The sequence below is a fragment of the Mus caroli genome, unplaced genomic scaffold, assembly GCF_978045245.1.
Source record: "Mus caroli unplaced genomic scaffold, Mus_caroli_1 scaffold_20, whole genome shotgun sequence".
NCBI classification, from domain to species: Eukaryota; Metazoa; Chordata; class Mammalia; order Rodentia; family Muridae; genus Mus; species Mus caroli.
In genome coordinates this window covers 48,497,090-48,618,985 of record NW_028227275.1, presented here as the reverse complement: position 1 = coordinate 48,618,985, position 121,896 = coordinate 48,497,090, and the positions used below count along the sequence as shown (strand labels likewise).

The 121,896-nt window shown below is 38.9% G+C and overlaps 4 protein-coding genes across 8 annotated transcripts; 2 read left to right on the top strand and 2 right to left on the bottom strand.

Annotated features, from left to right (window-relative positions):
- Positions 1 to 1,710: 1,710 nt before the first annotated feature.
- Positions 1,711 to 4,146, bottom strand: Cntf (ciliary neurotrophic factor). The gene is made up of 2 exons (XM_021152555.3): positions 3,677 to 4,146; positions 1,711 to 2,774 (listed from the first exon to the last, which is right to left on the bottom strand). Exons 1-2 carry the CDS (start codon positions 3,788 to 3,790, stop codon positions 2,292 to 2,294), a joined length of 597 nt encoding a protein of 198 aa, XP_021008214.1. The 5' UTR covers positions 3,791 to 4,146; the 3' UTR covers positions 1,711 to 2,291.
- A 1,823-nt stretch (positions 4,147 to 5,969) lies between these two features.
- Positions 5,970 to 37,970, bottom strand: Zfp91 (ZFP91 zinc finger protein, atypical E3 ubiquitin ligase). 2 transcript variants are annotated; one of them, XM_085833953.1, is made up of 11 exons: positions 37,754 to 37,970; positions 31,252 to 31,280; positions 17,802 to 18,008; positions 17,533 to 17,569; positions 16,852 to 16,953; positions 15,771 to 15,905; positions 15,299 to 15,349; positions 14,849 to 14,927; positions 13,634 to 13,748; positions 9,458 to 9,557; positions 5,970 to 8,987 (listed from the first exon to the last, which is right to left on the bottom strand). In XM_085833953.1, the coding sequence occupies exons 1-11, from the start codon at positions 37,807 to 37,809 to the stop codon at positions 8,477 to 8,479; spliced, it is 1,422 nt and encodes a 473-aa protein (XP_085690079.1). In that variant the 5' UTR covers positions 37,810 to 37,970; the 3' UTR covers positions 5,970 to 8,476. The 2 variants fall into 2 exon arrangements, with proteins under 2 accessions (XP_085690079.1, XP_021008209.2); XM_021152550.3 differs by lacking the exon at positions 37,754 to 37,970 and adding an exon at positions 36,265 to 36,722.
- A 1,444-nt stretch (positions 37,971 to 39,414) lies between these two features.
- On the top strand, positions 39,415 to 73,346 carry Lpxn (leupaxin). 2 transcript variants are annotated; one of them, XM_021152552.3, is made up of 9 exons: positions 39,415 to 39,932; positions 45,030 to 45,187; positions 52,237 to 52,283; positions 59,986 to 60,085; positions 63,253 to 63,420; positions 64,172 to 64,345; positions 64,463 to 64,544; positions 72,128 to 72,276; positions 72,605 to 73,346. In XM_021152552.3, exons 1-9 carry the CDS (start codon positions 39,920 to 39,922, stop codon positions 72,872 to 72,874), a joined length of 1,161 nt encoding a protein of 386 aa, XP_021008211.1. In that variant the 5' UTR covers positions 39,415 to 39,919; the 3' UTR covers positions 72,875 to 73,346. The 2 variants fall into 2 exon arrangements, with proteins under 2 accessions (XP_021008211.1, XP_085690080.1); XM_085833954.1 differs by lacking the exon at positions 39,415 to 39,932 and adding an exon at positions 54,980 to 55,032 and having other exon boundaries at positions 45,127 to 45,187.
- Positions 73,347 to 86,294: 12,948 nt separating this feature from the next.
- On the top strand, positions 86,295 to 86,636 carry LOC110286105 (large ribosomal subunit protein P1-like). 3 transcript variants are annotated; one of them, XM_021152566.2, is made up of 2 exons: positions 86,295 to 86,363; positions 86,439 to 86,636. In XM_021152566.2, the coding sequence occupies exons 1-2, from the start codon at positions 86,295 to 86,297 to the stop codon at positions 86,634 to 86,636; spliced, it is 267 nt and encodes an 88-aa protein (XP_021008225.2). The 3 variants fall into 3 exon arrangements, with proteins under 3 accessions (XP_021008225.2, XP_085690203.1, XP_021008224.2); XM_085834077.1 differs by having other exon boundaries at positions 86,295 to 86,466; positions 86,533 to 86,636; XM_021152565.2 differs by having other exon boundaries at positions 86,295 to 86,636.
- The last annotated feature ends 35,260 nt before the right edge of the window (positions 86,637 to 121,896 follow it).

The following is a 121,896-nucleotide window of genomic DNA, read 5'->3' as shown; positions in this document are numbered from 1 at the left end:
GCTCCAAAGGATCTGCCCAGGCTCTGTTCTCCAGTGATGGCATTACAGGCACATAAAATTATGTTCAACTTTTACTTGGGGACTCAAACTCCTGTTAACAGTGCAAACAACTCTTACTGAAAAATCTTCCCAGACCCTCCCACTTTTTTTTTTTCCTGAAGGGTTTCTATACACTATGAGGCATACTGTAAGTTTCTTGTTTTTCTTTTTGAGGTATGTATGTGTACCCAGATTCTTACTATGCAGTCCAAGCTTGCCTCTAACTCCCAATCCTTGAACTTCCAGTGTGCTGGGGTGCTGCCACGTACCATCAATGAGTTTTCTGAAAATCCTGTCATCTGTTACACCTGTGAGACACAAAAACCCTGGGGGGGGGGAATCATGCACGATGTAGACTGCTGGTTATTCCCCATAATGAAATTGTAGGTAGCCATGCCGTTATTTAAACACGAACTTTGTTAACATGTACTAATTAAAAAAAAAAATGCTCCTGACAAACAGAACTTAAGAATATGAATGAAATAAGCCTTTCTAACTTTGTAGAAAATTAACTATCTATACCTAAATCATGAATGGGATAAAACAAAAAGGCCTGTTATTGTGATTACTGTTTTCAGATGTTTACTGTTGTCTAACTTGTTTTTAGGAGTCAACTCTTAATGTTTCTATCTTCAAGGATATTCTATATTGTACTCCACCAATCTGGGAAGCATACTTCCTTGTGGCTTTAGCTTATCTTTCAATTATTATTTTTTTTAAAAGATTTATTATATGTAAGTACACTGTAGGTGTCTTCAGATGCTCCAGCAGAGGGCGCCATATCTCGTTAAGGATGGTTGTGAGCCACCATATGGTTGCTGGGATTTGAACTCATGACCTTCAGAAGAGCAGTCAGTGCTCTTACCCACTGAGCCATCTCAACAGCTCAATCTTTCAATTCTTTATAATCTACTATAGTTTTGGACTCTTTATTTCTTACATACACAACTGCACTTCCACAAACACAGTACAAAGCAGGGTCTTGCTTCCCCTGAGCTGCCACAGTGCTTGGCTGAGTCCTGTCATGTACTTAGTATGTTCCATACTACCCTGTATGGAATTCCTTATAGGAGAGGATACAAGATGAGTCACACATCCCTGTATCATGCAACTTATATGGAAGTTAGCCCTCCTTGACTCATGATTCACTAGTGAGGGAGAATGTGGTTAGACTTGGGTCCTCAACTCAACATCTCTTGGGGTTTTAAAGATAAAAACAAATACTAACAAACTCTGGATTCATAATGCACAGCCCTCACTGTAAATGACCTTCCCCAGGAATGTGTTTCCTTAGCCTTCCACACCATGTGTTTCTCACAAGAACATTAAACGTAGAGCTTTACTGTGTGTTTAAGAATCTCTGGCATTCTCACTGGGGACCCATCCTCCCTTCATAACTAAACCTGGAGAACGTAGAGTGCTAGTCTTGTGACACTTTAACCTGAGTAGCATTCTACCCCTCTGCCCATGAACATCTGGTCACAGTACCTATATGTATGACAGATCTGTTAACTTGCTGTAAACTGAGATTAACCCAATATACAAGTACAATTAGTCAACGCTAAGCCAGGCTGTTCCTGCATATCCTCAGCCCCAACTACAGAAGTACTGCAGGCCTCATTTTTTTCTTTTCTTTCTCAAATGTAATCTGAAGATATGTAATTTCTGCGCTTTGCCCAGTGTGGGCAACAAATATTTCCTTTAACATGGTGGGATGCTGCCGACTCCTGAGGATGAGTAACAAGAGCTGCTTTTCAATGCTAGGATAGAATGCAAGACATCTTCCTCTCCACAACTAAGATGGAAGGTTGCCATGGCACACTCACTGCCTCTGCACAGCAATGCTCTTTTTATCAGGCTAGTTTGAATGAAGACAGTCTAGGACTTCCAATTTGTTTATTCAGTCTTTTCAGAAGTCAACCAAAACTAGTTACAATTTCTCTTCTGCCTGTAAGACTGTTAAACACCTGGAAAGGTTATTTAGGATCAGGAAGGGTAAAGCACTAAGGTGGAAAGATAGTGCCCTAATTATACTTTATTATACCACCAATACAGACAAAATCATGTACACACATATGCATAGACAGAATAATAACCATGTATATCTTCTGTTCATATGTGGGTCAACCCTACTTGATGAAATATGCCTGTGGTCTAAGGTTTTCCAAAATTGATGCTGAGACAACTAGGCCCCTGGGGAACTACCGATACTCCATTAGATCAAAGAGGGAGACAGAGGGAAGAGTTAACAGCTACATTTGCTTGGCCCCATAATGGCTCTCATGTGCTGAGATCCCCATGTGATGAGAAGAAATGACACGGAGGTCATGGATAGACCTCACAGTCCACTGTGAAAGCTCTTGAAGGACCTTCAAGCCCCACAGCTTCTTCTCAAAGAGGCCAGCATCTCCAATTGTGACAGGCATCCCATCAGCCTCTTTTTCGGGGACCTTCTGTTCCAGAAGCACCATTAGCTCCTCTAGCTGGTAGGCGAAGGCAGAAACTTGGAGTGTAAGCGTATGTATTGCCTGATGGAAGTCACCTTCAGTTGGGGTGAAATGCACTCTCTGGTCTTCTAAAAGCTTGGTTAACATCCCTTGGAAGGTACGGTAAGCCTGGAGGTTCTCTTGGAGTCGCTCTGCCTCAGTCATCTCACTCCAGCGATCAGTGCTTGCCACTGGTACACCATCCACTGAGTCAAGGCTGATATTTTTATTCAGGCCCTGATGTTTTACCTGGCCAAGGATATAGCAAAACATATGTTCCATATCATCTCAATTTCCTTCTTCAATCACAAATACAATTTCCTTGACTTCCATAGTCAGTGATCCAAGTTGTTAAGAAAATGCTTAGAATGGAAACCCTTCATATGGGGAGTCCTGATTCCACAGCACTGCCTGAATTTCCCTATCCTCAATGTTCACTCTCAAGGTGAAATCAATCCTTTAGAATACAACTGGCTTTTATGTCCATCTCTTTGGACACTGAGTCTCATAACTGGCAAGGCTTTTCAAAAGTTTTCAATTCTTAGAGAACTTAAATTTATAACTTTGATGAGAGGCCTGGGATATTACCACAGCAGGTCTTTTAGACAGTGGCCTTTTATGAGAAAACAAGCCCAGAACTGTGGTTAATTTGACATTTTCTCAAGACTTTTTGGCAGATCTATTTAGTCATAAGTATTCTAATGTGGAGTACTAAAATATAAGTAGCTTATGCTGTGCAGAGGGCAACTATACATTTCTCTAAAACCCCATATAGTTTTTCTTAATCCTATAACCTTTTTATTTCTAAGGTTCAAAAATTATATGAAGAACCTACAACTTTGAAAGCCTACTGTCTACCCTGGTAGGATTCAGAAAAAAGGCAACCAAATAATGTATATTCTCACTTAAGGAAGGACCTGTCCACCTTAAACAGCCTGGATGAAGACAGTAAGGTTGTGTGAATTTTCTCAAGGGAAAGAACATGTCAAATTATAGGTGCTTAATATATGAATGACTAGGGAGCTATACCATAAATACACACACACACTAGTGTTTTCATAACCGGTTATGGGGTTGGAACATGATGGTTAAGAGTTGGGCTAGAAGACTTGAAAACAGACAACCAGACAACAGCAAAATAGACAACTTACATAAGATTCCATAAGAGCAGTCAGGTCTGAACGAATCTTCCTTGCTAGCCAGATAGAGCGGCTACAGAGGTCCCGGCGGTGAAGGGTCAGAGGTGATTGCTCTGCGAAAGCCATCCCCTAAATCAACTGTCCCAGGAAATAAGTGAGCTGGTTTGCTTCTGTCTTCACTAGTCCAAATAAGAAATGTGACTCCCACAGACTAAATCTACTGGGCATTCTCTAATGGGATTGTGCACCCCCATCCCCACCCCCTTCCTGACTCAGAGGTGGCAGCAAATTCCTGGCTGTGGATTTTGTGCCTGTGGAATCAAAGGGCCCTTTTAATCAGTCTTTTTTTTTCCCCGCAGCGTCTGCCTTCATCTCTCCTCCACTCAGTACTTAGCACTTGTTTTTATGTCATTGTTTTGCTTTTGTACTTAGCAACAAGGTCACTATCACGCTAATCCTCCTGACACCCACCCCTGCCTAATGTAGTCTAGTATTTACACATATAATTTGATTTTACTCTTCTACTTTCCATGCTCACTGTATTTTGTTTTATCCTGGCAAAATATAGTATTGAAATAGGTGTCATTTATTAAATGAGTCAGACATTATGTTACACATTTAAACTTCATTGGAATCTTGAGTAATTCTGGGCTGAATATTAGTCTTGGGGGTAGTTTTCTCATTTGATGCCTTTTATCTAAGTACTTTTTATCTAAGAAATTAATACAATAAAGTAGATTCATATTTCTGCATTGGTCTTTGGCTTTATTTCCCCCCACCTCACACTGACTTTACAATTTCTTTGGGTAACTCATGATATGTGCAAGAAACAAAGACTATGTGATACAGGTCATTTATAGCCATCTTTCCGTTCCCATTATTTTTAAGGTTTAGACTTGTTTAAAAATTAGCTAAAGGAGCATCTCTAATCTCAATCATGGTGCCTTCCTGGTAGCTACAGGATGTGAAAGACACTGTTTAGGCCTGTTCTCTCCCAAAGGAAACACCCAACCCAAACTTGGTAACATTTCTCAGGCACTTTCACTCAAGTGACAACATGCTTCTTTTTCTTCCCAGTCCCAGTCATTCTCCATGCTTAGCAAGGTAATGAACAAGGCTTTGAAATGAAGACAAAAGAGTTAAAAAGGTCTTACAGACCTGTCATTCTATTGTACTGCACTTAGTGGGTGAAGTTAATAGGCTCAAGTTTCAAAGTTTCAACCCGAAATAGGTCAGTGAAGTCAATGTCCCCATTTTATATCACAGATATTGCCAAGAAGTTCAAACACTTGCCATCTCAGTAGCAAATTGACGTAGGTGAGGAATGGCTGCCATAGAACTTTTTAGCAAGGTTGAATTATGTTTTCTTTTTTTAAAGTTAGAACTTGACATAAAAGCTTTGTTAAGCACTGGTCTTAAATGCAACCACGGTTTTGTCATTGTCAGAGTAAACTGTACTTCATAGTATCCTTAACATCCCCTAGAAAGCAACCAAAACACCCTTTGGAGTCTGCCAAACACAGAGCTACAAGGCCTCTCTGCATTAGAAGCCCTCCCAACTCTTAACAAAGAGCAAATAGCACCATACAAAAGGGGCATGTTTTCCTCATTTAGCAGCATCAACTGTTTTATCCTCGCATGACTAACTCAGTACAACCAAGGAAGACCAGTTGCTTCCAGGAAGACAACTTTTATTTTTCTTCTTTACATACTTATTTTGAATGATTACCTAGATTAAAAGGAAACAAGATTTTAAAAGCAAAGTCTCCCTTTTATTATAACGTTTTTCTTTTACATAACTTTTAAGCCTAGATCAAGTAACCATCTACCTCTCCTCACAGGAAAAGGGCCCTGCACACTTCAACAGGCAAAGTCTCGGGAAATACAACTGCTCCATTACAGTGTCCCCATTTTCTTGAGTATACTGGAAAACTGATAGAAAGGAGGGAAACTAGCCCTGCACAAGGCTGTAAGACCTCACTTAGGTTGTTGGTATATAGTTAGTTGATTTTCTTCCTCTGAACAGGTACAAGGGAGGTCCAAGTGCTCCATGCTGATGTTTTCTCTGCTCATTCCCAGGACTCCCAGCCAGTGTCTGACTAAACCCTTTAAATGTGTTAGGGTCTAATTATGCAAAATACGCTAGCAATGCAAGCAAGGAGGGTGCATAACTCCCAGAAATACCGAGTAATTATCATAACTATATTATCTAAGAATTTAGAATTGCCAATTGAAGATGGACGTATGACTTAAAAGATAACAAACCATCAGTATGAATTACCTATTTTCAAGATTAAAAGGACTCCTTCGAAGGACAATTAAATGACTGGCTTGGGAAAAAAGGAAATGGGTAGGGGCTTAGTTTGCTCATACACATTTATTATGCTAGCACTAGCTCTCAAAAGGAATATGAAGTTCATGAAAAATTTATTGCAAACTGCTAAAAAAACTTATTGCCAACAGATAGCAGCTAAGATGACCCAGCCCCCTTTAAGCCCCACCCCAACCCCAATGAGAGGACAGGAAGTTTCTAAGTATTAGAACTAGTTGCTTTTATGGGGAAGGGAGTGAAGTACAGAAAAGAACATATTTTTCCCCATCCCAGAAAAGTGAGATGTTTTCAATGCAGTTTGTTTTTCTGTGGGTGGATCTATCTAATTTATTGGAGACATTCTAAATGTGAGAAACAAAGGGTGAGTGTAGGACACAGATACTAGATAAACAGTGTCAAGAGGAGCAACTTTGTTGCAGATCCATTTTTAATTACTCTTACAGTATTTTCAAATCTATGCAATGTAGCAAGGTCAACTGCAAACTCTGTAGGGCAGGAAAGCCTGTCTTCATGCCTTTTCTCCCCTCATATGGGAGGGGTGGCTAAATCTGCAACACTCTAGAGGAAACAATAATGTGTTTAAGATTGTTCCTGTAGGTGTCTTCCTCCCTCTCCCTGGCATCCCAACCACCGACATAGGTGGGTGTATAGTAAGCGTCTTTCAGAGATGACATTTTGCTATTCTCCTTTTGGGGGAAAAAAAATCAAGCAGAGAAAATTTGATAAACTCCACAGTTTTAGTGTTTGTGAAAAACAAGCTGCTCCTTATTTTGTTCTCAAAGTCTTATTTTTCCCGATAGTCATCACGTGTTGCTGACAACTGGCCCGGTCTTCAGTGGCTGATTCTCAAGCACACAGGAAGAACTGCACTCCTCATTCTCAAAACATGAGCTGAATTAGGGTTTCAGTCTTTTGAGAGGTAGAAGCATGCAAAAATACGATCCCTGTCTCCCAATGACAGTAATTTTAATGCCACAGGGTATTAAAATCTCTACTCAGAGGAAAATAGATAATTCTGGGGAAAGCCAAAAAACATCATCGTATAGATTTTTACTTTTGTTTTTGTCTATTGAAGCTTTATCTCTTCTAAAGAGGAGATAAGACAGAACAGTTTACTCTTAACCAAATCTCTAGAACGTTTAGATTTTGTTCCTTCATGAATGACAGGGTCCGGTCTTCCACTGAGAGCTGGAATGACCAATAACAAAACAAAAACCAAAATCAAAACAAGGGGCCAGCAGGAATATATATGCAAAGAAATGGTGAAGACAAGAGAAGGTAAATTCACAGAAGAAAATCTTTTATGTGATTCAGACCTTGACCAACATTCCTCATCCCCTCAAAACTCTTGTATCTCAAATGCTCTTAAAAATCTCAAAGAGCACACTAGTTACCACAAACCTATCAAACTTCCCTAAGGCTTCCAAAAAAGCACTAGGCTATTGTAGTGATTCTGTTAGTGCTGGGGACCAGCTTTCTTTAAAGGCCACTGGAGAACTATGATTTTAGAGGCTGGCTGTGCTTCTTTAACTCTAAGCCTTGCCTTCAAAGTACCTCTTGTAGGAAGGATCCCATGTCAGAATAATCTACTCTCCCAGCCCCACAAAACATAGCAACAAAGACCCTCCCCCCAAAAAATCAGACTTTCCATTAATAAATAAGGAATCTCAGGTTCCACAACACAAAAACACACATGTTCAAAGTGCAAATTTCTGCCATTAGCCTGGGACTTTTCTCACTGACACAGAGCCCTATCTTTCAGCCAGAAAGACTGTACAGAGGGCAGTCCCCTCTCTCTTGGGAGCCTGCTTCCAAGCAAGTGAGCACCATTAAGAGCATTATGGAGGTTCAGGAGTGGGGGGAACTGAGGTGCTGGGATCCATTGAAAGGGAGGGAGGTGGTCCCCATGTATCCTTCCTTCCCCAAACCCAGTGAGTAATGGAAGAGGGGTGAGAGATGTGTGCTGTTTTAACAGCATCCTGCCAAGGAGCCCTAAAGTGCCAAGTCAAGCTGCCAGCCTCCGGAAAATAGAATTATATAATATTTGAGGGTAAGTTGGTTGTTGCAGTGGGAAGAAGCCAGAGCCATAGGGCAGTAGTAGAGGAGAAAAGATTTAGATGATAGTAATATACTGTTATGAGTTCAAAGCTGATCCAGAGCACATCAGAGTTATAGGTTGAGAAAAAGGAGATCTGCCAATGAGCAGGAAGTCTGCTGCTGGCTGGAACCTAGCATGTTGCTGCTTTTTCATCAACCTTTCTGGTAAAGGCTACATCAATATTTTAAGGATAAGGAAAGGGAGTTTAGGGAATGGGGATGGTGTGTGTGTGTGTCTGTGTGTGTGTTGTGATCCACAATGCAAAGAGCAGGCCCTTCAGTTATTTTACTAGATTTTTAAATGCTTTAAATTTTTTTTTTGTCCTTTTTATCTTTTAAATACAAAGTCTGCACTGTCCCAGTGCCCAAAGTCTTCCTTTGCACTAGGGTCCAGTAGAGTCTGTATCTTCAATCAGAACCTCTGTGGTAGCACCGAGTATATCCGAGTTCATGACCAGCCCTTCAGTGCCCCCACTGCTGCCACTTCCCACAAAGATCTTCCCGTCAGCCATAAGGCTCACCCGTTCTGTCCCACTGCAGTATGACTTTGACATCCCTTCAGCTTCTAGCAGTAGGCACTCTCCAGCTGTTGAGTTTCCCAAGGGCTCAGGAAGAAGAGGAAGCCCCTGACCATCTGCAGGCTGTGTCAGGGGCTCTGGGTTAGTGCCCAAGATATCTGTGCTGGTGATGAGGGCGCCCGCATTGGCTGCCAGAGCTTCTGCAATCAGCACCTCAGGGTGGCTTTTTGCTTTGTGTGCCACTACACTGTCCTTCTTCTCAAATTTTTTGCCACATATATTGCAAGAAAACTGGTAGAAGGAGTCTGCATCATGTTTCTTCATGTGCCAATTAAGAGATGCTTTTTGTCGACAAGTAAATCCACAGATCTCACATCTAAAGGAAATCCAAAAGTAAATGATCAATCAGAGGATCTTAAGTTAAGGGCCAGGTGAGAACTGAAAAACTTACATATCCATATAATACTTAGGAAGGATTAGGAAATCTAACTAAAAAAAAAAAATAATAATAATTTTTTTTTATGTTTAAGAAACAACAAAACAAGCACACTTCACTCTATCTATACTTAAGGACATAGGCAGCATAAATTGCATTCATGGGTTATTTACATAAGGGGGCTGGGTTTGGTGGTAAGTGGTTAAGGAAGAATTTTCAAACTAGTAAAAATATATTTAAAAAGAACAGTAAAGCAAAGAAAAAGGCAGCAAATAATTCCCCAATAGATATTCAGTCTTTAATTTAGTAAAAGTAAATAGCAGTGTCAACTGAAATGTTTTTAAGGGATAAATCTCCATGTGAAATAAATGTACTTCTACCCAGATGTTCACTAGTAAGCAAACACTCACTGTAATGGCTTCTCGCCCGTATGAATCATCCGGTGTACTGCCAGATTGTGGGAACTCTTGAAGGCCCGAGCACAATATTCACAGATATAATCCCTCTGGTCTAAGAAGAAAAGCAAAGTGGTTAACGCTCCATCCAGCAAGGCACCTGCTAAGTACTTTCTCAAGTTTGCAGATGATCAGGTCTTCTGGCAGTCACTCTACAGCACACAACACACTCTTTACAGCGAGAAAGTATTTTGAGGAAGCTAAATTTAACACCAAACATTAGGCAGGTTGAGAATCACTGTGTTAAGAAAAGATCTTAAAATCACTAAGTATCACAAAAAGATATTAAGAGGTAGAGGGCCAAGAAGACATCTATTGTGAGATAGTCTATTTAAACAAAACAAAACACCAGAGGAGGGTGGATCTGGCAGGAGTCCAACTGAGAAGTAATGATATGTTGTTATGACAACCTCTAAGAATTTTTTTAAAACTTTTTTTAGAGGTACTAGTTAAGGGTAAACATTTCACAGACTTAAGTTACATCATTTCTTGTTGTGACCAAGTAACTGACAAGTAACTGAAGAAAGGTTTATTTCATCTACAGATGAACTACTGCAATTCATTGGAGGGAAAGCTTCGTCCATGGTGAATATCCAGAAACAGGAGGGGAATGCAATTCCTCAGTTCATTTCATACTTCCTTAATCTAGCTGGCAGTATAGTGCTGTTGCCCATATTCAAGGCATCACTAAACGTTTCCAGGAACCCTGGATAAACACACCTAGAACTATGTGTGATAAGTGAATCTAAATTTCTCTACCAAAATAAATAAACCAACAAATCAATTAACTAATCAGTCAATCAATCAATCAATGTCAGGAACAAGATAGGGATATCCACTATCTCCTTTTCAACATTGCTGAAGCAACAGGATAAGAGAAAGAAATTAAAAGTATACAAAAGTAGGAGAAAGGTCAAATATGCCCTATTTGCACATGATACACTATGCATAACAAAGATCCCAAAAATTTCACCATAAATCTTCTAGAATCAACAATTTCTATAAAGTTGTAGGACTTAAAAAAAAAATCAATTACAGCAGGCTTTCTATGCAACACAGAACAAGATAATGGGCGTATTCACATTAGCCTTAAAGAAACTAAAATATCTAGCAATAAAATCTGGAGGTAAAAGATTTTGATGATGAAAACTAAATATCTGAATAAAGACACTGAGAAATGCACTACAAAACAGAAAGCCCTCCCACGAATATGGATTAGAATATTGTGAAAATGACTGTTTTATCAAGAGACATTTATAGATGTAACACAATCCAAATGAAAATGCTTGCAATGGTCTGTTATTTATATAACTCTAAAAGATCCTCAATAACCAAAGTAATCCTGGCAAAAAATAACAATACTTGAAGAATTACCATTCTATATTTCAAAATATATTTCAGAACTACAATAAAAAAGTGTGGTAGCAGCATTAAAATAGATGTGTAGATCAATGGAATAAAAGACACAACCTAAACACATGTACACATAAGTGTAGTCACCTGATATTTGAAGATGGTCTGTTGTCTAGTATTATGTATAAAGTTTAATATAAGCTCTACTTTGAAAGAGAAACCTCAAATGAGAAAATGCCCCCAGTAGACTGGCTTGTGGGTAAGCCTGTGGTACACTTTCTTAATTAATGATTTGTACTGGCTATTTTTGTGTCAACTTGACACAGCTGGAGTTATCACAGAGAAAGGAGCTTCAGTTGAGGAAATGCCTCCATGAGATCCAATTGTAAGGCATTTTCTCAATTAGTGATCAAGGGGGAAAGGCCCCTTGTGGGTGGGACCATCCCTGGGCTGGTAGTCTTGGGTTCTATAAGAGAGTAGGCTGAGCAAGCCAGGGGAGGCAAGCCAGTAAAGAACATCCCTCCATGGCCTCTGCATCAGCTCCTGCTTTCTGACCTGCTTGAGTTCCAGTCTGACTTCCTTTGGTGATGAGCAGCAGTATGGAAGTGTAAGCCGAATAAACCCTTTCCTCCCCAACTTGCTTCTTGGTCATGATGTTTGTGCAGGAATAGAAACCCTGACTAAAACATGATTGATATTGCAGGCACTCACTCAGTTCACTGCTAGCCTTGGGGTTAGAAAGCATGCTGAGCAGGCCAATAAACAATGTCTACTATGGCATCTTCTTTAGTTCCTAACTTCCTCTGATAGACTATAATGTGGATATGTAAGCAATATAAACCCTTTCCTCCCCAATTTGTTTTGGGGCATGGTGTTTATTATAGCAGTAATACATTTTAATTACAAAATTATTAAAGTAAATTTACTTGATTATAAAATTTAATAATAAAGAGATGCCAACACAAACAATGGAGACAAGACAGCATCTTCAATGCTGCTGGAAAAATTAGATGTCTACTGAAATTAGACCTGTATGTATTACCTTCTATAAAAATTAAATACAAATGTATCAAAGACTTCCACGTGAATCATAAAACACTAAAACTGCTAGAAGAAAATATAAGATAAAAGGTGTAGGAAAGGACTTTCTGAATATGATCCCATCTGCCCAGGAATCAACACCAACAACTGACAAGTAACAAGCCTCATAAAAATCAGAACGCTTTTGCACAGCTAAGACAACAAGTGAGTGAAGAGGAATCTAATAGAACTGACAAGCACCTATGCTGCGAATGCATCTGACAGGGTATATGCATCATTATCAGCTAAAGGAGGGACATATTTTTTTCAAAGGGAGTTTTAAGTCTTATTGTCCAAGATTGAGGTGAGAACACAAGTAATTCTGAAGTGTAAGACATATCCAATTAATATTATATACCAATTGAACATGGTATATATATTGGAATAGGTGACTCAATTTATGCTTCAAATAGAATTTCATCAAGATTGTTTGTGACTATAAATGACTAGAATTTGAGTTTATTCCATAACAACCAGCTTCTGTGTCTAAGTTATTTCTATAGAAATTTACAAACAAGCTCAGTAACTAGATTTTAAGATCTCTCTATATATAATCACCTCAAAGTACTTAACAGTTAAACAGAAATGAAAACAAACCTCTCTTATTGTTTAGGTTTTCTCATTAATATTCACTCTACTTTATTCCTGAGCAGCTATGATCAAGTTTCCACCTTTACTGTCAAGTATTTACCTGCAGCATAATTGAAAAGTCCTGGTTCTGTTAGTTTAACTAAATGACCATTGACAAAAACTGCTTAACTGCTAAACTTCTGAGATTTTTTTAGGTGAAAAAAACACCATTCAGTGTTATTCAGTAGACAGATTAGCATGGCTATGTTTAAGTTTACAACTGACATAGAATATATGCTAAGTAAAAGATCCATATTCCCATTACAAAAATTTTTTTTTCAGAAGTCAAGAATAAATGTTGTAAAGCTCTAGCTGACCATGCCCTGTAATATTCATGTTTGTTGGTTTAAAATATTTATTTTTGTATGTGTATGGTACATAAAAAGGACTAAAGCTGAGTCTTTTGGGCTCGCTCCCCACCTCCTTCTTTGAGTCAGGATTGCTTGTGAAACCCAGAGAGCACTGATTTCAGCTAGCCAGTAAGATTGCCCTAGAAATACTGTTTCCCAAGCACTAGGATTACAGCCAGTCAGCATGCTCACCTGGCTCGTACATGGGTTCTAGGGTATCTGATCTCTCTGGTCCTCCTTCTTCCAGGGCAAGTGTTTTATCTCAAGAAGGCTATTTAAGACTAGAAAATCAGTGAGTGTCAATTATAATACTTGGGAGACTATATCAGGACTGTTTGTTGGGAGCCGGAGGCCAGCCTGGTCTACACAGTGAGTTCCAAGCCAGCCAGGAGTCTTAATGAGACCCTACATCTTTTCTATCACCACCATTTAAAACAGGTTCTATCTATATAGTCCAGTCTGGCTGGGAACTCAAACTCCTGCTTCAGTTTTACTGGTGTTGTGATTATAAACATGTGACCCAGCCCAATTCAAAAGCGTCATATTTAAATTTTTTGTTTATATTTTGTTAATATTTATTTTCATAACGTTCTCTCATAGTGGCCAACTCCAGGTTTTTTAAGAAGACCTGTACTAGAAAATCTTGCTTTATTATCAGTCTTTATACTCAAGTGCAGTTTGCTTGGCTATCTGGTAAACCTTTTACTTAGAAATGTACCTGTATGATGCTTTGCATGCCGCAAAAGTTGTTTCTGGAGCCTGAAGAGTCGTCCACAGGAGGGATGGGGACATACATATTTTTTTTTCAGCAAATGCTGGTATTTAATGTGGTGCTAAAATAGCAGAAGGAAAGGAAAAGAAAAGAAAGTAAGTTCTCTACTCTCTTATTTTTATTTATTTATTTATTTAGCTAAATAAAGGAAAAGTAGAAGAAAAAAAATTCTAACCTGCACCTGTCACTCACTAGCAATGTCATCTTGGATGTACTTACATATTTCAAAGTTCTAGTTTTCATTTGTAAAATAAAAACACATTAATGAGTATGCCAAATGGCACATCACATGCCCCAGACAAAAAACAGTAGCTACAGTTACTATAATAAAATCATAATCCAAAAGTAAGCCCCAGTCTTATACTTGCTTGCTAAAGACTAACAGGCATTCCCTAAGCAACATTCCACCATTTCACACCCCCATTTTATACCAGACTTGTACACACTCAGAAACCCAACCAGTTACGTATCTATTAACTTAAGGGGAAAAAAAATTCAAAAGAAAAATAAAACTGTCCATTTTGTACTATCTCTAAGAAATTACTAGTTTGAATGCTATAATCATTTTATGGTAACATATATTAAAGCCAAAATCTGTTATTCTGTATCTGTGTGTATTGTTACAATAATATGCTCTTCCATTTTGGAAAATATTGTAACACTGTAAGAATCTAAAAAAATCTTGTACTTGGGTTCAAGTTTTTCAGTCCTTTATTATTACTATTATTTAATAGAATGTGCTAAGGTTTAAATGTATCCTCCAACGTCTTCAATGAATAATATTGAGATATATTTAAGTGTCTGTCCCCACAGACGGATTAAAGCTTTTAACAAACTGAAGTCAGTTCCTTATTTTCTCTTCATGCTTCCTTCTTGTACCACAGCCTCACACACTGAGAAACCCTTTTCCAGACACTGGTACCACATTCTTAAGACTTGTAAGGAACTCAGAATCAAAAGCCAATAAATTTGACCTTTAAATTGCTAGCCTTTGGTATTCTATCAAAGCAGTACAGGTTGAATAAAGACAACTTATGTTATTTTATATTTAGGAACATTTTTCTTTTTATTTTATGTCAGTGTTTACAAATCCCACACAAAGTGATATCTTAGGAGACAAGTAATGGACACTGTATAAAGACTGTCTTGTATTTTACTGACCTGCAAATAGCGAGGGTGAGCAAGGACAGTTCCACATCCTTCCATCTCACAACGGACATATTGGATTGGAGGCTTTTTTCTAATGCCAGAATGTCAGAAAGTTAGTAACAGAAGTGGTATTCTATATATAGTGTGATAATAGATAATAGGTTTCACAAAATTTGTACATAAGTAATCAAACTGCCAAATGTTTGCTGGTTTAAAAACAACATGACTAAGTTAGCAAGCTACTTAATAAGAGGTAAAAAGCACTAAGGATTCCAGACAACTCAGCACCATGCAATGAAAATGAAAACACACCATCTGTGCATCATGGAACTAGGTAGCCCCCCCCCCCCCACATTTGTAAAATTTAAAGAAGCCACACCCCCCTCTGTTTATGAAAATCAATTAAATGCCTAGCACCAGACCTAAGTAAGACACAAAAAGCAGCAGAAATGCCTCACTCACCTCCTTTTGGGTAACCGCGGACTTTTGTCATCTTTTCGCCTTCTCCCTCTCCTGTAATTTAAGAAAGAATGGTTAACTATTCTGGATGAAAGCTCATAGAGATATCGATGGCTAAAGACATTATTGGTTTTTGAGAACACACACACTTGAGATAATTTTTCTGGCTTTCTCTGTATCCCTGAAGATACTATCTCTATTACTCATTTGGGTTTATATTTATCTGTCTTTTGTGTGTTTGTGTTTCTTAGAGAGGGTCTCATTATGTAGCCCTGGCTAGTCTGGAACTAGCTACGTAGATTAGGTGACTTCATACTCATACATACAGCTATCTGCTTGCCCCCACTTTCTAAATGCTAGGATTAAATGTAAGTGCCCCATGCCTGGGGATATGTGGATGTGTGTGCACACGCGGACTATCTACTAGTGGCTTTGAATGGTAGGTTTCCACTTTGAGTAGAAACTGCCCACTTACTTCCTGGGAGGCTCCTCATCTTCCCTAATTTCATTCTCTTCTTCTTTCACCTCTACTTCTACTTCCACTTTAATTTCTTTCTTTTCTTTCTCTTCTTTCACCTTCCCTGATTTTCTCCGTGGCTTTGGGGTTTCCCTGAAAACAGAAAAACATTTCAACACAAATATTCTAACAAAGGTTTCATTAAAGGTAGTCTGTAATAGCAGGCTAAAGATTATGGTTTATCATTATCTTATTATTCTGAAGCTGTGGTTCTCAACTTACAAACCATAATTTTATACCAACTGTATACCCCTGTCCCATAGCAAGGATGCGTGTATGCATATATACATGCATACATGTGTGTATGTGTACGTACACCTCCATGGATAAGTATTGCTCTATGCTGGCTAGTTTTATGTCAACTTGATGTTATAATTATCTGAAAAGAAAGAGCCTCAGTTATGAAAATGTCTCCATAAGATTGACCTGTAGGCAAGTGTGCAAGGGGATTTTTTTAAAATTATTGATTCATGGGGGAGAATCTAGTCCATTGTGGATAGGATTAAACCTAGGCTGGTGGTCCTGGGTTCTCTAAGGGGGCAGGCTGAGCAAACCAGTAATCAGTGCCCTTCCATTGCCTACACATCAACACTTGTCTTGAGGTCATAGCACCATTAGAATTTGTGTCTTGACTCTCTTCAGCGATGGACAATAGATGTGGAAGAGAAAGCCAAATAAACCCTTTCCTCTCCAACTCGCTTGTGGTGACGATGTTCCCTCATAGCAACAGTAACCCAAACTAAGGCTGAAAACATAAGAACCAAGTCTTCTCTATAATTTCAAGAAAACATAAGATAAAAAGCAAAACAGTTTATACATTCCAGAAAACCTTATTAAAACATGCACATATCCACTAAATAGTATAGTTTAGAATATTAAAGTTTAATCGATCAAATGGAGGGCTATATAAAAAAAGATGTTATAATTCCAAAACATTCATTTAAAATTACTTGTATATTTATTTAATCATGCAACAAAAACAACAGTATATTTCTATGTATTTTTCACCAGCATGTATACAGTAAAATTTCAAACATACCTTTCAAGGTGGGGCTTGTAAGTCTCATCTCTTGGGTCATCTTTGAATGGTATTTCCTCTTCACTGATTAACATTTCTTCCTCCTCCTCTTCCTCATCACTACTACAAATAAGCAAATAAAAATGATAAATTCTGGTTTCAAGAATTGTTTAATAGGACTGAGTTAGAATACTTACATAGCCCAAAATTTACACTATCTAAAATTTCTATCCTTATGATCTGGTTTGGTTGGATTACAATCTAAGTTACTTTATTAAAAGTAATACTTAGAACTCATAAGACTATACAAATATGATAATAACATTTTAAGTAAAAATGAGAGATAATTGTCCAATGACACCAAGAGAAAACTGACTTTGTAACTCCATGTCTGGTAATGTGTTATATCACACAATAATTAGCCAACATTAAATTATCAAAGTACCATGAAAGGCACTCAGCAAGACACTATTTTATATTGATGCCCAACACACTTACAGAAGTTACTTAAGACATGCTTTTTGAACTAGGAAACAGAAAGTTTTACATTTTAAGGTGCATTCAAGATCAAATGTGGAAGTGTGACAACTTAAAACAAGTTAATTTCAGTAACAGTTCAAAAATTCTATTAAATAGAATTTGTCCCAATCATTTGATACAATGAAATATTCAAAGATATTAAGTATGAAATAAACTTTATACCTAATGCCACCGGGAGACTGATGTTCTTCTGGAACATCTAGAAAATTAAAACAAGATTTATTGAGACACTTGCATAGCCAAAGATTTAAATAAACTTACTGTATGAAGCAGTTTTATAAATGGAGACTATCTACAATGTGTCTAGAACAAATTCTACCTACATAACCTCTTCCCCAAAATTAAGACATTTAGGTAAATGTTCTGCATTACATCTAAGATTAAAAAAACAATTAAGTATCTGAAGTAAGCATAATGTATTTGCACCATACCATAATCAAGTTGATCAGTAATTGGTTCTGTCTTGCAGACGAGTTGCAATGAGCCAGTCTTGGACCTAGAGCTCCGAGTATTCTCATTGTCTCGAAGGCGAGAGATAGAGGTCCTGCTACTACTGCGCCAGCTCCGGCTAGCTCTAGTTGTAGTAATGGAAACTTCCTGAGGGAGGACAGAATCATCTTCTTTCTCTTCCTTGGGATCTAGATGAAAACATACAATTCTTTTCAAGATTTTAGTTAACCATTCTTAAAATTCTAATAACTGTAAGCAGCAGCAGTAGCAGAAAAAAAAAATTGGACTAGCCCCCATAGGCATATTTGAATGCTTAGTTATTGTGAAGTAGAGCTATTAGTGTACACCCTTGCTGGGGTAGATGTGGCCTTGGATGAAATGTTTCACTGTGGGGTGGCCTTTGGGGGTTTCAAATGCTCAACCTAGGCCTAGTATTTCTGTCTGTAAATATGGATGTACCACTCTCAGCTCCATTTTTCAGCACCATGTCTGCCTGCATGCCCGTCCCTGCTCACAACGGACTACACCTTTGAACCTGTAAGCAAGCCCCAGGTAAATGCTTCCTTTTATAAGAGTTGCTGTGGTCATTGTTTCATCACATCAATAGTAACTCTAACCAGGACACTTGTGGTAGGCAGCATCCCAGTAATCCATCACTCAGGGTAGAACAGAAGGACCACGAATTGAGACCAGCGAGATTATTTAAAAAAACAAAAACAAGGGCAATCGCCCACCAAAACTGAATGGTCAGTATCTACTGCTGGTGACACCAATACTTTAGTGGCAAGACAAAAAATCAAGTTGGAATAGAACTGGATGCTTTGCTCCCTGATGACTTTATAGGATTGAAATGTACTCTGCACAGTGCTGGAAAAGTTACTAATAGTCTCATCCAGATGTGGACCCTGCATTCTAGGCAGGGCAAGATTTGCTAGGCAAGATATACACATTTCTGTATAATGGCACGACTGTTATTGGGTGATCAACTGGTTTCTGAACTGAATTTGAAGTTCATTCCTTATGAACAAATTTATGCTCAGGAAAAACCTGGTCAAACCCCAAAGCTGGTAGGGAGCCAGTATATGCTCTAAGAAGGGAAACCTGTTACTGTTCTTTTCCTACCCAGACACGTCACATTGCTCTTATTTATGTTTACATTTACCATTTGATGCTTTGATTAGAGAAGCTTCTTTTGATAGTGAGCAGAGACCCTTAACTGACTACAGAGCAAAGAATAAGTGACTGCTTAGTGCTTAGCCCTATCCAGGACATCTATATTATTTACTCCAAGGCTCAGGGAATATTGTGGAAGGAAGGAAAGACTCTTATAAGAGCCACAAGAGGGAAACTGTGCTGTAAAATGCCATGTCCTGAATATGATACAGCTGTGGTCCTTATAAACATCACAGCAATGGGGCCTTCAATGTAAGGTCTCACCTGTCTCTAAGAGGCAGTTAATCTTTGCTGAAAGGGGGCAGTCAGACTGCTTTATGACTTAGCCACTTGGTAAAAAGCCCTGTACCAATGCTAAGTATTAAAGTTCCAAATATCAACAACATCACTTATCCTGATGTTGCTACTCTTAAGTAAAATAAATACTTTTCATTGCCAAACAATGCCTTGTTTCATACAAAATCTAATGCAAAACAGACCCAAGAAATTGATTCATGGAATTCTACCATTAGCTCCAAGTTAAATTAAGAAAGTAGTCTCAGACTGGAGAGATGGCTCAGCAGTTAAGAACACTGACTGGTCTTCTAGAAGTCCTGAGTTCAATTCTCAGCAACCACATGGTGGCTCACAGCCATCTGCAATGGGATCCAATGCCCTCTTCTGATGTGGCTGAAGACAATTACTGTGTACTCATATTGATAAAATAAGTAAATCTTAAAAAAAAAAAAAGTGGTCTCAGAAAGAGACTCAGAACTAGAGTAGCATGATATTTCCACTACAATGTTGCTAAAAATTACTTAAAAGGAATTTCCTAACAGGAATGTCTTTCCTTGATGCTAAATTTACTAAGATTCACACCATGAATTTAAATTCACCTGTACAGTAACCTCTTGGTAAAGCATAGTTCCAGGTTTTAAAACATGTAAATAACAAAATGCTATAATTCATTTATAATGACATCAACATAGCAATGTAATATCATGTCTTATGTATCATACTGGTAACCACACAAGCGTATGGCAAGGCTGCAGTCCAACAAACATGTTACAGTGTTAAAAATGCCAATTCTATTAGATTGTAAGGCCTAAGAATAATCTTTGTAAATAGTGTTTTGTACTCTGAGCCCAGTGGTGGTAGCAAGAGTCTACCTTTTGATAGCATTAAGTCTCCTACTGAAATACCTTTACACTTTGGTTCTAATCTCAAGAATTTTTCATTTCACTCTGACTTTGTCCTTACTAGTCTAGGTAGCGAGTATTTCTGCTGGTAAAAAATTCTCAAAATCCTTTGTAAATCTACCATTTGTGTGTGTGTTGTCATAAGCCATTGATTATGTGTCTATTCTAGAAACTGCTGACTGAGATAGTTTATAACCCACAATCTACACATTTAGTTTCTTTAACAAAAAAAAGAACACTGTCACACACTGCCACAGAAAGCATTATTTTCTTGGACACAACTGAAACCTTCTCAAATGACCAAATTTGTTATTTTTTCTTTTTGCTAAGTAACCTACTCCTCTACTTTTTTTTTTTTAATATATAAGCAGCAAATAGAAGTTAGGCAGCATCTTCTAAGTACTGCTAGAAAACCTCAGCTAAACATAAACATTCTTTGCTTATAAATTCTACTTTTAACTCAATGATAGAAAACAAGCTAAATCATCTGCAACTTTATAACAAAGATGACAGTTTTCTTCCAAGGTTTCCCTAGATTAACTTTGATATCCATTATCTCTTCAAAGCAATCTACACTGCTTAAGAACACAATTTATAATATAAATCTCAAATATTACCTACATCCAATTCCAAAACTATACAACGTTTCTAGTATCTTATTATATCCCATCTCCAGTATGTCAGGTTCCTAGAGCTTCCTAGATATTTCTATGAGAAATGTCACACAGATCTAAAAAAAAAGTAGAAACTTTATTAATTTATTTTCCTAGGCTAGTGATATGTAATTGAGAGTTCTCAATAAAGTTTCTATAGATGTTAAGAAAGCACAAAGCAATAGATTGCTCTTTAAACTGACAGAAATCTCCATTGCTGAAAACAACTCCCACAAATCTTACTGAACATGGAGAAGGTGGGCTAGTGTCTACATAGAACCTTTACTTTTGTTTTATTGTCTTTGGTTTGTGAAGGTACTCTGTAGGCTACCAAAAGAGAAATGTAAACAGCAACTTAGCCACAAAACTACTATCTATAATCTGCCCTGCTTGTAAAATTATGCTAGGGAAATGGTGGCACAAAGCTTATGGGAGTAATTTGATTTGACTTAAGGCCTACTTTGCACGATGAAAACCATATCTAATACTGCTTTGGCAACCAAAACCTGAGACTAGATAGCCCAAAGATCTAGTGTAAAACCAAATTATTACTTTTTTTAAATAAAAAAAGAAAAGAAAGAAAAGAGTTCTAATGATATTCTGCCACAATACAATCACAGATCAGTCCCTCACTCAGCCATCATCAGGGTCTCAGACTCTTCCTGTAGGATATAAAAAGGAATAGAGAGCCACTGCCAGATATTACACAGAGAAACAGAACTTGTAACACACAGCTTTAAATGGGATGTTTTCATCAAATACCTCCCCTCAGAGCTCAGGAAACCCCAAGGAAGAATCTGAAGCAGAAAGAATTTAAAAGCCAGAGGAGATGGAGGACACTGGGAGAACAAAGCCTTCTAAATCAAGTAAACAAAGCTCTTATGAACTCACAGAGATTGAAGCAGTAGCACAGGCCTGACACGGATCTGTACCACATCCTCTGTATATATACTATAGCCTTCAGTTTCGTATTTTATGGGACTCCTGAATGTATGAACGAGTGGGTCTCTGATTGTTGTGACTTCTCTTGGGGCATTTTTACTTCTGTTGGTTTGTCTTGTCTAACTTCCATGTGACGGTTTTTGTTTATTCTTACTTTGTTGTGTTTGACTGTTATCTCTTAGAAGCATGTTCTTTTTTTAATGAGATAGAAAGGGAATGGATTTGGATGGAAGGGGAAGTAGGGAGGAACTGGGAGGAGAAGAGAAGGGGAAACTGTAACCATGAAATATTAGATGAGGAAAGGATCTATTTTTAATGGGGAAAAAATAACTGCCTCACTATAGGCCCAGAAACATACACCAAATGACAATAGTTGCAAATCTTTGAAACAAGGAGCCAAAATAAATCTTTTCCTTTTATATGTTGTTTTCTCAGGCATTTTATCTTAGCAAAGACAAGTCACATGTCAAAATGTGAAAACAGATTTAACCAAGCAAATGTTTATATACAGAAATGGTATAGTATCACTATTCACCAAGGCCAATATGTGTAAATAACCCAATTATCTACCAATCAGCAAACCTTGTACATCTGTACTATGAGTTATTTTGTGCCCACTGTTCAAAATATCTGACAAAAGCAAGGGAGGAAAATTTAAAGATTTCAGTCCATTATGGCAGGAAGGTATGGCAGTAGATGCATGAGGCAGTCTCATAGGATGGACTGAAGAAACAGAGATTGCAGTGAGAACCTGGGACAGGGAAAACTTTTGAAGCCTGTTTCTATTAACCTAATTATACTAGTTGGGCCTCATATAACCCCAAGTCTTCAAAATAGAGAAGCCAGGAACCAAACAAAAACCTGATCCTTAAACATGTGCTATGCAATAGATATTAGACACAAAAGTCATATGTTCTATGATTCTATTTATATGAAATATCCAAAAAAAGGAAAATATAGACGTAGAAAGTAGAAATTACTTTTTTGGATAGGGAATGGAATCCGGGTTGGAGAGAGAAGGAATAATTGCTCTTAGATGGTGTAGTGGTCCTCTTTGGTAATAATGGAAACATCTAAAACTTAAATAGGAATCCACGGTTGTATAATACTTAGTCAATGTTTTAGTACTTTAAAGAACTGTCATAACCATGGCAGCTCATAAAAGAAAGCACTTAATTGGGTCTTGCTGACATTCAGTGGTTTATTTAGTTTATTATTGTCATTATGGAAAGCATGTGTCATGCAGGTAGACAGGGCCACAGAGAGGTAGCTCAGAGTTCTGTATCAGGATGAGCAGGCAGCAGGAAGAGAACCACTGGACTTGGCTTGGCCTTCTGAAACCCCAAAGTCTATCCCAAGTGGCATACTTACTCCAAAAGAACCATACCTACTCCAACAAGGCCACATATCCTAATCCTTTCCAATAGTACTATGAGCCTACGGGGGCCATTTTCATTTCAAACTACCACATATACTGTCAAAGAATTGTATGCTTTACATTTTTTATTACACAATTACCACTTCACTATACAAAGAGAACAGATTTGACAATACATACATTACTATAAATAATTATGAAGAAAGAAGAAAGGAGCCAAGCTTCATCTTATTCAAAGATGGTAATAGCAGGTAGCCAAAGCAGCTAAGACAATTTGACAAAAATGGTTAGTGCTATAAACTCAGACAATGAAATACTATTACCAAGAAGAATATTTTTTCTAATTCTCTTAAGCAAGAGGAAGCTAAATAAAATTCCAGGAATTGCAGCCATTTGGTCATGATGAAATATATTAGATGGGGTAACCCATTATTTGGTCCTGTGCTTCTCAGGCTACCCATTTATCCAATTAAGGCTTAGAAAAGTCAAATACACCTAATACCTGGTTCTTGTTGAAACAGATGTTTGGTTGGGTTAGAAGTACCGTAAAGGTCTTCTCATATCTTAATTTTGTCTTACTGAGAATTAGCAATACCTACCTAGTGTGAGCAATTATTTTTTTCCTTTTCTCTAAATTTAGCTCACATAAACATGCCAAATAATTGTGTCATATCTTTGTATTCTTTTATTTATTTTAATTAGATATTTTATTTACATTTCAAATGTTATTCCCCCTTCCCAGTTTCCTCTATCTTTATATTCTAAGGAAAGAAAAGTAACTAATTTCCTCATGTTCACACATTAAGTTATAGCAGTCGCAATGGAAGAGTACAGAAAAGTCCAAAGTCTAAATCCTCCCTATTGTATGTGTCTGTACCTAAGCACTTAGCAGGAGAGGTCAAGGTAAACTTCCTTCAGATTTGACAATTTACATCTAGACAAGGGCCAAGGCCAAGATTATCTATATAGTGCAGTGACTTAAATAAAAGACCCATAAGAAAATTTACTCCATCAAAGCTAACTTAAGCCGGGCATGGTGGCCCACACTTTTAATCCCAGCACTTGGGAGGCAGAGGCAGGCGGATTGCTGAGTTCGAGGCCAGCTAGGGTTACACAGAGAAACCCTGTCTCGAAAAACCAAAAACCAAAAACCAAAAAAAAAAAAGTTAACTTAATCTAAAGGTGCACATATTTATGTATCAAAACAGAAATAACCTTTTTTGTGAACACAAACCAAGAGAAAATGTGACGGATTTTCAAACTACAATTAATTAAATGACCCATAGTCTTGCCCAAGTTCATTTATTCTACCCTGCTTCCTCAGGCAGGGTTTCTATCAACCTAGGCTAGTCCTAAATTGGGTATGTGTTGTTGAGGATGACCTTGTCTGATCCTTGTATTAACCACTTTCTGAGTGCTGGAATTTAGGTGAGCAATACCATAGTTTAGGGAGCTGGGAAAGTCTTCCAGAATGCAAGGGAAGTTATCAACTGAGATAAATCCCAAGGAAAATGGTTCACTTAAGTTAACCACATTATATGTATTTATACATGTTAACATTTAAATTAGCCTGTTCTATTTTTCTGTTTATTACTATTCAGTTCATAAACTAGCCTATAGAGCATAGATAGAAAATTATAAATTTAATATACTTACACTTTTTTAGGTGATATTAAAAGCTTAGGATAAAACAACCACTGCTTTTGGCTCTCACAGTACTGACATTAGGTAAATTAACTTTGTTTCTTAAAATGCATCAAAGACTGGTTTTGCTTTCTCTTTAAGCAGCAGCTTTTATATTTGTGTTTACTTAATGGTCTCTTTACTGGACAATTAGCTCCATGTTTAATAGATATTCCGGGACTCTAAAGGATAAATAATAGCTAGATGTTAGATCAGCACAAAGAAAGTGTGCATAAATACCCCAAAGAAAGAAGCAAAAAGCCAGATCAAAATGACTTAAGATTTAACAGCACCACCACATTAAAAAGATCCTGGCAGAATTTGGATTTTATCTTAACAATTATGGAAAGAATTCAAGCAGGGTAAGTGGCACAACTGGACTTTTTGGTCCCCCTTTCCTTTGTTTCTTTCTTTGAGATAGGGTATCATATAGCCCAGTTGGCTTGAACTCTCTAGATAGTTAAGGTGGATCTGAACTCCTGATCCTCCTGCCTCTGCCTCTCAAGTGCTGGATTATCACACCTGACTTCAGATTTGCATGTTTATACAGAATCAGGGCTTCATGGCACTCTTGTAATCCTAATATTTAGTAGTCTAAGGCAGAAAGAAAGATGCCATAAATTTGAGGTCAGCCTAGGCTGAGACCTTGTCTCAAAAAAAAAAAAAATTATTTAATTGAAGACTTAGGTTTGGGGACAGTGGGGGGTGGAGTGGGCACAGAATGATCATATTCTTTTGTATATTTTATGAAATTCTCAATAAAAATTATTTTTTAAGAGCAGAATAAGGACATTAGCAATGAAATAGACGATAATGAACAGCTTGTGAAAGCATTAACATTGGAGGTGTAAAAAATCTACAAAGTCAGAGAATTCTGGTGATGAATTATACTATATTGTAAATGTTATATAACTGAGATCTTATTATTTTTGTAGTGGTACTTTCCCTTTTACAAAGCTACCCTAGGTTGTCATGTCTTGTCTAGCTTGTCTAGCTTCCATCTACAAGCAAGAGAACCTATAACTGAATAACAGCTGCTCTATACGCCAGATGGCCCTTTCCGAAGTTATGATCTCACAAATGCCCAGTGAGTCCAAACAACAATTACTCATCCATCTCAGAAAAATATCAAATCATTCATTTTTAAGACACTACATTTAGTGTGATTTCTTATGTAATGCAATACAGCAATTTTAAATTATCTTACGTCTCAGTGGGGAAAGGAGCTCTACAATCACATCCAAGTCACTGATACACTCTTCCAATTCCAAGAGCACAGATGGGATTAAAAAGGTATCAGCATTAATGAAGGCTTTAGAGTGTTCAGGGGACTTGTTAAACTGGATACATACATATTTTGTTAAGCTAGCTTTTAAAAAAATCTCTAAAGTGACTATGAAGGAATAAAAGTGGCTTAATCACAAAGCCAAAGGAACACACAAACAGCCAATGCAGCCACATTTCAATAACATTTTATGGGACTAAATCCAGACAGTGATAAAAGACTCAGAAAGCCAAATAAGGCAGTAAGGCAAATAAGAAACACGTTTTAAAGCACACCAGAGAGGTTAAATAATTGGAGTTACACTGCCATTTCTCAAAATCAGAGTGTAGGGGAAGAAAGAAAAGAACATGTTTTCAAAGTAGTTTGACACTGGTCTGTTTAGGTACATGCCTATAACCCCAGCACCTGGGAGTAGGAGATGGGAGGATTTTGTTTTATTTTTAGGCTAGTCTGGGCAAAAACAGAAAAGAGATTCTATCTCGAAGAAGTTTTGATCATAGAGATCCCATGTGTTTTTATTATTTATGAGAAATAACCCCCCCCCAAGATATGCAAGACGGTGTCTATTTAAAGACAATGAACTATTTTTCGGAAAAGCCACATCCACCTCACTCTTTTTTTAGGACAAGGCCTAAAACTAAACAGTGCCAGCTGGGTTCAAACCAACATTCTCCTGCCTGCTGGGACTACTGTGTATGCCACTAGGTTTGCATCTAACTCCTATCTTCAAAAGCTTCCTGCCCCACATTATTCTTGAGAGAAAATAAAGACCAATTCATTCACACACTTCTACTTTGCATTTTAGTAGTTTAGGGGAAAAAAAAGAAAATAAAAGGAAAAGCAATGAGAGTCCTGTTTTTAACCTACAACTAAAAAAAAAAAAAGTAAAATAAGAGTATACAGTATTTAAGAATATCTAGTAATTGTCCTTGTATGCTAATTAAAAGACTGAGACTAGTAGTTTCTGGGTAGCTTTAGGACAGTAAACATTAAATATTAAGGTGTGATTGAATATTTGAAACTTCACTTCACCTGCAGGAAGTCCAGGGCTAAGTTGGCTAACCACTAATAACCAGTGATTAAATCAACCATTTCACTCAGTAAAGCTTCCAGAAAAACTCAAAAAGCCTGGACTGAGTGAACACAGGTTCCTGGAAGGTGGTCCATCAAGGCAGAAAGGATATGGATGCTCTTTACCTTTTCAGCTGATACTCCTTGCCCTATGCTTCTAAATCCTTTCATATTTCCTTTATATTCTGTTTTTCAAGTCCCATGAACCACTCTAGCAGATTTGTTGGTTCAATGTAGAAACTGGTGTTGGTAGAAAGCACTAGTAGAAAAACCAGGGACTTGAAATTGGCAATGGAAGTGGTTAACAATTCTGTGGGAGCAACTTGTGAAATAGGATGATACTACCCCCAGGTAGGTGATACTGGAACAGGGTATCAAACTGACGTCAACTAGAGCAGTGGTTCTCAACCTATGGGTCAAGACCCTACAGGTGTCAAATGAGCCTTTCATACGGGTTGCATATTAGATTATCTTGCATGTCAAACATTTATATTATAATTCATAACCATATCAAAATTAGTCATAAAGTAGCAACAAGAATCCTTTTATGGTGTGTGGGGGCCACCACAATATGAGGAACTGTATTACACAGTTGCCCTATTAGGAAGGTTGAGAACCAATTAAGCAGAGGAACCCCACTTACTGTCTTACATAGAAAAGACTGGCTGTTTGGCATGTAGAAAGAACAAATCTCTACAAACTGGTGCTATTTGTCCTGTTTTGAGAATTTAAGATAAAGAGTTTGTTAGTCCTACATTTTAAGAACGAGAAATTTGAAGAAAATTAAGAAAACTAAATAAACAATTTACAAAAAAGTAAAGCAAAACAACACCCCCTACAAACCCATCCAAAAACCAAAAACCTTTATTTACACAGTTCTGCAGACAGGTAAGTCTAGTCCCACATCATGTATGGGGGATATGGCAAAAGCAAAAAGAGGTAAACAACTGTAAGCTAAGAAATGCATAACTACTTTAGAAGTTATTTCAGTGTGTGCATACAAACACAGCATCAGGAGATTGGGACAGTCTCACTCTGGAGCCCAAACTGCCTTCAAACTCTAAAGTCTCCTGCCTCAGCTTCCCAAGTCTGAGGATTATAGACCTTTCCTACCACATCTAGTTATGAAGTTAATTCTCAGTATTAATATGCTTGTGTTATAGTGCTCAGTTGTTTGCCTGAACACCAATCTAGATCAGTTGAAGGACTTTAAGTCTTAATTTTTGGGAAGAAGTTCAATCTCAAGACTGTATTAGAAACCCCAAGTTTCCAGTCTACAGTTTAGATTAAAAACTCTAAAACCAACAACTACCTGAATTTCTACTGGACTGGTTAACCCTGAATTTCTCAAAATTCATTTTTAACTGGCAAGTAACTCTACTTAGTGGTGTAGTAAATGTAGTAAAAGTAATTTAACCTTGTCTCAGCATCTATTTCAAATGTATAATTAGCTTAATAGTTAACAGAGGTAAGGCTCATTCAACCATCAATTTCCACACCCCATCATGACCCCCCAAAACAGGGTTGCTCTATGTAGCCCTGGCTGTTTTGGGACTCACTCTGTAGACCAGACTGGCCTTGAATTCAGTTCCACCTATTTTTGCTTCCTAAAATCTTGGACTAAAGGTGTGTGAACCACCATTGCCTGGCAACTTTTAATATCGTACCCAAAATGCCTTGTGGCTATGAATAAAATCTCCAGAGATGTCTCTGAAAGCCTGCAGTCCCATGAACTTCTAGGTTACTTCTACCAGTTGCTGCGTCTACTCTCCTTGCCTGCTAACACTGTGTGGGACCTTTATCTATGCCACTACCAATGTGGGAGTACTAAACCTTTCCCAATGGTGGCTTTCTGCAGCAGAAGGAAGCAAATCCACTCTGCAAGAAATACTTGCAGGTGCATCGCCTATTGCTGCTCTTCTGTCGCAGCATTTGGTGACTGCCAACTAAGCTCCAGAAAATTGGAAGTTACATTCAAAACACACACAAAGTGTGTTTTGTTTATACTATAAAGCTTCAATTTAGCAAATTAACATAATTGCCAGTTCACTGATTTTACCATTTTTTGTGTGAGCACGTAAAATGACTTTAGCAATTTTGAAAGGTCTATTACATTGTTACGTACTGTGTGCTAAAGTACAGTACAAGAAAACACTGAAATGCACTTTGTAAACAAAACTTGTACCGTATCTTCAACAGCTCCCCAACCTCTTAGTCTCTGATAAACATTCTTCTATTATTTCTATAACAGTAATTTACAACTCATGTAACATTAACGTAACACAGCATTTGTCCTTCTATGCCAAGTGCATTTCACTTAATGTTCTCTATCTACTTACATCTGCAAATGACAGTTTCTTTTTTGTTAAAGGCTGTGGGTATTAAATTTAGGTTCTGTTGTTCTTGTTTGCTGGAGACAAGGTTTTACATTCGTAGCTGAGGCTGAACTGGAATTTTGTGGTAATCCTTCTAAGATATCTGAGTGCTTGGATTTACAAGTATAAGCCATATGCCCACCTAGAAACACTAAACAAAACCCCCACGGTTATAAATACTGATAACACACACAATGAAATTGTCAACTCAAACTATTATCAAGAAGAATGATTAAGTGTAAGGACCTAGAAAAAAAGAATGCTGCACTCCTGACAGAAATGTAAATTAGCATGCCAATTTGAAAAATAGGGAGTTCCTCCCTCAAAAGACTAAATACAGTAGAGGAAAACAGCCCAACCAAGAAATAATAAATTGTTACACTATAAGTTACCAAGTTTGGGAGATGAATTGGTTACTTCTTTGTCATAGTTCTTCTTCAAGCTTCTTTCTTTGATTCTTGTAATGTAAAGCGAATTACTGTGTAATTTTTGGATGGCAGGGTTCTTATGTTACTACTTATATAGATAGCAACAGATAATACAATAAAGAAAAGAAAGTTTAGAAAGCGTTAAAAAGGCAAAGTTATGAACAGTCATATAAACAAAGTAAACGATCATCAGTTGAGGACCAATGAAGCCAGCGGGCGAACAGAAGTCAAGTTTCCTCTTTTAAGACGCACTGACATTAGACTAATGAAGACATAGAGGAGATGGGAATTTGAACATACCCAAACCCAGGGTGAAGTTTTCAGCTTTTTCCAACAGCACAGTAACCCATCATGCTAGCAATTCCAGATTAAAATACTCAAGCAAAAATCATCTCCATAAGTAGTCCGAAATTTTCTTTAAGATAACTCTTTTCTGATCTGATAGAAACCAACTTCTTAAATCAAAAACAAAAGCAAACAAAACTTCTTTTAGTAAAAACTACTGTAGTTCTCATTATCAAGCTACATTTTCCCTGGGTAGTAAGATCTCCAAAGTGATTTCTGAATAAGGAACAGACCTTCCACATATGGCAGATATTAACACCTTCCAAACAGTAACAAGAACCTTGCTAGACAAAACCAACAAAACCAAAACAACCCCCCAAAGATACCTATCATGTCTCTATATAATACTTTTACCTGGTATTTGAGATATTAGCTTTATATTCCAAGAATCAGAGAAAAGAAACTCAAGGAAGAAATTTGACAAAAGTCACCAATTCAAGTTATTGATTCCTAATCACACTGCCATTCTTTCAAATATAAAAACCAAAGTTTTAGATGTGATTTAAACAATTGCAAAGCATACTTCATAAAGAAAACTTCATTTAAGTTACAGAAATATAAAATGTCATATATTTATATGCACAAATATAACATGCATACAGGCACTAAACTATTCAAGTTAAAATCTTAGCACACTTTCCGCACTCTTCTACTAGTTCACCAGTTACTTTACTATTATTATATACAATTTTTGTTACTTCTTTTAAAACTTAGAGTGGCCTGTAAATTAGAACCTATTACTGATTTTCTAAATTCGAAGACACTGTATTGTTCAAATCTGCTTGCTGTCCTCTAAATAGATTTTAACTTCTCCAATAGGCCTACTCCATAAAGTCCCTTCTGAATGGAAGAACACTGAATAATCAGGCTTAAGTGTAGTGCCCTTTCTGTTAGACTACAAAGCAACCAATGAATCTTACCTTTATCGGTTGTTATTTTTTCTATACACCTGAAAGAAAAAAAAGTCATGTTAAATGAATAATTTTGTACATCTCCTTTAAGCACAAGTATTTATTTTAGATTCATCTCCAGAATAATAAAGCATCTATAATATGTTGTTCAAAGCAAAGCCTAACTTTCAGTAGTGGTAGAAATACCCTATCTATACTATTCCATGTGGTTGCTGATCACTTGAAATAGCTACTGTAACCAAGGAACTCAAAATTTTTAATGTTGATTAACGTAATCTTACAGAGTGGCCACTAAAAACAACAGTAAAGAAACAGAATTATCTTCTGTAATAGTTGCTTTTAAACATTAAAAAAAAAAGGGAAAATGTTGCTAATTTTATTAAAAGTGGTTATGAAAGAAAATGAATATGCTTATTTTATACAAGTATAGTAAGAAAGACTGAAATGACATCTGAGACATGCTACCAAGTAGGTATAGTAAAATGTCAGTAACTCTCACTCACTGCTGAATAATGAGGTTTTGTTACACCACTTCCTTTACTTTGTATTTATTGAACAATCTCCCTAAAAAGATTCAATGAATTTTAAGAGTCCTCAAAATTGATCACCAAATCCAACAAACCTCTAAAAAGGCAATCTATACATATCTGAAATAAGTGTTACTTATACTTTACAAATTAAATACAAGTAAAAAGCTCAAAGTTATAAGCCTTAAAAAACAAAGAGATCCCTAGGACTTTAATTTGGGATAGCTTATATCACATGTAACTGGTAGATAAAGTATTATGTATTCCATATCCCTTCCCCAAACTCAGAAGTAAACTGGCTTCCTATTTTAATCATAAAGATATCACATAGTATACAGCAGCAGAAAGACTGCAAATAAACTTAACTAAAAGATGTTTTTATGAGAGAACAGCTGTGATTTTTACCTCAATTTAAAAAGCTTAGTACTATGATGACTTTATCCTGCTAGAAACTTCCCAACTGACCCAAGCCAATTGTGAATCACCTTCACTTTAGGAAATGGAGCACTAAAAACATACTTGCTGGATGCCTGAAATGTTTTTTGAAATCATTCAATGTTTCTACTACTATCCTGACTGCCCTAGGATCCCAACCACTTAGGATTCCAGTGCTGTGCAACTGCAGCCTTCTAGAAACAAAGAGCTGTGTTTGTCAATTCAGAATATTCACCACCTCATCCATACTTCTCCACAACCCTTCAAGGGAAACACCAAGAAAATGCCACCTACAGGTTTATTACTACTTTTGATGAAAACAAACAACCCCACAAAGAACCCTGAACTCCATATATCAGAGATTAAAACACTTTTCTTCATGTGTCACTTAACTGATCCTAAAGACTTTTAAAAATATTCAAATCTAAGTAGTTTAAAAAGAATTTCCAACAACTACATTTTAAGACTTACTTGTTGAGTTTTAAAATCTGGAATGTAGATATCTGCTTTTATACCACAGAATAAAGTGAATAAAGACATTTTGCCTCCTATGCTAGTCTTAATTTGATTTTGCTGTATGCACATGGATATTTTAATTTATTAAAAAATGGAGCCAGGCAGTGGTGGCGCATGCCTTTAATCCTAGCACTTGGGAGGCAGAGGCAAGTGGATTTCTGAGTTTGAGGCCAGCCTGGTCTACAGAGTGAGTTCCAGGACAGCCAGGGCTACACAGAGAAACCCTGTCTCGGGGTGGGGTAGGGGAGTGGAAAAGCCAGGCATGGTGGTACATGCCTTTAATCAAAGCACTTGAGAGGCTGAGGACAAGTGACAGAAGATATGTCGATTAGGAGGACAGTTTGGTTTCATACAAAATTCAAAGAAAGAAATAAACATAAAATCCAAACCAACCAAACACACCAAAAAAGAAAAACAAAAACTGTAAGAAACAAGCCAAAGGGAAAAAAATTATATCCTCAACCTTCAAACTATTATATCTGCCATTTCTTGAAGCATATCCACAAGTGAAATGAGGACCATAACTAAAATACGGCAAACAACGAGCTTAATTTTTGAATAACACAAACTTCATAAAATTGGATCTATCTTCTTAACTACTAGCTATTTAGGTCTTCGTGTATAACACATCTAACATTTAACTTGATACCTTTCTTCTGAATATATTTTCTGTAATTTTTATTTTCCTGGATTCATATTATGTATTCTCAAGTCTCAAAAATGTCAAGTTGTTCTAGAGTCAAGTAAAGTATAACCTGTTATTCAGCTATAAAGCTCTTGCCACAAACTCAAAATTCACAAGACAAAATAGCTCTAAAGATGCTAGTGACTTGCTGCTCATGGTCATAAGCCAATGAACAGTACAAGCAGAGACATCCAATTTTCAGCCTGAACATCCATCAAGTTCAAGCTTTACTATATAACATGTCTTCCATTAATAACACAAATTTTAGTTAACACAAATTATGTTCTTGATATTTTAAATGATTTTATGTATTTGGCTACTCCTTTAATTGAAAGAAAAATATAGGCTATTAGGTTGTAGGAATTTTGTAGGCAAAAAAGCAGGGATAGGGAAAGTGGGTGAAAAGCTAACCAGGGAGGGAAAAGGATCTGAAAAGAACAAATTTATTATAATAATTTAATAATACATTACATTTCTCATCTCCCTTTTAAATGTCATTTTTTTTAATTAGGTATTTTCCTCATTTACATTTCCAATGCTATCCCAAAAGTCCCCCATACCCTCCCCCCTACTCCCCTACCCACCCACTCCCACTTTTTGGCCCTGGCGTTCCCCTGTACTGGGGCATATAAAGTTTGCGAATTCAATGGGCCTCTCTTTCCAGTGATGGCCATCTTTTGATACACATGCAGCTAGAGTCAAGAGCTCCCGGGTACTGGTTAGTTCATAATGTTGTTCCACCCATAGGGTTGCAGATCCCTTCAGCTCCTTGGGTATTTTCTCTAGCTCCTCCATTGGGGGCCCTGTGATCCATTTAAATGTCATTTTATTTGGAAGAGATTAATCAAGGTCAGAGTTCAGTAAACTGACACTCAAAACTGCATGTCTCAAAGGATAAATAGAATATGAATTTTTAAAAATGTGCTGTCAAAGAACATCTGCAAACCAAATGAGTGCTAATCAATGTTTCCTTCAAGGTCCTTGAAGACAAGGCCAGATCTAATTTAGCCTTCTACACCCTAGAGGAGTGACAGTACTATCCCTAGTTACTTTTCAAACAAGGACTGCAAAGCTGGAATGTATGTATTGACATCTCTCTGATTTGTTAGTCACTGAATAAGTGAAATGTGCAAGAAAAACAATGAAAGTTAATTTTTAGAATCTGATAAAATGGTATAATTGTAAATACACGAGCAAGGGATAAATCTGAAGGCAAAAGAAGGCAGAGATCACCATAACTATAGTACTAGATGAAAAGGAACATTAAGATTGCTTCTTCCTCTTCACAAGAAAAACCGATAAAAAAAAAACTAATCCAAGTAATCATATTCATCCAAAAACCCAACTGTTTCTATCATTACATTACAAGATTCAAGGTCCATTAGCACTTCCTACTATGTAGGGAAAAGCTAAACACTATTCTAGGTATAATTTCACTTGATTCAGATGTACTTAGCTCTCAAGTGGCAGGCTTATGTAAGGTAATATAAAACCACAAAACTACAAAATATATACAAAAAACACCACTGTAAAGTACTCCTGCCTCTGTTAGGCTACCACTCCTCAAAACAACAAGTTGAATTTATTATTTTAATGTGTAAGACATTGTGTGGTATATTTAACACACACAAACTCAGGTCATAGAGGTAATTCCCCATATAACTGTGTACAGAGAAGAAACTGAAGGACACATAGGTTAAAAGATTTTGCCTAAGGAATTTATGCCCAATTAAGATTAATGATTTACATATTTTCAAGTTTGTGAGATTAAATACATTAAGATTTTTGTAAAAATGTGCATAAAGCAGTTACAACTTTCAATTCAGCTTAAAAATTTGTAAAAAAAACTTGACAGTTTTACTTTCCACAGAACTATAGTTCCTTAGTTTTCTTAAAGAAGTTAACTTCCTTAAGTCACATTCAAAACCGGGGAAAACACTTGTAGCAAAATATGATACACTTGGATTTTATTCCTGAAGTGTCTCATGCAACTGTTCTAAGTCACAGATTCAATTCTGGAGCAAGCTTGTTTTTAAGCTTTAAAAATTTCCTAGGTCTAAGGTAAGCCAAGTCCTTGCACTGTCTCTACTGGAAGATTGAAGGTTATCTGAAACCGAAATTCCTGTTCTTTGAATCAAGTGACATAATACTCTTAAACAGTGAATAGTTAATCTGATTAAAACGTGTAACTTATAAACTCATGTACTTAATTATTCTTAAGCATTACTCTAATGAGCAATTTAAAATATTTATGCTCCTGGCCATCTGTTAAGGGCCTCTAATTAGTTCAAAGTAGTAATTCAGACCAATGTAATTTTAAGAATAAGTACCTACGTTAAAATATCTGCATAAAGAAAGTTTATATACTGGTAAAAAGAACTACACATCTAGTTTAGTTGTATAAAATATACTTGTAATTGGCACAGCGGTGTTTTCATTTGACGACCAGACTATTTAGAAGAGCGAGGAAGGCTACTTTGTAAGTGGCTCGAATGCTAAGTTAATAACAGGTAAAAACACTCTTCAGGGCTAGTTTGGTGCGGCCGATTTCCTAACGGGGATGTGATGTAACACTGGAAGCGATAGGCTGACAAAGGGGGTGCAGAAGCCAGAGTGAGGACCGAGCAGGCGGGAGGCAGAGGGCGTGCAGCCTGCACTGGGCGACTTCGGGCGTGGGCTGGCGGCCACAGGCAGCGCAGCAGCGGGAGCCCGGCCGCCAGCGGCGTGACATCTGGCGTGCCGAGCCGGCAGGGGGCAGAGCAAGCAGGGTGTCACGTGGAGCGGGCGCTACGGGAGCCGGGAGGGGAGAGTGAGAACTAGAGGGGGGTCTTCCCCAACGCTTCAAAGACTGTTACTCACTGGAGTCGCGGACTCTTCTTGCCCTGAGCAGGAGACGGGGGCTTCGCGGCCGCGGGCTGATGCCCTGGGCCGTCGGGAGGCCTGTTGCTGGGGCTGCTCCTTCGCCGGCGGGGATACTCGGCCTTTCTCCGGCGGGACACAGCGGCAGCGGCGGCGGCGGCGGCCGCAGCGCTCCGGCCGCGGTCCCGACCTCCCCTCAGCACGCGGCTACTCGCGGTCTCTGCAGGCGCCGCCGGCGCCGCCGCCGCGCCGGGCCGGAGCTCCTCCGAAGCCGCGTCGGCCGCCGCTGCTGGGCCCCCTTCCTGGTCCTGCTGCTCCGGGGATCGCGGCTCTTCCGTCTCCCCCGGCATCGGGGCTCGTCCGTCCCCCACCCCTGCGTCCCAGGCGGTGGAGGCGGCGGCGCCCGCGGCGCAGCTCCCCCCGCCCCCCTCGGCTCCCGGAGCGTCCGGCTCCCTCACTCCGGAGCGCCTCTCTCCCCCCCGCCCCTCCGCCCGTTCCGAGGGCGCCCCCCCCACCCGCCCCCTGCCACTCAAGCCAGCGACCGCCGGCGGCGCGCACGCGCGCACCCGGACGGACACGCAGCGGGCCAATGGGAAGGGAGGATCGGCCCCCCTGGCCCGGCCCCTCGCGGTCTCACAAGCAGCAGCGCACTCGGTGCCCTCCCCCACCCCTTCCTCCAACCAATCAGGAAACGGCTCCGAGGGAGAGCGCGAGGTTTCCTTGCCCGCGCGCCCGTTCTCACCGTTAAACGGTTGCGTCTCGCGACAATCCCAAAGTGACCTTTCTCCCCCCCTTAGGAGTTCGGCTCAAGCTAGGGGCGGTGGGAGGGGCAGGGCTGGCGAGGGCGGAGGCGAGGACAAAACGCACCGTTCCCAGCCGCGCGCACCTCCCTGCCGGCTGCGCGCGCACCTGCCTCCCGGAGGCGCCGCTGTCCCCTCAAGGGTTCTTACTAGCCTAAGAAGTAGACTGAACGTTATCCCGCCTCCACCCAGACCCCCACCTTCCTGCTCTGGCCTTTCTGTCCCCAGCGCCGCCAGCTCTCGAGGGGAGAAGTGGTAAATTATTTGAGTTGCAGCTTCTCCTTTAAGAAAAAAAGGCCCTGTCCGTTGCCGGATGAAAGTCTCTGAAAAAATGGCGGCGATAGGATAGAGGCGGGGCCGAGGGTACAGCGCGGGATAGTCGTGAGGCGCACGCGCAGGGTCAACTTCGCCGAGGGCATTCTGGGAGACGTAGTCCTATTTACTCTGTGCTTCCAGAGAAATCATGGGAAACTAGAGGCAGAGGGAAGGCTGGGAGCTTTTCTATCCGCGGTCTGAGATTACGTTTCAGCGAGGCATTGCTTCCGGGTTAGGTCGCGACGCCTGCGTACAACAGGCACAAATATTGAGCCAATTACAGGCTAGGGGTCTCTGGGAGAGAATCCTACTTCTTCTGTTAATCTTTTTTTGTGTAAGTGTTCCGAAGTGTCCTCGTCATAGTCTTTACTTACTTCGGTCTGGTCATTTGACGCCTCCTCCGCGACCTGTTAGCTACGCTCCTTTTCATTCCTCCATCTTGTGTTGAGCCTCTCACGTGTGAAGCCCAGGAGGTCAGGGACTCGTTCTGCGTCTGTCAACTTAATTTTAATAAAACATGTAGGACGAAGTGTAAAGTTGTTTCGTGGTAGGAATGGGGCGCCACGGAATTGCCGTTGGCTGTGGTGCTGGAACTGGAGCTGAAGAGCTGGAGAGCCGGTTAGCGTGACTCACAGATATTTTTGTGGATAAGTTAGCTGTCGCTCACGTTCTCCGCCCCGAGGCTGAATGCCTTTGCGGTCTGTAGATGTTTCTGCGGCACAGGAAGCACAGTCATAATAGCAGCCCTGACTAGCGTTTGCAGCTAAGTACCTTCCTGATGGGGAAAGGGGCTTTCCAATTGTTCAAACCGCAACTGGTGGTAATGCAGCCTCTTTCCCTCTTACACGTTTGTAGGCATTTCTTTCCCTCTTAAACATTGTTTGCATTCCTTTGTTTGCCTTTTACCCATTGCAATCAGGAAACGACTTTCAAGGAGACTCCTTACTCTTTGAAGATGGAAATGTCTTAAGTTAAAAATCTACACAAGAGAATGGAAAGATACAAAGTTTGGAAATCTGATTCAGAATTTTATATTAGCCATTTAATTTTAGACTTTCAGTGAAGTTTATTTTTCTTTTTTCTTTTCCTCCCAGCATCTGGCTCATTTGCCACACAGATAAGGCACATGTTTTATAGTCTACCGAGTTTTGCTCTTTCAAGGATTAGTGTCCTTTTCAGTTGTAAAACCCGACGGTGTCAGTAGGAATGATTTTTCTAGCGCTATTTGCAATGAGCCCGTTTGGAACAGCACTGACATCCAATGGCTGCTTAAAGTAATACAAAAAGCGAGCCTCTTAAAAAAGGTTTTAGTAAAATGAATGACGTGTTCCTTTTAAAAGATGATCATTACAAAACTATCCCTTTATTCTATTCTTTTAGCCAGTTATTACTTCCTATTCCTGTTAGTCTCTTGGTAAACACTGGGACAAAACCCATTTCACAGGGCCATACTTACAGTTCTTTATATACTGCCTTTTCTAGGCAATTTTCTGTTAAATGCGTTTGTTGTTGTTTGTTTGTTTCCTTTTGAGATGAACAAAGGCAGAATAAGATAAAAATCTACCTCTCTGACCTTTTTGGAGAAATTGTGAACTGAGCAGGAATTGTAATTCAGATTCTGGAAGCTTAGTACCTAGTATCTTAAATCTTCTCAATTGATTCTTCCTTATTCTGTAGACGTTTGAATGTTGGATAACTGGATAAACCAGGATCAGAGAATTCAAAAGTGAACCCACTTCTATTCAACTTTAAAGAATCTATAATCTGGGCCAATGAGATTGCTTAGCAGATAAAGGTGCTTTGCTGAAAAGTCTGATGAATTTCATCTGTGGGACCCCAGTGGTACAAGGAGAGCGCTTTCTTACTCTTACAACTTATGAATGCCTACATGAGCACACACACACACAATTATTAAAACGTCTGTTTTAAAAAAAAAAAATCACAGTTTGCCTGGGAAATGAGGTCAGCTGTACTAAGTACAGATAGTGAAATGAAGTTGATGCTATTTAATCAGAAATTTTAAGAAAGGACCTGTACTTCTATGCTCCTCTAGTTTTACAGGAAAAGGAGGTGGAAGAGAAGGAAGGAAAAGGAAGGAGACAGAAAATAGCTTGCAGTGGGCAATGGGAAACTTAAACTTGGAAAATTCTTTAAGTGTAAGCCTAAATTTTCTATGTGTGTTCAAGATAAGCCCTTGAATACGGTAGGTGTTTAAATTAAAAAAAGAATTAACTTTCAATTTTTATAGCCACCTTGGCCAATGTAGCATCAAAACTTCAATCTTGCACAACCTGTCTTTTTCTGTTAGCACAATTAAAACAAAAAAACAAACAAACAACCCCCCCCTCCCCAGCTACTAGAAAAGAAAAAGTATTCAGCAAATCAAAAGTGAGGAAGTGCTAAGCAAATACAGGAACCAAAAGGAGTCACAGAGGCTGCTTCGCACTGTCTCGTTCAGTTCCGTTGTGGTCCTCTTCTTCACCACATGCCAACAAAGTTCTTCACAATCTTCGAGACTAGAGCATCGTAGGTATAGGACAATGGAAGAGCTGGGTGAGTGAAGGGGCTTTTGGAGAAGATGCTCTAAGGAAGTGTGGGCCTGGCTGCCATCCATCCCCATCTGTAATGATGAAGTGTGGTCTAGTCAAACTGAGGATAGGACTGAAAGATTTCTGTTTTCACTTCTGTCCTCAGTTCAAACAAGAGTGAGGCGGGAGGAACTATCATTGTTGGGGGAGCTATGGGGTTGCTGTTTGCAGCGGCACAGTTGGCAGAGTTGAGAGCTAATAGACCAGACACCCAAAGAAACAGAAGGAATTGTAATTGAAGTGCCTTTCCCCTTGGCAGCTACTGGAGGTCATAGAGCAGCTCTACAGCTTGGCGATTGTGGAGATATGATACTGGAAGGAAAAAAAAAAAAAAGGATGGGAAAGGAAGAAGACATAAAATGAAGGAAGGGAAGGAGAGAAGAAAGAAAAGGAAACCAGGAGAAAGGGAGGATAGTGCAAGGACAATGAAATGACCGAGCAGCATAAAGGATCTGTAGAGATTGCAAAAAGGCCAGAGTGCTTTCATTTCTCTGTAGTTTACTGTTAGACTACAGGTAGACCATCACTGTAGTAGGTTTTGTTGCTTTTTATTTAGAGAAGTCTTGAAGGAGCAGATTACTTCTCAAGAAAAACAGTCCATCCTTCCACTCTGAGGTAATGAAAATGTCAGTAGAAGTGCTGCTGGGCTACTATGCCCAGAGAAACCTAGGTGGAAAAGCCTGGAGCTGTAAAGCCTGCCTCCTTGGGGCTCATTTCATATACCTTGGCAACTTTTTATCATCTACATACCTCCCTGTCTGCCTGCCTGCTCATCTGTCCTTCCGTTCATCCATCCATCCATCCATCTATCTGTATCACCTATTTATTTTTGTTATGGCTACACAAAGTTACTTTTACCCACATTTCAAGCTGTATTAATTCCACATTGTGTTTGTAGCTATGCAAAAACTTCCAACAATAGCAAGATGCATAGCTTGTGTATTGTCATAAAAATAATTATTGGGGTTCAGTTTTAAGAACTGGAGAAACAGAGGAACAAAGAAGAGAATAGAAATTATTGAAGGAAAAAAGGGTGTTTTTAATAAATCCTTAACTGTTTTGTCAGTAAAATATAGTTCGATATTGTGGCTAATGTTGTATTTTGGACTTTGGTATAGAATCCAGATTCTTTTCTATATAATATTGATTATTTATTCTTTGAGAATTTGATGAATGCATATCCTGTGTGGGTATTGGAGGAAATTTGCATTTCTTCATCGAGTTTTACCTTTTTTTTTTTTCAGATAGGATCTTATTTTTGCTTTATTTTATAGGTCACACACATCAAATTCTCAAAGAATAAGTAACCAATATTATATAAAAAGAATTGTACATTTTACATTTAATTCAATATTAGTTCAAAAAGTTAAAGGGCAATTAATATTGGGAAAACTTAAAATATGTAAATAAGTTTAGTGTTTGCAGCAATTTTCTGAAATAGGTATTATTGTTTTGCTTTAAATAATGAAAACCCAAAATATCTTGTACACTCTCAGGAGCACCAGATACTAAGTACAATTAAATGATAATCTTACCGGTTGTTCTTTTATATTAGAAGTGTATTTGTTCTGGTGGCCAGTGCAGTAATACATTAAAAAAAAAAAAGTATAGTTTAAAGAATTTCTGAGTAGCATAGTTGTTAAGGAAATCTTTTTCAGAAATGTAGAGAATAAGCAACTCTGGAAGCTAACTGTAGATAATCCAATTTGCTACAGGTTAATAAACTGCTAGTAGTTACCCCTCAATGGTCTCTTCAAATTGTCACAATTTGCATGGAGTGTAGTGTCGCATGCCTTCAATCCTTATGCTCCAGAGGTGGAAGCAGGAGGATCAAAAACTAAAGGTTATTTTTGTCTATATAGAAAATTTGAGGCCAGCCTAGGCTATGTACGATTCTATCTTTAAAAAGTCAGACATGGAAGGCAGAAGCAGATAGATCTCTATGAATTGAGGCCAGCCTGGTTTATGTTACATAGCAAGTTGTAGCCCAACAAGGGCTATGTACTGAGGCCCTGTCTCAAAAACCAAAATGAAACAAAAGGCAGGTAGTGTCTGCCAGGCACAGTAGTTTGTACCCATGATCCCAGCCAGCACTTGAGAGTAGGTTGGAAGACTGGCCACAGTGTAAGGTCAGCCTGGGCTACCTTGTTAGTTCCAGGTCAGCTTGGGCTAGAATAAGTCCCTGCCTTAACAAACAGCAACAGGACTAAAATCCAAACCCAAGACTTGGGGTGGATTTCTCTTTCTACTTGTGTAGAAATTTTATCATGGACAGGTTGGCTCAAGTGGGCAAATATTTCCTTTATGCAATACTGCCTTGGATCTTAGTAGCATGTATTCACCTAGAAGGTTTTACCTAAATCTTCTCAATTTAGGGATGAGATGACTCTAACACATGGAGACGCCCAGAGACTTCACTGCCAGTAATCTCATATTTGTCACACCAAAATTAGTCATCTAATTTAAATTTTAGAGTCTGCATGAAGCCAAAGGAGTAGCTTCAGGAGCTGGTGAAATATGTGTTCCTTGAAAACAGGAAGTGAAAGTCCTGGTAACTCGTGAGCAGAAAGGAGAGTTATAATAGATTTGGTGAGCTGATGCTTCCGAGGATAACTTCACACCCTCTGTTCAGTGATACTCCTGTCCCATCATGTTTAATATACATGAGTTCTCTTGATCTAGGAAGGACTCTGATTTCTGATTGGAGTGAAGCTTAGAAAACAGAAAAGAGAATGGTTGCATTCTAACATGCAAAGTGTTGGAATTCTGAAATTCAGAGTTGAGGCTGGCTAATTAGAGTCTGAGATAAAACATTGGCTTTGTTGTTCTGTTTTATTTACTCTAAAAATAAATCCCAAGATCTTTTATTGTGGAGAATTAAAATATATACAGAATGGGAGAAAACAGTTTAATGACTTTGATTGCACCCTTTGTATCAGTTTCAATAATCATTAGCTCTTGACAGTCTTATTTCATATGCTTCTATTTTTTCCATTAATCTATTGTTTTTAAGAAACTTCAATGATTAAATTTCTCATCTGTACATAATTCAGTCTTAATCTATTACAAACAACCATACTAACAGTATCTGACCCACAATAGCTAATAACCTTAATGGCGGTTCCTCAATATCATGAAATAACATTATTACATCTAAGATTATCTGACATCATTTTAAAGTTAATATTTTCACGTTTCTGAGATATTAGTAGTTGATATTATTGACTATACAGTGTTAAATATTCTTTTAAAAATTTAACTTATTTATCTTGTTATGCTTATGAAACTTATGCTGAACACTGAATCTGAATTTGGAAAAGGATTTTTTTTTTTTGCACTTGCCTGTAAATTTTTGATCACACATTCACAAAAATCTCAAACAAATGCTATTGGCAATCTTGTCTGCTTTATTTTTTACATTAAAGTTAATAATCTAAATTGAAATTAGTTATATGTCTCTTAGTTCTCTCTTAATATATATGTACCCCTTCTGTCTGTCTTTCTTTTTTCTTGTCAGTTTATTTCTTGAAGGACAGTTTGGCCTAAAGCTATTAGTTCAGGTTGGTTCTTTCTAAAATGGTATATGAAGGTCAAACTTTTGTGATTAAGCAAGTTCTACAGAAGATTTCTTTTGTGAAAACAAAACAATTATATCTTCTCCTATAATATTGGGAAATACTAATCCTTAGTCTGGGCATGTGACTCAGTGGCACAGCACACCTTGTCTAGTGTAAGATCCCAGGCTCAGCATTGTTAAGAGGGAAGACGGGGTAAGACAGTTTTTGAACCCCAACACTCAGGAAGTGGAGGCAAAAAGATCATTGAATTTTAGGCCATCCTGGGCTACTTAGTAAATTCTAGGTTGGATTTATAGCAGCCTTTCTTAAAAACTAGACAGAGCAAAACTCTCTTCTCTCCAAATAGGAAATACATGAGCATGTTTTTTCCAATGACATTTAAAATTCATTTTCTTTATTTGAGAACTTCAGAGATAGGCAGGTCCTCAGAAATCATACAATCTGATGCTTTGCAAACTTATAAAAATGTAATATATATTTTAAAAATCCACTGAAGTTCAAAAACAAACAAAAAGACACAAGTATCTTGACTTGCAATTTGAAAAAATATTCTTCCATCCAACTGCTTCATTATGTACATGAAGAAAGACCTTTAGAGAACATGCTGTGCTTAAGATGACTCAGACAATCTGGTGATACTGGCAGCTCCAATGTACAAGTTCACAGTGTTGAGACTGGGATATGATAGTGCTCACTGGAGATCTGTGCTCAGCAGCCTGTGAGAACTACACCGTCTCTCTCCTTTATATGAAATGAGAACGGTACATCACCGTTTCTCTAGCTCAATGTGTTAGGATAATTAAATGCAAACTGTATGTTTCATATACTATGATTGGCATGGTTAATTTGTAATCATGATTACTGACATTACAACAGAAAGGTATTAGCAAAATTCTTGTGAAGCTGTTGACTTTCTCCCCAGAAAACTACAAAAGAAGTCCCAGTAATTTAGATTGTTACATATTGCTTGATTGTATAATACTTTAGTTTTTTTTCAACCTTTTCTTTCCACATCCAAGAAAACAAACAATAACAAAACCACCAAAATACTTAACAATTTATTGTGTTATGATTTTGGGCTAACCCTTGAGGTAGACTAAAAAAATCAGGATTAAAAATGTTTTACTTCTTGGTATATTTTGTAAAATTGTAATCAAGTTGCTTCTATAAAGTTGCATGAGAGAGAGAGAGAGAGAGAGAGAGAGAGAGAGAGAGATCTGCCCTATCTGGTTAAAATCAACACCTAGAATGTCAGAAATTAAATTGTAGAGAGACTATGAAATTGAATGCAACCATAGGAAATACCAAATGTAGTCTCCTCAGACATTTTCTGGGATATGCCACACTACTGAAGTGAGATAAGGATGGAAGAAGGTATTTGTAAATTTTTTATTATTCAAAACAAGAAGAGAATATTTAAGAAGAAAATAATCCTGGAAATTCATAGATTTTACATTAAACCCCTCTTGTTTCCTGGGACATAGATGCCTTATTGGAGGAATTGGAATGCTGCACCTTTCAGGACAGTGAGGAATATTCAAATCCAGTTTCTTGTCACCTGGATCAGCAATCCACAGAGGAGAGCAAGATTCCCCAAACTCCAAAGACCTTGTCATCGCAGGGTAACACAAGTCCCTTGAAGGTAACATTTGACCTATTGTAGTGTTGTAGACAATCAAGTGTGACAGCATTTCTAAAAGTAGTATTCCACATAAAATTATATTTTGTAAATTATAAATTATATATAATATATATTAAGGAGAAATATATATTCAAGAAAGAAAGAATATCATTTCAATATTGATTTAAAGATAGTTGCTTTTGGAAAGAGGAGAACTGAGAAAATGGCTTTGAGTAGATTTGACTTCTATTCATGTGTTTGAATGTTTGGCCCACAGGGAGTTACACTATTAGAAGGTGTGTCCTTGTTAGAATAGGTGTGTCCTTGTTGGAGGAAATATATCACTGTGGGGGAGGGCTTTTAGGGCCTATGTTCAAGGTCCACCCAGTGCAGAAGAGAGAGACTCTTTCTGGCGGCCTTCAGATCAAGAACTCTCAGTTCCTTCTCCAATACCATGTCTGCCTAAATATTGCCATGCTTCCTGCTGTGATGATAATGGACTGAATCTCTGAAACTGTAGGCTAGCTCCAAGTAAATATGTTGTCCTTTATAAGAGTTGCCTTGGTCATGGTATCTCTTCACAGCAATGGAAATCTTAACTAAGAAAATGACCATAGAGGAAGCCTTTGAAAATAAGGGCATAATAGCAGAGTATTGCCTGGTACACTCTGACTACTTGATGTTACTTCCCGAACCAGAACCTGTTACCAGAGGTGTCACATTATAGTTTGACTGGAGTCACATCCAGTAAGACCAGAGATCACCTGATAATTTAGATAAGTCTTCTCGGGTAACTCTATACAGCTGTTACTTTGTTTGGCTTATTTTCTGTTAAATACATTCAGAAATTGTTTTCATCTAGATAGAGATGGTAAAACTCTTGGCAGCTACTACACACACACACACACACACACACACACACAAAACCAAAAAATCCAAAAAACCCAAAACGCCCTAAATCCACCAGAGATGATTTATTTGAAAGCCCAGAGATCTGTTGTGTTAATTTATGATTGTTAAAACTATTAAGTACATATTTGCTGAGATGTGTATTCTCTTCCTTTAGATAATTGTGCACAATGCTTAATTATGATTGAAGCTTGCTTAATGAGAATGCAATTATAAGACATTGAGTGGATATCTTGTATTTATGAACTATGATGTTCTGGTTCACTTTTGGGTACTCTATACAATGAGTATCTCAGACCTGGAATTTGAGTACAGGAATAGCTAGTTTCCATCTTTTCCCCAGAATGCTTATCTGGTTCTCTACTACAGAGTGATAGGTTTTGAAATGACTCAACTATACTCATAGCATCCTTTTTATTTTATTTTTTTTTAGATTTTATTTATTTATCAGATATTTTATTTATTTATATTTTAAATGTTATCATCCCCTTTCCTAGTTTCCCCTCTGAAAATCTCCTATCACCTCCCCTCTCCCCCTCCTCCCCAACCCACCCACTCCCATTCTTGGCCCTGGAATTCCCCTATACTAGGGCATAGAACGTTCACAGGACCTAGGGCTTCTCCTCCCATTGATAACCGACTAGGCCATCCTCTGCTACATATGCAGCTAGAGACACAAGTTTCACCATGTGTTTTCTTTGATTGGTGGTTTAGTCCCAAGGAGCTCTGGGGGGTACTGGTTAGTTCATATTGTTGTTCCTCCTATGGGGCTGCAAATCCCTTCAGCTCCTTGTGTACTTTCTCTAGCTCCTTCATTGGGCATCTTAATGGAAGACTGCATGGATTCCTCGACTGCATTATCATGCAGCAGCCTCATAGTCTTGAGATAAGACCAATCATCACATTCTTTTACCCTGAATCTGGTAGTGACTTCTCACCTCATTTGCAGTAGAGGCCACAATGTTGGCACTGACTTTTGTGGATGACCACATCTTTGTTTACTTGCGTAAGACCTGAGCTTTTGCTTCTTTTTCTGACATCTCATTGATTTCCTTTCACAGAAAACTTTCAATTGTTTTTGAAGTTTTATTATTAACATTTTCTCTAATATATTAATTTGATTATGACTAACTCAAAAGAATCTTCTTGATCTAGTTCAGACAGAGTATCAGTCACAATACCTTTTCATGATAGTACTCAGGGAGATGGCTCTGAAGTCTAAGAGTGAGAACATAAGCTAACTTCTCTGGTCTTAGGTAGTAGCAGAAGAAATCTGCTAGTCAGTCTGTATGCTGCCATGCTGTGGTCCATGCGATGCATACCTGAAACATCTGGGGTCAGTAAGTAGTGAGAAAATCACACATACTGTCATAGGGATTAGAGTTTAGTATTGTTATCACAAATACTATACTATGAATGTTATGGAAGCAGTTGGCTTAAAGTAAAACGGAAACCAAATCTTCAGGTCTCATGCTCAGCTGCAGGAAGTGTACTTGCAGATCTCTGTGAGATACACATGTCCACTTCTAGCAAAGCACTCTTGTGAACATTTCTTTGCTTCTTCCTCTCTCTCTCCCCTTTCTCTCTCTCTCTCTCTCTCTTTCTTTCTTTCTTTCTTTCTTTCTTTCTTTCTTTCTTTCTTTCTTTCTTTCTTTCTCTCTCTCTCTTTCTCTCTCTCTTCTTTCTTTCTCTCTTTCTTCCCCCCCTCTCTCTGTTCCTCTCTCTCTCTGTGTCTCTTTTTCCTTCTTTTTGCTCACTTTCAATTCCACATTTTCTTCTGCTTATATGCAGGGTGGGAAGAGTAGCCTGTCTTTGAAAGTCATCAAAATATGCTATATTAACTCACTGTCATCAGAGGTCTCAATTAGAAAATCAGAACATTCCAAGCTTTTTGATTTATTTTTTTACCCGATGCACAGCATCAAAATAAAACCTCTGGAAGTTCATTTGTTCATTATCTTGTTAAAAAAATAAAACAAACAATATTACTAATATCAGTACAGTAAGTTGAAATAGTTTAACAATGAAGATAGTAAAATTTTATGGTAAGAATAAGAAAACAGATTGTGAATAGCATCACAATAAAGTGTTCTTACCAACTTAACCCCAATAGCAGAAATGTGTCAGAAGAAGAATGTAAAGTGCACAGAATTCTCGACTTCATCAAAACACACAGCAGCATTTTGTCCCTCAAAACTAAAACTAGCCAGACTGGCAAATATGTTGGCTGTTACCCTCTGTCTTTTGAAAATGCCCAACCTCTGAAAACTCATTTACTAAAGCTCAGGTTGCATTATGTGCAAAATCAGCTGGAGATCTGTAATCAAATTATACAATCAAGATAGATCGAAAAAGTGCTTGTTAACAAAGTACAATTGAGCAGCTCTAAATTTTTCCTAGCAAAAACCAAAAGAGATCATGTAGCTAAATTGCTTAATTTGAAATCATGTTTCTGAAAAATATTGACATTGATGGATTTTGGCTTTATTTTTTTGGATACATTTATAAACCAAAATGTAATGAAATTATAGAAGTCAGTGATTTTGCTCTTATCCAGTTTTTACAAAATGTGTTAAAAAGAACCACAAATAGAGGCAACTTCAAAGTTTGGCTTATTAAAATATTAATGCAGAAAGATGCTGTGAGTGGAGGTGGATAGGGAAGACACGTGGGAATATTGTTTTGGACAAAGTAGAAGGGGGACATTAAATATGGAAGGACTGAGGGGTGAGCAGAATCCAAGAGAGGAAGGAGGATGGAAAGAAAACAAATATTGTATTTTATGTCATATGTGTCTTTGGTGTATTCTGTAAATTATATAAAAACAAAAGGACTTGTATGTGTGTTGGGGGGAACCACAGGGAAAGGACACAAGGAGGGTTATGGGCAGGGAGATGCAAGCAGAGCATACTAATATACATGCAGGAAATGGGCCTAGTGAAGCCCAGTGTTTTGTGCACTAAGAAATTAACCAAAAGAAGGCATTTTTCTGAATGTGTATACACATTTTAATAAAGAAAGCAGAATTAAGAATATGTTTCACAGAGCAGAATGTGTCCTGAATGTTCAGGTTCATCAGTATTAGGGGTATCACTTTACTATTAAAACAATTGTGCCCTAGAAAAAAGTACAAGTTAGCTGGGCAGTGGTGGCACATGCCATGCCTTTAATCCCAGCACTTGTGAGGCAGAGGCAGGTGGATCTCTGAGTTCGAGGCCAGCCTGGTCTTCAGAGTGAGTTCCAGACAGCCAGGGCTACACAGAGAAACCCTGTCTCGGGGGGTGGGGTGGGGGGGAAGCACAAGATAACAACTTCAAATGTACTAACTATAAAGTGTAGCTTTGGATAATATTACACACTAAAAAGTGACAGGACTCAGCTTCTTCCAGCCTTCCCCTAATTCAACCACAGGGGGTCCTGACTTCTGCCCATTGGTAGGGTTTAAGTATCTTCTTTTGTCTCAGTCAGCCGCTTGTTGGGCCTTTTGGAGGACACACAAGCTGAGAAGGAGGGTAACACCATAGGGAGACAAGCTGTCTCAAGTAACCCAGACCCCTGAGATCTCTCAGACACTGAGCCACCAATCAGGCTGCATACTAGAACTGGTACAAGACCCCAGACCCATATACAGCAGAGGACTACCTGGTCTGGCCTCAGTGGGAGAAGAGGTGCCTAATGCTCGAGAGACTTGAGGCCCCAGGGAGTAGGGAGGCCTGGTGGATGCGTGGGGCAGCATCCTTTTGGAGATGGGGGGAGGAAGAATGGGATGAGGAACTGTGGGAGGGCCGACCAAGAGTGGGATAAGGACTGGACTGTAAAACAAAATAAATAAAAGCAATAAAAAAGTGACAACTATAGATATTTTAAAATATAAACATTTTAAAGAAAAATTCCCAAATCAAAATATTAGAAGCAGTAATGACCAAGTTTCCAATTAAGGTAAGTGTCTATATGTTGAGCATAATTCTTTTCTTAAGTGGTTTTAAATGTTTATTTTATATATATATATATATATATATATATATATATATATATATTTGTGTGTGTGTGTGTCTGTGTGTATGCCAACGTGTGTGTGAGCGTGTGCGTGAGTGTGTGTGTTGTTTTAAATTATTTTGGGTAAATTGTTATAGAAAAGAAATCTCTCCAGGTATGGTGGCTTGCATCTGTTATCATGAGGAGCAGAACTTCCAGGCCAACTTCAGCTACATAGCAACTTTGGTGCTAGCCTGGGCTACATGATGCTCTGCCTTGGAAAAATTTAAAACATAAGGCAAAGAGATTTTGATCACAATTATTGTTGTTGCTATTACAATTATTTTAAGACAGTTACCAAGGCTGGCCTCAAATTTGCAGTCTTCTTGCCTCAGCTTTTCAAATGCTGGGCCTAAAACGTAAGAGCACAAGCCACCACACCTTGTTCTTGATTGAAATTATTTTGTAGGTGCCCTAATACAATAGAGCCAAGTTGTTTGACTAGTAATATGTACTTCACTAGGGAATTATGGTACATTATGGTACATATATTTGTAATCTCAATTCTAGTAACATACCAGAACCTGAGTGCTTGAGTTCCAGACTAGATTACAGAGTCAGATTCTCTTTCTCACTATGTCTCTCTCTGTCTGTCTGTCTGTCTGTCTGTCTGTCTCTCAAAATTAAAACTTTAGAGATCAAACCACAGGAATTAATTCTAGAACTCTCCTTTCCTCTTACAAGTGTCTCAGTTTGAGCTGTATGATGCATGATTGCCACCTGCAGATCTAGCCCCTCTCCCTGCCTCGCTGCGCAGGCCTCCCTGGCCTCCCTGCTTCTCAGCTGTCATTCCCTTTCAGACCTTGTACAGGGGCCACATTTCCCTGATACCCATTTGCTTTCCTTACCTCATACAAGTCATTGTTCAAGTGTCTTCTACTCAGTGAATTTTTCCACATCAATGCATTTATAGCAGCTACTATCTTCATACTTATTATTATTCCTTTATACTCCCTTGTTATACTTTTATACTTATTATTTTATACTCCCTGACTAACTTTTAAATCTGCTTTCTGTCAATAGAATGCAAGCTCTAGAATATTCAGTTTTTGTTTTATTATTTTAGGTTTTAAGTAATGTAGGCTGACTTTGAGCTCTTTGTATAGGAGTGGATGAGACTGAATCCTGATCTTGCATCCAGCTCCCAAGTGCTGGTGTTACAAGAGTATACTACCACAGCAAGTTTATGTGGAGTTAGAATTAGAACCCAGTGCCTCTTGGAATCTAGGCAGGCACTCCACTTCATTTCCCAGAGTATTTTGTTTTAGTGTGATTGTCTTATTTTGTGGTTTGGGTACAACATCCTATGCCCTGGAACATAATAGTCACTAAGTAAGTTTGTGTTATATGAGTAAATAGGTGAATTGCTGTCCAGTCACATCTTTGGTTAACACATTAATACTTTTCATAAGCCAAGGTTGTGATTTAGCCTTCCCTTCGGCACCATTGCGTTTAAAGTGATTTTCCCTGAGCCACGGTGTTATTTTATGCTTCCTATCTGAGGATGACACATCTCTTTATATCTTTATTTTTAAGGCAGGGGGGGTTGTAACCATTCAAGTGCCAAATTCTGTTTAGAATTTGGTTTTTCTCTGTATAATAAAAGGTAATTCTGGGCTGGTGAGTTGGCTCAGCAGGTCAGGGCACCCGACTGCACGTCTGAAGGTCCTGAGTTCAAATCCCAGCAACCACATGGTGGCTCACAACCATCGGTAATGAGATATGACTCCCTCTTCTGGTGTGTCTGAAGACAGCTACAGTGTACTTACATATAATAAATAAATAAATCTTAAAAAGAAAAGGTAATTCTACCTTTGGAAGTGCTTAAGCAATATCCTAGTTACTTCTTTTATTTATTATTATTATTATTGTTGTTGTTGTTGTTGTTGTTGTTGTTACTACTATTAGCTTTGAGACAGGATCTCACTATGCTGCCCAAACTAACCTCATACTAATGCATCTTTTATCTCATCCTCCCAAGAAGCCTAGACTACAAGTGTGAACCAAAATGTCATTCTGGTTATCCCCCTTGGCATCTATAAGCCGCCCTCATTCTCCATGTTGATAAGTTACAGCATTCTAACACAAATGCCATTCTTTATTCTTTTCTGTCACTTACTTCTTAGGTGCAGCTCGTGTATGCAACCAATATCCAGGAGCCCAATGTCTACAGGTATGCTTTGGTTTCTAATAAATAACTTCACAATTAAAAGTTATCAGGTAATTTATTATTAATAAGTGACAAATTTATTTGTAAAGATTATTATTGGATTTCATCCATAGTATGCCTCTTCCCAGAGCCTTTGAGTGGAGGCAGAACCCTTCTACACTGACTTGGCAGCCTCTTAAGGTACCTCGCCTCCAGACAGGTGTCCAGGCTCAGGGTTGGGAGTATCTCTGCATTTTTAAAAGTCACCTAAAAAGGATAAAAGTTTCAGAATTAGCATAGAGTTTTGGCACTTCACTTCCGGATGTCATACAACAGAACTCAAAGGTGAAAATGCACCTGAAGAAACTTAAGCAAGGGTCCAACAATGTCAGTACAAGGATCAAGGGTATATGAAGACAGCAAGGGTCTATCACAGACACCTGAATACATAATTCTACTTTCCAGGTGTGCTCAAAGGTTATGTAGGTGGTGGAAGGAACATTTAGTAAATGTTACACATGGAATAGATTCATTGGCTAAGTCATTTCTTCAAACCAAAGCAGAATTAGTAATCTAAAACAAATCAGAAACAGAAAGGCCACCTCGTTTGTGTTTGCCTCTTTAATCATCACACACACACACATGAAACTAGAAGCTTTTCTTAAGGATTTGTGCTTGTCACAGAGTGCTCCACTGCACTATCTGATCTCAGGACCATAGTACATAGAGCGTACATGGGGAGTTAAATCAGGCTATGGACTTGAGCTACGGGAAGTCATTTTAATATATTCCACTTGAGGTCACTTCCTTCTGTGGTGGGAGTGAAGCTAGTTTACTTATATACATGTTACCTATTTATCCAGCTCCAGGAAGTGAGAGGTGAACATATCTCCATTGTCTTCACCTCTCTGCCCTAGCTAAAACCAAAACAAACACAAACAACAAAAGTGGTAACTGTACTTAAAAGGCTCTCAGCAACAGTATGTTTTATAAAGAAGTAAGTAGAAATGCATATGAATACTCAAAAAATATGTAACATGAAAACCAGTCCAAGCATTAATTATTTTCCAGTATGTCCAGCACTGTGATCAGTTATTTAATCATGACACTATTTTATGGTCATCTTCTCCTACAGCACTGGGTAACTGGCCTCTGTCCCTTTTCATATTCTGTGTTCTGTCATTTAGGGCCAGGCCATTTTTGCAAATGCTTTCCATTTAACTTGCTTTTCTAGATACTTGCTCTCCTCTAGCTTATAGCTTATTCTACATACAGGTCCTATGCTAACAGACCACTCTCAACACACACACACATACACACACACACACACACACACACACACACACACACACACACACACACACGTGCACGCTTGTGTGCAGCTACCTATCAGAGCTGGCCTGACTGCAAGCATAAACCACAGACTGTTCATCAGCCCTGCAGTTTAGAATCTCCCCCTTTCCCTAACATGTATAGGAGACTCACTTTGCCATAGGAACCCCATCATGCTGCCATCTGTCTGTCCATGTATGGCATTTCTAATTCTTTTAGTAAATCCCTTATCCAAATAGCAGTATTCCCAAGTTTTAAGATAGTTGGCTGTCATGGGCTTTGATAAACAAGAAGTGCTGGAGAGACCAGCAGATGTAGAGTAGGAAAATGCAGGGCACTTGCCTTGCCTTGGTGCTTGACTTTCCAGTGTCTTTATCAGCAGCTGCATCTCTGTCAGTTGGAGCATGACAACCTGCTGTTGTCCCAGCACACTGAACCAGAGGCATGGGCTCTCATGATGTTGCCATGCATTCTGTCCTTTAGCACAGGGGTGGTGATGACTTGCTGCTGGGGCTTTCAGGTAACCCCCATGTCTTCTGTTTTGCTTCTTAGCTCTCTCACCATCTGTTCAATCAATTTTCTATGATAGTATTTCCATTTTTTTTTAAACTCAAACTTGCTTATATTTTCTAGACTGCAATACGTTGGTACATTTCCATTACCAAGCTATACCTACAATGGAGATGTGTGTGAGAGAATGATATAAAACCCTTCCATAACTATGTGTGGAGTGTTATAAATTTCCTAGGTGATTGTGATTCTGAGTCATAAATACTAGCATGCCCAGCTAGAACACTAAACTCAGAAGCTAGATTCCCATATTTGTTTCCACCATATACTCTGGTTTGCATAGATGGGATACCCATTGTTCCCAATATACCTTGAGAGTGTGCTAAGTAGCAGCTGTGACTGAAGCACTGGGATGTTTCTAACCACTGTCCATCAATAGCAATATGGCAATAGTTTATAAGTATACCAGAGCAAAAGTAGCACTTTTGGTAATAATGGGAGGAACCGTTCACAAAATATAGCAGAATTAAACAGAGGAAAACTCAGCATGATGGAGCTCCTTATTTGGAAAGTATACATTCTGTACATTCTTTCAAATAACATGTGTTGTGCTTTGTATTACTAAAAATTCCAAATCATAAAGTAGCTTGTTGCTCATGGTATAGCACGGTGCTTTTGCTTTCTTTAAACGGCTAGGGACAGATCAGAGGTTTTTAATTTGAGGTTTCTTTCAAGGATATTTCCTGTATGGGCTCAAATTTGCAGTCATCAGCTCTTCAAATTTTTTTCTATTTAGAATAAAATATTGCTGAGTCAGCTGATGTTAGAGAATCTTGACAATGGTCTTTCTCCTTTTACATGCTATACATGGATTATAGTTTGAAAGTGTGGGCACTTTTTTGAGCATGAACAAGTTTTCTACAACTGTAAGGTGAGGAGGCTTTATGAATGAACAGGCTTAGATAAAAAGCTACATTTGGAGCTGGGGAGATATTACTTGGTTAAGTGCTTGCTATGGAAGGGGAATGTTTTAAATTAATCATTTTATTCATTTACATTTCAAATTATATCCCTCTTTTAGGTTACCCTTCCACAAACTACCCATCCCATCCCCCTCCCCCCCTTTGCCCTCTATAAGAGTGCTCCTCTACCCACTCACCCCCTCAGCGCTCTAGCATCCTCCTATACTGGGGCATCAAGCCTCCACAGGACTAAGGACCTCCCCTCCCATTGATGTCAGATAAGGCCATCTTTTGCTATATATGTATCTAGAGCCATGGCTCCCTCCACGTATAGTCTTTGGATGGTGGTTTAGTCCTGGGGAGCTCTGGGTGGTCCAGTTAGCTGATATTGTTCTTCCTAGGGGGTTGCAATTCCCTTCAGCTCCTTTAGTTATTCCCCTAGCTCTTCCATTGGGGTCCTTGGGCTCAGTCCAATGGCTGGATGTATCTACATTTGTATTGGTCAGGTGCTGGTAGAACCTCTCAGGGAACAGCCATACCAGGCTTTTGTTAGCAAGCACTTGTTGGTATCAGCAATAGTGTGGGGGTTTAGTGCCTGCAGATGGGATAGAACCCTAGGTTGGACAGTCTCCGGTTGGCCTATCTCTGGTTGGCCTTTCCTTCAGTCTCTGTTCCATTTTTTGTCCCTGTCTTTTCTTTGAACAGGAACATTTCTAGATTAAAATTTTTGAGATGCGTGGGTGGCCCCATCGCTCAACTGGATGGGGAGGGGCATGCCTATCTACTGGAAGTGGTCTCTACAGGTTGTAGTCTCCTTTTCTGTGTTTTTAGGCTAAAGTCATCCCTGTTGGGTTCTGAGAGTCTCTTGCTTCCCTGGAGTCTGGGACTTTCTAGTGGCTACCCGCAGTTCCCCATCCCCCAGTGCTACATGTTTCTAGTCAATTTCCTGACCCTGTGTACCTCTCTCCTGTCCCTTCTAATACATGATCCTAACCCCCCTTTTTTTCATCTCCCTCCCCTCTCCCTCCCAGATCCCTCCCTTCCTCTACTTCCTGTGATTGTTTTGTTCCCCCTTCCACGTACGATTGAAACATTTATATTTTCGTCTTCCTCGTTCTTAAACTCCTCTTGGTTGTGAGTTGTATATTTTCATGTGCCAATGTGAAACATAACTCTTACCTTAAAGGAAATAAGAGATTGTTTATTCTGAAGCCAAATATGAGTAGCCATGGCCTACAAGCATAGATTTAGGCTACCAAAAATTCCATGTTATAACATGGGAAAACATTGATAAAGTCTTTATAAGTGACAAAACAAGAAAACTAATAAATTAAGGAATGTTCAAACACATTAATAGAAACATTAAGGATGTGGATTGAAATCTCTGCTCTAGGCCTTACTGCTAATCTAATAGGATCCTTAGTTTTATGGTTGATGAAAACTAAGATTTTGTTGTTAAAACATTCCATAAAATTTTTATCTATTAGTCACAGGATGTTATATGTGTAAGAAATGACTGTTTATGGTCCTAAATATAGCCTAAGAAAAATTGTTATTAGCTTCTGGACATACAACATCCCATCTGCACCACAATCATTGAAGTTCAAGTTAATTAATCAACCTTGCCGATTAAGTTGAATGCACAATTTCCTTTTGGGAACTTTCATTCTCATATCTATAATAATAAACGTTTAAATTTATCTTTCTTCAACCTGTTAACAATGTAGCTCATGTTTCCATTGGTTTGCTTTTTGAATATATAGAAGTTTTACAAATATTTTGAATGATTGAACTATAGTAATTTTGTGAAACAGACTTTATTAATAGATTTTCTTTTTTTTGTTTCACTTCAGAGGTTTTAAACACACTTTTTCTTTATTTTTAAATTAATTTTTATGTGTATAGATATTTTGCATGAATATATATATACATGTGTAGCATCGATGTTTCTGGCGCTTATGGAAATCAGGAAAGGTTGTTTGATCCCTTGGAACTGGGGTTACAGAGAGTTGTAAGCTGCCATGTAGGTTGTGGGTCCAAACCTAGGTCCTCTGCTAGGACAGTGAGTGGCCTTAACCACAGAAATATCTCTTTAGCCTTATCTCTTTACTGTTCTTTCCTTGTTTAAAACATGCTCATGTTTCTAAATTGTTAAAAGTTACTCATTTTCTTCTAATATTTTAATTTTTAAAATATTTATATATTCAATTCCACTCACTTGTTTATATATTTGATGTGTCGAGGGCTGAAAAATTGTTCTAGACAGATTGTTATTAAGTCCATTAAATATAATTCTGACACTTTAAAATGCCTCATGAAATATACTGGATCTTTACAGGTGTAGGGGTCTGCTTCTGAATTTTCTAGTCTACTCTTTTGACCTGTTTATTTATTCTGTTACCATTACACTCATTTATTTTCACTTGTCAGTGTTGCATAATAACTGATTACTCCTAATTATCTTTATTTTATAAAATGTTACCTCTATTAGGACAAACTTTTCCTCCCAAAATTTGTTTTTGTTTTTGTTATTTTTGAGATAGTGTCTGTATATCTATGGGTGGTCTGGAACTCATAGCGATCTGTGTGCTTCTGTCTTGAAGTTGTAAGGATGACAAAAGTGTTTCCACATGCTTAGCCTTTTAAACCTTAAAAGTTTTCTCTTGGGTGTTCTAGCCCATAAATTTAATGTAGTCTTATTGATAGCTCAAGTAATTCTTCTGGAATTTGTATGGAATTTTATAGAATTTAAAGGGGGAAGTGACATATAGTATACATCTCTACTTAATGTGGAGCTTCTCTTTGATTTATTGTACATATCAAGGCTTACAATATAATATTCAGGATACATATAGGTAGTGAATACTTACTTAGTGACAATTCATTATGATAGAAATATCTCTTACACACAAAAGATTGCAATTTCTGCTGGATTTGACAGTTAATAATAGACTTCAAGGTCACATAAAACGGCTTTCCAGCTGTATACTCAGCCTATTTGTTTAATTAGCTCTTAAGAGAACAATGTAACAACCAACCTCACTTGCCTTGGATTTCTCATGTAATCAGCTTTAGCTACCTAAGCAAACGTGTAGCTGTAACCCTAAATTATGTACTCCTGACCCAACAGTAATGCATGCATGTTTGTTATGATAATCATTTGCTGAAAACAGAACAAAAATGTTAAATGAAACATATGGATATTGTTGGATAGCATTGGTTTGCTTATTATCTGGATCATTTGGGGTCAGTTTGAGTTATGACTTCATCCTTATAAAACTCTATTGCAGATTTCTGTACAGCATTTCCCATTCTTTGCTCACTCAGTGATTTTTGTGCTATTTAAGAAATACACAGTAGGGCTGACGAGATGGCTCAGTGGGTAAAAGCACTGACTTCTCCTCCAGAGGTCCTGAGTTCAATTCCCAGCAACCACATGGTGGCTCACAACCATCTGTAATGGAATCTGATGCTCTCTTCTGGTGACTCTGAAGACAGCAACAGTGAACTTAAATACATAAAATAAAATAAATATTTCTAAAAAAAAAGAAAAGAAATGCACAGTGAATGCACTTTGTTAGGAATGATGGAAGACATGAGGAGAGCAAAGTAGAGAATTCAAACCGAGGCTCTCTCCTGGTTAAATGACACCAATGAGAAGTTCTTTATTGATTTCTGTCCGTAAGGCAACACTGATGAATTAATTATTGATGACACTGAGGTTATTGTTAACGTGCTTAAGGTGATGTAATGAAGCAAATATGCACATTTTCAGATTTAGTAGTAATCTCAAATATGTCCAATTTTATTACCTATAAGCCCCAACTTGTACATTATTAGATCTCTAAACACGTATCTACTACTTTGGGTCCTCTGGCATACATTTTATTTCCTTTCACATTTCTTGCTCCTAGAAACCATTGTTTTGTTTTTTATTTCTATAATTTAATCTTTTTACATTCTACATATAAGCATGTATGTACAATATGCAATATTGTACTTCTATTTAATTTTATACAATGTCCTTTAGGCTCATTTATGTTGATCTGCTTCTTCTCTAAGGCCAAATTATATTCCAGTGTTTATGTCATCCATTATAGTTTAACTGCCCTAATTAATTTACTCATCCACAGATAATTTGGTTATTTACATATCTTGTAAATAACACTGTAAGAAACATTGGGTCACAGACTTCTTTACTATGTGCCAGTTTCATTTCCTTCACAGCAGAGAGGGACTGCTGGGTCATATGATAGTTCTATTTTTCATTTCTTCGGAAGCCTTCATATTGTTTCTCATGGTGACTACACCAACCTGCACACCACTGGCAGTTTACTGTGGTTTCAGTTCTCCTTACTTTTGCCAGCATTTGCCTCAGGCTGTAATGGGTATGAAGGATTATCTCATAGTAATATTGGTTTTCATTTTCCTGATGAATAATGAATTTGAGCACCTTCTTGTATACCTGATGACTGTTAGTCATCTTTAGAGGAATTCAGGTTTCTTGGTTATCTTTAAAACTCTCCATTGGTTATGACTTATAATTTTAAATTTCTCTATTAAAATACATAATATGGCTTTACAGCTCTGTTCTGAAGTTTCTTGTACTCTATTAATTGGAGCCATGTCCAATACTTTTCTTCATACACTTGAAAAGAAATAGGTTATATATGTATGCATGTGTGTATTCATGTATGTATGCATACATATATTTATTTATTTAAGGGATCAAAATGAAACAGATATACAATACAGAGAGGCCTTATTTAAAAATTTAGAGTAGTAGCTATACTTAAAATATTTCCTGTCTCTGGTTTTTAGATTCATATCAAATAGATTAATATGTAAAACTGCATCCTTTGGTATGTTATATGTGACTTAATATTTATTTGAGTTTTTGCTTTTTCTTATTCTATCTGTAGTGAGGTCCAAGAGCCAAAGGAATCAGTCCTGCCTCCCAAAACCTCAGCAGCTGCTCAGTTGGATGAGCTCATGGCCCACCTGAGTGAAATGCAGGCCAAGGTGGGTACTGTCTGAACTTTGAAGTCTCTGAGTTCCAGAGAGGCACCACGTTAACTTAGTAATGGTCAGTCTTCATCCCTTGCTTGGGAATTTTAAGGTGGTGCTCACTTTCTTAGACTATATTTAATTCAGTGGAGAAACTCATTTGTGCACGAACGATAACATGGTACAATGTCATAGGCCTTGATCTGGAGGATCTTGAATTGTTTTTGTTATAGTTATAGAGCTCTGCAGTATTTATAGAAGAAAAGGATGGTGATTTTCCAATGAGTGGAGTAAAGCTGAGGGATTTTGAGAGGTTAAACAGATTTTATCAGAACAGTTGTGATGGGAGTTAGAATGGACACTTGAAGAATAGATGAGGCCTCGATACATATAAGAGTTGGAAAATCCCAAGGGCAAAGATTGTACCTGCAGAAGGGTTGTTAAACACACATGCCTGAGCAGGACAAAGAGGCCGGTGGGCAGGCTGCGATGGAGCAAGGGAGGCCAAGGTAGGAAGGATAAGTTCTGAGCCCATACCGAGATAAAATCTGCTCTTTGTTCTTGTCTGTAGAGTGAAAATGGCAAGCTCATGCATCCTGGTAGAAAGCAGAAACCAGATAAGGAGCCTTAAGCATTTATCAAGGAAGTAGATCTAGAATTCTTAATACAGAGATCTAACCATTTTAAATCTGATTGGAAGTTAGGATGCATACCCATGAAATCAGTATGAAATGTTTAAAGGAGACTTAAAATGTGTGTGATAGAGGGGAGCAAGGACAAGACATGAAACTCTCCACATCCTGCTCAGCACCCTAGCACTCAGTAACAACACATAGTTGTTGGAGGGACAGATGAATAAATGTCCCAGACAAGGTTCTCTGATGGCTAATACTTTACAATTAGCTAACATCTATGCTAAAGTTGAGTGAATTGACACTTTGCACTGCATACTTAACAATGCTAGAGAACAACAATCATTAGGAAATTTATGCTGTGTTTTCTCATTGATTTAAAGTGTATCTTGGTATATTTAAAATTTAACTTACAATGTATGTTTTAAAAATAATCCACATACATTGTATAAAAATCAAAAGTACAAAAATACAGTAAAACCGGTTCCATATCATGTCTCGGATTGTCCCATTCTGCCCCCTGCTGGTCTTCAGATTATACTGCAGCTTACATATGTATCCAGAAGTATTTTAGAATATGCAAGCAAAAAGATGTAGATGTGAAGAATATTTTTTTATGTTTGTCTTGAGGATTTTCTTTATTTACATTTCAAAATGATATCCTCTTTCCTATTTTTCTCTCTGAAAAACCTCCAATTCACCCCCCCTACAACCCCCCCTCCACACACACACACCGCCCTGCTCCCCAACCCACCCACTCCTGCTTCCTGGCCCTGTCATTCCCCTGCACTGGGGCATAGAACCTTCATAAGACCAAGGGCTTCTCCTCCCATTGATGACTGACTAGGCCATCCTCTGCTACATATGCAGCTAGAGACACAAGTCCCACCATGTGATCTTCCGGTAGTATTATGTCCAATTTTCTGAGGAACTGCCAGACTGATTTCCAGAGTAGTTGTACCAGCTTGCAATCCCACCAACAATGGAGGAGTGTTCCTCTTTCTCCACATCCTCGCCAGCATCTGCTGTCCCCTGAGTTTTTGATCTGTGAAGAATATTTTTACTTAGTTATTTTTCAAATGTAAAATTAGTAACTATTTTGTTATCTCTAGATAGTAACCTTGTGAATAGATACCTCACAAACACTAAACTCTATTATATAAAACAGAGGAAAGAATTTTGTTTAATGATCAATTTTTGAGGGAAATAAGCATTTGCATGGTAAAATAATATGAGGCTATTCCAGACAGTGAAAATTGAATAATTAGAGGCCTATAGGCAGATCTTGTCTGAACTGTTCAGGAGAAAGTTGGGAGCCTGCCCACTTCAACAATAAGGCTTCTAACTGTGAAATAGAGAATGCAGTTGGGAAGACAAAGTGAGGGTAGATGGGTGTGAAGCATTGAATGTCTATTTGATGGATGATAAAAAATTGATGGGGAGGCAGTGGAGAGACAGTGTATCTATCTGATAAGATAATCATTAAGTAATTAGATGGTAGCAGCAGCCAATGATGAAAAGGACATGAAATGTTGAAGGGAGAAGGTGTGGTGTGGTGTGATGTGGTGGTGGTGGGGTGTGTGTGTTAAACTGACTTGAATGATTTATAGTAATTGCTTTGTTTCTGTGTTTGAATAAATTCAATCCATAGATAGTCTCACTACCCTCTCTCTTAACTGGCCTTAAATACCACACAAATCATTACAAAGTATTCCTCCATATTTGCTTTCCTTAGTCTCAGATTAGCTGCATGCCAGCCACATTCCTCCCCTGTTAGATGAGTCAAACTTTTTCCATAAAGGACCTCGATAATCTTCACTTTCCTCCATACAGTCTTCTGTGTGTTCAGTCCTAGTCCTCCTGCTCTGGCTCTGCTCATCTTATAACTTTTCTTTTAATATGCCAGATGGTTTTATTCTTTGGGCCTTTTCTCTCTGTGGAATGACAATCTCACTAATGCCAGTATGTCTGGATTCTTGAGTACGTATGCTCTAGTATTCTTCCTCAGAGGCCACTGTCCTGAGTCAGTTGGTACTTATCACACTACATCCAGCACATAAATCTTATAACCTACATCTTTTCTTTATCTGACATGCATCACGTTTATTACCTGCCATTCATAGATGAAAATTCCATGAGTTAGAAACTCAGTATTTCTATATATTGCTTTATAGTAAGTTCTTAGAATGCTGAGTGGAACAAATTAGGTGTTTGGCAGTAAATAAATAAATAAAATGAAGAAATAACTAGTTTTTACCCGGGCCACTGTAAGAGCCACCAAGACTAATCTTCATACACTCAATTTTTTGGCAGCCAGAAGATTCACAAACAAATGTCAAATCAGATATCATTTTAGCCAAGGAATTTGAAATAAAGTAGAAATAAAAGTGTTTTTATTCATGTTCATGTTGGGTGTCTCCAGCACCTTGAAGGAAGGTTAGGGGAAAGCAAGATCTGTCATTGGAAGTGAACTGATAGGTTGTATAGCAGATGTCAAAAAGAAAGGTGAACGTAGGGTGATTTCTCTTTGTGGTTCTTTCCTTGTCTCAGGTTTCAGTGAAAGCAGACACCAGCAGGAAACCCTTGCCAGACCAGCAGGATCACAAGGCGTCTCTGGACTCAATGCTGGGGGACTTGGAACAGGAACTACAAGATCTTGGGATTGCCACAGTCCCCAAGGGCTACTGTGCTTCCTGCCAGAAGCCAATTGCTGGGAAGGTGGGGTGATCTAGGATGTTAGGCCAATAGCATCTGTGTTTGTGGGTGTCCAAGGATGGCTCTTTCTATTTGTATTATAAGATGTTGGAGAATTTGTTATCAGTCACTGACTGCTTACAGTAATAGGAACTAAGTGTTTTATAAATATTTCTGCATTTAATACTTGAATCAACACATTAAGGAGGTTTTATTAGAGTACCATTTGCAAAAGCAATGAAGTCAAGAGCTCAGTGACATTGACTGGCAAGACCAAGATCTAGTAAGTAACAAGCAAGGGGAACATTTGAGTCCAGGACAGTCTAGCTTCCGAGTTTAAATTCCTAATCATTTTTGTTCACTGCCACTACTGAGATTACCTTTTATGCTGTTCCCTTTATTCAGACATTCTTGGATTTAAATTTAATCCATGCAATTTCAGCTAAATGTAACTTTAAATTAGAGATACTGGGACTTACTCTGAATCATTATCACCAAAACCATGATACAGGGCTTTCTGATCTGACTCCAGAAGGATGAGAAACAAGGAGCTCAGATCTGAGGAATAGAATCTGCTTGGCTTCTTGATCAGTCTTGTTATTATATCCCTTTTACTACCCTTTAAGCATGCATGGTCATAGATGGTCTTAGTGCAACCTAGGTCTGAGCCTTGTATATAACCCAGAGGTGTTGTCTATATGAAATGCAACATGCAGAGTGCCCTCTAGAGGTACATTCTGCTGCACTGCCATGTCAGGCTTTATGATGTTCCTAGGTGATCCATGCCCTGGGGCAATCCTGGCACCCAGAGCACTTTGTCTGCACTCACTGCAAGGAGGAGCTTGGTTCCAGTCCCTTCTTTGAGCGGAGTGGCCTGCCCTACTGCTCAAAAGACTACCATCACCTGTTCTCTCCACGCTGTGCCTACTGTGCTGCTCCCATCACAGATGTAAGTAAAGCCCCACTCTGACAGCTTTCATGCAGTGTTTGACCATGTATGAAGAGCCCTGGGCATGCTTTACAACTCTAAAGCCTTCTAATACCTCTCTGTGTTTCCTGTTCTAAGAAAGTGCTGACAGCAATGAACAAGACATGGCACCCAGAGCACTTCTTCTGCTCTCACTGTGGAGAGGTATTTGGTGCAGAAGGTAGGAGAAGGCTACAGCCAAGCACAAGGAAGGGAGATGGGAAGGCCTACAGCACTATTCCTTGGGGACTGCTGTCTGCTGAGTTTTGGTTCTCAGCACTGTCACTTACAAGTCTGTTTCATACCTAGATGCCATCTCTGTACCTTTCTCCAACATTACTAAGTTTTATTTATATTGATTTTTTTTAATTAAAGTGAAAATTCATCATTTAAAAACAGACTGTGGCCTCATTAGATAACTTGGTAGGTGAAGCATTTGCTGCACCAATATGAAGAAGGCCTGAGTCTGAATCCCTAGGACATGCTTAAGAGCTAGGCCTGGAGCACATGCCTGTGACAGCAGGTTTTCACCAGGGATGTGAGGGCTGGAGAATCCCTGGAAGCCTGAAGGCCAGCCAGCCTCATGCACACTCTGCAACCAAGAGGCTGTCTCAAGCATGGAAAGAGAGAACTGCCACCCAAGGTTGTCATGACCCATTTACATGTACACTGTACTCACACAAACATGCACCCAACCCATCCCCCACACAATGTGTCCGTATCACTTAAATACATGAAACCATTGTCTCCCCCTTGGAGTCAGCATTTGAGTTTCTTTCCTTTAGCTTAGTTTTCACTATCCTTATCACTAATTTACCTGATAGAATTGTGAGATCCTTTTCTTTTTTTTCTTTTTCCAATTTTTAATTAGGTATTTTCTTCATTTACATTTCAAATGTTATCCCAGGAGCCCCCTATACCCCACCCTCCTTGCTCCCCTACGCACCCACTCCCACTTCTTGGCCATGGTGTTCCCCTGTACTGAGGCATATAAAGTGTGCAAAACCAAGGGGCCTCTCTTCCCAATGATGACTGATTAGGCCATTTTCTGATACATATGCAGCTAGAGACATGAGCTCTGGGGGGTACTGGTTAGTTCATATTGTTGTTCCACCTATAGGGTTGCAGAACCCTTTAGCTCCCTAGGTACTTTCTCTAGCTCCTCCATTGGGGGCCCTGTGTTTCATCCAATAGCTGACTGTGAGCATCCACTTCTGTGTTTGCCAGGCACCGGCATAGCCTCAGGAGAGACAGCTATAACAGGGTCATTTCAGCAAAATCTTGCTGGCATATGCAATAGTGTCTGCATTTGGTGGCTGATTATGGGATGGATCCCTGAGTGGGGCAGTGTCTGGATGGTCCATCCTTTCGTCTCAGCTCCAAACTTTGTCTCTGTAACTCCTTCTATGGGAGTTTTGTTCCCAATTCTAAGAAGGGGGAAGTGTCCACACTTTGGTCTTTGGTCTTCTTGAGTTTCATGTGTTTTGAAAATTGTATCTTGGTTATTCTAAGTTTCTGGGCTAATATCCACTTATCAGTGAGTATATATCATGTGAGTTCTTTTGTGATTGGGTTACCTCAGACAGGATGATACCCTCCTGGTCCATCCATTTGCCTAGGAATTTCATAAATTCATTGTTTTTAATAGCTGAGTAGTACTCCAATGTGTAAATGTACCACATTTTCTGTATCCATTCCTCTGTTGAGGGACATCTAGGTTCTTTCCAGCTTCTGGCTGTTATAAATAAGGCTGCTATGAACATAGTGGAGCATGTGTCCTTCTTACCTGTTGGGATATCTTCTGGATATATGCCCAGGAGAGGTATTGCTGGATCCTCCGGTTGGACTATGTCCAATTTTCTGAGGAACCGCCAGACTGATTTCCAGAGTGGTTGTACAAGCTTGCAATCCCACCAACAATGGAGGAGTATTCCTCTTTCTCCACATCTTCACCAGCATCTGCTGTCACCTGAATTTTTGATCTTAGCCATTCTGACTGGTGTGAGGTGGAATCTCAAGGTTGTTTTGATTTGCATTTCCCTGATAATTGAGGATGTTGAACATTTTTTCAGGTGCTTCTCAGCCATTCAGTATTCCTCAGTTGAGAATTCTTTGTTTAGCTCTGTGCCTCATTTTTTAATGGGGTTATTTGATTTTCTGGAGTCCATCTTCTTGAGTTCTTTTTATATATTGGATATTAGTCCCCTATATGATTTAGGATTGGTAAAGATCCTTTCCCAATCCATTGGTGGCCTTTTTGTCTTATTAACAGTGTCTTTTGCCTTACAGAAGAAGCTTTGCAATTTTATGAGGTCCCATTTGTCAATTCTCGATCTTACAGCACAGGCCATTGCTGTTCTATTCAGGAATTTTTCCCCTGTGCCCATATCTTTGAGGCTTTTCCCCACTTTCTCCTCTGTAAGTTTCAGTGTCTCTGGTTTTATGGAGATCTTTGATCCACTTAGACTTGACCTTAGTACAAGGAGACTTTAATCCCAGCACTCGGGAGGCAGAGGCAGGCGGATTTCTGAGTTCGAGGCCAGCCTGGTCTACAAAGTGAGCTCCAGGACAGCCAGAGCTATAAAGAGAAACCCTATCTCGAAAAACCAAAAAAAAAAAAAAAAAAAAAAAAAAAGAATGGATCAGTTCGCATTCTTCTACATGATAATCGCCAGTTGTGTCAGCACCATTTGTTGAAAGTGCTGTCTTTTTTCCACTGGATTGTTTTATCTCCCTTGTCAAAGATCAAGTGACCATAGGTGTGTGGGTTCATTTCTGGGTCTTTAATTCTATTCTATTGGTCTACTTGTCTGTCGCTATACCAGTACCATGCAGTTTTTATCACAATTGCTCTGTAGTACAGCTTTAGGTCAGGCATGGTGATTCCATCAGAGGTTCTTTTATCCTTGAGAAGAGTTTTTGCTCTCCTAGGTTTTTTGTTATTCCAGATGAATTTGCAAATTGCTCTTTCTAATTCATTGAAGAATTGAGTTGGAATTTTGATGGGGATTGCGGTGAATTTGTAGGTTGCTTTTGGCAAGATAGCCTTTTTGACTATATTGATCCTACCAATCCATGAGCATGGGAGATCTTTCCATCTTCTGAGATCTTCTTTGATTTCTTGTGAGATCCTTTTCAAAACACAGGTGTATCTGATAATATATCTGGTTCATTTTATTTTATCAGTGTTCTGGTAAGAGAGGCCAACCCTCCTGCTCCAACCTGAAATGCTTTCTGTCTTCCTGCTAAGCAGCAGACATTCTGGTCCCTCTTTCCAAATTATCCTTGGAAACCCCTGTTGCTACCTTTCTTTTCAGATCCTCTGTGTTCTCTGCTAACTCCATACATTTACAATGTGTGACCTGACCCCTATAACCTATAACCTCCCTCTTCAACCTCTCTTCTGCCTCACTTTACCCCCTTCCTTCTGACAAGGACCCTTTTCACTCTGATGACTTTTTGTTGTTGATTTGGGAGAATTTTTTAGTTTTTTGGTGTTTGTTTGTTTGCCGGTTGGTTTGATTTTTGACACACTGAGTTTAAGCAGGTGGGGGAGCTTGGTCAGGGTCAGGGTCAGGGTCAAGGTCAAGGGCGCCATCATTTGCCAGCCTTTCTTAATTGCATTTTCCCCTGCCTGTGGAGAACTTGACTTAGTTCATAGGTGTGCTAGAGTACCCTGAGACTCTACTAAATTCTTTCAAGTAATCCCTGTGTTTTGTGACAGGATGGGACATCTGATTGTCCAATGACTTTTGAGACTTTGAACCAATCTTGTCCTGAACTTTGCTTCAGTTCCTAGAGTGCTCATGCTGAGGACCCAACTGTTGAATGGGTGTTCCTTTCAGTTCTAGCTCTGTCATGTTAGAGGCCACTCCTGTAATTTATGTAACAACAAACAAAACTCTTACTGATATTTTATAGTGACATCCCCTCCCATCTTTCTTCTGATTCTTTTATAATTTAGATGACTCCTTACATGTTTTTATCCTCCACTGCCCTTAAGTTGCTGTTTGAGGGAATTGTGTAAATAAATAAATAAATAACGGGGACTGTTTGCATTAAGACTGAGTTCCTCTTCCATAGTTGAAAGGCTTTCGTTAAGATTTTATTCTCATTTGTTATAATGTCCACATTTTTATTGCAATTTTGTTCTGTGTGTGAATTTGAGCATGCTATGATGCACATGTCCAGGTCAGAAGACAAGTGTGAGTTAGTCTTTGCTGCTACGTGGGCCCCAGCGATTGAACATAGGTCCTCATTGACCCCGAGCCATCTCACCAGCCCTGTTTTATCTTTTCTATGTGACCTACTTTTAGCTGCTTGTTAAGATTTTTTTTCCTGAATTGCCTTGATCCCCCCACCCCACCCCCTTTTCTTTTGTTTTGTTTTTGGAGCAGAGTGCCATATAGCTCAGGTTGGCTTCAGACTTATCATGTCTGAAGATGATGACTCCTGGTCCTCTTCCCTATACCTCCCAAGTATACAAATGCATATAGATGCTGGAGGGCAACCTTAGGTATTATCCCTCAGCTGCCTTGTTTTTGTTTGTTTGTTTGTTTGTTTGTTTGTGTTTTAGAGGTAAGGTTTGAAAGCTTGCCAGGTAGAATTGTCTGCTTGTCTATTAAGCCCCAAGATAACACTTGTCTCTGCTTCACAGGTCTGAGATTACAAATATGTGTGTCTCAGTGTCACCGTGGCTGCTTTGTTTCTCTGTTTGTTTGTTTGCTGGTCTGGGTATCTGAGTTCATTGTCTTGTGTTTACAAGGCAAACACTTTATTGACCAAGGCATCTGCCCTAAACTTTAACTAGATACACTTCTGCTAACAGAATTTAACTGCTCTTTGACTAACACTCAATTCTTCTCCTGTTACTAGAACATGTTACTTTCTTAGTAACAATTTTTTATACTTTACCAGACAATAGAGCCTGATAAAGTAACACTGACATAATGTATTAATGAAGTTCTTTATAGTGATTTGCCTGTTCATTGGAGCTTGTTCAATGTACTTAATAAATCAGTATGTCTTTCACTTCTATATTCTACTTTAATTAAGCAACATTTTTACTGGGATAATCTAAATCATACTAAAATGTGTCATATTTTCATGTATAAGTAGAAATAGAAATATGAGAATAAAATAGAATTAATTAATAAGTATACATTAAATGTATATTGGCTGTTGCAGAATGCTTTCCTCTAACCGTAACAGCCATCATTTTCATCTGAGCAGGGATGGCTAACTTGCTTGAGACACTAATTGAGCTTGTTGATTGTTGATATTTCTTCATAGAAGGAGGGGCCAAGGAGGATCACTTCCTGGCCAGCTGAATGTGATTCTAATCTAGGGGTACATGGTCTCATGTTCTCAGGAGGTGCTAGAAAATACAGTGTGTAAGGTTAGTAGAAGAGGGAATTCCATCTTTGCAGCTATAGGGAAGTTGTTATCCATGTTCAGGGAGACTTTCTGGTGATGTGGCTTCTCCAGGGTTAATCATACTATATAAACCCAATAAACTCAGAAATTCCCTAAGCTAGATTTGTACTTTGGTTTCTCATTGATGACCTTTAAGGAGAGGGTGAACAGCACTGTCCATTGGTATTGATGATGTAGAAATTGCCTGGAAACAAGTAAAGGCACATTTGAAGCACAGTCATACTTATGTACAAAAGAAAAATGCCCAGCCTTTAGGATGACTGCAAAACATATCTAGTTTAATTGTTCTTGAGTTGGGATCCTCATAACCTGACAAAGTTGATTAGGTCATTATGATTTGAAATAAGCATGAAACTACACTAAAAATATTTATTAATGAAGGCATCTGGCAAAGGGACTATTTACTAGTTAGAAGCTCCTTTTTGGGTTATAGTTATATTCTTTTTCCTGGCTTTCTTGTAAATGGGTCTCCTGCCATATGGTCAGTCCATTAATTAGATGGCATCCTGACTTTTATTCCAAGCTACATAGTCACATACAGAGCATCAATAATAACAGTTTAACTATGGAGCCTCCTGGGAAATTAAGTTCATCCACATTTTTCCTCAGTTCAGAGAATCCCTCTTTAAGACTAAAGTTTCTAAAAGCATTGGTCCTTAGCATCCTTCCTAAGGGACTATGTCCTCAGTGCCTACATCTTTCTTTTTAATTGTTCATTATCCAGGCCATGCAGGTGCTCTCTAATTTCCCCCTTGGCTAAGAGTCACACTAGAGTGAAAACACCCTCCTCTCTCTGTGGTACGTTTAATTGTCAGTGTCTCTCATTCATTCTCTTGAGGTAATTGGACCCAGAGAGAGCCTTAGGGACAGTAATGCTGAAACTTTCCCAATTTATTGGGTTACTAAGTGTGGTAACAGTATAGCAAGTTTGGTGGGTTGCTTTGATTCTCCTCCTGAGACTTATCCAAGTTGAAATGGAGGTTCTTACTCCCCTACTGTCTCACTCTGGAGACCAACTGCCCTGAAGATTTCTAAATGGAGGTCATACCTAGGTTAGGTGCATTGTCTTGCAGCTTTCTTAAGAAATACCAATTTATATCACTTGGGGGCATGTTAAAAATGCAAAATCTTCAGTACTATCACAGAAACACTGAATAAAAAACTAGGCATGGGTTGGGGGAAGTGGGGAGGATCTAGCAATCTGCATTTTAATAAGTTTTTAGATGAGTGAAGCATGCTGAAAGTTAAAAAAAGAAAGCTGTGCTATTCAAAAGCAAGGAAGATGACTTCCTTTTTCTTAAGTAGTGAGTGGTTTGACATTCAGTTTCCCTTAAACAGACTCTAAATATCTTTTCAATGGGTCAGAAAAGAAAGAGAGATAAAAGTAAACTGCCCTTCTGAGTCTGCAGGGTTCAGAGGACTAACACAGGACAGGTGTGAAATGAGCTGTTTGGAGCCCTAGGTCCATAGGTCTTGTAATTTTTGCAATTCACGATTTCTGAAAAGAAAGCTTAATTGAGTGAAGCAAGCTGCATTCAGCAGTGACGAGAACTAAGAGCACCAGCAGCAGCTATGTGATTTAGATCATACCCCTAACATGCTATTATAGTTTTGTGATCTGGCTCCTGTGATCACAGGACAGTTCTAGCATGTTTAGTGAGTAGGCAGCTTAAGCAATTCACTAAGCACACCTTGTTGCATTCCACTAGGCTGACGAGGCATAGAGTGTGTTCTCATGTTACACAGTTTTGGTTAGGATATTCACACTTAGTTGACCTATCAGTTCCCACAGAGAGATCACATTTAGGATGCATTTAAGTCAGGGTGTGTATGTTTTATCTCCTCCATTGACTAGTTGGTTATGAATAACTTATCAATTACTACTAAGAGATAATTACTCTTTAGTATTATTTTATTTTAAATAGAGGGAGGGGTAATGATATCTAGTTGAGTGAGGGAAGGCAGAGTATAATGACTTAAGATAAACACTGAAGTAAGTGTTATAAAGATAACGAAGACAGACAAATTGACACAAAAGGTCAGGGTCAATGCCTCTGAGAAGATGACCATTTGAGTTGAGTCACAGTTGTATCAATGTCAGGCACAGTACTTCTGGCCAAGGGAGCACTTTGTATCATGGGATTAAGGAGAAATCGCCCTGATACTGAGATGGCACCCCAGAATCAATGCTGAAAGGCACCTGACTTATCTCCGTTTTGAACATGGGCACACTGAAGTTGTGAGAGGGAGGTTATATCAGTGACCTTATATTTGCTTCTAATGTAGCTTTAAAGAACTCAGACTACAGCTTTGATTTTATCTTTTCAGGCTTTCATGAGAAGGACAAGAAGCCATACTGCCGAAAGGATTTCTTAGCCATGTTCTCACCCAAGTGTGGTGGCTGCAACCGCCCAGTGCTGGAAAACTACCTTTCAGCCATGAACACTGTCTGGCACCCAGAGTGCTTTGTGTGTGGGGTTTGTATGCTCAATTACCTTCAGTTTTAGGGAAAATTGAAGAGTTTTCTTTCCTAAGAGGATTAGTTTCTACTTAGTGAGATGGTTTCTAGTCTAAAGAGAGGAATCCGTGTTTCCTTGGTAGTAATTTTTTCTAAAGAAAAACTAGCACACAGAACCAGTTGTGGGCCTTTGCAGGTCTCTTTGAAAAAATGGGTAATCTAGCCTTTGTGTGTCAAGGACCTGAGCAAAATCATACAACTGGCAGGCATTTTGAAGACAAACATTTTATTTGGTGGCATTATCACTTGACATGCATTTCCTTTGTCTGTGTTCACTCCACCCTCAGGACTGCTTCAGTAGTTTTTCTTCTGGCTCCTTCTTTGAACTGGATGGCCGTCCGTTTTGTGAACTCCATTACCATCACCGCCGAGGGACCCTCTGCCATGACTGTGGGCAGCCCATCACTGGCCGTTGCATCAGTGCCATGGGACATAAATTTCATCCTGAGCACTTCGTGTGTGCTTTCTGTCTGACACAGCTGCCGAAAGGCATCTTCAAGGAGCAGAACAACAAGACCTACTGTGAAAAATGCTTCACTAAGCTCTTTTCACAGTAGTTCTCCTTTGACTCACATCTGCTTCACCTTGCCTCTAAAACTGAGGCCAAGATAGGAAAGAGCATACATTCTGTCCCAGCCTTCTGTTCAGTGGGCTAATATCGTACAAACAATGAAAAAATAAGGGCCTTTGTAGATGTTACTAGGCATATAACCTTAATTTTGAAGATGCTTCCCATTACTTTTTAATTATATATTTGTATTTAGATTTAGAGCATGCTATCAAGAGCCTCTGAAGGTATATTTCTTATGTGCACAGTTCTTTCCACTGCTGGTTTTCTCTTTCTCACCTTTTACCTCTACTGATGCTCCGTTCAAATCTTCAGATGTGGGCCACAGGGTTTTACTCTCTCTTTGCTATCAGGGGTCATGCAATAGTCTTAAACCCTTAGTGTCTCTGCATTTTGCTTTTTAAGCAGAAGTGTATTTTTACTGACACATGTGATGAATAAAGCAGCTTGTGGTTTGGTGACTCACTGTCATGTGCATGTGGTAGATAAATGTTCTGCTCCCACATTAGAGAAGAGCAGCCACTACTTGCAGCTGCAGTGTACTCTGTCTCTTCTTTCCTTGCATATAGCAGATACTGCCCTCCCCCAATCAGAAGACACTAACAGAGAAGACCCATTATTTATAACTCTTCCTGTTAGTCTGAGTGTTTATCCATTTTATTTTTCAGAGGTAAATCTTTGAATCATTAGAAGCTAGCAAGGCTTTTAGAATTTGTATTCATCATTTTCTTTATGGAGAAAGGCTGTACATTAAATACCTTACAAATGCATTTTAAAAGTAAAGAATGAAGGATGTGTCTCCTTCAAACTCAAAATTGCCTCATGGAGAGAAATGACCAAAATCTGTGCACAGCTTCTTTGAGGAAAGATGTTAGAAAAGATGAAGTGATAGTCCTTTAGTTTGGACAGGAAAGCCAAGTCGCAGACACTTGTTCTTTCAAAATACTTTATAGAAAACTTTACACTTTATAGAAAACTTTACACGTTACTGAAGACTTTGGCTTTCTTATATCCTATTGGTTTGTTTATGAAGTAGGCTGTACATAGAGCCATGCTTCTATAAGTAAGGCACTCATGGGGCAGGCATGGGTGTACTTTATTTTCTTTCTACAATCTTAAAAATAATTACATGTTTATTTTTATATAGCAAAAAAAGAGAGACTTTTACAATCCTAAATTCTGAGTTTAAAAGCAAAAACCCCTTCACTGGAAGGTGATCCTTTAAAATAGGACTGATGCATTATTTTTAGATTGGCATGAGAATAGTACTTCTTAGAGGATTAAAATGGATGAAGTGATTCCTGGAAAAGAATTCTTTGATAGGATGAATAAAAGTGGAGTTTTGAGAGTTAAAAAGAAGTAGCAACAGTTAACGCTAAAAAATAGGGACATCCATGGGAGGCCACAGAGATATGGAGCCATCTGGCTTTCTGTCTTGTTTGGCTGGCCGAGCATAGCACAAAAAACATATGCACTTTCAGCTTCTCTGTGTCCTTTTCACTCTGTCTTTACTGATGACATCATTGCGGGGTTCACAGTCACTTTGGCAGGTTGACAAAGTAAACTTAAGGTTTTAGTGCAAAAGATGGAATGTTCAGGATCTGATTTTTTTTTGTTTTGTTTTTGTTTGAAGAATTGACTGTTTTGAGATTCTTTTACAATCTAAACACTTAAAAATAATCAGAGAAATGCCAGAGCTTACAAGCATTCAATTTAGAAAGAAAACATTTTCCTCTTGTCGTTATGTTTGCTCCAGAAGAGATGATGCCTTGAGACCCAGTCTTTTAACAGGAAAACCACCCTTAGGTACATATTCTTAAGAACCCCCCCGCCCCCATACCACAAGCACATTACTTAAACTGATCACCTACCTCCTTTTCTTGGTTCTAAGTAACTCCTGGATATTTGAAAAACATAAAACCCTCCTCTCAGGCATGACTTTTCCATCCATGGCAGACATCACAGACACAGATCTCTGCTGGTGAGGGAGAGTTCCAGCCTGGTCTACTATTCTGTGAAATAAGTATTGAGCTCTTCAGGGTGATGCTTTGACAAACACATTTGCTTTTCCATGCAAGTTTGGTCATGTGCTCCTTTCATGTTGTGTGATGGCTACCACACATGTGTTCCTTTGTTTATGAACTCTAAGGAAAGGAAAAGTGCTTCTTATTTCCTAGATTTTATAAACAAAACTCCAATGGGTCATCATAACTAGACCAGCATAGGCCACATTCCTATTAATGAATGTGAATGTGTCTATATTGCTGGGGGACTGGATTGTGCAGTTTGGCATAAGACATATTGGAGTAATTCTCAGAATAGAGGCCAGATGGACGAAAAGTCCTAAAACCACAAGGACTCTGTGAGTGTAATGAGGATTGTTAGGAAACTTTGCTACCTAAGGTTGAAATCTACTTTTCCTCATAGCTCCTCTAAGGTCCTTGAAAAATGAAGAACTCCCTTTTCAAGCAGGCCTTCTACTTCCATGACCTTGTCTGTGAAGCCTGACCCCCCAATCTTCTACTTAAGAAAGGTCATGTGGTCCTTAGCAATCATACAAGTTCAACTTTGTCTTTCCCAATAAGAACCCACCCAGTAAGTCCCTAGTATTCCTGGTATATAAATGAGGCATTCACCCAAGAGAAAGCAAGAAACTAATCTTTCAACAAACCCAAAAGAAGATAGACAAGCAAATGTAATTCCACCTTTAACAACAGAAACAACAGAAAGCAACTACTTCTGGTACTTAATCTCTCTCAGCATCAATGGACTCAACTCCCCAATAAAAAGACATAGACTAACAGACTGGATACATAAACAGGACCCAGCATTTTGCTGCATACAGGAAATGCACCTCAGTGACAAAGACAGACACTACCTCAGAGGAAAAGGCTCAAAAAAGAGTTTTCAAGAAAATGGTCCTAAGAAGCAAGCTGGAAGTTCTAGCCTGAGCAATTAGACAGGAAAAGGAGGTCAGAAGTGGATGCTTACAATCATCCATAGGATGGAGCACAAGGTCCCCAATGAAGGAGCTAGAGAAAGTACCCAAGGGGCTGAAGGGGTCTGAAGCCCCATAGGAGGAACAACAATATGAACTAACCAGTACCACCAGAGCTCCTTGGAACTAAACCACCAAACAAAGAGAAAATATGGTGGGACATGTGGCTATAGCTGTATAGCAGAGGATGGTCTACTCTGGCATCAATGGGAGGAGGGGCCCTAGGTCCTGAGAAGGTTCTATGCCCCAGTATAGGGTAATGCCAGGACTGGGAATGGGAGTGGGTGGGTTGGGGAACAAGGGGAGGGGTGGAGGGGATAGGGGATTTAACATTTGAAATGTAAATAAAATATCTAATAAGAAGAAAAGAAAAGGAGGTCAAAGGGATACAAATTGGAAAGGAAGAAGTCATAACTATTTGCAGATGATATGTTAATATACTTAAGAGACCCTAAAAATTCCACCAGAGAACTCTTAGCTGATAAGCAACTTCAGCAAAATGGCTAGATATAAACACTTAACTCAAACAAATCAGTAGCCTTCCTGTATTCAAGAAATAAACAGGCTGAGAAAGAAATTAGGGAAGCAACACTCTTCACGATAGTTACAAATAATATAAAATACCTTGGTGTGACCCTAACCAAGCAAGTGAAAGATCTGAATGACAAGAACTTCAAGTCTGAAGAAAGAACTCGAAGAAGATGGAAAAATCTACCATGCTCATGGATTGGTAGGATTAATATAATAAAAAAGGCCATCTTACCAAAAGCAATCTACAGATTCAATGCAATCCCTATCAAAATTCTAACTCAATTCTTCACAGAGATAGAGCAATTCTCAAATTCATTTGCAACAACAACAACAACAACAACCCCAGGATAGCGAAAACTATTATGAACATTAAAAGAACTTCTGGGGGAGTGAGTAACCATCCCTGACATCAAGCTGTACTACAGAGCAATAGTGATAAAAACTGCATGGTATTGGTACAGTGACAGGCAGGTAGATCAATGGGATAGAATTGAAGACCTGGAAATGAACCCACAAACCTATGGTCACTTGATCTTTGACAAAGAAGCTAAAACCATTCAGTGGAAAAAAGCATTTTCAACAAATGGTGCTGGCATAACTGGCGGTTATCATGTAGAAGAATGGGAATTGATCCATTCTTATCTCCTTGTACTAAGGTCAAGTCTAAGTGGATCAAGGAACTCCACACTAAAACCAGATACATTGAATCTATTAGAAGAGAAACTGGGAAAGAGCCGTGAACACATTGACACAGGGGAAAGTTTCCTGAACAGAACACCAACAGCCTGGGGAGACCAGGAAGGGAAGTAACATTTGAAAAGTAAATAAATAAAATAACCAACATTAAATTAAAAAGAAAGCATCACAGGCTATTCAAGCATGAAGACCTGAATTCCAACCCCAGAACTCACATAAAAATCCAGGTGTGCTGATGTACACTTGTAATCCCAATGTTGGGAAAGAGCTATGGTCAGTGGATTCCTAGGGCTCAAATGATAGCCAACATCACTCAATTGATGCAAGACCACCTTAAAGGCACATAAATACAACCTGCATATACATAAACTGCTTCCCCCACCATCCACACAATAGAAACACAAATCAGCTTTATTTTTGGAATGTGGAAAAAAAACCCTCCCAGATAAAGACAAGAAAATTGCATAGTATGCTCAAGGCTCTGGTGTCAACCCTTACAACTGAAAAAAAAAAAACCTACAAAAAACAGCAAACAAAAACTCCACATATTTAAAGATGATGAGTGACTTCTTTTGGAGATGAGTTACAAGCAGGTATTCAGTAAGACTAATAGCAGAACTCATTAAAATACAAGACTGGGAAAGCTGCCAAGCCCCCAGGACACTAAAAGTTGATACTAGAGAGAACTTGCCATCAGCATAGTAGCTATTGGTTCTGATCATTGTGGGTTGCTACAAATGACCCTTTCACAGAGGAAACCTCAGACCATTAGAAAACACAAATACATTACTATTCATAACAGTTGCAAAATTACAGTTGTGGAGTACCACCAAAAATCATTTTATGGTTGAAGATCACCACACCATGAGGAGCTGTATTGAAGCTATATTAATGCCTAAAGAGCCATTAGGAAGGGTAAGATGGCCTTGGACTTAGCTTAAAGGAAGCTGGGAATACTATAGAGACCCACAGACATGATAGGCAGGAGAAGCAGTGCTTGAGTTGTGCTTTTCACACAACTTATTTCTGGAGGGCAGCAAACACTCAAAGCTCTTTTCTAAGAAATGCGAAGTTTGTGTGGGAGGTTTCCTGCTCTGCCTAGAATAAGCATATAGTACCCAAATCAGTATCTTCTGAGATGACAGCTCCTTCATTTAGGATTCTGGGACATTGCATAGATTTTTTTTTTTTTTTTGCATCTTAGTGAAGTAAATTCTTCCTCTCTTTGACACCACTGAACATTAACAGATGTTGTATTTCAGAATTAATATTGTTGCTTGGGATAACTACCCAATTCTAGTGAGGTTTCAGATGGGTGCGGAACAACTATTGATAACAGCATACAGACCAAAAACTCTAAGAGGACTTTGCTTTTTAAAAACTAACTCAGAAGGGAATTTGATTTTAGACTATAATGCTTTTGGACTTCGGAGCACTGTGCTGAGTAAAGAGGAATGGATGTAATTGAGGGTCGTGATGGGAAATTGAGTGGAAGTAAGTTTTCATTCTTTGTTTTTAAGCTTTCCTTGACTCAAATCTCAAGTTTAGTTTACATAAAGGAATTGCATACCCCACTTTTAGTTCGTGTAATTTAGAGAGGGCTGAATTTACCTTCCACTCTTGGAATGGACCAGTCCCAGGTCTGACCAGTGTAACATTAGTTATTTTTCTTTGCTGTGATCAAACTTCTGACAAGAAGCAATTAAATGGAAGCAGACCCTACTTAGGTTCATGGAGTGAGAGTACAATCCATTCTAAAGGTGAAGGCATAGCAGCAGGAGAAGAAAGTTTCTTGCTCATATCTGGGTTGATGAGGCCTGGGAAAAAGCAATGAAGGTTCTCAGATAGTTTTCATCATTGACTTTTACTTCAATCTAAGACTCTAGCTCTGTATTATTATTATTATTAATTATTATTATTATTGCTAATATCTACTTATTGGTGAGTACATACCATGCATGGCCTTTTGGGTCTGAGTTACCTCACTCAGGATGATATTTTCTAGTTCCATCCATTTTTCTGCAAAACACAGGATGTCCTTGTTCTTTATAGCTGAGTAGTATTCCACTGTGTAAATGAACCCACATTTTCTGTATCCATTCTTCTGTTGAGGGACATCTAGGTTGTTTTCAAGTTCTGGCTATCACAAATAAGGCCTCTATGAACATAGTGGAACATGTGCCCCTGTGACATGGTGGGGCATCTTTTTGGTATATTCCCAAGAGTGGTATAGCTGGGTCTTCAGGTAGATCTATTTCCAGTTTTCTGAGGAACATCCAGATTGATTTCCAGAATGGTTGCACCAGTTTGCAATCCCACCATTCCTCTTTCTCCACATCCTCTCCAACATGTGTTGTCAGCTGAGGTTTTGATCTTAGACTTGATTGGTATAAGGTAGAATCTCAGGGTCATTTTGATTTGCATTTCTCTGATCACTAAGGACTTTGAACATTTCTTTAGGTGCTTCTCAGCCATTTGAGATTCCTAAGTTGTGAAATGGCAGTTTAGTTCTATACCCCATTTTTTGATTGGGTTGTTGGGTTTTTTGGTGATTAACTTCTTGAGTTCTTTATATACTTTGGATATTAGCCCTCTATTGGATGTGGGGTTAGTGAAGATTTTTTCCAATCTGTAGGTTGCTGATTTGTCTTATCGACTATGTCCTTTGCCTTACAGAAGCTTTCCAGTTTCATGAGGTCCCATTTATCAATTCTTGATCTTAGAGCATGAGCCATTAGAATTCTTTTTTAGGAAATTTCCCCCTGTGCCAATAGTTTGAGGTTCTTTCCCACTTTGTCTTCTATTAGATTCCGTGTATCTGGTTTTATGTTGAGGTCCTTGATCCACTTGGACTTAAGCTTTGTACAAGGTGACAAATATGGACTATTTTTATTCTTCTACATACAGACAGCCAGTTAAATGTCCAAGTGAGGACACCTCAGTCTCACTTGGGAAATAGAAGACAGGAATCACAAGTGCAGAGGAAGGAGGAACCTGGGAGGGATGGGAGTGGATGAGGTGGTGGGGGGAGTTGGGCAAGAGGGGAACCTGATCTGGTATTGGGAAAAAGACTGAAGTCCCGAGGTCCAGCAGAAAGAATGTAAACAGGAAACCTCAGGATATAGGAGGTTTGGGGGAAACCCCCAGAATGCACCAGAGACCTGGGAGATGAGAGACTGTCAGAACTCAGAGTCCTGATGAAATGCCCTACAGTAGAAAGAGGGAACTTAGAGAGCCCACCTCCAGCAGGAAGACAGGACATCAAGTGAGGGGTGGGGTTGCCATGCCACAGTCACACCTCTGACCTATAATTGTTCCTGCCTGATAGAATTACAGGGATGGAAATGGAGAGAAGCCTGAAGAAAAGAAGGTCCAGCGATAGGCCCAAAGTGGGATCCAGCTCAAGGGGAGATCCCAATGTCTGACACTATCACTGAGGCTATGGAGTGCTCACAAAAAGGGATCTATTATGACTGCCCTCCAAAAGACCTAACAAGCAACTGAAAGAGTCAGATTCAGATATTTGCACCCAACCAGTGGACAGAAGCAGCTGACCCCTGTCGGAAGGCTGAAAGAAGCTGAGGAGAAGGATGACCCTGTAGGAGGACCAGCAGTCTTAATTAATCCGGACCCCCGAGATCTTTCAAACACTGGACCACCAAACAGGTAGCGGACACCAGCTGATATGAAGCCTCCCTTGTTCCTGACACATACAGTAAAGGACTTTTGGGTCTGTGTTCATTCAGAGATGATGCACCTAACCCTCAAAAGACTGGAGACCCCAGGGAGTTTAGATATTAGGTGGAGGGGGGGGAGCATCCACGTGGAGATGGGGTGGAGTGGGGAGGAAGTATGGGATGAGGAAAAGTCGGAGGATGGATGGTGTGGGATGGGGGATGGAATATGGAGTGTAAAAAATGAATTAAAAATAACATAAAATTAAAAAAGACAGTAATAAAAAAAGACTCTAGCTCAAGGAATAGTGGGGGCCTACGTTTAGCACTGGACACCTCCTCAGGCAATCTCCTCTGTAAAAGCTGTCAAAGCTTTGGTGTCAGGTTGAAACTACAAATAACTATTGTTCTGAGTATTTGCTCAGGGTAGACATGTGACTTTAGCAAATTATAGAGTTCCCATGGCACAGGATTTCCTAGGAAAGAATTTCCATTTGCTGAAATGCTGGCTGTGAGAATAATACAAAGCTGCTGAAAAATATCCTCATCATCATTTAAGAAAGTGGTTCTCAACTTTCTTAGTGCTTCGACCCTTTAATACAGTTCTTCATGTTTTGGTGACCTCAAACCATAAAATTATTTAGTTGCTATTTCATAATGGTCAATTTGCTGATGCTATGAATTGCAATGTAAATATTTTTGGACATAGACATTTGCCAAAGGGGTCTCGGCTGACAGTTGAGAACCACTGATTTAAGAGGACTCTGCTTGAGAAAAAAACCAACACAGAAGAAAGTATGGAGCATCCTCAAAACACTAAATGTCTAAGTCTACCTCATGACAGAGTTATACCCCTCCTCGGCATGTGCACAAAGGACATACGCTCCTTCAGAAGTGCTCCTTCTGACGTGCTCCTTCGCAGACACTTGCTCAGCTGTCCTCATTGCTGCTCTAATCACAATAGCTAGAAAATGGAAACAACTGAAGTATCTGACAACCAAAGAATGAATGATAAATCTGTGGCACATATACAGTATGGAATGCTATTCAGCTGTAAATTAAAACAAGATAATGAACTTTGCAAGTAAATGGATGAAACTAGGAAATAGCACATTGAATGAGGTAACTCAGACCTGGAAATACTAACATAACATGTTTCTTCTCATTGGGGGCTTCTAGCTTCAAATCTTCACTTGTGAGTACTTATTCTGGATTAACTACAGAGACTTGGAAAGTAAAAAGGAACCATGGCCAGGATAGGGATCATGGAGAGCAATAGTCACAGGAATAGCAGAATACAAGAGTTCTAATGAAGGAAATGGGAAAAAGTGAGCCCTCTGAAGAAGATAAAACATCAATAAAAATGTCTGGAAAAGCCACGAATAACACACTACCATTGATCTTTGAAGAAACCTATAAAACAAGTAATTATGTGTATAAATATTCACATATAGTTCATTTGTTGAAGAAATTTTATACAATATATTCTAATCATAGTTTCCTGAGAAAGTTCTATTCTTAGCTTCCTGAGAAAGTACCAACTTGACTACCATATCTATACCAGTTTCCACTCTCACCACTAATGAATAAGTGTTCCCCTTTCTCCAAATCCCTGCCAGTGTGAGCTATCATTTGTTTTAGTGGTCCTGGCATTCTAACTGAGATAGTATAAAAAAATATCAAAACAGTTTTTGTTTGCATTTCCTTGATGGCCTAGATGTTAAAGTTTGTCCTCACTGTTTCTGAGCCATATCTGTTTCATCTTTTGAGAACTCTCTGCTTAGTTCCAGACCCTATTTCTAAAATGAATTATTTGTTTTCTTGACGTTCAGCTTTTAAAGTTCTTTTTATATTTTGATATTTAGCCTCAATAAATGTGTGATTGGTAAAGATTCTTTCCCATTCTGTAGGCTGCTATTTTGCCTGAATGTCACTGTGTACCTTGTAGCTTTGGGCATCCAGGAGCTCTTCAGTTTCAGGAATTTTCATTTGTTACTTGTTGTTCTTTCCTGTGTTATCCATGTCCTGTTTAGAAAATCTCTTCCTGTGCCGATGTGTTCAAGCTTACTTCCCACTTTCTCTTCTATCAGATAAAGGGTCTCTGGTCTTATGTTTAGGTCCTTAATTCATTCAGAGTTGAGTTTTGTGCCACGTGATATATAAGAATCTTTTCCACACATCTACATGCAGCCACTCAGTTTGGCCAGCATCATTTGTTGAACATACCATCTCTTCAGTGCTCATTTCTGGCTTTGTCAAAAACAAGATTTCCACAGTATACAGATTTATGCAGGGTCTTCAGTTGGGTCAAACCAATCATTTGTCTGCTTTTATGCCAGTACTATGCTTCTTTTCTTACTGTAGCTTTGAGGTCCCACTTGAAACCTAGTGCTTCCAGCACACACACACACACACACACACACACACACACACACACACAATAACTTTTTAACATCCCAAATAATAAAAATGTGTGTGTGTGTGTGTGTGTGTGTGTGTGTGTGTGTGTGTGTGTGTGTGCTTCCTTATGAAGCTGTTTTGTTTTCAGTTTCTGTGAAGAATTGTGTTGAATGTCATGGGGCTTGAATTAAATCTGTAGATTGCATTTGATTGGATGGCCATTTCCACAAAAATCTCTCATCTTCTGACATGCTTTTCAATTTCTTTCTTCAATGCTTTACAGGTTTATTATACAAGTCTTTCATTTTCTTGGTTAGAGCTATCCCAAGATATCTTTTTTTGAGGTTATTTTGATGGGCACTGTTTTCCTGATTTCTTTCTCAGTCTGTCATTTGTATATAGGAAGGCTACTAATTTTGTATGTGTTAATTTTGTATACTGATACATTGCTAAAAGTGTTCATCAGTTGTAGAGGTTTCTTGGACTTTTGATTTTTTTATGTCTAAAGTCATATCATCTTCATTTAAAATTACTTTGACTTATCTTTTCAATATTTGCATCACTCTGATCTCTTTCATCTGTCTTGTTGCCCAAGGTAAGATTCCAAATACTATATTAAATAAGTATGGAAAGAGTGGCCAACCTTGTCTTATTGCTAACTTTAGTGGAATTACTTTGAGTTTCTCTTCATTTAAGTTGATGTTGGCTATGGTCTGCTATAAACTGCCTTTATGTTTAGGTGTGTCCTTTGTATTCCTAATCTCTCCATGACTTTTATTATGAAGGGGTTTTGGATTTTGTCAAAGGCCTGTGACTAGTGAGATAATCATATGGCTATTGTCTTTTAGGCTGTTCATGAGGTTGATTGCATTTATTGATGTACATTTGTTGAACCATCCCTGCATCTGAGGGGTGCACAGTGTGTAGTCTTTTTTTTTTAATGTGTTTTTAGATTTGGTTTGAAAATGTTTACTGAGGAGTTTCACATATATAAGGAATATTAGTCTATAGTTTTCATTTTGTTGAGTTTTTGTGTGATTTAGTATTAGGAGAATAGTGACTTCATAAAGAGAGTTAGAAAACGTTTCCTCAAAATGTTTTGCAGACTAAATTGAGAAGTATAGCTATCAATTCCTCTTTGAAGGTCCAGTATGAATCCTTGATGAATTCAACTGGCCCTGGGCTATTTTGCTTGGCAGATTTTAATTACTTTTTCTATTTCACTTGGGGTTATGAGTCTGTTCAAATTGCTTATTTGATCTTAATTTAACTTTGGTAGGTCCTATACATCAAGAAATTCATCCATTTCTTTTAAGTTTTCTAGTTTTCTGAAGTATAGGTTTTTAACGTATGTCCTTATGAATCTGTGGATTTCCTCAGTATGTCCTGTAATGTTTTCCTTTTTATTTCTAGTTGTATTAACTTAGATTTCTCTCCCCATTTTTTAGTAAACTTGGGTAAGTGTTTGTCAATATTAATAATTTTCTCAAGGAATAAACTCTTTGTTCCATTGATACAAATTGCATGCATTTTGTTTGTTTTTCTATCTCATCGATTTCAGTCCAGAGATTTAGTATTTTTCCATATACTTTTTTGAAGTTATTTCTTCTGGTTCTAGAGATTTTAAGCATATCTTTTAGTCACTAATAGGAGATATTTCCTAATTTCTGATATAGCCTCTTACTGCTATGGCCTTGCTTCTTAGAACTACTCTCAGTGTATTCTATAGGTTTGGTATGCTGCATTTTTATTTTTATTCAATTCTAAAAAAAAATCATTTTAGTTTCCTTCTTTATTTCTGCTATGATCCATTATTTTCCCACCAGTAGTAAACTGTTCACTGACAATGACTTTGTAAGCTTTCTGTTGTTTTTGTTCTTGATATCCAGCTAAATCCAAGGTCGTGAGATAGGAGACAGGATGCTATTTCAATTTTCTTATATCTGCTGAGGCTTGCTTTGTGCAAGTATGTGTTCTGTTTTGGAGAAAGTTTCATGAGATGCTGAGAAAAGGTATATTCTCTTGTTATTGGTTAAAATGTTATGTTTATATGTGGCAAATCCATTTGATATGACATTTAACTTCAGCATTCCTTTTAGATTTTGTCTGCATGACCTATTTACCTCTCTGTCAGGGTCATTATGAGATTGTAGCTGTAGTAGTGCTTCTTTTGTGAACTTGAGTGCCATTGTATTTGGTATATAAATGTTTAGTATTATAACACCCTGTTGTTGGTGGATTATTCCTTTGATGTATATAATGTATTCTTTCTTATATCTTCTAACTAGTTTTGGTTTAAAATCTGTTTTGTCAGATATTAAAATGGCTATACGTGCTTGCTTCTTGGGCTCCTTTGCTTTGAATATCTTTTTTAAAAATCCTTTTCCCTGGAGGTGATATTTATCCTTCATGGTGAAATATATTTCTTGGGTGCAGCAAAAAGATGGGTCTTGTTTTGTAATCCAATCTGTTTTATAACCCAATTTGTAATCCAATCTGTGTCTTTGTACTGGGGAACAGAGACTACAATTAGTGTTTGTTGATTCCTGATGTTTTGTTGTTATGGTGTAATTTCCTTCTCTTCTGTCTTCTTGAATGTGGTTAGCCTCTTCAGACCAAAGTTTTTCCTCTTGTACCCTTTGTAGCAATTGATTGGTAGACAGATCTGGCTTAGATTTTGCTTTCCTGTAGATTGCTTCTTTCTGTCTATTGTGACTGATAGTTTTTCTGGGTATAGTAGTATGGACTGTATATGTAGTCTCTTAGAGTTTATAGGGCATTCACTTGGGCCTTCTGGCTTTTAGAATCTATACTATATATATAGTAACAAAACTTATACACACACATATATACATAACATATAATATACATGGTATATATACAATAACAGTGAAAAAGAGGATATGACTTAGAAAGCAAGCAAGCAAGCTCTTTGGAGGGGACAGGGAGAGAGAAATTTGATTACATTATAATCTCAAAAATAGAAACAGAAATATTACAGTTTAAAAACAAAATGTAGGCTTTCCTCAGCTGCCACCAAGGTGCTCGGTCCTTCCGAGGAAGCTAAGGCTGCGTTGGGGTAAGGCCCTCACTTCAACCAGTGCCACAACATGGTTTCCACCTCTGAGCTTGCCTGCATCTACTCCGCCCACATCCTGCACGAGGATGACGAGGTGATGGTCACCGAGGATAAGATCAATGCCCTCATTAAAGCAGCCCTCATTGAACCTTTCTGGCCTAGCTTGTTTGCAAAGGCTCTGGCCAATGTCAACATTGGTAGCCTCATCTGCAGTGTATGGGCTGGTGGGCCCACTCCAGCAGCTGGAGCTGCACCTGCTAGTAGTCCTGCTCCATTCACTGCTGCTGCCCCAGCTGAGGAGAAGAAAGTGGAAGCAAAGAAGGAAGAGTCTGAGGAGTCCGAAGATGACACGGGATTCGGTCTTTTTGACTAAACTGCTTTTGTTAACTTGTCCAATAAAGAGCTGAACCTGTAGGTGGGCTGGTCTCACTTGTGTGCCACAAAGTTCTTGAAGTTTCAGAGATGGTAGCAGGTCCCAAAAAATGTCAAGGAAGGAGCATCTTGAGACCAAATCCAGCATGAGTTGTATGAAAAATAAGACCTGGGTCAAAAGAACTAGACGATCTGGTTAGAGTGAATGTGTGGATCTGTCTCCAGGAATGCTCCTTCAAGTGACTGTTCGGTTCAGAGCACCTGTTTAGTGCCAGCCATTTGAAAATTAAAGCCATGGAAGTGCTTGACAAAAATAAATAAATAAATAAATAAATAAATAAATAAGACAAACAACAACAGCAACAAATAAAAAACAACAAAAAACAAAATGAAGAACTTAGAAGGAGATTTTGCTAAGATAATCCAAAAAGGTTTGAAGATGAGGAAAAGCAGGAAGTGGCATGGTGGTTGTGGTAGTGGTAATTAGTGGTAGTGGTAGTGGTAGTAGGGTGTCATAGGATATATAACAATTCCAGTTACCTAGGAAAGATGACCATTTCAGATATTTCAATAAAGGATTCAGTATAGAAAACAACAAAGGTAATAAATCTTTTTCTTAAAGAGAAAAAGCAAGGTGGTGGAGTAGGTCTGTCGTTCTGTTTTCATATACAAACTGTCCGTGGAAGCTATCTCTTGAGGTGACTCTTAGTTTGGCTTTTCTTAGAAGGGGAATCCAAGGTTAAGATTTAGATATACTACTTTATTAAGTTACAGGTAGAAGAGTGAGACACCAGGAAAGCAAAGGGAAGAAGAGGCAATGGCTAGGTTACTGCCATGAACCATCATAGCTGAAAGCTTTTGAATACTTCTGGGATTTATCAATCAATTCTTCCAGTGATTTAATTCTCTAGCTTTCCACAAATTCATGCTAGAAATGCATCTGTGACCAAAGAAAGTCCTCAGTCGGAGACACGTTCAGTAGGAAGCACAAGGGTGCACCCAGAAGTAAGTGGTTGCCAACTGTGGCTGATGGGGAACTGACAGTGTCTATTGGGAAAGTTACAGAGGAGCAAACTTAAAAGAAAATCGTTGGGGCTGGAGAATTATCTCAACAGGATATGCAAGGAACATGGGTTTGGTTTCAGCAACCAAATTGTTGCTGAGAACCACTTGTAACACTAGCTCCAAGGGATAAAATACCTTCTGAACTCTGTGGACACTAGGTATGCATGTGGTACATAGACATGCAGATAAAACACTCAAACATATAAAATAAACAAGTACAAAGACAAAACAAACAATGCCATCCCAGAGCTTTTCGAACCATTGGTAATCACAAAATACTTTGAGTGTGTGTTAAGCCACATAGTTGCAAAGCTTTATAAAATCCCCACCTCTAGCTAGCTTAATGCATTTCACCTGTGGTAGTAGTGATAGATGGGTGGGACCAAGAAAGTGTGGGCAAGGACCATTATTTCTATGTTGTGGAAAAATGATTGACTAGATGTTTCAATATAGTCATTCAATTTATTGATATAAACTAGAACCATTGTTTTCTGTATCATTTTTAAACGTTTTGTTATGTGCATGGTGAATGTATGTATGTATGTGTTCATGTGTGTACATGCATGCATTTAAAGACCAGAGGATCACTAGGATGACTTGGATATCTTTCTCCACTATTTTACACTGTATTTTCTGAGTCAGGCTCTCTCACCAGCCCTGAAGCTCATCAGTTAAGCTGGCTGTCCAGTGATATCTAGGGACTGGCCTGCCTGTTTCTGCCTCCTCAGCACTGGGGTTACAGGTTCACACCACTGTGCTAACTTTCTCACGTGGGTGCTAAGGATGCAAACTATATTCCCCGTGATTGCATAGCAGGTACTTTAACAAATCACATACCCTCGTACTTTGTTCCTTTCCTTTGGATGCCTCATTTTAGGCTCTATCTATAATGTTAAATGGCTCGAAGAGATATGGGCTATGAGGTGAACATTTAAGGGAGATGCAGGTATGTCAAAGCATCTGGGTTATCTACCTCTCTAGGCTTTGCTGTTTGGATATAGTGCCAAGAACATGAGTTCTAGAATCATATTAAGACAAATGCCAACACACTGATTGATTCTGTAACTTGAAAATGGTATGAATCCTGGTTAAATCCTTATCTTCTCCAAACTTCATTTTCCTACTATGCTAAATGTGAGTACTAATACTTTCCACATGGGCTTGTTGTGAGGATTAAGTAAGATAATACATAAAAATGGCTTTGTAAGCTGCTAAGCACCATATATAAAATGCATTAAGAAAACAGTTAAAAAGATAAGGGAAGACACCAACATAGCATCTACCATTACCATTTTCATGGAGACTGGGAAATCATGACAGGCCTTTAGTTGTTTTTGTGTGATTTTTCAGACATATGTTTCTAAGGCTTGGGATAAAAGCTGACAGAACTGAAAATGCTAGGATATCAAGAAAAGTGCTTGAAGCTGAGCTCATAAATTTAATTTGAAGCAACATATTGACAAAGTAATGCTGAAAAGTAAATTATTTCCACATCACAAAAAAAAATCTGTTCAGTTAGAAGTTTCCCATAGCACCATTGCAATCCTTATTCTAAGTATATCCTTCCTCAATATTGTGTAAGTATTGGTCCTCTTTTTTGATTCTTTACTCTGTTGTTGTTATTATTATTATTATTATTAAATTTATTTATTTATTCACTTTACAAACCAATATCAGCCCTTACTCTCCTCCCAGTACTGCCTCATGCAAGTCCTCCCCACTTTCCACCTTTCACTTCTCTTTAAGGAAGTGGAAGCCCCCCTCAGGGTATCAAATCACACTCTCCACCCACACCCACACCCCTGCTTTCACATCAAGTCACTGCAGGTCTAGGCACATCCTTTCTCACTGAGGTTAGAGAAGGCTGCCCATTTAGGGGCACAGGATACACAGGCAGGCAGGCAGGCAGGCAGGCAGGCAGGCAACAGGGACAGCTCCTGCTCCAGTTATTTTGGGAACTTGCATGAAGACCAAGCTGCTCATCTGCTACATATGTACAGGGGCCTAGGTACTGCCCATGCTTACTCTTTGATTAGTGATTCAGTCTTTGGACCTCCCAAGGTCCAGATTAGTTGACTCTGTTGGTCTTCCTGTGTATTTTCCTGTCCTCTTCTGGCCATTCAATCTTTCTCCCAACTCTTCCCTTAGACTCTCCTCTAATGTTTGGATATGAGTCTCTGCATCTCTTTCCATTGGTAGCTGGGTGGGGTCTTTCAGAGGACAGTTATGCTAGGTTCCTGTCTGAAAACATAATGGAGTATCATTAATAGTGTCAGGGATTGGTTCTTGCCCATGGGGTTGGTCTCAATTTGGGGCAGTCATTGACTGGGCATTCCCTCAGTTTCTGCTCTTTGTCCACGGATATCTTGTAGGTAGAACATATTTTGGATCAAAGGTTTTATGGGTCGGTTGCTGTCCTTATCCTTCCACTGGTGGTCCTACCTGACTACAGAAAGTGGCCATAACCTATATGTCTCTCAACTGAAAGAATGGATACAGAACATGCAGTATATCAACACAATGGAAAACTATTCAGCCATTAAAAACACAAGGACATCATGAATTTCACAGGCAAAGTGATAGAGATCAGGAGGAGGGAATCTGAGACAAGGACATGGAAGAGTATTAATGGTGAATTTAGGAAATTGAAATGGGTGAAGTAGAGAGGTGTACAGGGCTCAGATACTTGAGCAGTTTCTCTAGAATTTCTGCCAGAGTCAACAGACACTATGTACATTCTAGATAAATTGTTGTACAGAAATAATTCCACCATGATTTAGAGCTCTAATTTTGCTTATGTTACTATACAGCTGTGTGGCTTTATACAGATACCTCCAGATTAGACCTTGATAAGTTAGATATTTATAGAAATACACTTATCTTTATAAGTTTCTCACAATTACTAACTTTGTGATTCTTTCAATGACACATAATAAAAAGGACTTGCATGAGCCTTCAAGGCACTAGGAGGCAGCTAGGATTTGTTCTAGTTTGTCTTGCACTAGGACCATAATATTATCTCTGGATCCTGGAGATTAGGGTCTTAAGAAGTGCTTTGTATGATTTAGGCAACCAACTAAGTCTATACAATGTGGCCGTGAGAAATTAACTCTCTAAGTGGGCTTTAAAGATTTCTTGCTCCTTGTAGTTAGTACCAAAGTTCTATTCCTGTATGAGATTACTGGTCAGTGCTAATGGCAAGAAGTCAAGACATCAAGGTTTTGCAACTACAGCTCTTGGTATTATTCATCACATAAAAAGCTTGAAATAACCTCATGGTTTCTGGATTAACCCCCAAATGGAAAAAGAGCACTGTATCTTGTCTTGAACAAACCTGAAAGTAAGGAGTACTTACTGCTTCTCATATTTTTTTTTCTAAAAATAAAAGGTATGTTTATCTGGAGCTGGAGAACTGAACTGGTCTTGTGAGAAGGCCACACTCTGAAGGTTTTAGAAGAGTCAGATCAGAAATATTCACTAAGAAATTTAGAGCTTTTAGGAGAGAAAAAAATATAGTCAGTGCATGGGAGATTGTTGACATCCAAATAGAATAATTTAAGTTATCCCGTAAGTTAATGGGAGACTCCACTAGCTAGAAGCCAGGACTGTTTTATCTTATGTTTCTAGGACCCTTTAGTGGAAGGTCATTAATCTTATAGAATTCTGAACACTGATATAGGAAAAATCAAATTATTTTGTAGCTCCAGATAGTTGGGTTCCCAAGTGTCCTAGCTGTGTCCACAGATGACACTTCTCTGCCACCTGCCCCACCTTCTGGGTTTTACTCTTTGCATCTCACTTCCTCTGCCTCATTATCTTCTAAAAACTTCTTTGTTTAAATAAGGAAGAAATTTGAGTATTTTCAGTGGGATATGTGCGTAAGGAGATAAAAGGCTACACAGTTGTAAGAATGGTATTGGTCTATCTTCGTTTTATTATATAGCATACCACCTACTTGAGCATGATGCAATTTCTTTTTTTTTTTTTTCCCGGCTTGAATAATTTAATTGGACTTTATAATATCAGAAGGAATCAATGCTTGCTTTTAGCTTTTCTTTTCTTTTTTTTTTTGATTTTTAATATTTTTATTACATATTTTCCTCAATTACATTTCCAATGCTATCCCAAAAGTCCCCCATACCCCCCTCCCCACTTCCCTACCCACCCATTCCCATTCTTTTGGCCCTGGCATTCCCCTATATTGGGGCATATAAAGTTTGCAAGTCCAATGGGCCTCTCTTTCCATTGATGGCCGACTAGGCCATCTTTCGATACATATGCAGCTAGAGACAAGAGCTCCGGGGTTCTGGTTAGTGCATCATGTTGTTCCAACAATAGGGTTGCAGATCCCTTTACTCCTTGGGTACTTTCTCTAGCTTCTCCATTGGGAGCCCTGTGATACATCCAATAGCTGACTGTGAACATCCACTCCTGTGTTTGCTAGGCCCCGGCATCGTCTCACAAGAGACAGCTATATTTGGGTCCTTTCAGCAAAATCTTGCTAGTGTATGCAATGGTGTCAGCGTTTAGAAGCTGATTATGGGATGGATCCCTGGATACGGCAGTCTCTAAATGGTCCATCCTTTCATCACAGCTACGAACTTTGTCTCTGTAACTCCTTCCCTGGGTGTTTTGTTCCCAATTCTAAGAAGGTGCACAGTGTCCACACTTTGGTCTTCATTCTTCTTGAGTTTCATGCGTTTAGCAAATTGTATCTTATATCTTGGGTATCCTAAGTTTTGGGCTAATATCCACTTATCAGTGAATACATATTGTGTGAGTTCTTTTGTGATTGTGTTACTTCACTCAAGATGATGCCCTCCAGGTCCATCCATTTGGCTAGGAATTTCATAAATTCATTCTTTTTAATAGCTGAGTAGTACTCCATTGTGTAAATGTACCATAATTTCTGTATCCATTCCTCTGTTGAGGGACATCTGGGTTCTTTCCAGCTTCTGGCTATTATAAATAGGGCTGCTATGAACATAGTGGAGCATGTGTCCTTTTTACCGGTTGGGACATCTTCTGGATATATGCCCAGGAGAGGTATTGCTGGATCCTCCGGTAGTACTATGTCCAATTTTCTGAGGAACCGCCAGACTGATTTCCAGAGTGGTTGTACAAGCTTGCAATCCCACCAACAATGGAGGAGTGTTCCTCTTTCTCCACATCCTCGCCAGCATCTGCTGTCACCTGAATTTTTGATCTTAGCCATTCTGACTGGTGTGAGGTGGAATCTCAGGGTTGTTTTGATTTGCATTTCCCTGATGATTAAGGATGTTGAACATTTTTTCAGGTGTTTCTCTGCCATTCGGTATTCCTCAGGTGAGAATTCTTTGTTCAGTTCTGAGCCCCATTTTTTAATGGGGTTATTTGACTTTCTGGAGTCCACCTTCTTGAGTTCTTTATATATATTGGATATTAGTCCCTTATCTGATTTAGGATAGGTGAAGATCCTTTCCCAATCTGTTGGTGGTTTTTTTGTCTTATTGATGGTGTCTTTAGCCTTGCAGAAGCTTTGTAGTTTCATGAGGTCCCACTTGTCAATTCTCGATCTTACAGCACAAGCCATTACTCTTCTATTCAGGAATTTTTCCCCTGTGCCCATATCTTCAAGGCTTTTCCCCACTTTCTCCTCTATAAGTTTCAGTGTCTCTGGTTTTATGTGAAGTTCCTTGATCCACTTAGACTTGACCTTAGTACAAGGAGATAGGAATGGATCGATTCACATTCTTCTACATGTTAACAACCAGTTGTGCCAGCACCATTTGTTGAAAATGCTGTCTTTCTTCCACTGGATGTTTTTAGCTCCCTTGTCGAAGATCAAGTGACCGTAGGTGTGTGGGTTCATTTCTGGGTCTTCAATTCTATTCCATTGGTCTATTTGTCTGTCACTATACCAGTACCATGCAGTTTTTATCACAATTGCTCTGTAGTAGAGCTTTAGGTCCGGCATGGTGATTCCACCAGAGGTTCTTTTATCCTTGAGAAGAATTTTTGCTATCCTAGGTTTTTTGTTGTTCCAGATGAATTTGCAGATTGCACTTTCTAATTCGTTGAAGAATTGATTTGGAATTTTGATGGGGATTGCATTGAATCTGTAGATTGCTTTTGGCAAGATAGCCATTTTTACAATGTTGATCCTGCCAATCCATGAGCATGGGAGATCTTTCCATCTTCTGAGATCTTCTATAATTTCTTTCTTCAGAGACTTGAAGTTTTTATTATACAGATCTTTCACTTCCTTAGTTAGAGTCACGCCAAGATATTTTATATTATTTGTGACTATTGAGAAGGGTGTTGTTTCCCTAATTTCTTTCTCGGCCTGTTTATTCTTTGTGTAGAGAAAGGCCATTGATTTGTTTGAGTTAATTTTATATCCAGCTACTTCACCGAAGCTGTTTATCAGGCTTAGGAGTTCTCTGGTGGAATTTTTAGGGTCACTTATATATACTATCATATCATCTGCAAAAAGTGATATTTTGACTTCATCTTTTCCAATTTGTATCCCTTTGATCTCCTTTTGTTGTCGAATTGCTCTGGCTAGGACTTCAAGTACAATGTTGAATAGGTATGGAGAAAGTGGACAGCCTTGTCTAGTCCCTGATTTTAGAGGGATTGCTTCAAGCTTCTCACCATTTACTTTGATGTTGGCTACTGGTTTGCTGTAGATTGCTTTTATCATGTTTAGGTATGGGCCTTGAATTCCTGATCTTTCCAAGACTTTTATCATGAATGGGTGTTGGATCTTGTCAAATGCTTTTTCCGCATCTAACGAGATGACCATGTGGTTTTTGTCTTTGAGTTTGTTTATATACTGGATTACGTTGATGGATTTCCGTATATTGAACCATCCCTGCATCCCTGGGATGAAACCTACTTGGTCAGGATGGATGATTGTTTTGATGTGTTCTTGGATTCGGTTAGCAAGAACTTTGTTGAGGATTTTTGCATCAATATTCATAAGGGTTATTGGTCTGAAGTTTTCTATCTTTGTTGGGTCTTTTTGTGGTTTAGGTATCAGAGTAATTGTGGCTTCATAGAATGAGTTGGGTAGAGTACCTTCTGTTTCTATTTTGTGGAATAGTTTGTGAAGAACTGGGATTAGATCTTCTTTGAAGGTCTGATAGAACTCTGCACTAAACCCATCTGGTTCTGGGCTTTTTTTAGTTGGGAGACTATTAATGACTGCTTCTATTTCTTTGGGGGATATAGGGCTGTTTAGATCATTAACCTGATCTTGATTCAACTTTGGTACCTGGTATCTGTCTAGGAACTTCTCCATTTCATCCAGGTTCTCCAGTTTTGTTGAGTATAGCCTTTGGTAGAAGGATCTGATGGTGTTTTGGATGTCTTCAGGATCTGTTGTTATGTCTCCTTTTTCATTTCTGATTTTGTTAATTAGGATGCTTTCCCTGTGCCCTCTAGTGAGTCTGGCTAAGGGTTTATCTATCTTGTTGATTTTCTCAAAGAACCAGCTCCTTGATTGGTTGATTCTTTGAATAGTTTTTCTTGTTTCCACTTGGTTGATTTCACCCCTGAGTTTGATTATTTCCTGCCGTCTACTCCTCTTGGGTGCATTTGCTTCCTTTTGTTCTAGTGCTTTTAGGTGTGTTGTCAAGCTGCTAATGTGTGCTCTCTCTAGTTTCCTTTTGGAGGCACTCAGAGCTATGAGTTTTCCTCGTAGAAATGCTTTCATTGCGTCCCATAAGTTTGGGTATGTTGTGGCTTCATTTTCATTGAACTCTAAAAAGTCCTTAATTTCTTTCTTTATTCCTTCCTTGACCAAGGTATCATTGAGAAGAGTGTTGTTCAGTTTCCACGTGAAGGTTGGCTTTCTATTATTTATTTTGTTATTGAAGATCAGCCTTAGTCCATGGTGATCTGATAGGATGCATGGGACAATTTCAATATTTTTGTATCTGCTGAGGCCTGCTTTGTGACCAATTATGTGGTCAATTTTGGAGAAGGTACCATGAGGTGCTGAGAAGAAGGTATATCCTTTTGTTTTAGGATAGAATGTTCTGTAGATATCTGCCAGATCCATTTGATTCATAATTTCTCTTAGTTTCACTGTGTCCCTGTTTAGTTTCTGTTTCCATGATCTGTCCATTGGTGAAAGTGGTGTGTTGAAGTCTCCCACTATTATTGTATGAGGTGCAATGTGTGCTTTGAGATTTACTAAAGTTTCTTTAATGAATGTGGCTGCCTTTGTATTTGGAGCATAGATATTCAGGATTGATAGTACCTCTTGGAGGATTTTACCTTTGATGAGTATGAAGTGTCCCTCCCTGTCTTTTTTAATGACTTTGGGTTGGAAGTCAATCTTATCAGATATTAGAATGGCTACTCCAGCTTGTTTCTTCATGCCATTTGCTTGGAAAATTGTTTTCCAGCCTTTCATTCTGAGGTAGTGTCTATCCTTTTCTCTGAGATGAGTTTCCTGTAAGCAGCAAAATGTTGGGTCTTGTTTGTGTAGCCAGTTTGTTAGTCTATGTCTTTTTATCGGGGAGTTGAGTCCATTGATATTAAGAGATATTAAGGAAAAGTAATTGTTGTTTCCTGTTATTATTGTTGTTAAAGTTGGCATTTTGTTCTTGTGGCTGTCTTCTTTTAGGTTTGTTGAGGGATTACCTTCTTGTTGTTTCTAGGGCGTGGTTCCTGTCCTCGTATTGGTTTTTTTCTGTTATTATCCTTTGAAGGGCTGGATTCGTGGAGAGATAATGTGTGAATTTGGTTTTGTCGTGGAATACTTTGGTTTCTCCATCTATGTTAATTGAGAGTTTGGCTGGGTATAGTAGCCTGGGCTGGAGTTTGTGTTCTTTTAGTGTCTGTATAACATCCGTCCAGGATCTTCTGGCTTTCATAGTCTCTGGTGAAAAATCTGGTGTAATTCTGATAGGCTTGCCTTTATATGTTACTTGGCCTTTTTCTCTTACTGCTTTTAGTATTCTATCTTTATTTAGAGCATTTGTTGTTCTGATTATAATGTGTCGGGAGGTATTTCTTTTCTGGTCCAGTCTATTTGGAGTTCTGTAGGCTTCTTGTATGTTCATGGGCATCTCTTTCTTTAGATTTGGGAAGTTTTCTTCTATAATTTTGTTGAAGATGTTTGCTGGTCCTTTGAGTTGAAAATCTTCATTCTCATCCACTCCTATTATCCGTAGGTTTGGTCTTCTCATTGCGTCCTGTATTTCTTGGATGTTTTGAGTTAGGATCTTTTTGCATTTTACATTTTTCTTGATTGTTGTGCTGATGTTCTCTATGGAATCTTCTGCACCTGAGATTCTCTCTTCCATCTCTTGTATTCTGTTGCTGATGCTTGTATCTATGGTTCCAGATTTCTTTCCTACGGTTTCTATCTCCAGTGTTGCCTCATTTTGGGTTTTCTTTATTGTGTCTACTTCCCTTTTTAGGTCTAGTATGGTTTTGTTCATTTCCATCATCTGTGTGGAAGTGTTTTCCTGTTTTTCTTTAAGGACTTCTACCTGTTTGATTATGTTATCCTGTTTTTCTTTAAGGATTTGTAACTCTTTAGCAGTGTTCTCCTGCAATTCTTTAAGGGATTTTTGTGCTTCCTCTTTATTGTCTTCTGCCTGTTTAGCAGTGTTCTCCTGCATTTCTTTAAGTGTGTTATTAAAGTCCTTCTTGAAGTCCTCTATCATCATCAGGAGATATGCTTTTAAATCCGTGTCTAGCTTTTCCGGTGTGTTGGGGTGCCCTGGACTGGGCGAAGTGGGGGTGCTGGGTTCTGATGATGGTGAGTGGTCTTGGTTTCTGTTAGTAAGATTATTACGTTTACCTTTCGCCATCTGGTAATCTCTGGGGTTAGTTGTTATCGTTGTCACTGTTTAAAGATTGGAGCAGAAGCTGTGTTCCACTCACCAGCAGTCTCAAAATCCTGTGGCGGGGGTCGTGGGTAGCTGTTGGGTGTCAGGCAACCCTGCTCTCCTGCTACCCCTGCACTGATCCGGCCGGTTGAGGCCTGTGGCCCTACTCAGGCCGGTTTCTGCTTCCCTAACTAATGCAGTCTCAGGTCCCGCGCAATTGGATTGGAGCAGAAGCTGTGCTCCACTCACCAGAAGTCTTAAGATCCTGTGGCGGGTGTTGTGGGTAGCTGGCAAGTGTCAGTCGACCCTGCGTCCCAGCTGCCCCCGTGCTTTTCTGACTGGAAGTGGGTTGTTGCCCTATGTAGGCCGGATTTCTCTCTCCCCAACCAGAGCAGTCTCAGGTCCCGCGTGATTGGACTGGAGCAGAAGCTGTGTTCCACTCACCAGCAGTCCCAAAATCCTGTGGCGGGGGTCGTGGGTAGCTGGTGGGTGTCAGGCAACCCTGCGCTCCTGCTACCCCGGCGCTGATCCGGCCGGATGAGGCCTGTGGCCCTACTCAGGCTGGTTTCTGCTTCCCTAACTTATGCAGTCTCAGGTCCGGAGCACTTGGATTGGAGCAGAAGCTGTGCTCCACTCACCAGAAGTCTTAAGATCCTGTGGCGGGTGTTGTGGGTAGCTGGTGAGTGTCAGTCGACCCTGCGCCCCAGCTGCCCAGGTGCTTTTCTGACCGGAAGAGCCTGATATAACTTTCGTGTAAATAATAAGACACATGGAATAATGGAACAGTTATAATTGATGAATTGCTTAAATTCTAACCTGAATATACACACCTTTCTTTTGAGAGGCTGCTCTACATTCTGTTCTTTTGGTTTCTGCCCAATATATTTACCAACATATGCAGAATATTTGGAAAAAACAGGTAATTAATTATTCCAAGGGTCAGGAAAAGATATGTTTATGTTCTGAATTGAATTATTGCATTTCTCAGAATTATAAATTTTGGCAAATCTAATATAAATACAAATAATAGGTTTCTAGACCTATGCTTTTATTTTTATTATTTCAATGACCCTCCTCATCTTTGGATTCCTGTTACATTCTGATATTTTTCTGTTAGATGCTTTAAGAATGAAAACATCTGCCTGGAAATGTACTTTTTAAGATAATAGTGACTTGAAGATGCACAGTGCAAACCCCACCTTCATCCCTTGCTCCATGAGCTAAATGATGTAAGCTAATATATCTGTATGAGAAGGAAGTGGTAATTAAGTTTTGCTCCTAACATACTAACTGCTTGATGGTGTTTATATGTATAATTAATGTAATTCACTGTATAGTCGAAAGAAATTTTGCTTTAACAAGAACCAGAGGCACAGTATTTGGGCTGTTGAACAATATGCCCTAGTCATGACAGGGAAAATGTACCCATAAACTCTTAACAATATGACTCTCTGATCAAGATCAACATAATGACACTACCAATCAATAAGACATATATGTGTAACAATAATAATGAAAGAGAACATCATGAATTTTGGAGGAAAGGATGTGGGAGGAGTTGAATGGGAGAGAGGAAGTGGTGGCAGTGATGGAATTGAAGCACTCCTGTATGATGTACCCAGGAAGTAAAAATGTGAAAAGAAAATAAATAAGGATAAAAGCAGAGAGCTTGAAAGTAGACTTGATGCCATTATAACATAGGTGTATTAAAAATTAATAATCTATAGACCAATTAAATACAGTAATGTCAAATGAAAAAAAAAAAAAGAAAATCCCAAGAAAGAAACCTTCAACTGAAATACATCAATTCTTACTTCAAATATAAAATCCCAAAATCTCAACCATTTATTTAGAGCTCAAAATTTAGTTATTAGATTGCAACAGGGAAGCTGCTATCTGAGGCTACTTCACAGGTCTTGTGGAGAAAGAAGCAAAGGAGTTTTTGAATAGGAGGAGAAAATATAGGGAAACAAATTTCCTGTTACATGGCTACTACCACATGGACACATCAGGAACATCTGCATCAGAGACTTGGAGAGCCCACACAGACTTTGTCTGTTCCGTAGTATTTCTTTCCTTCAGCAAGGAGGCAATCCACCTTTCACTGGGATGAACAGCCTTTAATAACCAGGATCCACTGCACAATAGATTCCTTCTCAGTAGCTATAGAACTGAAGAATGATAGATATGGAAATGAGTCTGGGAAGAAGTTGTTCAAACATTTACTGCATTTCAGTCTTGACTTTTTATCCTCCCTCTGTCCTCCATTTCTACTTTCCTTTCTTATTCTCCCCTTTTCTTTTCTTCTTAAGCTTGTTCTATTCATACTCATAGCAAGACTTTTCCTCATCCCTATGACATTTAGAGCTCTGTGAAAAATTTAAGTTCAAAATGTAAATTCTACAGCCATTATAGAACATCATAGATTGAGTTTCTATCTGTATTTCTTTATGGCTCGAACCCTCAGTAAAGGCAGAAAAGTGTGGGTCTTCCCATACCTAAATGTCAGAAAGCTTCTATACTGTTTTCTGTCAAACTCACCTTAAACAAATGGATTTTTTTATTCAAATGTTTACAAGAATCACAGTTCTCCTGTTAGGAGCCAGGTAGAAATCCTTAGTCTTTTCTTAAAGGTCTACTTCCTCAGATAACTATGATACACATAATTTGGTATTAAACAATTAAATATAGGCAGAGAGACTAGAAACAGCTTGAAATGTAGGTACCTTTCCAACTCAGCTCTGGGTTTTACTTTATCTTATCAACTTTTTATTAATTCTTTGTGAATTTCACATCATATCCCTCAATCCTGCTTATCTCCTTGTCCCTTAATATCCACCATTGCAACCTCCTTGCCCAACCAAACAGTCAAACAGACCGAAAGACATATTTTATCATGAAATCTGTAGTGTGTCATGTTATGTCTCAAAGTATAACCCTTTACCCAAACATATTTCTTGCAAATGTTCATTTCTGTGAGTCATTGGTCTAGTTGAAGCCTCTGGCTTCTGCTACACTATCAATACTGGATCTTCACTGGGACTCCTTCCAGATATTTTATTGTGGTTCTGTGTCATGAAGATCTTCTAGCTTTAATTCTGGAGGACCAGTCCCTTCACATGCTCCAGTAGTGCATAGACAGGGTAGATGTTGGGGTGAGCTTACCAAAAACCTTGGTTCTGAGTCTAGGTGGTAGTTGAGTTGGACAGCTCACATGCTCTCATGCCCTTGAGATCAGCAGAAGCTGGCCAGCTCTACTGTGCTGCTCAGGTAAGGTGCAGGACTTATTCTCCCAAGTGCTTCAGCCAGTAATGGGTGGGAAAAGTTCTGTACAGCCCTCAGACATCAACATGGCTCCAAGAGGCAGCCCAGTCCAGGGATGTTTGCATGGCCTTTGGTAGTAATATGGGCCATGGGCATTGATACAGATCACTGTACAGCAGGGACACAGACCCAGACATTGCCCTTGACTACAGCATGGGACAGTACCCACCATGGTCCCAAGGTGGAATCTCAGGGTACTCAGATCAGGTAGTTCCACACCACCCTCAAGTCTTCAGTTCTACATGTCCTCATTGTGCACACACAATTCAGATTCACTTTCTTTTCTATCTTTCCACCATTTACTTGCTCATTTTGGTGGTGCCTGGGGATTCTGGGTGTCTTCCAGGTGGCACTGGGGTAGGAGTTATCTTGGGAGCATTATGCCTGTCTATGCCATCCCAAATCCTTATTTTTATCAACTGTGTGATCTCAAGGATGTCATATAATATCTATATCCAACTTGCAGGCTAAATTGTAAGTATAACATAGAATCAAGTGTATGCATATCTGTCAACTTGAGAGTATTTTTAGTACAACTCAGAGATCTTGATAATGGGTATTCAGTTAACTGTATTTGTATGTCCAATTTTGGTTTTTCAGCATTTGTACTCTCTTCACCCTATTCAAGCTCAGGTCTTTAATTTTTACTTTTGTTTAACTTTCTGTTCTAAATTTCAAATACCTATGGCAGACATCTTCAAGATGGCATTATATAGGTATTTGTTTATAGAAGCTACTATACAGAAAAAGGCATCCTATTTCTAGCAAGCCATGAGTAGACAGAATTTGTATTACTGTAGGGAAAGGCAAGTGGGAAGTTTGTCAAACATAGGCTGGATGCTCATTTGACAACACCTACTCACTTCCTCTGGGGAAGATCTAAGGAATAAGGAACACTATGAGGAAGTCCATCACACACAAATCACTGCCCAGAAAGTTCAAGGGAGAATTCCCACTTGAAACTCCTCAAGAAGAATGTAGAACATACTTCGGGAAAATAATACATTATTTACTATATTAAAGTTCAGAATATAAATGCTAAAACTGTTATATTACATAGTAGGTTGAGTTTAAGTATATTTCTTTATGGTTTTATATCCAAGCAGAGTTAGAAAAATGTGGCTTTTCCCAGGCTACATTAATTTTTTTTCCAAAACAGTTATGGTTGCATTACATAGAAATGAGCTTTACAGAGTTAAGCGAGATAGGTTAGCAGTTAAGAGCACTTGGGGTTCCTGCAGAAGACCTAGGTTTGGTTTTCAGTCCCATATTAGACAGCTGACAATCACCTGTAACTTCAGTTCCAGGACATCTGACAACCTCTTTTTATCCCCGAAAGGATTTGAATGAATTCATGTTTACATTCATATGTACATGCATTTATGTGGTTATCTCTCTCTCTCTCTCTCTCTCTCTCTCTCTCTCTGTCTCTCTCATCTCTATCTCTATCTCATCTCATCTCTCTCTCTCTCATCTATATCTAATCTACATCTATATCTATCTATATTAATATAATATTAATGAGTACATATTTTAAAATGTTCCCTTTGCGTGTGAACTCCATGTAGGAAATGGAAAACAAAAGCCTGAGAATATCTTGACAACATGCAACTAGAATCTCAGTCACAGACTCTCTAGATCCACACAACCTGCTTACAAAACTTTTATAAATAATATTAATGACATAATTATCATAATTAGAAAATTCTTTTTATCCATTTAAACTCTTCTGTAATATATTACATGGTGACTGCAGTATCCTCTGCCCCCAGCCCTTCCCTACTACATTTTCTCTCTCCCAGATTCACCCTTTTTTGCTTCTCCTCAGAAAAGAACAGGTCTCCCAGGAGTTCAAAGAAGCTTGGCATAATAGACGTTAAGACTAGGCACATCCCATCCCATCTAGGCTGTATAAGGCAACCAGTAGGAGGGAAGGGGTCCCATAAAGTAGGCAAAAGAGTCAGGTACAATCCCTGACCTCACTGTTAGGATTCCCACCAGAACAACAAGACAATCAGCTACAACATATATACAGGAGATCTAGGTAGGACGCCTGCAGACTTCCCAATCTCTGCAAAACCCCATGAGTCCTAGTCAGTTGATTCTGTGGGCATTCTATGGTGTTGCTGTTCCTCTGATTCTTCCTTTTCCTCCTGCACACACTCCCAGAACTCCATCCAATGTTTGGCTGTGGTACTCTGTATCTGTTCCCATCAGTTGCTAGATGAAGTCTCTCTTAGTATCTTTGATGATGGTTCTGCTAGGCTAGAGTCCCAGATCATTTTGCAGGCAGCACAAACTGCCTGCAAAACTGTAGAGAAGGTTTTGTGACTGGGTTGATGTCCCAGTCCCTTCATTTGAGGTCTTTCCTGGTTACAGAAGATGGCCTATACAGGCACTGTTAAGGAAAAAATTTAAACTGTCTATAAAATTATCGAAAACAACCCCCTGTTTTACTAAGGAAAAAACAAAATTATATAGTTTAACTTACTTAAACTCACCAATAATCAATTGTAGATTGATTTTGCTAGGTTTCATATTTTATATATGTATTTGGGTGTCAAATAATACTTTTATATTTTTTTTAAATTTACTTTTGTTCATCATAAGGAAGAGTTTGGGGCTGCTGAGGTATCAAAAGTCCTTTTTTCTTTCTTTTTAAAATTAAGCTAATACAATTTACTTAAAAATATACAGCAGTATTGACTTTTTTATTTTTATTTTATTTTTTTATTAGGTATTTATTTCAGTTACATTTCCAATGCTATCCCAGAAGTCCACCACACGCTTCCCCACCCACTCCCCCACCTTTCCACTCCCACTTCTTCGCCCTGGCATTCCCCTGTACTGAGGCATATAAAGTTTGCATGACCAATGGGCCACTCTTTCTACTGATGGCCGACTAGGCCATCTTCTGACATATATTCAGCTAGAGACACGAGCTCTGGGGGGTACTGGTTAGTTCATATTGTTGTTCCACCTATAGGGTTGCAGATCCCTTTAGCTCCTTGGTTACTTTCTCTAGCTCCTCCATTGGGGTCCCTGTGACCCATCCAATAGCTGACTGTGAGATAGAACAGCAATGGCTTGTTCTGTAAGATCGAGAATCGACAAATGGGACCTCATAAAATTGCAAAGCTTCTGCAAGGCAAAAGACACCATCAATAAGACAAAAAGGACACCAACAGAGTGGGAAAGGATTTTTACCTATTCTAAATCAGATAGGGGACTAATATCCTATATATATAAAGAACTCAACAAGGTGGACTCCATAAAATCAAATAACCCCATTTAAAAAATGGGGCTCAGAGCTGAACAAAGAATTCTCACCTGAGGAATACCGAATGGCTGAGAAACACCTGAAAAAATGTTCAACATCCTTAATCATCAGGGAAATACAAATCAAAACAACCCTGAGATTCCACCTCACACCAGTCAGAATGGCTAAGATCAAAAATTCAGGTGACAGCAGATGCTGGCGAGGATGTGGAGAAAGAGGAACACTCCTCTATTGTTGGTGGGATTGCAAGCTTGTACAACCACTCTGGAAATGAGTCTGGCAGTTCCTCAGAAAATTGGACATAGTACTACCGGAGGATCCCACAATACCTCTCCTGGGCATATATCCAGAAGATGTTCTAACCAGTAAGAAGGACACATGCTCCACTATGTTCATAGTATTGACTTTTTTAAGTCATCAAAATAATTTATAATAGTTAAATGTCTCTTAAATATACATGCTATCTCCTGAAGCTATAAGTAATATGCATTCAACCAGTTTTTTTTTAAATTAGGTATTTTCCTCATTTACATTTCCAATGCTATACAAAAAGTCCCCAATACACTCCCCCCCCTTCCACTCCCCTACCCACCCACTCCCCTACCCACCCACTCCCACTTTTTGGCCCTGACGTTCCCCTGTACTGGGACATATAAAGTTTGCAAGTCCAATGGGCCTCTCTTTCCAGTGATGGCTGACTAGGCCATCTTTTGATACATATGCAGCTAGAGTCAAAAGCTCTGGGGTACTGGTTAGTTCATAATTTTGTTCCACCTATAGGGTTGCAGATCCCTTTAGCTCCTTGGGTACTTTCTCTAGCTCCTCCATTAGGGGCCCTGTGATCCATCCAATAGCTGACTGTGAGCATCCACTTCTGTGTTTGCCAGGACCCGGCATTGTCTCACAAGAGACAGCTATATCTGGGTCCTTTCAGCAAAATCTTGCTAGTGTATGCAATGGTGTCAGCGTTTGGAAGCTGATTATGGGATGGATCCCTGGATATGGCAGTCTTTAGATGGTCCATCCTTTCGTCACAGCTCCAAACTTTATCTCTGTAACTCCTTCCATGGGTGTTTTGTTCCCAATTCTAAGAAGGGGCACAGTGTCCACACTTTGGTCTTTGTTCTTCTTGAGTTTCATGCGTTTAATAAATTGTATCTTATATCTTGGGTATACTAAGTTTTTGGGCTAATATCCACTTATCAGTGAGTACATATTGTGTGAGTTCCTTTGTGATTGTGTTACCTCACTCAGGATGATGCCCTCCAGGTCCATCCATTTGCTTAGGAATTTCATAAATTCATTCCTTTTAATAGCTGAGTAGTACTCCATTGTGTAAATGTACCACATTTTCTGTTTCCATTCCTTTGTCGAGGGGCATCTGGGTTCTTTCCAGCTTCTGGCTATTATAAATAAGGCTGCTATGAACATAGTGGAGCATGTGTCCTTCTTACCGGTTGGAACATCTATTGGATATATGCCCAGGAGAGGTATTGCTGGATCCTCTGGTAGTATTATGTCCAATTTTCTGATGAACTGCCAAACGGATTTCCAGAGTGGTTGTACAAGCTTGCAATCCCACCAACAATGGAGGAGTGTTCCTCTTTTTCCAAATCCTCGCCAGCATCTGCTGTCACCTGAATTTTTGATCTTAGCCATTCTGACTGGTGTGAGGTGGAATCTCAGTCAACCAGTTTTTAAAATCTATTTGGAACATTAAACATGATATAAGTAGAAAAAAATCTCTTATGATGTCCTCTATGAAAGGAAATTGTGAAAAGTTCCTGATTAGATACAACCTGTTTCATCTCCATGGGAGAATACTGAGAGTAACTGTAGCTTCATAGTGTTTCTTTTGTTTCTATTTTGTGACATAGTTTGAAGAGTATTGGTATTAGGTCTTCTTTGAAGGTCTAATAGAATTATACACTAAACCCATCTAGTCCTTGGCTTTTTTTTTGGGGGGGGGTGGGACTTTTAATGACTGCTTCTATTTCTTTAGGGGTTATGGGACAATTTAGATAGTTTATCTGATCCTCATTTAACTTTGGTATTTGTCTAGAAAAATGTTCATTTCTTTTTCTTTCTTTTTCTTTTTTCTCTTTGTGCTTCACAGACATTTATTTTAGTTTTTTTTTAATTTTATTTTTTTATTAGATATTTTCTTCATTTACATTCCAAATACTATCTTGAAAGTCCACTATACACTTCCCCTGCCCTGCTCCCCAATCCACCCACTCTTGCTTCCTTACCCTGGCATTCCCCTGTACGGGGGCATATAATCTTCAGAAGACCAAGGGCCTCTAATCCCATTGATGGCCATCCTCTGCTACATACGCAACTAAAGACACAAGCTCTGGGGGGTGGGGGTACTAGTTAGTTCATATTGTTGTTCCACCAATAGGGTTTCAGACCCCTTCAGCTCCTTGGGTACTTTCTCTAGCTCCTTCATTGGGGGCCCTGTGTTCCATCCAATAGATGACTGTAAGCATCCATTTCTGTACTTGCCAGGAACTGACATAGCCTCACAAGAGATAGCTATATCAGGGTTCTGTCAGCAAAATCTTGGTGGCATATGCAATAGTGTCTCGGTTTGGTGTTTGTTTATGGGATAGATCCCCAGGTGGAGCAGTCTCTGGATGATTCTTCCTTCTGTCTAAGCTCTGAACTTTATTTCTGTAACTACTTCCATGGGTATTTTGTTCCCCATTCTGAGAAGGAAAGAAGTATCCAAACTTTGGTCTTCCTTCTTGTTGAGTTTCATGTGTTTTGCAAATTGTATTGGTTAAATCCATTTGTTTCATAACCTCTGTAAGTTTCGATGTGTCTCTGTATAGTTTCTGTCCATTGATGAGTGTGGGGAGTTGAAGTCTCCCACTATTATTGTGTGAGGTGCAATTTATGCTTTGAGTTTTACTGTAGTTTCTTTAATGAATGTGGATGCCCTTGCATTTGGAGCATAGATATTCAGAATTGAGAGTTTATCGTGGAAGTATTTTACCTTTGATGAGTATGAAGTGCCCCTCCCTGACTTTTTTGATAACTTTGGGTAGGAAGTCAATTTTATTCGATATTAGAATGGCTACTCCAGCTTGTATCTTCAGACTATTTGCTTGGAAAATTGTTTTCCAGCTGTTTACTCTGAAGTAGTGTCTGTCTTTGTCTCTGAGATGGGTTCCCTGAATGCAGCAAAATGTTGGGTCCTGTTTATGTGGCTAGTCTGTTTGTCTATGACTTTTTATTGGGGAATTGAATCCATTGATATTAAGAGATATTAAGGAAAAGTAATTGTTGCTTCCTATCACTTTTGTTGTTAGAGTTGGCATTCTGTTCTTGTTGCTATGTTTTTTAAAGTTTGTTGAAAGATTACTTTCTTGCTTTTTCAAGGGCCTAGCTTCCATCCTTGTGTTGGAGTTTTCCCTTTATTATCCTTTGAATGGCTAGATTCATAGAAAGATATTGTGTAAATTTGGATTTGTCATGGAGTACTTTTGTTTCTTCATCTATGGTAATTGAGAGTTTTGTTGGGTATAGTAGCCTGGGCTGGCACTTGTATTCTCTTAGGGTCTGTATAACATCTGTCCAGGATCTTCTGGCTTTCATAGTCTCTGGTGAGAAGTCTGGTGTAATTCTAATAGGCTTGCCTTTATGTTATTTGACCTTTATCTTTTACTGCATTTAATATTCTATCTTTATTTAGTGCATTTGTTGTTATGATTATTATGTGTTGGGAGGAATTTCTTTTCTGGTCCAGTCCATTTGGAGTTCAGTAGGCTTCTTGTATGTTCATGGGTTCCTCTTTCTTTAGGTTAGGGAAGTTTTCTTCTATAATTTTGTTGAAGATATTTACTGGCCATTTAAGTTGAAAATCTTCATTCTCATCTATACCTATTATCCTTAGGTTTGGTATTCTCATTGTGTTCTCAATTTCCTGGATGTTTTAAGTTAGGATCTTTTTGCATTTTGCATTTTCTTTGATTGTTGTGTCCATGTTTTCTATGGAATCATCTGTATTTGTTGTCCTCAATATATTTGATTGGAGCCTGTCCTTCCTATAATCCCAGTTGATTGAGGACTCCTTAGAGTCCAGCTTTCTCTGTGATCCTTTGCTTGTGGGCTCCTATGAACCTGAGATTCTGGGTGTGTCAGAGTTCTTGGCAGTCAAGTTCCCTTGAGACCCTGAAATACTGGTGTGACCAAGCTCTTTTTATACTGGGATCCTGTTGTCAAAAATCCTGGGCATGTTACAGTGCCCTTAAGTGCTGTCTCCTTTGAGGAGCATGGAGCTGACTGGTCAGTGGTCCTAAGATCGCATGGAGGGTCCTATAGGGACCTTGGGGGTGTCCACTGACTCTGTGCCCAAGGTGACCCGGTGCTGGCGCCAACCGGAAGGGACTTGTGACCCTGGTCAGGCTGGCTTTTCTGCTCCCCTAATGCTGTCTAGGTCCCTCATGGCTGGTTTGGAACAGAAGTTGTGTTCAACTCACCAGAGGTCCTAAGATCGTGTGGAGAGTCCTCTAGGGACCTTGGGGCTGTCTGTGGACTCCACAACCATGATGACCCAGTGCTGGTGCCAACCAGAAGGGATTTGTGACCCATAAATGAAACTTTACTAAAGTTCAAAGCACACATTGCATCTCACACAATAATAGTGGGAGACTTCAACACCACACTCTCATCAATTTACAGAGCATGGAAACAAAAACTAAACAGAGACACAGTGAAACTAACAGAAGTTATGTTCCAATTGTATTTAACAGATATCTATAGAACATTTCATCCTAAATCAAAAGAATATACCTTGTTTGCAGCACTTCATGGTACCTTCTCCAAAATTGACCATGTAAACAGTCACAAAACAGGCCTCAACAAATACAAGAAGATTGAAATAATCTGATGCATCCTTTCAGATCACCACAGACTAAGGCTGGTCTTCAATAGCAACAAAAACAACAGAAACCTTACATACACATGGAAGGTGAACAATGCCCTACTCAATGACAACTTGGTCAAGGAAGAAATAAACAGATTAAAGACTTTTGAGACTTTAATGAAAATGAAGGTACGACATACCCAAACTTATGGGACACAATGAAAGCAGTGCTAAGAGGAAAACTCATAGCTCTGGGTGTCTCTAAAGGAAACTGAACAGCCTACACTAGCAGTGTACCAGCACACCTGAAAGCTCTAGAACAAAAAGAAGCAAATACAAGAGGAGCAGATGGCAAGAAATAATCAAACTCAGGACTGAAATCAACCAAGTAAAAACAAAAAGAACTATACAAAGAAAAAAACAGGAGCTGGTTCTTTGAGAAAATCAACAAGATAGATAAACCTTTATCCAGGCTAACTAGAGGACACAGGGACAGTATCCAAAGTTACAAAATCAGAAATGAAAAGGGAGATACAACAATAGAAACTGAGAAATTCAAAAAATCATCAGATCCTACTAGAAAAGCCTATATTCCATAAAACTGAAAAATCTGGATGAAGTGGACATTTTTCAGCAGAAGTAACAAAGCTTCTTGGACAGGGGCCCTTCAGGCCTTGATCCTCAGCCAGGAGGCAGAGCTGAGACCCAGACATCCATGCACCTTCCCCACCAGAGGAGAGTCAGTCTCCAGAGAGGGCTCTGACCTCAGGACTCAGGTAAGATTGCCATCTTGTATCCCAGGTCTCTCAGAGACCAGTCCAGAGCACAGGAGAGCACACAGGTGGCAGGAGCAACAGAGATTCTTGGACAGGGTCCCTTTGTGTCTTCATCTTCATCCAAGAGGCAGAGCTAAGCTCCAGACCTCTGTGTACCTTCCCTGCAACAGGAGAGCTTGCCTGCAAAGAGTTTTCTGACCACTGGGACTCAGGAGATATTTGAACTCCCAGAAGTGCTGACAGAGGCTAACAGAATCACAGGAGAAACAGGCTCCATCCACAGACAGCTAGAACATCTAACCCCAGTGATTACCAGATGGCTAAAGGCAAATGTAAGAATCATACTAATAGAAACCAAGACCACTTGGTATCATCAGAACCCAGTATTCTCAGCACAGTGATTCCTGGATACCACAACACACCTGAAAAGCAAGATTAGGATTTAAAATTATATCTCATGTTGCTGGTAGAGGATTTTAATAAGGGCATTAATAACTCACTTAAAGAAATACAGGAGGCTCTTCCGGTCGGAAAAGCGCCGGGGCAGCTGGGGCCCAGGGTCGGCTGACACTCGCCAGCTACCCACAACACCCGCCACAGGATCTTAAGACTTCTGGTGAGTGGAGCACAGCTTCTGCTCCAATCCAATTGCGCGGGACCTGAGACTGCATTAGTTAGGGAAGCAGAAACCAGCCTGAGTAGGGCCACAGGCCTCATCCGGCCAGATCAGCGCCGGGGTAGCAGGAGAGCAGGGTTGCCTGACACCCAACAGCTACCCACGACCCCCGCCGCATGATTTTGGGACTGCTGGTGAGTGGAACACAGCTTCTGCTCCAATCTTTATACAGTGACAACGATAACAACTAACCCCAGAGATTACCAGATGGCGAAAGGTAAACGTAATAATCTTACTAACAGAAACCAAGACCACTCACCATCATCAGAACCCAGCACCCCCACTTCGCCCAGTCCAGGGCACCCCAACACACCGGAAAAGCTAGACAAGGATTTAAAAGCATATCTCCTGATGATGATAGAGGACTTCAAGAAGGACTTTAATAACACACTTAAAGAAATGCAGGAGAACACTGCTAAACAGGCAGAAGACAATAAAGAGGAAGCACAAAAATCCCTTAAAGAATTGCAGGAGAACATGCTAAAGAGTTACAAATCCTTAAAGAAAAACAGGATAACATAATCAAACAGGTAGAAGTCCTTACAGAAAAACAGGAAAACACATCCAAACAGATGATGGAAATGAACAAAACCATACTAGACCTAAAAAGGGAAGTAGACACAATAAAGAAAACCCAAAATGAGGCAACACTGGAGATAGAAACCCTAGGAAAGAAATCTGGAACCATAGATACAAGCATCAGCAACAGAATACAAGAGATGGAAGAGAGAATCTCAGGTGCAGAAGATTCCATAGAGAACATCAGCACAACAATCAAGAAAAATGTAAAATGCAAAAAGATCCTAACTCAAAACATCCAAGAAATACAGGACGCAATGAGAAGACCAAACCTACGGATAATAGGAGTGGATGAGAATGAAGATTTTCAACTCAAAGGACCAGCAAACATCTTCAACAAAATTATAGAAGAAAACTTCCCAAATCTAAAGAAAGAGATGCCCATGAACATTCAAGAAGCCTACAGAACTCCAAATAGACTGGACCAGAAAAGAAATACCTCCCGACACATTATAATCAGAACAACAAATGCTCTAAATAAAGATAGAATACTAAAAGCAGTAAGAGAAAAAGGCCAAGTAACATATAAAGGCAAGCCTATCAGAATTACACCAGATTTTTCACCAGAGACTATGAAAGCCAGAAGATCCTGGACGGATGTTATACAGACACTAAAAGAACACAAATTACAGCCCAGGCTACTATACCCAGCCAAACTCTCAATTAACATAGATGGAGAAACCAAAGTATTCCACAACAAAACCAAATTCACACATTATCTCTCCACGAATCCAGCCCTTCAAAGGATAATAACAGAAAAAAACCAATACAAGGACAGGAACCACGCCCTAGAAACAACAAGAAGGTAATCCCTCAACAAACCTAAAAGAAGACAGCCACAAGAACAAAATGCCAACTTTAACAACAAAAATAACAGGAAACAACAATTATTTTTCCTTAATATCTCTTTTATCAATGGACTCAACTCCCCGATAAAAAGACATAGACTAACAAACTGGCTACACAAACAAGATCCAACATTTTGCTGCTTACAGGAAACTCATCTCAGAGAAAAGGATAGACACTACCTCAGAATGAAAGGCTGGAAAACAATTTTCCAAGCAAATGGCATGAAGAAACAAGCTGGAGTAGCCATTCTAATATCTGATAAGATTGACTTCCAACCCAAAGTCATTAAAAAAGACAGGGAGGGACACTTCATACTCATCAAAGGTAAAATCCTCCAAGAGGAACTATCAATCCTGAATATCTATGCTCCAAATACAAAGGCAGCCACATTCATTAAAGAAACTTTAGTAAATCTCAAAGCACACATTGCACCTCATACAATAATAGTGGGAGACTTCAACACACCACTTTCACCAATGGACAGATCATGGAAACAGAAACTAAACAGGGACACAGTGAAACTAAGAGAAATTATGAATCAAATGGATCTGGCAGATATCTACAGAACATTCTATCCTAAAACAAAAGGATATACCTTCTTCTCAGCACCTCATGGTACCTTCTCCAAAATTGACCACATAATTGGTCACAAAGCAGGCCTCAGCAGATACAAAAATATTGAAATTGTCCCATGCATCCTATCAGATCACCATGGACTAAGGCTGATCTTCAATAACAAAATAAATAATAGAAAGCCAACCTTCACGTGGAAACTGAACAACACTCTTCTCAATGATACCTTGGTCAAGGAAGGAATAAAGAAAGAAATTAAGGACTTTTTAGAGTTCAATGAAAATGAAGCCACAACATACCCAAACTTATGGGACGCAATGAAAGCATTTCTACGAGGAAAACTCATAGCTCTGAGTGCCTCCAAAAGGAAACTAGAGAGAGCACACATTAGCAGCTTGACAACACACCTAAAAGCACTAGAACAAAAGGAAGCAAATGCACCCAAGAGGAGTAGACGGCAGGAAATAATCAAACTCAGGGGTGAAATCAACCAAGTGGAAACAAGAAAAACTATTCAAAGAATCAACCAATCAAGGAGCTGGTTCTTTGAGAAAATCAACAAGATAGATAAACCCTTAGCCAGACTCACTAGAGGGCACAGGGAAAGCATCCTAATTAACAAAATCAGAAATGAAAAAGGAGACATAACAACAGATCCTGAAGACATCCAAAACACCATCAGATCCTTCTACCAAAGGCTATACTCAACAAAACTGGAGAACCTGGATGAAATGGAGAAGTTCCTAGACAGATACCAGGTACCAAAGTTGAATCAAGATCAGGTTAATGATCTAAACAGCCCTATATCCCCCAAAGAAATAGGAGCAGTCATTAATAGTCTCCCAACTAAAAAAAGCCCAGAACCAGATGGGTTTAGTGCAGAGTTCTATCAGACCTTCAAAGAAGATCTAATCCCAGTTCTTCACAAACTATTCCACAAAATAGAAACAGAAGGTACTCTACCCAACTCATTCTATGAAGCCACAAACCAGTAGCCAACATGAAAGTAAATGGTGAGAAGCTTGAAGCAATCCCTCTAAAATCAGGGACTAGACAAGGCTGTCCACTTTCTCCATACCTATTCAACATTGTACTTGAAGTCCTAGCCAGAGCAATTCAACAACAAAAGGAGATCAAAGGGATACAAATTGGAAAAGATGAAGTCAAAATATCACTTTTTGCAGATGATATGATAGTATATATAAGTGACCCTAAAAATTCCACCAGAGAACTCCTAAGCCTGATAAACAGCTTCGGTGAAGTAGCTGGATATAAAATTAACTCAAACAAATCAATGGCCTTTCTCTACACAAAGAATAAACAGGCTGAGAAAGAAATTAGGGAAACAACACCCTTCTCAATAGTCACAAATAATATAAAATATCTTGGCGTGACTCTAACTAAGGAAGTGAAAGATCTGTATAATAAAAACTTCAAGTCTCTGAAGAAAGAAATTATAGAAGATCTCAGAAGATGGAAAGATCTCCCATGCTCATGGATTGGCAGGATCAACATTGTAAAAATGGCTATCTTGCCAAAAGCAATCTACAGATTCAATGCAATCCCCATCAAAATTCCAAATCAATTCTTCAACGAATTAGAAAGTGCAATCTGCAAATTCATCTGGAATAACAAAAAACCTAGGATAGCAAAAACTCTTCTCAAGGATAAAAGAACCTCTGGTTGAATCACCATGCCGGACCTAAAGCTGTACTACAGAGCAATTGTGATAAAAACTGCATGGTACTGGTATAGTGACAGACAAATAGACCAATGGAATAGAATTGAAGACCCAGAAATGAACCCACACACCTATGGTCACTTGATCTTCGACAAGGGAGCTAAAAACATCCAGTGGAAGAAAAACAGCATTTTCAACAAATGGTGCTGGCACAACTGGTTGTTAACATGTAGAAGAATGCGAATCGATCCATTCCTATCTCCTTGTACTAAGGTCAAGTCTAAGTGGATCAAGGAACTTCACATAAAACCAGAGACACTGAAACTTATAGAGGAGAAAGTGGGGAAAAGCCTTGAAGATATGGGCACAGGGGAAAAATTCCTGAATAGAACAGTAATGGCTTGTGCTGTAAGATCGAGAATTGACAAGTGGGACCTCATGAAACTACAAAGCTTCTGCAAGGCTAAAGACACCATCAATAAGACAAAAAAACCACCAACAGATTGGGAAAGGATCTTCACCTATCCTAAATCAGATAAGGGACTAATATCCAATATATATAAAGAACTCAAGAAGGTGGACTCCAGAAAGTCAAATAACCCCATTAAAAAATGGGGCTCAGAACTGAACAAAGAATTCTCACCTGAGGAATACCGAATGGCAGAGAAACACCTGAAAAAATGTTCAACATCCTTAATCATCAGGGAAATGCAAATCAAAACAACCCTGAGATTCCACCTCACACCAGTCAGAATGGCTAAGATCAAAAATTCAGGTGACAGCAGATGCTGGCGAGGATGTGGAGAAAGAGGAACACTCCTCCATTGTTGGTGGGATTGCAAGCTTGTACAACCACTCTGGAAATCAGTCTGGCGGTTCCTCAGAAAATTGGACATAGTACTACCGGAGGATCCAGCAATACCTCTCCTGGGCATATATCCAGAAGATGTCCCAACTGGTAAAAAGGACACATGCTCCACTATGTTCATAGCAGCCCTATTTATAATAGCCAGAAGCTGGAAAGAACCCAGATGTCCCTCAACAGAGGAATGGATACAGAAATTATGGTACATTTACACAATGGAGTACTACTCAGCTATTAAAAAGAATGAATTTATGAAATTCCTAGCCAAATGGATGGACCTGGAGGGCATCATCTTGAGTGAAGTAACACAATCACAAAAGAACTCACACAATATGTATTCACTGATAAGTGGATATTAGCCCAAAACTTAGGATACCCAAGATATAAGATACAATTTGCTAAACGCATGAAACTCAAGAAGAATGAAGACCAAAGTGTGGACACTGTGCACCTTCTTAGAATTGGGAACAAAACACCCAGGGAAGGAGTTACAGAGACAAAGTTCGTAGCTGTGATGAAAGGATGGACCATTTAGAGACTGCCGTATCCAGGGATCCATCCCATAATCAGCTTCTAAACGCTGACACCATTGCATACACTAGCAAGATTTTGCTGAAAGGACCCAAATATAGCTGTCTCTTGTGAGACGATGCCGGGGCCTAGCAAACACAGGAGTGGATGTTCACAGTCAGCTATTGGATGTATCACAGGGCTCCCAATGGAGAAGCTAGAGAAAGTACCCAAGGAGCTAAAGGGATCTGCAACCCTATTGTTGGAACAACATGATGTACTAACCAGAACCCCGGAGCTCTTGTCTCTAGCTGCATATGTATCGAAAGATGGCCTAGTCGGCCATCAATGGAAGGAGAGGCCCATTGGACTTGCAAACTTTGCATGCCCCAGTATAGGGGAATGCCAGGGCCAAAAGAATGGGAGTGGGTGGGTAGGGAAGTGGGGGGCGCTATGGGGGACTTTTGGGATAGCATTGGAAATGTAATTGAGGAAAATATGTAATAAAAATATTAAAAATCAAAAAAAAAAAAAAAGAAATACAGGAGAACACTGCTGAACAGATAGAAGTCCTTAAAGAGGAAGCACAAAATTCTCTTAAAGAATTATGGGAAAACACAACCAAACAGGTGATGGAATTGAACAAAACCATCCAAGATCTAAAAATGGAAGTAGGAACAATAAAGAAACCCCAAAGGGAGACAACTGTGGAGATAGAAATCCTAGGACAGAAATCAGGAACCATAGATGCGAACATCAGCAACAGAATACAAGAGATATAAGAGAGAGTCTAAGCTGTAGAAGATTCCATAGGGAACATGGATACAACAATCAAAGAAAATGCAAAATGCAAAAAGATCCTAACTCAAAACATCCAGGAAATCCAGGACACAATGAGAAGAACAAACCTACAGATAATAGGAGAAGATGAGAATGAAGATTTTCAACTTAAATTGCCAGTAAATATCTTCAACAAAATTATAGAAGAAAACTTTCCATACCTAGAGAAAGAGATACCAATGAACATACAAGAAGCCCACAGAACTCCAAATAGACTGAACCAGAAAAGAAATTCCTCCTAACACATAATAATCAGAACAAAAAATGCATTAAATAAAGACAAAATATTAAAAGCAGCAAGGGAAAAAGTCAAGTAAAGTCAATATAAAGGCAGACCTATTAGAATTACTCCAGACTACTCTCCAGAGACTATGAAAGCCAGAAGATCTTGGACAGATGTTATACAGACACTAAATGAACACAAATGCAGACCAGGCTACTATACTCAGCCAAACTCTCAATTACCATAGATGCAGAAAACAAAGTATTCCATGACAAAACAAAATTCACACAATATCTTTCCATGAATCCAGCCCTTCAAAGGATAATAACAGAAAAAAAAAAAAAAAACCAATACAAGGGCAGAAACTATGCCCTAGAAAAAGCAAGAAAGTAATCCTTCAACAAACCAAAAAGAAGACAGCCAAAAGACAGAATGCCAACTATAACAACAAAAATGATAGGAAGCAACAATTACTTTTCCTTAATATCTCTTAATATTAATGGACTCAATTCCCCAATACAAAGACATAGACTAATAGACTGGCTATACATACAGGACCCAACATTTTGCTGCTTACAGGAAACCCACCTCAGCGAAAAAGACAGACACTACCTCAGAGTGAAAGGCTGAAAAATAATTTTCCAAGCAAATGATCTGAAGAAACAAGCTGGAGTAGCCATATTAACAGTGAATAAAATTGACTTCCAACCCAAAGTTATCAAAAAGACAAGGAGGGGCACTTCATACTCATCAAAGGTAAAATCTTCCAAGAGGAACTCTCAATTCTGAATATCTATGCTCCAAATGCAAGGGCAGCCACATTCATTAAAGAAACTTTAGTAAAGCTCATAGCACACATTGCACCTCACACAATAATAGTGGGAGACTTCAACACCCCACTTTCATCAATGGACAGATCGTGGAAACAGAAACTAAACAGAGACACAGTGAAACTAACAGAAGTTATGAAACAAATGGATTTAAGAGATATCTACATAACATTTTATCCTAAAACAGAAGGATAAACCTTCTTCTCAGCACCTCATGGTACCTTCTCCAAAATTGACCATATAATCAGTCACTAAACAGGCCTCAACAGATACAAATACATTGAAATTGTCCCGTGCATCCTATCAGATCACCATGGACTAAGGCTGATCTTCACTAACAACATAAATTATAGAAAGCCAACATTCATGGGGACACTGAACAAAACTCTCCTCAATGATACCTAGGTCAAGGAAGGAATAAAGAAAGAAATTAAGGACTTTTTAAAGTTCAAAGAAAATGAAGCCACAACATACTCAAACTCATGGGAAACAATGAAAGAATTTCTAAGAGGAAAACTCATAGCTCTGAGTGCCTCCAAAAAGAAACTAGAGAGAGCACACACTAGCAGCTTGACAACACACCTAAAAGTTCTAGAACAAAAGGAAATAAATTCATCCAAGAGGAGTAGACGGCAGGAAATAATCAAACTGACGGGCGAAATCAACCAAGTGGAACCAAGAAGAACTATTCAAAGAATCAACCAAATGAGGAACTGGTTATTCTAGAAAATCAACAAGATAGATAAACCCTTAGCCAGACTCACTAGAGGGCTCAGGGACAGCATCCTAATTAACAAAATCAGAAATGAAGAGGGAGACATAACAACAGATCCTGAAGAAATCCAAAACACCATCAGATCCTTTTACAAAAGGCTATACTCAACAAAACTGGAAAACCTGGATGAAATGGAGAAATTTCTAGACAGATACCAGGTACCCAAGTTAAATTAGGATCTGGTTAATGATCTAAACAGTCCTATATCCCCTAAAGAAATACAAGCAATCATTAATAGTCTCCCAACCAAAAAAAGCCCAGGACCAGATGGGTTTAGTGCAGAGTTCTATCAGACCTTCAAAGAAGATCTAATTCCAGTTCTTCTCAAACTATTCCACAAAATAGAAACAGAAGGTACTCTACCGAATTCATTCTATGGAGGCACAATTACTTTGATACCTAAACCACAGAAATACCCAACAAAGATAGAGAACTTCAGACCAATTTCCCTTATGAATATCGATGCAAAAATACTCAATAAAATTCTTGCTAACCGAATTCAAGAACATAACAATCATCCATCCCGAACAAGTAGGTTTCATTCCAGGGATGCAGGGACGGTTTAATATATGGAAATCCATCATTGTAATCCACTATATAAACAAACTCAAAGACAAAAACCACATGATCATCTTGTTAGATGCAGAGAAAACATTTGACAAAATCTATCACCCCTTCATGATAAAAGTCTTGGAAAGAACAGGAATTCAAGTCTCATACCTAAACATGATAAAAAGCAATCTACAGCAAACCAGTAGCCAACATCAAAGTAAATAGTGAGAAGCTGGAAGCAATCCCACTACAATCAGGGACTAAACAAGGCTGCCTAGTTTCTCTCTACCTATTCAATATAGTACTTGAAGTCCTAGCCAGAGCAATTCGACTACAAAAGGAGATCAAGGGGATACAAATTGTAAAGGAAGAAGTCAAAATATCACTTTTTGCAGATGATATGATAGTATATTTAAGTGACCCTAAAAATTCCACCATAGAACTCCTAAACCTGATAAACAGCTTCAGTGAAGTAGCTGGATATAAAATTAACTTAAACAATCCAATGGCCTTTCTCTAAACAAATGATAAACAGGCTGAGAAAGAAATTAGTGAAACAATAACATTCACAATAGTCACAAAGAATATAAAACACCTTGGTGTGTGACTCTAAGGAAGTGAAAGATCTGTATGATAAGAACTTCAAGTCTCTGAAGAAAGAAATCAAAGAAGGTCTCAGAATATGGAAAAATCTCCCATGCGCATGAAATGACAAGATCAATATAGTAAAAATGGCTATCTTGCCAAAAGCAATCTACAGATTCAATGCAATCCCCATCAAAATTCCAACTCAATTCTTCAACGAATTAGAAAGGGCAATTTGCAAATTCATCTGGGATAACAAAAAGCTAGGATAGCAAAACCTCTTCTCAATGATAAAATAACCTTGGTGGAATCCCCATGCCTGAACTAAAGCTGTACTACAGAGCCATTGTGATAAAAACTGCATGGTACTGGAATAACAACAGACAAGTTGACCAATTGAATAGAATTGAAGACCCAGAAATGAGCCCACACACCTATGGTCACTTGATCTTTGACAAGGGAGCTAAAACCATCCAGTGGAAAAAAGACACCATTTTCACCAAATGGTTCTGGCACAACTTTTGGTTATCATGTAGAAGAATGTGAATTGATCCATTCCTATCTCCTTGTACTAAGATCAAATCTAAGTGGATCAAGGAACCCCATATAAAACCAGAGACAGTGAAACCTATAGAGTAGAAAGTGGGGAAAAGGCTTGAAAATATGGACACAGGGGGAAAATTCCTGAATAGAACAGCAATGGCTTGTGCTGTAAGATCGAGAATCGACAAATGGTACCTGAAAAAATTGGAAAGCTTTTGTAAGGCAAAAGACACTGTCAATAAGACAAAAAGGCCACCAACAGATTGGAAAAGAATCTTTCCCAATCCTAATTCAGATAGTGGACTAATATCCAATATATATATAAAGAACTCAAGAAGGTGGACTCCAGAAAATCAAATAGCCCCATTAAAATGGGGTACAGAGCTAAACAAAGAATTCTCACCTGAGGAATACTGAATGACTGAGAAGCACCTGAAAAAATGTTCAGCATCCTTAATCATCAGGGAAATGCAAATCAAAACAATCTTTAGATTCCACATCACAGTTTCATTCTCTCCTTAATCAGAATGGCTAAGATAAAAAATTCAGGTGACAGCAGATGCTGGTGAGGGCATGGAGAAAGAGGAACACTCTTCCAGTGTTGGTGGGATTGCAAACTGGTACAACCACTCTGGTTATCAGTCTGGTGGTTCCTCAGAAAATTGGACATAGTAATACTGGAGGATCCCACAATACCTCTCCTGAGTACATACCCAGAAGATGCTCCAACTGGTAAGGACACATGCTCCACTATGTTCATAGCAACATTATTTATAATAGCCAGAAGCTGGAAAGAACCCAGATGCCCCTCAACAGAGGAATGGATACATAAAATGTGGTACATTTACACAATGGAGTACTACTCAGCTATTAAAAAGAATGAATTTATGAAATTCCTAGGCAAATGGATGGACCTGAAGGGCATCATCCTGAGTGAGGTAACACAATCACAAAAGAACTCATATGATATATCCTCACTGATAAGTGGATATTAGCCCAGAAACTTAGAATACCCTAGGTACAAGTTGCAAAACACATGAAACTCAAGAAGAATGAAGACCAAGTGTGGTCACTTTGCCCCTTCTTAGAATTGTGAACAAAACAACCATGGAAGAAGTTACAGAGACAAAGTTTGGAGCTGAGATGAAAAGATGCACCACCTAGAGACTGCTGGACCCAGGGATCCATTCCATAATCAGCCTCCAAAAGCAGACACCATTGCATATGCCAGCAAGATTTTGCTGAAAGGACCCTGATATAGCTGTCTCTTGTGAGGCTATGCCAGTTCCTGGCAAACACAAAAGGAGATTCTGACAGTCAGCTATTGGATGGAAAACAGGGCTCCCAATTGAGGAGCTAGAGAAAGTACCCAAGGAGCTAAAGGGGCCTGCAACCCTATTGGTGGAAGAACAATAATAACTAACCAGTACCCCCAGAGCTCGTGTCTCTAGCTGCATATGTAGCAGATGTCCTAGTTGGCCATCATTGGGAAGAGAGGCCCCTTGGTCTTGCAAACTTAATATGCCTCAGTACAGGGGAACACCAAGGCCAAGAAGTGGGAGTGGGTGGGTAGGCAAGTTGGGTGAGGGGGAGGTTATGGGGGACTTTTGTGATAGCATTTGAAATGTAAAATAAGAAAATACCTAATTAAAAAATGCTTAAAAGAGAATGTATGATAAATAGTTCAAGCTACAGTATAAAAAGCTTTATTTAAAAAAAAAAAACCTTTCATTTATGAATGTGGGTGCCCTTGCATTTGTAGCATAGTTATTCAGAATTGAGATTTCATCTTGGTAGAAGTTTCCTTTGATCAGTTTGAAGTGTCCTTCCTTATTTATTTATTTATTTTTTTTTGATATCTTTAGGTTGAAAGTTGATTTTATCTGATATTAGAATGGCTACTCCAGCTTGATTCTTGGGACCATTTGCTTGGAAAATTGTTTTCCAGTCTTTTACTCTGATGTAGTATCTGTTTTTAACACTGAGTTGAATTTTCTGTATGCAGCAAAATGTTGGGTCTTATTTACTTATA

What these genes read in the sequence shown, in the direction of transcription:
- LOC110286105 (XM_021152565.2), top strand. Translation starts at nt 86,295, where the DNA reads ATGGTTTCCACCTCTGAGCTTGCCTGCATCTACTCCGCCCACATCCTG.
- Zfp91 (XM_021152550.3), bottom strand. Translation starts at nt 36,614, where the DNA reads ATGCCGGGGGAGACGGAAGAGCCGCGATCCCCGGAGCAGCAGGACCAG. An exon ending in CTCACCCTCGCTATTTGCAG is followed by an intron (nt 13,749 to 14,848) that starts GTCAGTAAAATA and finishes CTGCTATTTTAG; the next exon opens with CACCACATTAAATACCAGCA. An exon ending in GCATGCAAAGCATCATACAG is followed by an intron (nt 9,558 to 13,633) that starts GTACATTTCTAA and finishes TTTTCTTCTTAG; the next exon opens with ACCAGAGGGATTATATCTGT.
- Cntf (XM_021152555.3), bottom strand. Translation starts at nt 3,790, where the DNA reads ATGGCTTTCGCAGAGCAATCACCTCTGACCCTTCACCGCCGGGACCTC. An exon ending in CTGCTCTTATGGAATCTTAT is followed by an intron (nt 2,775 to 3,676) that starts GTAAGTTGTCTA and finishes ATCCTTGGCCAG; the next exon opens with GTAAAACATCAGGGCCTGAA.
- Lpxn (XM_021152552.3), top strand. An exon ending in CAGGAGCCCAATGTCTACAG is followed by an intron (nt 52,284 to 59,985) that starts GTATGCTTTGGT and finishes TTCTATCTGTAG; the next exon opens with TGAGGTCCAAGAGCCAAAGG. An exon ending in AGAAGCCAATTGCTGGGAAG is followed by an intron (nt 63,421 to 64,171) that starts GTGGGGTGATCT and finishes TGATGTTCCTAG; the next exon opens with GTGATCCATGCCCTGGGGCA.